This window comes from Bidens hawaiensis, unplaced genomic scaffold, assembly GCF_021521415.1.
Source record: "Bidens hawaiensis isolate Kalapana, Puna unplaced genomic scaffold, B.hawaiensis_p1.1 tig00007050_1, whole genome shotgun sequence".
Classification (NCBI taxonomy): Eukaryota; Viridiplantae; Streptophyta; class Magnoliopsida; order Asterales; family Asteraceae; genus Bidens; species Bidens hawaiensis.
Window position 1 is genome coordinate 122,049 of NW_027491486.1, and position 144,179 is coordinate 266,227.

General features: G+C 36.3%; 4 protein-coding genes and 1 pseudogene across 4 annotated transcripts; 1 reads left to right on the plus strand and 4 right to left on the minus strand.

Annotated features, from left to right (window-relative positions):
- Positions 1-44,612: 44,612 nt before the first annotated feature.
- LOC143634484 (oleosin pseudogene) lies at positions 44,613-45,306 on the minus strand (annotated as a pseudogene).
- Positions 45,307-57,478: 12,172 nt separating this feature from the next.
- LOC143634473 (LOB domain-containing protein 25-like) lies at positions 57,479-57,838 on the minus strand. Its single transcript, XM_077102547.1, has one exon. It carries the CDS (start codon positions 57,836-57,838, stop codon positions 57,479-57,481), a length of 360 nt encoding a protein of 119 aa, XP_076958662.1.
- An 8,152-nt stretch (positions 57,839-65,990) lies between these two features.
- On the minus strand, positions 65,991-66,611 carry LOC143634475 (uncharacterized). The gene has a single exon (XM_077102548.1). It carries the CDS (start codon positions 66,609-66,611, stop codon positions 65,991-65,993), a length of 621 nt encoding a protein of 206 aa, XP_076958663.1.
- Positions 66,612-66,818: 207 nt separating this feature from the next.
- Positions 66,819-68,324, minus strand: LOC143634476 (uncharacterized). The gene is made up of 2 exons (XM_077102549.1): positions 67,640-68,324; positions 66,819-67,543 (listed from the first exon to the last, which is right to left on the minus strand). Exons 1-2 carry the CDS (start codon positions 68,322-68,324, stop codon positions 66,819-66,821), a joined length of 1,410 nt encoding a protein of 469 aa, XP_076958664.1.
- A 21,068-nt stretch (positions 68,325-89,392) lies between these two features.
- On the plus strand, positions 89,393-89,976 carry LOC143634477 (uncharacterized). The gene is made up of 2 exons (XM_077102550.1): positions 89,393-89,456; positions 89,612-89,976. The coding sequence occupies exons 1-2, from the start codon at positions 89,393-89,395 to the stop codon at positions 89,974-89,976; spliced, it is 429 nt and encodes a 142-aa protein (XP_076958665.1).
- The last annotated feature ends 54,203 nt before the right edge of the window (positions 89,977-144,179 follow it).

Genomic DNA, 144,179 nt, shown 5'->3' on the forward strand with positions numbered 1-144,179 from the left:
AGAATATTTTCACTAGAAAATATTCTAAGTAAAGTATGCTCGAAGACACTCATCGAGCATAACTTGCATACTGAGTCTGCTCGAGCAAGAAACAAACCTTGCTCGAAGACTCTTACACTTGTATTTTTTTTTTGTCATTCATTATGTAATGATTTAGGGATTCTAGAAGGAATGCCAGGGTCTATAAATAGGATCTTAGGTTTCCATTTAGGGCACGGATAACAACGCAACACATGGTTTATGAGAAACCATTCCAAAAAGAATATTCCCTTCTGTTTCATCGTACCGCCGCCGCCGTCACGAAACCCTAGACATTCCATTTACTGTTTCATTGAATGATGCATTTAATATAGTAAATTGTTGTCTTTGTATTTGTTCTTAACTGATTATCCTTTATTGTTTCGTTTATTATTATATTACGCCTTCATTCCCATCCATTGGATATTCTGATTTCGTCGGGATATTCAATAGGCCTTTGGGTTATTGAGTCTGTGTGTTCTTGTCGATCTTTCTAAGGTGTGCACCTGAATCTCGGTCCTGACAAGTGGTATCAGAGCTTTAGAAGCTCACTGAAGGCCACGGGACTGAAGGTTTGTGATAAAGCTTGAAGCTTTACTCTGTTTGTCTACTTAAAAAGTCAGATCTGCTGAAATGGAAGACCAAGAAGTGTCTACTAACAAGATTCCAAGTCTACTTGGACAAGAGAACTTTATTAAATGGAAGGTGCTTTTTGAAGCCGCTGTAAACTACATGACCCGGAACTCTGGATAACTATTACAGATGGAAACTATGTTGATTCTACTGCTGCAAACAACAGTGCCACTGTAGAGCTAAAAATGAAGAAAAGAGATAACAAAGCACTATCTATGCTGAAGCTAGGTCTGTCTTGGGAAATATTGACAACTGTCAATCATCACAAAACCGCAAAGGATATGTATGATGCAGTTGTTGATATGTTTTAGGGCAAACAAAACTGAGAGACATTAAGAAGGATAGACTGAAGCAACAGCTGGATAGATTCAAGTTCAAAGATGGTGAACGATTAAAATCAGTTTTGCAAAGGTTCATGGGATTGTGAATGATATAAGAACAACTGACCTGCAAATATCTGATTTTGAGCTAAATAAGAAGCTTCTGTCATCTTTATCTGGTGAATGGTATACAACAAGCAAGTTTATCAAGGAAAAGTAAAACTTTCCCAACTTTAAGTTGGATGATGTGATCGCTTTCCTCAAAGCTGCAGAACATGAAATGATTGAGAATCACATGATTAGAGAGGATAAGCCCAGTTTTCCAGTGACAAATGCTCTTGTAGCACCAATGGGTAATCTCTCTGTCAAGAACCAGCAATCACCAATTATTGAAGATCCAGCTGAAACAAGCTCAGTATGTGGAGGAATTTAGTCAAGGTTCAATGTGCAAATGATAGAAGATGACACTACCTCATCTGCAAGTGGACTCCCTCTTTACACACCAAGCAATGCAAGCCATGGAGCAGACTATCAAGCTCTATTTTCCATGTTCACTGACTCATATCATGCTTTTGTGGCCAAAAACCTGATCAACACAAGCATTGTGCAAGAAGACCTTGAGCAGATTGATGCTGATGACTTAGAAGATATGGACATTAAATGGCAGGCTACCATGTTAGCTGTGAGAAGCAAGAGGCTGTATAACCGGACAGGAAGATCAAGTTTCTCTGGACCCAATGAACGAATAGGTTTTAACAAATCAAAGGCAATTTGCTACAACTGTCAGCAACCTGGTTAATCAAAATCAATTCTACCAGAATCAAAACCAAAACTTCCAACCTTAGAGAAATCAATTAGCAAATCAAAATGGAGAGTTACAAGGGTACCTCAAGATGGAGAGTTTTATTGGAGTAGTCATGCGGCAGAGATGGAAAAAGCAAATGTTGCTTTCATGGCCAAGGTGCAGGACAAAGCAGAATCCTCAAATGCACAGGTATATTCCGATATCTCTATTTTTGATCTTCTCCTAACTATTGATGAGCTTAATCAGGAGGTTGGAAAGTGGAAGTCAAAATGTGGTAGAAAGGAAGCCTTTCTGAATGTGTATTAAACTAGTGAGGCAACCTATGAAAACCAGATTAAGGGATTAGAAGAAGATTGTATGCAAGCATACAGAACTCAATCAAGAATGACTATTGAGATTGAGGGACTGAAAAAGATGTATGCTGATGAGAAGATCAAGAATGCTGACTTGATTCAAATGGAATTTCTTAAGAATCTGGTGTCTACTGGAAACATAGTTGGATTTGTAGACAAAATGACAGATGAAGAGAAGTACAAGAAGGTACCACCACCTTTTTGTGATAGTTATCCATTGAGAGTAGACAATGAGAGTAGGAATGAGTATTTGAAACAGTTTAAGAATGTGTTTGAAGACAGAACTGAGTTTGTATAGAGGTATGAAGATGTAATTGTTGATGATAAGGGAGAGTTTGTGATGAAGCAGAATGTGAAACCAAAAGAGAATGGGGTTGAAAAGAAAGAAGATGAGAAAAAGAAATGGAATGAATACTCCAGGGATGGAAGTACTTGCAGTTGTGGGAGTACGAAATCATCAAAAGGTAAAAAGAAAAAGAAGGGATCAAACAAGAAGAAAGATGAAAAGATTCCACTATTGCCAAAGATGACTCCAAAGATGAAGAAACATTATGAACAGATGAGAAGGGAGCATATGGTATTTGAAATTTATGCCAGACCTAAATCAGAAGTCAAGAAAGAGAATAATGTACCTCGGAAATCTTCATATGATCAAACGCACCCACCAATTTATCCAGTTTTCTCTAATCATGAACTGTTTGATATTGGGGATGTGGATTATGTGCCAATGAGGAAATATTCAAAAGAACAAGAAGGAAGCTCTTAAAGAACTCCATCAAAGCTGAAGAAATTTGTGTTTGTAAAAGAAAAGTATCCACAGACACTTGACATAAGCAAGCCCATCAAGATGGACTTCTCCAACTCCTTGTGCCCAAAAACCTCTCTAGGTTTTGACTTCCCAAAGCCAAGTAGCAGGATCAAAGAAATGAAACTGCTTGAAGACATAGGGAGTTTTGCCAAAGTCTGGTGCAAGAAGTGTGATGTCTACGGACATCACACTGATTCTTGTTGGATTGTTGAGGATACATTTGAAATTCCTGATGTGGTGAGTGGTTTTGATATGAAGAGTTATAAAGAAATGTATGAGAAATACTTGAATGGTAACAGAAGTCCACCTGATAGTGAGGAACAAAAGCTGATTCTAGAAAAGTGGCTCAAGACAATTCTAAAGATTAAAGAAAATCAACAATTGTCAAACAAGGAAGTGAAGAACAAAAGGTCAGAGGATATGAGAAAAGCCAAGATTTGACCTGGTGATCTTATTGGTGATGAAAAGTTCTTAATGAAATAAGGGTTTGAACTAAAAGGGTTTCAGTGGAAGACAAAGAAGGAGTTAAATGAATGGAAAGACTGTGATTGATCAGATTGAGAACAACATTAAGTCACCAGTTGTATCAGTTGGAACAGACTCAGACTCAGATGAAGAATGTGAAATAGTCTACGAAGATCCACGACCTATTCCACTTCAAACTCCTGATGAATCTCCAAATGAATCTGATTTGCAAACTAATACAGTTTGTGACTCAGAATCTAACTGATTCTCTTATATGTGTTTGTGCAGGAACAATCCATGAATTGCAATGATGTATGGTATATGGACAGTGGTTGTTCCCGGCACATGACCTGTGACAAGGAAGCACTTATCAATTATGAAAGAAAGTATGAAGGTCCAGTTGCCTTTGGGAGTGATGAAAAGAGGCACTCTTACCAATGGCAATGTATCCTTTGAGAATGTGCTGTATGTTGAAGGACTACAGTAAAATCTACTCAGCATTTCTTAAGTTTGTGACAAAGGATACAAAGTGGCTTTCAATGATGAACTCTGTCAAATCCTAAAGCCTGAATTTCTGATTCCAACTAAGGTGATCATGATGATGGCTCCAAGGAATGGCAACCTCTATGAGCTTAGAATGAATACTGCTACATCCAGGGGTGGTTGATGTTTTGTTTCAAAAGCCACTGAAAATGAGACTAAATTATGGCATAGGAAGATGTGTCATGTCAACTTGAAGAATGTGAACAAGCTAGTGAAAGGTGAACATGTTGTTGGCCTTCCCACCAGAGAATTTAAGCTTGAACAAAAATGCACATCTTGCCTAAAGGGAAAACAACACAAATCCTCTCACAAAAGCAAACTGATAAATACTATTGATGAGATCTTGGAACTGCTCCACATAGATCTTTTTGGTCCTGTGAGTGTTCCAAGTATTGGAAAGAAAAGATATTGTCTAGTCATTACTGATGACTACTCAAGATTTACTTGGGTTTACTTCATGAGTAGCAAGGATGAAACCCCGGAGCTGATCAAGACCTATGTGCTGAGGATGGAAAATCAACTTGAAATGAAAGTTAAGGTCATTAGAAGTGATAATGGGACAGAATTCAAGAATGGACTGATGGAAGAATTCTGCACTTCTAAGGGGATCTTTCAACAGTACAGTGCTCCAAGAACTCCTGAGCAGAATGGTGTTGCAAAGAGAAGTAACAGAACATTGATTGAAGCTGCAAGGACCATGATTGCTGATGCAAATCTGCCAGTCACCTTCTGGGCAGAAGCAATCAACATTGCCTGCTATGTGCAAAACAGGGTTCTACTAAACAAGGCTCAAAATAAGACTTCTTATGAGGTTATATTCAAAGTAAAACCTTATGTGAAGTTTTTAAAGCCTTTTGGATGTAGATGCTCACTTTTGAATACAAAGGACTATCTAAATAAATTCCAGTCATAATCGCTTGAATGTTTCTTTCTGGGCTACTTATCTCATTCAAAGGCTTACAGAGTCTATGTGAAGGAGCACATGGTAGTCATTGAGTCTTCTGACATCATCTTCAATGAAAACCATTTCAATAATGTTGAAGGACCCAAATGGCTCTTTGATTTGGAGAAGATGATAAAGTCCTTCAAAATATATAATGAAGACATGGATGACAGCATGTACAGAACAAGTTTTGATGACAAAGGAAAACATAATCAACTTGATCTGGACAAACTGTGGTCATCTGTTGCTCCTAAACCAAATGGATTTATCTTTGAAAGATGCAGTCAAGGAGCAGCTGAAGTTGAGATGAATGGACAAGAAGATGCAGTTGAAGTTTCTAATGAAGGACTAAGTGATCTGGAGAATGAACCTATCCAAAGTCAACAACCAGTTCAACCTGAAATGATAAATGAATTTGAAGACAGGTTCCAATCTTTGTTTGACTCTCTCCAAATTGGATCAAATGAAGCTTCATGTTCTGCAACTGCTCAAACTCAAATGGACACTGAAATTAGAGGAAGATCTGAGATTGAAGCTAATGAGATGAACCTGACAAATCTTGAGATAGAAGTGTCAGCACAACAAATTGTGCAGACTACTTCTATTGAAAGAAATCATCCTGCAGAGAACATCATAGGAGACTTGTATGAGAGAGTGACAAGAAGTTCCTCTGAAAAGGCAAACATCTATCTGTATGCTTGCTTTCTATCCCAAGTTGAACCAAAGAACATTAATCAAGCTTTAAAAGACAACATCTGGGTAGAAGCTATGCAGGAAGAGTTGGCTCAATTCAGGGACTTGCATGTATGGGACTTGGTTAACAAGCCCAGAGGCAAGTATGCTATTGGAACCAAATGGGTGTTCAGAAACAAGAAGGATGAGAGAGGAATTGTCATTAAAAACAAAGCAAGACTGGTGGCTATAGGGTGCTTACAAGAAGAAGGGGTGGACTTTGAAGAAGTATTTGCTCCAGTTGCAAGACTGGAAGCCATCAGAATCTTTCTAGCATATGCAGCATCTATGAACATAAAAGTCTATCAATTAGATGTGAAATCTGCATTTTTGAATGGAAAGATAAATGAGGAGGTGTATGTGACTCAACCTCTTGGATTGGAAGATCCAATCTATCCTAACAAGGTTTATAAGCTTAGCAAGGCTTTGTATGGACTACATCAAGCTCCTTGAGCATGGTATGATGAGCTATCAAACCACTTGTTAGACAATGCTTTCTTCAAAGGAGCTATTGACAAGACCCTGTTCTACAAAAGATGGAACAAGGATCTGCTGCTACTGCAAGTCTATGTAGATGACATTATTTTTGGCTCTACCAATAAACAAATGTGCAAAGAATTTGAGCAAGTAATGAAGTCTAAATACAAGATGAGTTTAATGGGAGAAATGAACTTCTTCCTTGGACTTCAAGTGCAACAAAAGGCAGATGTGATCATTATCAATCAATCAAAATATGTCCAAGAGATTCTTAACAAGTTCAAGTACCAAGACTACAAGACAGTGTCTACACCAATGGACACACATGAGAAGATGGTACCTGATGAGAAGGGGGAGCCAGTGGACCAGCATGAACATAGGGCCAAGATAGGATCACTGATGTATCTGACAGCATCATGGCCAGATTTTATGTTTGTTGTGTGTGTCTGTGCAAGATTCCAAGCTAACCCCAAGGTCTCACACATGCTAGCATCAAAAAGAATTTTCAAATATCTCAAAGGGAAACCAAATTTGGGGATTTGGTATCCAAAGAACTCCTCTTTTGACTTGGTGGCCTACACAGACAGTGACTATGATGGTTGCAACATGAATAGGAAATCAACTTCAGGAGGCTGCCAGTTTTTAGGGAACAGGTTGGTGTCATGGCAATGCAAGAAGCAGACTACCGTGTCCATCTCAACTGCCGAGGCTGAATACATTGCTGCATCCGCTTGCTGTGCACAGGTTCTATGGATTCAGAATCAACTACTGGATTATGGTCTGAGATTCTTAATTACTCCAATTTTAATTGATAATACTGCTGCTATGTTCATTGTTAAGAATCTAGTCCAACATTCTAAGACTAAGCACATTGAGATTAGGGACTGTAATGAAAAAGGTCTAATAGAAATGAAACGGGTAGATACATCTGATAATCTGTCTGATTTATTCACCAAACTGTTAGATAAAACTAGGTTTCACTTTCTATTAAAATGTCTAGGTATGATAAATGCTGATGAAATCTGATTGATGATTTGTGCTTATGTGAGGTGGTTACTGATTAACTATGTTTCTCAATGTGAATGTTTACATGATTTATTGTTGTGCTTGACTGATTATTCTGATTGCATGAATCATGTAAGTGACTGTTTGTGTATGATAAATTGTCATGTATTTGATGTTCTTGTTGTTTATACTCATATCTGTGCTGACATGATACATTTGTGTGATCTAAGTGTCTCGAGCATGAATCTATGCTTGATACTGTGTTTGTTGCTCTTCGAGCATAAACCAACTATACTTGTGAACCTATAAGTATTTCGAGCACAAATGACATGTATCAAATGTTCAAGCATAGAAATATGGCTTGAAAGTGTTCTCGACTTTCGAGCATATATCTGTGGCTCGAGCACAATGACTATGTCCTGAATCATTTCTTATGTATTTCGAGCACATGTCTTGTCCTCGAGCAAATTGACACTTCTAGGAAGTACAAAGAGCAGGTGCATTGAAATGAAAAATTTGAGTTAAAAGTTTATCGAGCACACACGTTGACATGATAAAATTTGAAGTTTGCTCGAAGTGAAAATTCACTCACCAATGAATTGTGTGTTACTTGTGTGTTGTTTGTAAGTCTTATATGCTTAAAATGACAAAATATGGTTCAAAATTAGATGCAAAATGAATTTCTCGAAGAAACTAATTTTTAACACACAAACATTTTTGACTAAGCAAACCGTTTTTTCAGTGAACATATATCAGATATGATAATAATTATCCAGTTCCAAGCTTTAAAGAAGCTTAAAATGTTTTATGTGGAGATTGAATCCAACCTGAATGGGAAATGATAGTATATTGTTTAATCTCCTAACCCATGAATTATAAGCTTAAAGGATTTCTGTTCAGTAAATTAACAATTCGTGTGGTATCTTCTCATGAGTATGGGTGACTTAAGTGATACAAATATTGAATGAGCCTTAGCGGATCTAGATCTTACAATGACATCGAGTTGTTCGTTGAATATGTATACGGTTAAGCTTTGATTACGTTATGTGTGTGTAGTGTGTGTGTTGAGAGTGAGTTCGGACAGAGTACAAGGTGGAAGAAGGAATAATCAAAACTGTTCCATTAGAAATAGTTATAGGGGTATATATAGGAGATGACCTCATTCGTTACATTAAAACTAACAAATGAGACATCTCATTTGTGTGACATTACACATAGCGAATAGCCTTCATTTGTTATGTTCCATTCGTTAAGCAGGGTTAACGAATGGGACTTACATTAATACGAATGTGACACATTCGTTACAGGGTAACAAATGTGCCTTACAATTTAGGCGAATGGGCAGAATACTTTAATTAACAAAATGCCCTTTTTACATTAAACCCCCTATAAACTAAGACTAATTACATTAATATCCTAATAAAGACCGAGACGTACAAAACTTGTATCAACAAACTCCCCCTCATCTCGAGCTCTTTATCTTCTTCAATGCTGGAACATCTTCGTCTTCCAGACCACACAACTATGAATCTTGTATGCATAACAGACACTAACTACCTTCTGAAATTGCATAGCAAGTTCGTAGTCACTTACGTTAGCGAATCTGATCTGACTTGTAAACAAGGCATCGTTGTCAGACTCAGATAAGTTAACCAGCCACATCGGATCAATCACACGAATAGTCTTCATGTTTGACCCGGAACCAAATACAATAACCGCTTCACTCGTTTTATTATCATAATACCAGTAATTGAACGACGTGAACAGACTCTGAGGGAATGGCTTCATCGGAGCCCTCTTCATTGTCTTAGGCGGCTTCACCTGTAGGATTGTCTTCCTCTAGCCAATGTGCGGATCAATCTCATCTATATACTTGTGAGTCGGCACCTGTGGCTTGAAGAATTTGAAACCATAACGGGTTTCATGCAATAAATGAGCGTAGAACCACTCAGCCCACTGATCTTTCCCACGATTCACAAATGGTCTGTTGGCTAGTGTTCTAACATCCCACCTTGGCATAGATAGTATATCGTGTGGGCGCTTGAAATAATAAATACCGTGTTCCCACTTTACGATATATACCTTAAGCTCAGAATCAAACTGCCATGACACCAAATTACCTTTAACATCTTTGACAGGCTTATACTTCTTCATCTGGTATGCCGATGCTTGAGCCTTGGCCAATTTTACTTACTCTTTTTCATGATATCGAAAGGCCTCGATCATCTTGTTCATTTTCTTCATGTCATGCTTAAACATACCCTCCAAATCACGCTTCTGTTTTCTTTCTTTAGCCGATAGGTGACTTGTTTCTGCAGTTTTGTTCCACTTCTCAATTTCTTCACGTAAGCGACGTTCTGCTGCATTGAAATGTTCTATAGTGAAAAATAGAATACTTGAGTCGTTGTTGTTGTTATCGGTGTAAAACTCAGGATACTCCTCAGTAGTAACGTCCTCAACTTCTACTTCATTAAATTCAGGCACATTCCCACGTGGAATGCCTGTATTAGTACTTTCCTCAATCTCCACATCCACATCCACACTTTTACCCAGTTCTTCAACCTCCTCATCGTTTAGATCCAGAAGCAAGGCTATTTGCTCTTTAGTCAATGAATGATCTACAAACTTGCCTTCTTCGATCTCATCTGCGTTCACCATACTGCACACAACCCCGTCCATACCCACAAACAAAATCATGTTAGCTGGAATAACATCAATCGGTTTGGCTCTCGTGTAATCCTTGTATGGCACTTTCTGCAAATTACTACCCTCAGAATCACCACCAGGTCTCGTATCAGCCTTATTACCTGCCGACGTTCCAGAACTACCGCCCGGTTTCTGATCTACACCCCCCGTTCCATCCTGATCATCCTCATCATTCATTAACTTCTTCAACTCGTCATCTTTACAAGTGAGCTGAAGGATGATCTCATCTTTTTTATCCAATCTCTCCCCATGAGCAGCACAAGGGCCCTAAGTTCCCTGTTTTCACGTTGAGCAAACTGAATATGTCGTAACAAATTCTGTTGTGCTAGCTCATGGGCAGCTCTGTTAGCTTGCATTTGTGTCTGTTGAAGATGCAATAGATTCATCATATGGAACCACTGAGTTTGAGGAGTCATACCAAAGAAATTTGGATGAACTAGTTGCAAGGGACCCTGAGGACGAGTAAAGGTCATAAATGAATGCTCAGGTCTTGGCAACTGTGTAGGTGTAACTGGAGTCACTGGAGTAGTTAGCTGTGGTGTAGGCATAAGAGCCAATACTATCTAAAGAACATCTCCAAAATAAGGATCAGGTCTTGCAGTAGTAACCAGAGTCATATATGGAGGCACTGGAGAAATAGGCATCTGCACAGGAGTAGGAGATCGAGTAAAATCTGGAAATGGAGATCTCAGAATATCCTGAACTATAGGTGAAGTAGAAACAACAACTAGAATAGATACCGGAGCAAATACAATAGGAGTAGACCTCTCAAATGGTTGACTAGGTATCTCAATACCAGATCCTCTTCTAACCCTTTGCTTTTTAGGCTTCTCCCCCTTATCTTCCATCGGTTCCTTACCCTTACGCTTTCTCTTCTGTTCATAAGTTAACCCATCCTGTGGTCCTGGACCACCATCACCACCATCATTTCCACCATTTCCACCATCACCACCTTCACGCTCAGAATCAGAATCATCATGAGCCCAACTATCATTAGGTGGCTCTTGATAATCAACGTTCGCAAGATAACCGATCAATCGCTTAAACTTCGGTCTCTCTTAAAGACTTTGACCACGATAAGATCTTAAACGCCTCATAGTCTCTTCATTCATGTGTTTAAGCTTCATCACGTCATCTTGATTCTTCAATAAATTAGGCTGCAAGTCATTGATGATCATCTATAGAAATCTGGGATACATGAGAAACTTATGACGGCTCGTGATATTTTCCTTCAGATGATAATAAACCAATTCTGAGAAATTGAATGGCTTATTCAAAACTAGAGCAACAAAAGCTGACTGTAGCATCACTCGGCATTCATCGAATCCACCCTTACGTCCACCGAGAAAATGTATCAACACGTGAAGCAGGTACTTATATTGTTCACACAAGTTTGCTTTGTTGTACATCGATCTACCCAAATCTCCATTATACTTTACTCGTCCAAACAACCCTCTAATCAATCCTTTGTCAAACTCACACCTATCGTCAATCGTATCACGAAATCCCAACGAATCTCGAATCACACCAATATCAATCACAACTCGCTTATCTTGAATCACTGCCTCTATCTTATTTTCGGCCTCGTTGTATCGAGCGGTATTCCAGAATGCTCGAATAATACTCTGATAGACAACAGTACGAGTGGAGATGGCCTTATATATCCTGAAGCGTGTCAAGAAACTGATCATACCTCCAAAGATCGGTGCGTCTTCAAAATTCGGCTCTAAATAGGCACAGATGTTGTGACTCTTATTCCAAGATAACATCACTGGTGCTTGTTCAGGTTCGGCTTGAGCTTGAGGCTGTTCTGGATTATCTGGATTTAGCTCGGGAACAGGATTCTGAATGTTCTCGTCTGCCATTTCTATTAAAACCATAATAAAATATTAGTAAATTGTTCAAGAATATAATACTAAATAACGAATGTCCATCTCATTCGTTATAATGGTTGAAACGAATGAGACATTCGTTAACCTTAAATGTCTTTTATTCGTTACAATAAAAAATCACTCATACGTTAAGAGATTCGTTAAAATAAGGAATCTAATCTTATTACATTAACGAATCAATTCTAATTCGTTACTCTTAGTCGTTATAAGCTTAACCAACCATTCGCTACCTTAACGAATACCTATTCGTTACTTTTAACGAATCCTATGGTCAATCGTTAACAAATTAGCGAATCTGGTCATCATTCGTTAAACTAATAACGAATCAGACTTAATAAATCAATTTGACTAGTCAGAAGTCAATTACAAAACTAATTTTGACTAAATTGCAATCAAAGATGACGATTTTCATCGATTAACGTATTGAATCCATATACATATCACAATCAGAGGTTATCCAAGTCATCGGAAACGTGGTTAACACTATAAAACTATGATTATTAATAACAATATTCATACAGATAAGTGTTTTATGTTGTTAATTTGGTTGTTTGATAATCGGGTATCAAATCAATCAATTAACCCATGAAATCCCGATGAAATCTCACAATACATGCATCTCCGATCTCGTCATTACCTGTAGAAAACTAAGATGTTAACGAAATGGTCTAATATGCAGGTATGAGATCAAGAAAAATTTTTGCAAGAGCTCTGTTTAGGGTGATGATGAAATAGTAATAGGCGAATGAAAGGTCATTCGTCTGCCCTTGGGATTATAAACCCCAATAATTTCACATTTTCTGAGGTCATTCATTCAATTTTGAACTAACGAATGGCCTCATTCGTTAAATTAATAAACCTGATTCGTCAAGATTTTAAACGAATAGGATTCACATTCGTTAAAGCTTTAATGAATAATACCTTAACTCTTATCATTCGTTAAAGTGTATAACGAATAATAGAGTCACTAGTTAAATTCTTAATGAATAATATATTTAAAATCATTCCATTCGTTAAATGTTTAGACGAATGTCTTCCATTCGTTATGCACAACGGAAGCGAATGTCTTGATAACGAATGAGAAATTCATTCGTTATGTTTAAATAATGAAAGGCTTTATATTCGTTAAAACAATTAACGAATCACCAGATTCCTTAGCGAATGAGGTACAATCTCATTTAAGGATTTAAATATTATTAAAAACCAATTAGGGTTTTCAATGAATTAAATAATCAATTAAGTCCATTAACAATCAATTAAGCCCATTAATGTTCTTATTGAAATACATTAAAATTACCCGATCATCCAAGAATCGGTAAGACTTAACTTAAACGGATTTTTACTTTTAAAAACAATTGATACCAATCGTAAAATACGTTAAGCACGATTAACTTAAACATTTTGGGGTATCAAATTCTTCATTCTTTGTATTGTTTTGGAATTATTTGCCAGCTTGGTAAATCGAAAATAATGCAGAAATAAAATCTTTTTGAGTTTTGAAATATTTTTCAAATTTTAAACAAAATAAAGAAGTAAGACTAACTAATAAAGCAGTATATATTTTTGTGAGTCGAGCAGGGAATCATATTGATCAAAATTTCCGTCCATACCGGTTTTATTTTCAGCTTTTATTATGACAGGTGTTAAGTTGATTATTGGTATTGTTGTCCATTTAAATCTTCTAACAAATTTTTCAGATTTTTCGGTGATATTCATTAATTTGTTCAATTAGGCACAAATATCAGAAAGAATTCGTTCAAATCTTGATTCAAGCGTAGTTTTAATTTCTCCAAATCACCACAACTTGACTGAAACCTTAGAACCAATTTGATAAAAAATGATTATTTTTAAGTAATCATAGTCCGTAATCCCCACTACAAGATATACCCTCTTTATCAAGCAATACCCTAAGATCCGTTCCCATGGATGTGTATGCATGATTTCATCTGTCGGTTTACAGACATTGTGTCCCTTGTGGTCCGTTTCTTAATGGTAATAAGACGCGAGCAAGAGGACAATGTATGACTCACAACATGGTTTGATCAAGTCTGTAATTCATTTTAGAGACTTAAGCAGTTACACTGCGGGTTCGCTTTTACAAGCATTTTTAATATTCATCGAAATGAATACCAGATGTAAAACCGCATAAAGACCCAATGAAATCTGGAACCTTAAAGCATCCCATCAATACAAGATTTAAGGTCACAAGACCATACATCGTTGAAGCGTTAACCACCAACTAGATACTTTTGCTAAAATTGTTTTCAAATTGATTAGAAGGCTTGAGTATGACCGGTTTATTACATTTCTGCCATCATTATCAAGACCTTTTATAGAACTAATCTCTCAGAGTATTTAGCAATTTATGTTTATATCACTTACAAATCCATACTTGTTTGTTAAAAGACCTACCAATACATCAATGCAATTAAGCACACAGTCTTTTATTAGTTACTTTTTACTGGACTTAGGAGCAAATGATCAATGTACTATCATTTTCTCTTTTTGCTTCTAAACTCATTTAGAGGGGCATTTTTCATTGTTTTTGGATTTTCAATATTTGAATGTTTTTGGAGTTTTTAAATTTCTCTATACAAACTGAAAAAACAATATATTTATTCATTTATTATTTTTATTATTATTTTTTTTTTGGATTTTATATTTTCTCCCCCTAAAAACAACAAAAATTGAACTAAAACAAGAAAAACAAAATAAATTGATTTAACCAAGCTTTTGAATATCTTTCAAAGTTTTTAAACCATTTATACCTAGCAAATATTGAAAACGTGTTTTATCAAACGCTTTGGTATTAAGGTCAGCCTTTTGAAAATCCATGTGAATTTTATCAATTGAAATTAATTTCTTTTCAAAACAATCACGTATAAAGTGATAACGGATTTCAATGTGTTTGGTTTTCAAATGGTGAACCGGATTTTTGGTGATAGATATAGCGGCCAAATTGTCAATAAAAATAGGAGTAGTAAGAAACTTCAAACCGTAATCCCGCAAGTGTTGCTGGATCCAAAGAACTTGTGAACAGCAACTCGAGGCCGCCACATACTCCGCTTCGGCTGTAGAAGTTGAGACCGTTGTCTGCTTCTTACACTGCCAGGAAACAAGCCGGTTTCCTAAGAACTGACAACCCGCTGTTGTAGACTTGAAATTGATCTTGCATCCTCCATAGTCCGAATAAGTAAAAGCGGTGAGATCAAACGCCGATTTCACATCCATCTGATAAACCTTGAAATTTTTATAGGCTGCATAGGCAAGAAAAATACGTATAGCCTCCAGTTGTGCCACAGGAGCATATACTTCAGTGTAATCTATGCCTTCTTGTTGATTGTAACCAAGAACGACCAATCGTGCCTTATTTCTCACAATTACCCCACGGTCGTCCTTTTTGCACTTAAAAACCCATTTTGTCGGAATAACCTTTTTCACACGGTCGGGTTTATCAATTAAGTCCTATACACCCAGTCGAATAAACTGTTGCAGCTCCTCCTGCATTGCTTCCACCCAAGATGGTTCCTTGAGTGCCATCGTGACACTTGTTGGTTCAATCTGTGATAGAAAGCAGGTGTATTGTACAATACTAAGGATACCCGAAGAGTGCAAATCCGCATAAGCACTAACTATCGAATCCTCAATAGGAGATAAGTTACACTCAACTTGTTCATCACATACATTAGCTAATTGGTGTCTTGTACGAACCCCATCGTTCACATCACCAATTATCTATTCCAACGGATGATTAGAATGAATCCTTAAGGAAGGATTAGCAGGTACAGATACGTTATCACCCAGATTGGTGATATTTTCCTCTGCCGTGTCTAAAGAGACAGTTGGGGAGGCATCATCAATTAGAATAGGCTCGTTTGTGGTTGTAGATTCATCTAAAGGAACTGACGATGAATCAACAAAATCAGCTTCATCGGAAGACTCAGAAACCTCATTTGACGTTTCTGATACATTAGGAGAGTCATCTACATCAATCGAAGAAGACCTTGGAATAGGAAGAAATTGTTCTTCCAAATAAGATCTAATGAAATCTTCAGGTACTTCCTCAACTATTGATGTAAACGAATTAAATAACCCGTCATAATCGAACATCCAATCGGTACCCGTACCGGTTGGAGGAGTAGTATAACTTTGTCAATCAACGTGATACCATTCTTCCACACAACCAGAAGAGATATTGAAGATTCGTTTCTTAGGAGAATTGTATCCTAAAAAATAACCCTCAATAGCTTTTACATCAAACTTTCTAGCATCTCTCTTCAAGACAGTACATGAACACCCGAACGGTTCCAAATACTTTAAGTTCGACTTACGATTGTTCAGATGCTCATAGCTTGTCTTCTTGAATCTCTTTACAGCTAGTACGCGATTCAGTGTGTATCACGCTGTATACACAGCTTCGCGTTCCAAAATTGAACGGGTAGCTTAGAATCAGCAAGCATCGTTCTTGCAGCTTCAATCAACATACGATTCTTTCTTTCAGACACGCCATTTTGTTGAGGAACATAAGGCGCACTAAATTCCCGATGAATTCCTTTCTAAATGCAGAAGAAATCCAATACATTATTCTTAAATTCAGTTCCATTATCACTTCGTATTCGTCTCACTTTCAGTTTATAAAGTGATTCAATCTTCATGATAAGGTTTTGAATAAAGATAGGTTTCTGATCTTTTGATCCCATAAATAGAACCCATGAGTATCGTGAGAAATCATCAATAACCACCAACAGTACAGATCACCAGCTATACTAGCACGATTCACTGGACCAAAGAGATCCATATGAAGTCGTTCTGGTGGTGTATCAATCGAGTTAAGTGATTTGCTCGGATGTGATTTCTTCTTTTGTTTCCCCTTTTTGCAAGCAATGCAATGATCATTAATCTTGAAGTTCTTAAGGGATACCCCATCTACCAATTCATTTGAAATGAGAAAATTCATCTTGCGTATGTGAATGTGTCCCATGCGTCGATGCCAAAGGATAAAGTCCTTTTATGTTGCTTTTGACACGAAACATGTAGCCGAGGGTGAAACAGTTACGTTATAACTCATGTCTAGTACATAAATATCATTTGATCGAGGTGATCTCATGACAACCATGTCTTCAGGAATCGTGTATCCCGGTTGAAGGATAACAAATTCCTTATCTGTGAAAATTGTGGTAAACTTTTTATCACATATCTGTGATACACTCAACAGATTATGATCCACCTTTTCACAATAATTAACTATTTCAAACGTCGCTTTCCCATTTGAAACTTCTCCCTCCTTTGTAATCATCCCACCGTTGTTACCAGCAAACGCCACATAACCCCCTTGAATATCTTTGACATTATTTAGAAGGTCCAGGTTGCCAGTGATATGCCGAGAACGTCGACTAACCAATATCCACTTGTGACTTGACACGGATCTAGATGAACTCTGCGCAACAAGGTAAAGAGATTAGTTCAAAAAGGCAGCCCAAGCCTCAGTCTTGGGCTCTGCCTTTGATACTTTCGGAGAAAAAGATAAATTAACACTAGCATTCGGTACTTGAGAATAGGTGACCGGTTTCTTGTTTTTCTTCTTTAAGTAACCGTCACGTATGATTCCCGAATTGGTGTTCTTACAAATTGGTTGAACACGATCAACAAATTTGTTTGATACATTAAACGTTTCAACCCGAACTACTTTTTTTGGATTAACATTTGAATACATTATCATACACTCATCAACTTGATTTTCTCTTAAATTTTGAAATAAATCAGTCTTTTGAGTTATAGAATGTTTGATATCTTCTATCTTTGCTTTACATCTTTTTGAAACATGACCAGGTTCACCACACTTGAAACATAACCGAGAATCTAAAAATTTGAGTGGTGCACTACTTGTCTTGTTTGGTAGCAAAGATTGATTAGTATCAACTTTGGGGTTCTCAAACGTTACCGACTTTGGAACTTCATGTTTTAAACCCTTTTTGTTTTTATAAAATTCAAGATTTGTTGAACTCGAAGAATTTTCCAATCTTGAAAATTTGACAAATTTAATGTGTTTGACACCATTACTTTTAGATTTCACTTGAACATTAGCAGATTTTGATTGATAGAATTTTTTTTCAAGTTCGGTAACTTTTATAGTGTCATCCTGATATATACTTTCAACCATTTCGGGTTTGAGAAGGTTCAACGGAACTTCCTTGTCCGAAAAAACTTTGGATAAACCCTCATCAGTCACACTCGGTTTATCTGACTTCTTCGGTTTAGGAATTACATTAAGAATTTTCACTGAATTACCCAAAGGGTTTGAGCCATAAACGGCTTGCTTAAACTCTTCAAGTTCACACAGAATATGATTGTTAGCAGGTATATTCTTGTTTTTGACAATCTCATCTGGTTCAGACAACTCCTCGATAGAACCATCCAAATCATTTTTGGTAAATATAACTTTACTTTCGATATGAATCCGTTCTCGAGTAGTTTTGGTTGAATCAACATCCTCAGATTCAACAGTAGGCATTTCTGAACATTTTTCCACATCGAGAATGCTACTGTAATCTTCCTTAAAAGGAGGGGGAATCTCGACATATCCCAAACCCGCTATTCCATTTTTCTTATGAGAATTGTTTACTTCAATGATCTCATTTAACAAAAACAAGGAATCTCAAAATTTTCCAAGTTTATTTTTAAGTTCCATAACTTCATTTTCAAGATTTAAAATGCAGGTTCGGAGTCATAGAATCTCCTTAAAATGTTGATCAACCACAATTATCTTACACTGAATCTCAGCTTTGAGATCATGATTGCTTTCAGACAGATTTTGAATTTTTTGAGTAGATTGTTCTAGTAATTTGGATTTCTGTGTATAGCATTCATTGATCATAAAGTGATCTTTTGTGAGAGTAGTGTTCTGATTTAACGCTGTTTCAAGTTTAGCTTAAAGATCAGCACATTCAGAACACTCAATTACAGCAGACGAGGGTTCAGATACATTAACTTGAGGAGTAGGACATACCTCTTCGATCTTAGCCATACAAGCATAAGATTCAACTTGATCAGGGATTGACTTATCAGATCTGATTTGCACAGATGAACTCTGACCAGAATCAGTTTCAGAGTCAGAGAAGTCACTTTCTTCAGATACATTGTCACTTCTTGGATCTTCAAACTTCTCAACTGGTTCAAAAACAGCAAGGTTGGCCTGATTTCCTTTGAGACCAGTCTAAACCATCATTTGCTACAAGAGCTTGAGTGTTGTTTGACTTATTCTTGTCAGCTTCTGATGAACTCCTTTTACTTTGATCACTTCCCGATGAATTCTTACTTGGAGATCTCTCAGCATTGCGTGGACCTGAATACTATTTTCTTGGTTTATCACATTCTTTGGCAAAGTGGCCAAAGTGACCTTTAGTTTATCAAAACCAACTCGCTTGTTAAGAGTAGGAAGATCTTTTCCGGTTCTTTGCATAAACCTTTTAACCTTTCTGACAATCATAGCCATATTCCATTTGAGATCCATCAGTTCAAGATCATCAGGATTAATCTGGTCGTAGTGTTCATCGGTCAACTCACTTGTTGCAATCTTTGTAACGATTCCGACGAAACCTGGTATTCCCTAACCGGTAGACAATAGTTACGTCATACCTAATGTCGGGTACATGAATTACTACAGTAATTATACGAGAATACATGGTTCACTGTATTGATTGTACGTGAATATATAATTCATCGTATTGATTATGCGATTAATCGGTCGATAGTTATTGAAACCCGAACGAATCGAGGGTTCAATTATAGACGAGATATATTATATTTAGTGATGTTTGCGAAGTATTAAAGCTTCGAGATAAGTGAATTAAAGCACAGAAAAAGAATTTCGATTTAATGGTACGTCGGTACGTTAAACGAAACCTTTAATACCAAACCGAGCAAGAGACGATCGATCAAGCCGAAAAAGATGCGCGATAATTAATAATATGATGTTTTAAGTTAATAAATGTCATGGTTTAAGTTTTAAAGTTTTTAAATCGGTTTTATATAAATTTCATTTTTAAGCCGAAAAACGACCGTTTTAACCTCGTTTTAAGCCGAATTAAACATTTAACCAAAAAACGAACTGAACCATATTATCCAAAACATTATCCAGATCTCCGATATCCGAATGTGTGGCTAGAAATGAAGAGGTGGGTCCCACCCCACCCCCTATCAAGTCCGATCGGACCTAAGGGTCCAAACCCCATTCCTTATTTCTTTTTTTACACAATCACTCCCAAGTTCTTCAATCCTCTCAAGATCATGAGCTAAAAACCGAGAATTGTAGCAAGAAAACCGAGGTAAAAACCGAGTTAATCACGTTTCCATCTTCGTTTCTTGAGTTTAATTGCAAGAAAATGAGGTTTCAATGATGAAAACTGATTCTTGCATGATCAAGTGATGTATACGGGTTATACAAGGGATCTTGGTTCAAGAAAGGAGTTAAACGAACCAAGAACGAATTTTTACGGTTTAAATCTTTGTTTTTGAATCATAACCGAAACTATAGTGTAAGAGGCTTGATCGTGAGTGTAACTTGCTTGGTATTGTGGTATGTTGGATGTAGGTTCTGTATTTAGTGGTAGATAAGGCGTAAAGACGAGTTTGTAGCTTGTAGTGGCGGAAAACGAAAGGTATATTCGGTTATGTTCGGTTTTGGGAAATTTGGACAGATTGTTGATGCTTTAGAGTTAGGTCATGAAATTTTACAGAGGTTTTAAACACATGAAAATATGAGTTCTATGAATTTTTGGTAATTTTTGGATAAAGGATGAATATTTGGTGAATTTAATGCTCGGTTTTGGCCAAAACTGGTGAAAAATAGTTAAATATCATGAAAAATTCTGGAAAAATGCAGATGAGCTTTTTATATCATGTATAAGTCACACACAAAATTTGAGGTCCGTTGGAGAAGTCTAAGTAGGCTTTTTGGTTAAATAAGTTCTAGGGTTTTCTAGCTCGGTTTTAGTAAAAAAGGCATGTAAAAGAAGATTTTGGTTCTGGAAAAATTACAGGGGACTATGTGGATGGCAGGGGACATCCAGGAGAAATTTGGGATTTTTCTAAGATCGTTTGGTATTTACGACATATTTAATGTTTAAATGGTGTTTAAAAATAGATAAATAAAATTTAAATATAAAAATTAATTCTGGAAATATTTTTATAAAATTCCCCACTGTCAAAAAGTCATTTGTGCAAAATTTCAAGATCCAAGAATAAACGGATAATTATTTGTGCAAAAACGAACTTTTAGAGCTTAAAACGAGTAAACCGGTAAAGCTCGCTTAAACGAGCTGACTGGTGTATATAAACCCTAAATATGAACTATTTTCATATTACTGAGTTAAACAAGTAAAAATGAATCATCCAAAAAAAAATCGGATGATTTGAGTAATTTTAACCTATTTTAACAGTTCCGGTACGCTAAAGACGGAAACGGGTCCCGCGGCCAAACGGGGCGTCTAAACCGAGCTCAAATTTCACAACTTTACTTAAACTATCAGTCAACGACTATTTTCGAGTCGTGTGTGACCAAACTCATTTTTGAAACATAAAAACGGGTAACCGTGCTAGGCACGCAAAACGGGGAAAACAAGCTATTAGAAAATTTGACTGTTGAACTCTAAACGACATCACAATCTGAGTCCGGAGAAGTGTTTCTGGGTTAACCTTGCCCCCAGAACGGGTACAGTGCTGGGTTAACAGTGTCCCCAGATGTACCGGTTAACTTAGTTAAAGTTATATTAATAATGAGTGTATAGTAACGATCGTAGGGATCATATTACAGATTGGACGTGTTAACTGATAATGATTGTTGTTACCTGCTTGCATGTGCTAAGGTGAGTTTCACGAGCCCCTTTTTCCTGAATTGTTTTCAAATATTTTCCCGGGGCGGAAGCATGTTAATATTGAAATGTTTAAATACATACTGAACGCATGGATTTGCGTGTATTTATAAATATTTGATTGTACGGGAATCATACGGAATGGGTACATTACTGGGTTAACTGTATCCCCAGATGTCTTTGGAAGTGTTACTGGGTTAACTGTGTCCCCAGATGTCTTTGGAAGTGTTTCTGGGTTAACGTTGCCCCCAGAATGAGTACAGTAATGGGTTAACAGTGTCCCCAGATAATATTATATTATGATATGGATTTATCATGGTTTACTCAAATTGTGAAACTCACCAACTATTCGTAGTTGACCCGTTTTCTCACATGCTTTTTAGGTACAACTAAGATGAAGTGATTGCTTACGTGCTAAGTGCTTGATGTGTGTAAGATTTGCGTGCGGAATGTTAGGATACATTATAATAAATAGAATTATGTATCGTATTGTATGATATGTGTATCACCTAGACGGTAATGAAATACAAGATAATGTATTTTGAAGTATATTAATGCATTCAATTTTCTTTGTAAACAATGTGGTTGATATCAGAGGCGTCTGTTGCATCCCGATTACGTTTCCGCTGCGGTATCGGGGTGTTACAGAACTTGGTATCAGAGCCATTGGTTATAAGGAATTAGGATGTCTTTAAAAGATACCTAAAATATAACCAGTAGCTCAAGTATTATAGGATCTGAATATCAACTAATAATTTATAGTGACGAGAGCTGGATGAACTTGGATGGACAAGTGAGTTATTATGGTCCGGAACATAATAACAGACTTGTCCGCACGAGGGAATTCAGGGGAAGTCACGGGGTACATTAATAGGTAAAAATGGCAACATATGTGTAAAGTATATAGTATTATTTATACGTGCTAATGTGTATATATATATATGTACATATCTTGTGGGTACATGTATTGAGAAATGGGACCCGGATAAGGAACCGGGGAAGGAAATAATAAAAAGTACCGAGGATGCTGAAATTTCAAGAGCATCGGTTGATGATAAGTCTGACTTATCGGGTCATAGTTATGATAGTACCAAATTAGATCTCCCGTTTGACATTAACCAGAAATATCTAGTAACCGTCACTCCCAACCAAAATTGATAAATCCCTTACCCTACCAATACCGGTACCGTATATTCTAATAACCCCAGATGTACACCCGAACCGTCGACCCTCACGTACGGACGGACCCGTACCTGAACCCATTCTTATTCCATTAAGGTAAAGGAGTAAATAAATAAATAAATAAATAAAATAAAATAAAATAATAATAATAGTAAATTTGATAATAAATGAGCAGATAAAAATAATATATAGAAATATATATATGTATTTCTCACTCTCAAACATATGAGTCATACCACCTTCAGATCGAGAATCACCGATTTTAGCGAATCTAGAACGCCGAGGACATTGACTGAGCAAGTGATAGAGTTTCCCATGATAGTAATTAATAATATTTGAAGGCAACCCATGTTGCACGATTACCTTGAACCTTGCAGCTCCCTATGCTATCCTTACATCCGTTAGATGCCTATACCCATATATACTCGAATAGAATGATTACTCATACACAAAGAGGTGTTGGAATCATTATAACATAGTTGGTCGTTTGTTCGTAGGTGGTATACCGTGTATGCCGGGTATACAAACAGACACGGATATTATAACTCCGTGGTACGTAATCGTTTGGTGCTCACGGTGAGCATGTATCGGTTATGCTGACGTGCAGAAGTATATTGAAATCAAGCATATTAAACATTAATCTTTGTTGAGAAAGATCTATATGTCAGTTGGTGACAAGGGTTATGAAACATATTTAAACGTTAACCGACGTCAGGATAAATCCGTATGTTATTATATTATGGGACATATATATATACTAGATACGGGTATGTGTAATTTGTATGATAATATTTGGTGTGTATGTGTACCTGCTGTTATGATTGAACTGGTAACGAGTTATACGGTGAGATTAGTATTGATTACTGCATACAGGATGAGTACGGCAGAATGACATAAAAAAAAGAGTAACTCCAATGATGGAGATTGATATGATTCAATGAATTGCTCAAAGATAGCAGATGATGATACCGAATGTCGTATCACAGATCACTGCTAGTGTTGATGCAAATGTGATCGCAGAATTATAGATCGAGCAATCACATGAATATGAATATTTCAATTCTTAGTGGTATTACTAAGAGTGATAATGTCCCACCGAATGCTATTATGACTACAAGTATTAGTTATAAACTAAACATGAATAGTAGTCGTAATGAATTAGATCCGGTATGAAGGATATGTTTGTTGGTTGTGTTAAGGAAATTATTAATCGTTTACTGATGGTAAAGGGAGGAATAGATTAGCAAGTGGATAGAAAAGATCGAAATGGTTAAGGATATTGGTAAGAGTCTAGAACATTGTGTAGTGAAATATGCTACAGATATGTTGGTAGATTATGTTGTATCGTGATGGAACACGATGGTACAAAATTATAGTTAGAAAATTATTGCTCAGATGATATGGTCAGGATTTAAAATTCTTGTGCTAGAGCACTTTTATTCGAGCAATTAAGCTCAGAGTTTGGAAACTGAGCTATGAAAGATAGAAATGTTGTGTGCTGATCACTTAGAACACGCCAATCGTTTGAAGGAATTGTCATGTCTGGTAACATGGCTATTTACTCCTGAAACTAAGCGAAGTGAGCGCTATATTGAGGAACAACTCCATCGATAAGGAGTATAGTCAATCCTGTAAAATATACAACCTTTGGAAGGGTTGTGTCACAAGCCAGCATCGATATATTTAACTCTATGGGAAGCGGACTGGAAGGATGTTAGGTGAGACGTCGAGTGTTTAAAGAAGAGAAATGATAACGGTATAGTGTAAGGTAGTTTTTTGAATAAGTAGGTATGTCCTACAACCCAGAATTATACTAAGACTAGTTCTGGTGTGAAAACTCGAACCGCATGAAGGGTCCTTCCCTAAATGTGGAAGATATGGTTATCGGCAGAAGAAGAATGTCGAGTGATAGTAGGCCACAGGTGTGGTAAACATGGACGTAATGCCCCAATTGTAGAACCAATTGAAGCCAGGTGAACCGGCAACCCCAACCCATACGTGTACAACCACTCCGAACCCAACAACTTCAATAACAACCCACCCAAGGAAATCAAATTATGCCAAACAGTTGTACTTGCTATGAATGTGGCAATACAGAACGTTTCAAGAGAAATTGCCCAAAGTTGAACCAAGGTGTCGTTAGAAGACGAACCTCATGACAAGCATCAACCTCTGATCAAGCAAGGAGCCGTGCTTTTGTGAGTAATTCGAATAAAGCACGTCATGATCCAAAGGTGGTATTAAGTACGTTGTAGTTATAAATCAATGGGCTTCAGCGATATTTTTACGGTCGTCGATAGAAGTTAGTTCCTGCTAACCTCCTATCATTTGGAAAGATAACGATTAGTGAAACTATAGAACCCCATACGGTAGAATCGCTAACGGTAAATCCCTAATGGTTAACTAAATTGTTCGGAATTGTCCTATTACTCTGAACGATTAATCCTTTACTCATTGACCTACGACCAGTAAAGTTAAGAAGTTTTGACGTAATAGTTAACATGGATTGGCTAACTCAACATGAAGCTGAAATCAAATATGAAAAGAAGATGATTAGAAGCTCTCCTTCGGACGATGAAGCGATTAGATACAGAGAAAAGTGTACGGTATAATGTTACCACTCTAATCTCATCTTGAGATGTTATAATATTTACGACAAGAAGACGTGGTGTATTTAACAAACGCGATTGCCAAAGTATTTAAAAAAGAAAACATATAGAAGATATCCCGATGGTACGCGAATTTCCACAAGTTTTCCCAGAAGAACTTCCTGGATTACCGCCAACCAGACAGGTCGAGTTCAGAATCGATTTAATACATCAAGTTGGCCCTGTTGCTAAAGCACCTTACCGACTTGCACCAACTGAAATGCAAGAATTATTGGATAAAGGTTTTATACGATCTAGTTGGTCACCATGGGGTGCACCAGTGATATTTGGGAAATGAAGGACGGAAGTGTTAGGATATGTACAGATTAGGGAGAATTGAATAAAGTGACGATCAAGAATAGGTATTCACTTCTTCGAAGTAAACGATCTGTTTAACCAACTGCAAAGGGCGATTTATTTTTAGAAAATTGATCTTAGATATAGTTATCACCAAATGAAAAATCCAAGAGGAGGACGTTGTAACAACAGCGTTTCGGACTCGTTACGGTCATTATGAATTCTTAGTTATGTCTTTCGGGCTAACAAATGCGCCGGCAGTGTTCATGGACCTTATGAACCGAGTCTATAAACTTTATTTTGACAAATTTGTCTTAGCATTCATTCATGATACTTTGATATATTTGCAACGTAAAAAAGAGCACGAACGGCGGTTAAGGAAAATTGTGGAAGTGTTAAAGCAAGAGGAGCTATACGCGAAGTTTTCGAAATGTGATTTTGAATAAAGAAGGCATAATCCCTTGGTCATGTTGTAAAGCAACAAGGATTTCACAAAGATCCAAATATGATAGAAACCATTAAAATTGTGCCAAGCGCCGATTTTAAGTCTCCCCGATGGAGACGATGGTTTTGTCGCGTATTGTGACGCATCGCGTAAAAGGTTAGGATGCGTGTTGGCGCAGTATAATAAGGTTATAGCATATGCTTCCCGACAGTTAAAAGTACACGAGAAAAATTACACTACTCACGACTTAGAACTGGGAGCGGTTATCTTCGCACTTAAAATCTGGAGACATGATCGCTACGGTACGAAGTGCACCATCTTCACCGATCATAAAAGTTTGCATCACATATTCGATCAGAAAGAACTGAATATGAGGTAACGAAGATGGGTCGAGTTGTTAAGCGATTATGACTGTGACATCCGTTATCACCCCGGCAAAGCTAACGTCATAGCCGATGCCTTGAGTAGGAAAAATCGGATTAAGCCATTGCGAGTGCGAGCGCTGGGGATGATAGTCCAGTCGAACCTTTCGGACCTGATTCGAGTCGCTCAAAGTGAGGTGTTAAAAGAGGAACAATTGGAAAAGGAGGGACTTTACGGCAATGAGAAGAATGTCGAACAGCGCGTGGACGAAATTCTCTACTTCAAAAATCGGGTTTGGATCCCAACCCTCCATGACCTTCGTGAATTAATCATGGACGAAGCGCATAGATTGAAATATTCCATACATCCGGGATCAGATTAGACTATTGATGATACGAATATCTGAAAGGAATTTATTAATGGCCGAGTGTGGAGAAAGATATGGTTACGTATGTTGGTGAATATTTGAGTTATGCAAGAGATAAGGCTGCACACTGAAAACCCTAGGGAACGCCACAACGACAGAAAATTCGTCAATGATAGTGGGAATAAATTACAATGGATTTTGGGACGCAAATTCCCATTATATATCTAAGGCATGAGGTAAATTGGGTAATCGCAGATCGATTAACCAATCCTCGCATTTCATCCCAATCCATGACGATTACCACAATGAATTCTCGCTCAAATTCATGATGGTGAAATGGTATCTCGTCGTGGAGTACCATTTTCAATTATCTCAGATCGAAATAGTCATCCTACTTCCATTATTGGAAGGCGGGGAAGGAGGCATCGAGAGCTTGAAGCTTTCTATGGGTGAAGTAATTATCACCAATTTGTTAAATTGAAATTGGGCGTCAATCGAGCCGTAATATTTGAATTGATTCGAGAATCAACCAATCGGATTTATAATATTTAAGATAAGTTGAAAGCCGCGCGAGATTAGCAAAGGATTTATGTCAACATTTAAAGGAAACCATTGTCACTGGAGGGAGGTGACAAGGCATTTTTAAGGCATCACCTTAGAGAGGTGATATAAGGTTTGGCAAAACCGAAAATAGCTCCTTAATATATTGGACCTCATGAGACTATCTCCATGATTGGACATTTAGTTTATCGATTAAAGTACTCCAGGGACTAAGTACTATACATGATGTTTTGCCATGTATACGGATTGAAAAGTACCTAAGTGACGAGGCAACGAAAGTACCAGTAACGGAGGTACTCATAGAAGTCATACTTGATATCATAACTAATTCCGTAGAGGTAGTAGACGGGAAAACTAAACAGTTTGGACATACCAAGCTTTATTGATTAAGATTAAGTGGAATTCACAGCGAGGACCAGATTATACCTGGTAACGCGAGAGTGAATTCTGAAGGAAAAACCCCCACCCTTCTCTCGGAAGGGGATAGTGGGCGTGTAAAATTACGAGGACGAAATTTCTTAACGGGGGGAGAATGTAACGATTCCGACGAAACCCGGTATACCCTAACCGGTAGACAATAGTTACGTCATACCTAATGTCGGGTACATGAATTACTACAGTAATTATACGAGAATACATGGTTCATTGTATTGATTGTACGTGAATATATAATTCATCGTATTGATTATGCGATTAATAGATCGATAGTTATTGAAACCCGAACGAATCAAGGGTTCAATTATAGACGAGATATATGATATTTAGTGATGTTTGCGAAGTATTAAAGCTTCGGGATAAGTGAATTAAAGAACAGAAAAAGAATTTCGATTTAATGGTACGTCGGTATGTTAAACGAAACCTTTAATATCAAACCGAGCAAGAGACGATCGATCAAACCGAAAAAGATGCGCGATAATTAATAATATGTTGATTTAAGTTAATAAATGTCATGGTTTAAGTTTTAAAGTTTTTAAATCGGTTTTATATAAATTTCATTTTTAAGCCGAAAAACGACTGTTTTAACCTCGTTTTAAGCTGAATTAAACATTTAACCGAAAAACGAACTGAACCAGATTATCCAAAACATTATCCAGATCTCCGATATCCGAATGTGTGGCTAGAAATGAAGAGGTGGGTCCCACCCCACCCCCTATCAAGTCCGATCGGACCTAAGGGTCCACACCCCATTCCTCATTTCTTTTTTTTACACAATCACTCCCAAGTTCTTCAATCCTCTCAAGATCATGAGCTAAAAACCGAGAATTGTAGCAAGAAAACCGAGGTAAAAACCGAGTTAATCACGTTTCCATCTTCGTTTCTTGAGTTTAATTGCAAGAAAATGAGGTTTCAATGATGAAAACCGATTCTTGCATGATCAAGTGATGTATACGGATTATACAAGGGATCTTGGTCCAAGAAAGGAGTTAAACGAACCAAGAACGAATTTTTACGGTTTAAATCTTTGTTTTTGAATCATAACCGAAACTATAGTGTAAGAGGCTTGATCGTGAGTGTAACTTGCTTGGTATTGTGGTATGTTGGATGTAGGTTCTGTATTTAGTAGTAGATAAGGCGGAAAGACGAGTTTGTAGCTTGTAGTGGCGGAAAACGAAAGGTATATTCGGTTATGTTCGGTTTTGGGAAATTTGGACAGATTGTTGATGCTGTAGAGTTAGGTCATGAAATTTTACCGAGGTGTTAAACACATGAAAATATGAGTTCTATGAATTTTTGGTAATTTTTGGATAAAGGATGAATATTTGGTGAATTTAATGCTCGGTTTTGGCCAAAAATGGTGAAAAATAGTTAAATATCATGAAAACTTCTGAAAAATTGCAGATTAGCTTTTTATATCATGTATAAGTCACACACAAAATTTGAGGTCCGTTGGAAAAGTTTAAGTAGGCTTTTCGGTTAAACGAGTTCTAGGGTTTTCTAGCTCGGTTTTAGTAAAAATGGCCTGTAAAAGAAGATTTTGGTTCTGGAAAAATTACAGGGGACTATGTGGATGTTAGAGGACATCCAAGAGAAATTTGGGATTTTTCTAAGATCGTTTGGTATTTACGACATATTTAGTGTTTAAATGGTGTTTAAAAATAGATAAATAAAATTTAAATATAAAAATTAATTCTGGAAATATTTTTATAAAATTCCCCACTGTCAAAAAGTCATTTGTGCAAAATTTCAAGATCCAAGAATAAACGGATAATTATTTGTGCAAAAACAAACTTTTAAAGCTTAAAACGAGTAAACCGGTAAAGCTCGCTTAAACGAGCTGACTGGTGTATATAAACCCTAAAAATGAACTATTTTCATATTACTGTTTTAAACAAGTAAAAATGAATCATCCGAAAATAATTCGGATGATTTGAGTAATTTTAACCTATTTTAACAGTTCCGGTAAGCTAAAGACGGAAACGGGTCCCGCGGCCAAACGGGGCGTCTAAACCGAGCTCAAATTTCACAACTTTACTTAAACTATCAGTCAACGACTATTTTCGGGTCGTGTGTGACCAAACTCATTTTTGAAACATAAAAACGGGTAACGTTGCTAGGCACGCAAAACGGGGAAAACAAGCTATTAGAAAATTTGACTGTTGAACTCTAAACGACATCACAATCTGAGTCCGGAGAAGTGTTTCTGGGTTAACCTTGCCCCCAGAACGGGTACAGTGCTGGGTTAACAGTGTCCCCAGATGTACCGGTTAACTTAGTTAAAGTTATATTAATAATGAGTGTATAGTAACGATCGTAGGGATCATATTACAGATTGAATTTGTTAACTGATAATGATTGTTGTTACCTGCTTGCATGTGCTAAGGTGAGTTTCACGAGCCCCTTTTTTCTGAATTGTTTTCAAATATTTTCCCTGGGCGGAAGCATGTTACTATTGAAATGTTTAAATACATACTGAACGCATGGATTTGCGTGTATTTATAAATATTTGATTGTACAGGAATCATACGGAATGGGTACATTACTGGGTTAACTGTGTCCCCAGATGTCTTTGGAAGTGTTACTGGGTTAACTGTGTCCCCAGATGTCTTTGGAAGTGTTACTGGGTTAACTGTGTCCCCAGATGTCTTTGGAAGTGTTTCTGGGTTAACGTTGCCCCCAGAATGAGTACAGTACTGGGTTAACAGTGTCCCCAGATAATATTATATTATGATATGGATTTATCATGGTTTACTCAAATTGTGAAACTCACCAACTATTCGTAGTTGACCCGTTTTCTCACATGCTTTTCAGGTACAACTAAGATGAAATGATTGCTTACGTGCTAAGTGCTTGATGTGTGTAAGATTTGCGTGCGGAATGTTAGGATACATTATAATAAATAGAATTATCTATCGTATTGTATGATGTGTGTATCACCTAGACGGTAATGAAATACAAGATAATGTATTTTGAAGTATATTAATGCATTCAATTTTCTTTGTAAACAATGTGGTTGATATCAGAGGCGTCTGTTGCATCCCGATTACGTTTCCGCTGAGGTATCGGGGTGTTACAATCTTGCTACCAACCAGTTGTTCATATGAAGTCATGAATGCACATACAAAAGCAAATTGTTGTTCAGCTTCTTGTAGACTTACTTTTGGCAAAGAACTTAATGCATTGGCAGTTGACTCAGACTTAGCACCCGTTGCCATAAAGCAAACATTAGGTGAGCTGTTTACATTAGAGGTCTCATCTTGAGCTAGAGCAAAGAAAGCATTAATTGGAACAGAACTTGAAGAATTGTTTGTTGGCATTGCTCCCCCATAAAGTGAAGGATTCTGGGTTTGATTATCCTTTAATGAGTTTTGGCACTTCAACTCAAATTTTCTTTCTTTTATTTTGTTAATAAATTGCACGGCAGTAAGCTCTGTGTTACGAAAGAAACCGTTCTCTTTTAACACAAACAGGAACGTGAATATGACGAGTGCAATGCGTTCTTCAGTGTATCAATTTTATCGGCGTCAGTTGGCTCAAAATTTACACTTTTCATTTCCACAACAAGATGACTAAAACGATTAATCATCTCTTCTACAGTCTCATTCTTCATCAAGATAAAGTTTCTAAACTGAAACTTTACAAGAGTTTTCATACTCTCAAGCGTATTACCCAAGCTTCTTCTTTTCAGAGTATCAAAAACAGATGCACAAATCTTTATAGTGCTGTATTGATGAAAGATTTGCTCAGGCAAAGCCATTGTAAGAGTCGAATAAGCTTTTGTCTCATTCTCAAAATCTTTCAGTTCTTTTGCTTCATAATGCTTAAATTCCTTTGGAGTCCAACCCATATTGTCACTACCAATAAGAGGTGCTGCATAAACAACATCGAGATACCGTACGCTGCTTGAATGCACCGATCCCAAATGAGCACGAAACCTCGGTTCCCAACGAGCAAAATCTGAAAGTTTTAGAAGTTTAGGACACTTGTTGTGACTACCAATCTCGTTGTTCATCGTCAGAATTTGTTGCATTAAAGCATTCTAGGATGTTAATGCATAGAATGAAGCATTCTGAGAAGCCATGAGATAACACTTTTGAAACTCAGAGGACTAAACTTGTAAACAATTAAAAATTATGGTTACTGTTCAAACGAATGAGAGTAAAGTAACGAATGTGAGGTGTAACAAGTAACGAATGAAAGATATTCGTTAAAGATTCAAGTGAATGTGAATTATGACAAATGTGAATAAGGAATGAGAATACTTTTCAGACGAATGGTGAATGAGGTTTAGCGAATGTGAGGTATAGCGAATGGGAATCACGAATGGAGAATGAATAGCAAATGGGATTAATGAATCAAATTTAAGCAAATGAGAATGACGAATATGTTTAGCGAATATGGTTTGAATAACGAATGAGCAGTTAAGGACTAGCGAATGAGCAGTTAACGGTTAACGGATCAGTCTTCATCCATTAATGAAACAGAACTCGTATCTTCATACATTCAAAAACTCATATCTCAGTCCAAACATGTCCGAAATCCCTATCCTCTATATCAATCGACTCGTAAACACAATTCTGAACTTGATTACACTCGTCCGCATTCACAAACCTCACCAGAAACTATCAATTACTTTAATCTCAGTCCAAATCAACTAGAACAGTCCAATTTATAGAATACATGAACCTCTATTTTTATCGAAATCAATTAAAACTTGAATAAGATCAATTCGTCATGAAACTAAGCCAATACATGATGAATTATACACGTTAAACAACGAGCAACATCGAAGATCAAATCACTGGCTCTGATACCACTTGAATGAGCCTTATCGAATCTAGATCTTACGATGACATCGAGTTGTTCGTTGAATATGTATACGGTTAAGCTTTGATTACGTTATGTGTGCGTAGTGTGTGTGTGTGTTGAGAGTGAATTCGGACAGAGTAACGAGGTGGAAGAAGGAATAATCAGAACTGTTCCATTAGAAATAGTTACATGGGTATATATAGGAGATAACCTCATTCGTTAAGATGGCCTTAACGAATGGGTCGTTCGTTACATTAGAACTAACGAATGAGATATCTCATTCGTGTGACATTACACATGGCGAATAGCCTTCATTCGTTATGTTCCATTCGTTAAGCAGGGTTAACGAATGGGACTTACATTAATACGAATGTGCCTTACAATTTAGGCGAATGGGCAGAATACTTTAATTACCAAAATGCCCTTTTTACATTAAACCCCCTATAAACTAAGACTAGTTACATTAATATCCTAATAAAGACCGAGACATACAAAACCTGTATCAACAAATATTATAAGCATGCTAAGTCGGATGTGGTGCTTCATTTGAAGACCAAGGTGTATTTCCTTGCACATCTCTCCGTATTATAGGCAGAAAGGTGAATATCCAATCATACACGAGCCCGTTGCTGTTTTGGTCTATCAAAAACGAAATTATAAAGTATATGAGCAGATAAAATAGCTATACAGGTGAAAGCTTAAAAAAAGAAAATGAAGCAAAAAGAAAAGATTAAAAAAAAATAAAAATGCTTCAAAATATCATGACTTTAAGGGGCACTTAAGGAACTACAGGAGTGGGTTATCCAAATAAGTCCTAAACACTCTGAATGTAAGGCATGTAAGTCCGGATGGCTTGTAAGTCCAATGTTCAATCTTGAAGTCTGATATATATATATATATATATATATATATATATATATATATATATATATATATATATATATATATACATAAAACTGCTCAAATAAATAAATATTTTGACCAAGGCATCAGGAGTTGAAGTCAAATTGGGGTGATTTGGAGAAAGCTAAATAAGCTTTGAGAAGAGATAAGGAACAACCTGAAGTCTAATATGTAACCATTCTTCATTTAAGCTCTAATTGAACCTAAGTATATCACAAAAGTCATAAGAATCATGCTAAGTGCTTACATCTAGTGTCAACCTGACTTAAGTCATAATAAGGCTGAAAATGAAATGGTGTGACAGTTATTGAACAATCTGATCTCATGTTGAGATCTCTTCAAATGGATTGAAATGAATTTTTGAACTGGATTTTGATCTCTTATTCACCTTAAACTTAAACTTAACCTTAAGCAATAAGAATGATTTAAATGATTTATGATTTTGAATTAAGCAAAGTCTGGGTGTGGTATTTGTCTAGTCTGCAAGGCAAATGATGTTGTGTTCACAAAGAAAATCTATTTTTGTTCTAAGTATTTTCGAGTATGATCTAGGTATTAGAATGTACTTCGAGCCTACTTTTGACTTGTATGTGTTATCTTTTGCTCTATGAGCACAACGAAATGCTTGGAAAACTTCGATAAGTATTTTGAGCACAGATAGGTTACTTGTTGTTCCTCGAGCATACTCATATGCTTGGAAACCTTTCTTAAGTGTTTTGCGCATAGATATCAAATTCGTTGCTCTTCGAGCACAATGATATGCTCTGTATACTTTCTTAAGTATCTCGAGCATAGATATCTCATATGAGGCCTTTCGAGCACATATGTTCACATGATAAATTATGTTTGTGTTTTCAAGCATGCCTGTACTTCACGAGCAAATGTTATGACATGAAAGATTTCTACATATTGTCGAGCATGCATATACTCATCAAGCATAAGTGATCACTAGATTATCCAAGTATGTTCGAGTAAAAGTTGAGTTGTTGGGAATGTTTCTTGAGTATAAATGATTAACTGATTATCTCTTATATACTTCGAGCATATGGGTTGAGGGTAAGCAAATGTGTAAAGTTGTTCGATCACAGCTACTCATGATCATACCAATTAGGATCTCGAGTATGATCTTATGCTCGAGTATGTATAACCACATTGAAAGTGGCTAAGGGTCTCGAGCATGGGTGTACTCGAACTCAGTGATGAACTGTCTCAAAAGGATAAACTTTTCCTAAGTATCACTCGAGTATACTTATGTTCGAGCAAACCATAAATGAACATTTGAATCAATATTCTTTGTATGTCGAGCATGAACTAGAATATGTACTTGAGTACAGTGGGAGATAGCTGTCTATTTGGCTGTATGCTCGAGCAAGGGAAGTACAATTAATTTGAATTAAACGACACATGTAGTGCACTAGACGACAAAATCGTACTGTACCAACCCAACGTTAGATATAAAAGGGGGACTTAGAAACTTTTTCACACATTTCATTTCCCTCTCTTGACCTAATTGCAATAACCTCTTGCTCGTTCATCCCCTACTTACTCGAATACTCAATTATTGCTCGATTATACTTCGAAAATAGCCATTAGCTCTGTTTCGACTTTGGTAAGATATCGATACTTGATTATCGTCTCACCGATTTCGGAACTAGGGTTTCTGATTGACTATCTTACTAATCGTTTACTTGTTTGTGTAGGTAGCATATTACTACGAAACAGGTTACTGAAGAAACCATTCTCTTTGACTATCATCGATTATTGTTTATGCATCTATGTCTACTGACTATTCTTTTCTGTTGCAGAACTGATGGCTTTAAAATTCGAAAAGAAGCATAATGTGTGTGCCAAGTTGGAGGTAGATGATGAAAATCGAGAAGTGGAGCACATGATAAACTTCCTTCATAACTCCGACTTGAGAGTTTCTTTGACTGAGAACCCAACCATCTACCGGAATCACATATCTGATTTTTGGGAATCGGCCACATATAATGGAAAAAGAATTGAAGCCTCAGTGTTAAATCAGGACATTAAAGTTACTGAAGCATCAATAAGACAAGCATTGCAATTAAATGACGATCTTGAAGTACAGCCTTCATACTCTTTCCCAAGACTTACAAGAATCTTTCAAGAAACAATGGGTTATCAAGGGGGCGTAATGGAAGGACAATTCCAGAAAGGGAGTTTTCCGTTGATCTACAGATTCTTTATTCATCATATCATCCAGTCCCTATCTCCAAGGAGAGGGACTTGGACTTTACTAAGCAGAGAACTTGCATCATTGACTATAGCTATCTTATACCAGCAACCTTTTAATGTGTCAAGACTGATCTTCAATGGTTTAGGTTCTAATGCTGAGAAAGTTGTAAACCAGAGATTCCTCATGTACTCGAGATTTTTCAGATTCTTATAACTAGGTCTTTGCAAGATCTATAGCAGACGGGTGAGGTACTGGTACTACAAGACCCAAACATATGTCAATGAATGAAGGATGCCAACAGTAAATTTATTGACAATGCTAATTGGGATATTCTCCCGTGGCTCCTTGTTCCCGCATTAGGTGCTATTGATGTACCTCGCACCCCGGGCAATAGTGATGATGAAACTGATGATGACGGTGAAGATGATGTTCATGATGGAGGAAATGACGATGACAATGATGGTGACAATGATCAAAGTGATAGTGATGGTGCTGAACTAGTTGCTGATGAAGCTGAGAATGTTGAGGAAGGAGACGATAATGCTAATGTGAATGATCTGATTATTAATCTAGCTGGAAATGAAATAATTACCTTTACTGGTGCTGGATCCGATGTACGAATGGACAGTCAAGGAGGGAATACAGGTCCAGAAGATAAGGTCACTGACACATTTGATGAACCAGTTGTGGGTCCAAGTCATGTAGCACCAAAACACATTGATGATGATGACGTTATTACCGGCATAGTTTCAAATGTGACTGACACTAATAACAAGATCACTCCTCTAGATTCACCAAACCCTCAGTAGCCAATATGGACACTGAGTCAATTGATTCTGAACCTGTTAATGATGACTTACCTTCATCTCCTGCCACCACTGATCTGATTCACTCAGAACCTGTACAAGATCAAGACACACTTATTCCAACCCCACCTACTTCTCCCATCAAGGACACAATCATACCATCATCACCTCTGTCACCGCCAGCCGAAACTACTGAAAATGTGCATATTCCAACCCCACCAACATCCCTTATTACAAAAACACACATCACAACACCAGCCTAACCTCTACATGTAACAATACCAATTGAACCCATTCAAACTACCCAACCCATCTCACCTGAACCTGAAGCTTATAAACTACCTTCACCTGAAACCTCTTCACCAGAACCTTTCTCTGAACCTGAACCTAAACCTACTCAAGAAACACCACCAACCAGCCCACATGTCTATGACTTGATTTCTGAGAATGCTGCCCAGGAATTCGAAAACATCATGTTAAAAAAGAAGAATTCTTTCCTGGAAATCTGAAACAAAGCTCTTCAAATTACGTTACAACAAGCTTTACTGAAGATTCAAACCCTGGATCACTCTGAGGTTGAGAAGACCTCGGATGCACCAAAACAGGGGGAGAATATCAAGGATGTAGGAGGATTAAAGGAAATTGAAAATCTATATGCCAGTTCTGATGAAGATGAAGCTGAAGATGCTGGAACCTCAGATGCTCCAAAGAAAATAAATGAAGAGCATGAGAAAAATGATGGAGTTGAGGGGGAGTCATGAGAGAAAGAGACTGAATTTGAAGAAGAAACCCCTGAACAAATTGCTCAAAGACAAGTAAAAGGCAAAGGGGTGGCTCTGACTGATGATGATCTTCAACCAATAGCAACTCATAAAGAAAAATCTGGAGATGAAATACTACTGAAGGACAATGTGATTGATCCGGATATCGCTGAAGTAGAATCAGTCAAAACAGCCATAAGACTCATCAATGAAGATCTGGATTTACAAAATCAAAAAGATCAAGAAGATGATGAGAAAGTTCCTCAAGAAGTGCTTGAGGCATTTATGGAGATGAGGAAGAAGGAGGCAGAAGAAGATAGGTTAAGGAGAGAAGCTGATGAAGCAATTAGGGCAACTTTGGAGTCTTTGAAAGCAACACAAATTGATGAGCAAACTCCAACTACACAAAAAGATGATAAACAGGAGCCCATACAAACTGAGCCACTAATAACTGAACTTGAAACTGAAGAACCCGAAACTGAAACACCAAAAGAACAGGAGCTTAGTTTGAGTCCAGTAAATCAAACAGAAGAAAAGGATGAAACAATTGAAATATCTGCAAGTTCAATGGTAAAGCTAGTCATAATGAAAGATCTTATAGACATCTTGAACAAACCAGAAGGGCATCATCCTGAAATTGTAGAAGCTGCTAAAAAGGCACAGAAAGATTTTATTAACCTAAGCAGAAATTCAGAACCAGTGGTTGAAGAGCCAGTGGAAACTACTGAACCGGTTGTTGAAGAAATGTTTAATGAAGAACCAGTAGCATCAGCCACTGAACCTATAATCAAAGAAGTTGTAGATGATGAACATGATGATGAAACTCATGAACTTGCTGCAACCAAACCAATTGTTACTGAACCAACAGACCATGAAACTGACGCAAGAGATTCATTAAAAAGAAAAGTTACAGCTGATCTTATGACACCAAAGCCTAAAAGATTAAAATCAGTGAAAGTAAAGGTGTACAAAAGGAGGGAGGCTAAGTTTGCAAAACTTGCAGATGATGAAGAGGACCAATCTATAACTGTTGAAGATCAAATGATTGGCACTCTTCATAATCTTGATGAACCAGTCAATCTTGATGATGAAGAAGAAGGAGGTCTAAAGGATAAAGATAGGGAAAATGTTGACAAAGCCTACTTGTTAAGCCTGGACTATGACATGAAATATATTGAGAGAATGACAAAAGAAAGTGTCAGGGAAAAAGCTGAGGGATGGAGAAGTCGAGAATCCCATATGGGGTTCCTGATAAAGGCTGGACATAAGGCTGCATTTTTAAACCTGCAGTCTTTTGGAGCATTTGATAAAATTTATAAAAATGCCTTAGTTGATGATGTGGCAATCTACGTTGACAAAATGAGCAAAAAGAAAGAGAAGGAAAAGGCAGAAGCAGAAAGACTAAAGAAGAGTAAAGAAGAAAAGACAGGAATGAGACAGATTACGAAGTGATAAAGTCTAAACACAAAGACATTAAATTTCTCCAACTACATGGATACAAATATCATGACTTAATTAGATTATCTTTTGAAGATCTTGAAAGAAAAATTCAAATGGTGAAAAAGTCCCACAAAGATAAGAAAGCCACTGAAGATTACTTAAGAAAATAGGACTTGAAGTTGAGAATGGAAAGGGAGAGAGAGGAAACGAGAAAGAAAGAAGAGGAAGTAAAAAGGTGGTTTGAAGACCAACAAAGGGTACAGACTCTGAAAAGAATTGTAACGGAGAAATGGATGACAGAAGAACAATTTTAAAGCATGCCTCATGAACAATTAATTGATATATACAACAGAGAGAAAAAATTGTATTTGGAAACTCAATGAAGATTGCAAGAGGCCAAGAGGAAAGCAGAGGAAGAAGTAAGAGCAGAAATGATGAGTGCATTGCATAAAAAGGGTGCAAAAATGTCAAGACTATTGGTGCAAACAGATGATACTATAAGGCAATGGTATGAAGAGGTTGGGCTCAATCAGATAGAAAAGAATACACAAGAAAGCTCAAGCAGAACCCCAAGGTCTGAAATTGTGAAGCCAGAACCATCAAGACATTTAAATCTGCCAACACATCTTTACTTCGATAAGAGATCCAAGACCTTGAGGGTTATCACTTAAGATAAAGAAGAAACTCTAATCATCTTCAGAGATGATTAGAGAAATTTCTCTAAGGAACAATTGAAAAGGATGGCTGAGTTGGATCTGTATGATAATCAAAACAGAAGCCAAAAGGCTAGACAACAAAGAAATGATCTCTCCAGGTTTATTAAAGAACTATCAGAAAAGGGATTCCCATTTCTGAAGCAGAGGAGAAGAGAGATGCACAGCCAAGCTGAGAGAGAGAAGAAATAAAAGAATAAATGAAGTGCACACTTTCGAGCTCTCTCTCTTTGAAACGAAGAAAAGGAAAACTCAAGCAAGCAGCTCACATTGAAAAAGGAAGACTTTGAGGGAGTGCTTAGCTATGAGGCAGGAGATGTTGGAGCTAAACTCTATAGTACAACAAAATGGAAGAATTGCTCACATCACCTACAATAGAGATAATGAATCAGTAAGGCTAAGAAACGCTTCTAGAGGAACCATAGCCGTGGTTATGTATGATGATGATCTACGACTCATACATATTCAAGACCTTCAAGAAATAACTAAGGCTAAATTTCCAATAGATTCAGACGATGGAGTTGAACTAGATGTGTTTAAACAAATGGCTGCCTTGGTTAAAATGAAGAAAGAAAAAGCTTCGGAAAGGAGCCAGAGAAAAAGATAACAGACTGGAGCATATGGCTGATCTTTTTGTTTTCTGTTTATCTTTGCTATTCTTTTATTTTGATCTGTAAAATTTGATTTGTAATGCCCAAGTGGCAGAATTCCTTTTATGTAATGAATTGACATGTTCTTAAAATGATTCATCTTAGATATTGATACATGTGTAACTCTATGCAGGTGTGTTTTGGTGCATATAAGCTTGTTCCAATCTAGGTGGAGATTGTTGGGTCGGATTTTTTATAAGGAAGGTTGGAATCTTCTCAACCTACTCAAGAAACGACTAAGTATGGACTTCGAGCAAGCTTAGACTATCGAGCATGGTTTTACTACTTCGAGCAAGGTCTTCAGAACCGTTTATGGTTAATTCTTCTAAGTGTTAAAGCTTCAAGCAAACTACACTTCAACAAGCAAGAGTATTCTTCTATCGAGCATGGATTGCCAATCGAGCAAACAGCTTGATCATTCAAGTTTTAACCAAGTGTTAAGAGCACATGATGTCCTAGCACATGGTGACGAGCATGGATGCAATAAGAAGATGTCATATGCTCGAAGCATGGACTACGAGCATGATTCAATCTCACGAGAAAGATTTACATCCGAGAATGCTAAAGATTGCTGAATAAGTCTAAGACAGGATTGAAGACATCAAGAAGAATGGGCTTGCTCGATGGACTAGTTCGAGCAAAGCAAGGACTGATCAAGAAGAATGAAGCTTGTTGGAAGAGAATATTTTCACTGGAAAATATTGTAAGTAAAGTATGCTCGAAGACACTCATCGAGCATACCTTGCATATTGAGTCTGCTCGAGCAAGAGACAAACCTTGTTCGAAGACTCTTACACTTGTATTTGTTTTTGTCATTCATTGTGTAATGATTTAGTGATCCTTGAAGGAATGTCAGGGTCTATAAATAGGATCCTAGGTTTCCATTTAGGGCACGGATAACAACGCGACACACGGATTACGAGAAAACATTCCAAAAAGAATATTCCCTTCTATTTCCTCACACCACCACCGCCGTCACGAAACCCTAGACATTCCATTTACTGTTTCATTGAATGATGCATTTAATACAGTAAATCGTTGTCTTTGTATTTGTTCTTAACTGATTATCCTTTATTGTTTCATTTATTATTATATCACACCTTCATTCCCATCCATTAGATATTCTGATTCCGCCCGGATATTCAATAGGCCTTTGGGTTATTGCGTCTGTGTGTTCTTGTCGACCTTTCTAAGGTGTGCACCTAACTCTTGGTCCTGGCAAGTTATACTTTTGAGTTCACTTTTGATTTAATGGCTAAATTCAAACGTTGAATATTATAACTGTATTCAATTTTAATACTTTTAATCCATGAATAATGTATTCTAAATTATTCGTAATCGGTCAGACTCGTGGGAACGACTCTGAATTAAGACTATTCTGACTTTGGACTCAAGGAGTTGACTTCCAAACTCACAGACCTCATTATGAATGACGTCGGATGTAACTTGCATCAAATCAGCTTCATAGATCTTAGTCATAAGATGTTTTGTATACTCATTTGGTATCCCTAGATCTAAGATACAAATTAGAACTTTCGTTTACTAAAGGCTATTATTTGATCAGTGTCAACCGCTGTCGCGTAACTGGCTGCTATAAAGGTATTGGTTGGGAATAATCTGAAGTTCAGTGGGAGTTGTATGTAATAAAGATGGGATTTTGTACTCTTACATGATATGTAACAGTTAGACATCTTGGCGCCCTCGTTGATTCAAACTGGTGAAATGTGAGGCCACACACAAACTTACTGTGTGTTTGATAGGACCACTTTGATTCTAGATCGAGAACTATAATAATTGAACTCCATATGAGATTGAACCTGATCCATGTCTTGTTGTTCAATTGGTGTGATATACAGAAAAGATAGATGATAACGATTCCCATAAGTTCATTATCTTTCAATAGTGTATTCCAAGATGGTTTTGGTTAATGAATTTAAAATGTCATAACTTGTTGGGGGGGCAGCTATGTGTAGCTAGAGCACCGCTGGCTGTCAGCGTTGAGCAATTTAACCAGAAACCGTCCAAGTGAGAGACTGTTGAATTTATGGGCCGGTTCGGGTAAGTCAATGCGGCCAACCGGGTTATGCCCCGTGAGAGTTACACCGTAAGGTAACGAACAAATCACCCGCTTAAGTTAGTTAACCGGGATGGACACTTTAATGAGACAAAATAACATGAAGTGGGCTTTGGAGTTAGAGATTGACTTAATGGCCTGTTGGGTTCTAACTAATTAAGATTAGTTTAACCTAATTAGTGAATATATAATATATGACATTATAAAACCCTAACATCCTAACACAAGTTCTTAATTCTTTCTTCATCCACCCCAAGCCACCGTGCAGCCGCTGCCCGCCTGCCGCAGACTGCCGCATGCCGCCAACCGCCGCTGCCTGCTGCTGTGCTGTCAGCCGACCGTCGCCGCCGCCCGCCGTTGTTGCTCACTGCCCCGTCGCACCAGTCACCACCACCGCTACCGTTGCCACTATGCACCACCACCGCCGGTCGTTTGTCTCGTTGTGTCACCTAGCTTAGTTCATTAGCCTTCAGTGTCTCAACCGGTTATTTATTAACCGAGGAAAACTTAAATATATTGTCAGTTTACAGTTTATATTTGTTTGTTTGACTGGTACTCGTATTATTTGTAACCCGATCCTGTACGGTTCCTAAAAGTGATGATTATTGGTTTTAATATTCCACTGCGTAATCTTTTATTAATATGATTAATAAATATGAAACCTTTTAATTAAAACCGGGTTTAATTGTTAGACCGTTGACTGATCACCACTGGAACCCAACAAGTACGACTTTCTGGCGTAGGGTCACAACGGCAGCATAAGACTTTCCGACGACGATAGACAAACGCGGAAAAGGTTTCATTTAGTCCGCAATTCGGTGGCGGCGGCAAAGGAGTCGGGAGGAGAGGTGTGATGGTGGTCTAGAGATGTCACCTACGGGAGAAATTGCCGGAGATATGTAGATGTGATGATGGTGGGTTTTAGATGAAGATGGATGAAAATGAAAAGTATAGTTTTATAAAAAAAAGGGGATACGTGTATTTTAATTTTTGAGTTGAATATATGTGTAATTAGGCTATTTAATAAGTTGATACATGTAATTCTTCTTAAGAAATAAAGAGTTAAGAAATAATGAGAAAAGACAAATGCCCTTTCCTAAATAAAGTCACCCTCCCTAAATGAAAAGTTGAGTTAAATGACAAGGTAACGCCTTCCTAAATAAAGAAACAAAACGTTAACCGAGCTAGCCATATGATTGATTTAAACACATGACAAGGATTTACAGGATTAAACACATACATAATTGACAGTTAGATAACGTATTTACGAAGTAAGAAAACCTCAATACGGTAATACCGATTTAAACATAATTCGAGAAATGAGAAACCCAATTCTCAATACCTTAATTGAGTTACCGATTTAAACATAATTGACACAAGAAACGAGAAAGCCAAATTAAAAATAAGAAACCCAATTACTACTAATATATATAAAAGAGAAATTTGGTGACGCTAGACCATGATTGTTTCATTTGACAATATTCCATTGGACCAAATTTTGTTTTGTTTTGTTTTTTTTTGTTTTGTCTTTTGTTTTAATTTTGATAATTATATTTCTAATTATCTTTGTTATGTTTGTTTTTTATTAGTTTAGTTCCAATACCAATATACCGTAACGGATGTGATAAAAACTAACATAATTTGCGTAGACTTAGCGCATTTTGTTTTAGTTATAGTACCGTAATGAAACTGACCGAATGATAATTCCTTTTTTTCAGTCCGGTTTTATAACAAACGTAAAAACCCAACCAAATTTGCATAGACTCACCGCCAGGAACCAACAACGCTCGGATTTTACCGAGCGACGCTATCCCAATGTTCCACTTTTTTTTATTTAGTTTCCGTACAATAACACATGTAACAGAAACTGACCGAATTCACGTCAACTTACCGCCTCAACACTTAGGACTGGTAATGCTTGTGTCTTACCATCCTGCCCAACGCAAACGCGCCGGGTTAAAGACTAGTTTAAAAATAATTGGACAAGACTGCAAAACTTCTACATTGATGTTCAAATTACGCATGAAAAAATCTGCATAACTTTTTTGAATTAGAGTTGCGTATTTGGATTTCTTGGATTTTGGCATGAAATTTCTCTCTTGGATTTTGGCATGAAATTTCTTTCAGTTTTTATATTTGATGGGGACCCATTTGGTAGTAGGACCAATTTATAGTTAAATGTATACTACCAATTAAATCGAGTTGAAAAGAGTACACCAACATCAAATGAAAATTGAGATTTTATTTATAAGAGTAAAAAACTTAAAACGGACACACAAAGTAACAAAACATAAACAACGACCATTACATACGACGACTCCATGAACATGAACAAAAGTACAAACACACATCAACACAAAGCTTAGACACCACCTAAGTCACATTATTATTCAACACCCTCTTTCAACTCCTAATCCTCAAGCCCTATCTTTCTTCCCACCTCCAACTTGAACATTAACACCAGACTGACCATGTGCCTGCCCATGCTCACCGACTTCATGACCCGCGCTCTGCATCTTCTGCCCGAATTCCTTAGTCTTCTGCCCGGTGTACTCACCCACATCATGAGCCGTGCTCTGAATCTTCTGCCCGAACTCCTTCGTCTTCTGCCCGGCATAATCACCCACATCTTGTATCGCCTCGGGCACCGACCCAGCCGACTGCCTCACCATGTTGAACAGGTACGATAGCGAGCTTAGCCCCGTCAGCCCCAACGTCCCGGACGTCAGAAAACCCGCAACGGCTAGCCCGATCGTTAGAACTGCCGGGACAATAATGGGGCTGAATATTATGAAAAGCGGAGTGGCGACGGCTAGCCCGATGAGTGTCCCGATGAAGGTGAGACCGGCTAAGCCGAGCAAGATCCCGCCCACGGGGAGCAAGGCTACTATGGCGAGTGTCTTGCTGGTTGACTGGCTTTGGCCTTGGTACTGAGTGTTGTAGTAACCACCGGGTCGATCAACAACGGTGGTGTAGTCAGGGCGGTATTGGGTTTGGGTGGTGAAATGAGGACGATCGTAAGCGACACCAGTAGCCATTGTGATCGTGATTGTGATTTTGATCTGCCGATTGAGGTGGTGGGAATGAGGTTAATAAAGAGGGTGGAGAGGATGTGTAAGGATGACACGTGTGGGATGACGTGGTTGTGAGGTTTTGCATGGACTACAAGTTTCATTGTCTTTTACTTCTAGAGTGTTCGGGAATGATTGCAATTCGGTGATTTTGATTTTAGTTTTCTTTATGTAAATAAGAATGTAGCTGATAATTTACATGACCAAAGTCTAGGTAACTAAATGCAGTTATTTAATGACCAAATGCAAACAAAATTTATACTAGGTACGTTTTTACCGGGAGCGTGGCGACAGTGCTGTCTCTGCCAAGTCTTATTACCTGTCGTGTTACGGATAATAAAAAAATACAAATTATCATCAAAGTCATATGAAGTCGGCTGGTGTCGGTTAGCTTTGCTTTAGTATTGACACTAAACCCAAATATTAAATTATATAGTAGATGCCTATATACTCGAATAGCTCAAGATACAAAAGGAAACCATATTTAAAACAATGTTATAGCACAGGTGCAGCAGCAACGAGTGGCACACTTAAAATAGAACGACATGACACGTGCAGGTACCACTACGTGACCTAAGGGCTTTGCGGCACCAATCACCATTATTTATCAATATAGGTAGCATACCCGACGCATTACGTTGGGCTGATAGTATTGGCACTTATATAACTTATTATAAAAAAAAACTTATTCAAAACAACACCTAGTTGGTTGGCGAAACACTCACAGTGAAGTAAATTCGATCTGTATTGGGATACGTCATGATTTCCTCAACACTAAAATAAAACAAATTAGCATATTTAAAAATAGTTCTGCATAAACCAAAGAGAAGGAGACACTCACATCACCATTGAGGGTCAAATAGTTCCGCAGACAACAAATTTCAAGTATCTAAGATCTTTTGTACAAAGCAATGGAGAAATAGACAGAGATGTAGCCCATTTGGTGTAGGCAGGCTTGTGTAGATAGAGAGCAGCCACTGGGGTATTGTGCAGCAAGAGATTCCTAGTTAAACAAAATGGGAAATTTTATAGGGTTGCCAATAGGGCTGCAATGTTATACATAACTAATTGTTAGGCCATCAAGAAAACACAAGCACATAATTTTGAGGTAGCAGAGATGAGGATGTTGAGATGGATGTGTGGGCACAATAGGTTGGATCGGATTAGAAACGAAGTCTTTAGGGAAAGATTAGGGGTAGCTAGCATTGTTGAAAAATTAGGGAAGGGAGGTTTGAAAGGTTTGGGCATGTGAAGAGGAGACACGAGTCTGCATCAGTTAGGGTGGTAGAAACCCTTGTTTTAGAGGGGAAGAGAAGTAGAGGTAGGCTAAAACTGACTTGGGATGAACGGATTAGGCATGATATGATAGAATAACACCTCTCTGAAGACATAGTCCAGGATAGGAGTTCGTGGAGACGTAGAATTAAGGTTAAGGACTTTTAATAGGGTATTTTGTGGTCTTAGCATTTGTCCAGGGGCCTAGAACTTACTATGTCGTAGGCCACGATATGTGTTTATTACTTATCTCTTTCTATGTATTTATATATATATATATATATATATATATATATATATATATATGGAAGGGATATTTTGAAAACAATGTTGAGTTTTAAGAACTTAAGAACTCAATTCTTGGTCACACATTTAATTAAATGAATTGTAATATGTGGTTGAGATAAATCTGACTAAAAAGTTAAAGTAAGAGAGAGAATAAAGATGTAAGTGATTGCACTAACTATTACGTCCGTTACACATGTGCAAAAAGTCGACTCGGTGTGTAAAATATTCTGTAATTTTTTTACGTAGATGTAACCTACATATATTACGTATGTATAAAAAAATCTCCCATGTATATAATTTTATAACCTTGTTGAGTTTTAAGAACTTAATAACTTCATTTTTTTACCACATATTTAATTAAATAGGTTAAATTATGTGGTTGAGATTAAATGTTATTAAAATTAAGTAGGAGAGAGAATAAAGATGTAAAGTAATTACACTAATTTAAACGTTCGTTACACCTATGTAATAAGTCGACTCGGTGCGTAAAAAATTCTGTAATTTTTTTACCTATATGTAACCTACATATATTACGTATGTGTAAAAAAAATTGTTACGTTGAGTTATTTCAAGTTCTTAAAACTCAAAGTGGTTCTCAAAAGAAATCTCTCATATATATATATATATATATATATATATATATATATAGGAGAGATTTCAAATGAGAACTTTGAGTTTTAAGAACTCGAAATAACTCAACGTAATAATTTTTTCTTTTAATTTTTTTTACAAATACGTAATATATGTAGGTTACATACACCTAAAAAAATTACAGAATTTTTTACGCACCGAGTCGACTTATTCCTTAGGTGTAACGAACGTTTAACTTTGTGTAATCACTGTGCATCTTTATTCTCTCTCCTACATTAATTTTTTAATCACATTTAATCTCAATCACATAATCTAATCTATTTAATTAAATGTGTGGTTAAGAATGAAGTTCTTAAGTTCTTAGAACTCAACAAAGCTCTCAAAATATACCTCTCATATATATACATAGTTATGGTTGTTTACTTTGTTTGGTGTGGAGCCGGGGGTCTCTCTGGAAGCAGCCTCTCTATCCTTAGGGATAGAGATAAGGTTTGTCTATATCCCACTCTTCTCAAACCCTACTAGTATCTTTGTTATGAATAGGATCTACTGGGTATGATTGTTGTTGCTGTAGCATATTTAAAAAAAATGTTGTCAAAAAAAAACACATAGCACACTGACGAGACTATATGTGGCACGAATCAACAGTGTCGACACTAAATAAAAAACAAATTATGTTAACTAAAAAAATTGTTTTTAATAAAAAAATAAATAAAAATAATATCTAAAACAAGGTCTAACCAGGTACCGTTAAGTAAACTAATGAGGTCATTGCGAAATCACTTTTCAATATCCTATCATGTCCTACTCTACTAATAAAAGAAAATGCGGAGGCTTATGTGTCAATCTTATATGCACTTCTAGCCTAATTTTCCCTCATAATTCATAATCTATTATCTAACTAGGTTATTAACCCGTGTACTACACGGGTGAAAATTAGTAAAATTATCAAGTAAACATATATGTTTATTTATTTAAAGATATATAAAAATTTGTGTTAATATGAACAGATGAATATATATATATATAGGGAGAGGATCAAGAGAAAACTCACATTTAGAGAGAAAACTTAAAAACTCCTAAAGAATTATTTTTAATTAAAAATAAAAAATATTTTCAAATTTCTGTTTTTGCCATTATTATTATATTTTCTTACCATTTGCTCGAAAAAAATAAAAAAATCAAAAAAAAAAATTTCTAGCAACATATAAGAATAATGATTTTTGTGACTAATAACAACATATAAGTCATTTCATTCTTCCTGCCATTATTCTACATCGACTAATAACATATAAGAATAATGATTTTTTGTGACTAATAACAACATATAAGAATAATGATTTTTGTAAAATAAAAGTCGATGTAGGATATGATTTTTGTGACTAATAACAACATATAAGAATAATGGAAAAAAAAAACTTTAAAAAAAATTAAAAAAAAAGTTAAAAATAGTTTTTTGGAGGTTTTTAGGAGTTTTTAGTTTTCTCTTTAAGAGTAGTTTTCACTGGATCTCACCCCTATATATATATATATATATATATATATATATATATATAAGTAAAATCAATTTCTAAGTAATCATAATTTTGAAGGGATGATTAATTTATATTATTAATATAATTATTAGTAAAATCAGATCTTATTACACTATAAATAATGTATTTCATAAATATTTAATAAAAATGAAAAATGGTTCAGAATTTTAAAATAATATTAATACAATACAAAAGAAACAAGTCGTCATCTTCATTCAAACCCCATAACTCATCCCAAGCCGAATGACCAAAATTTGATTGTTTTTCGTGCCATACTTTTGGAAAAAGAAAATAAACTTAGGGTTTTGATTCATAATAAAGAGACAAGTAAATGGATGGTTTAAATATCTTGACTGATACATGATTCGAATAACGACGGCGAAGGGGGGGGTGAAGCTAAATACAAAATAGAAAACGGTTAGGTGAAGGGAAGCATCTGTCAATTGGGGTGTGTGCTCGAAAAAGATCAAGGATAAGTCGGTATTTAAAAGGGTCTAAAGAAAACATGTGTTTTAAGGCTAATAATGATAATTATCAATCAGTTTCGTAAGATAGTTAAAACTTTTTATGGTGAACCGGCAATTTAGTTCATTCCAATTTAAATTTAAATGAATGCAATAATTATTATAATTATTCCTACAATTCAACTTTCTTTAATTATCTATAAATCGTAACCGCCTTATGTTTTTACTTGAATTTTCATTTAGTGATATAAATCACTTAGGTAGCGTTTGGTATGCAGGAATGACAGGAAGAATGAAATGATTCATTGCGTGAGAATGAAAAGATTGGTGTTTGGTAATTCAATGGAATGGAATCATCCATTACACATGGAATCTCATTCCTTCCCATCTCCCTTCTTTTTTTTCATTCCATGCTTCCTTCACCCTACTTTCTCAACAACACCACCACTAACAACCACAACCCCAACTACTATCGGCACCACCACCATCACCGTCGCCACCGCCGCCGCCACGACCTTACCACCACCGTCTCCGCCGCCACCACCACTGCCAACAACGTTGCCGTGACCTTCGCAACCATTGTCATCGCCGCTGCCTGACCATCACCACTACCACCATCACTATTGTTGCCTGACCACCACCACCGTACCATTGTCATCGCTATCAATGCTACCACCTCCAACCCTGCCGTCTGACTGCTGCCACCACCACCATCGCAAGCATTTTTGTCGTCGAAGCTACCACCGTCGCCATTGCAGGCTTTTTTTTTTTTTTTTTTTTTTTGAGATTGGAGTGTTTTTATTATTTCTATTTCATTACTATAATTTTTTTTTTTGGATACTAAACAACATAAAGTAAAAAATTCATTTTATTCACATAGGTTAACCAAACAAGATAAATGAATGCAATGATCCATTTCATTCCCTTGTTCATTCCATTCCCCCCCTTAATTCCATTACATCCAACCAACATACCCTTACTCTATAACAATCATCCAATATTACGAATAAGTTTCTGAATACAAAAATTATTGAATTTAACATAATTAAATTGTTAAATTTGCAAAACACATTTTCTAATTATTGGCTTATTTAACCACTTATTAGGATTTGAAAAGAATAATGATTTAAACCATTATTAACAATCTATATATTATATTATTACATCAAAAGCACAAGTTAAAATACCCTCTCATAAAAAAAATATTAAGTTCATAAAATTTGAAAAACGGTTTCACTATCTAAATACTCGTATAAAAACATTAAATTTTAGGGTATTCCAAAAATCAGAACGGGTCGCGTTTCGGGTGCAAAAATTGATGAATGTCACACTTTACAAAATCATACAATAAGAACATGAATTATCAATTATCAATTTTATCAATTATCTCATATAACTAACAAACGGGTCATGAAATGTTCGGATTAAATGGGTCATGGGTTATAAGATATACTAAATAGGTGCATTCAATAGGAGGTTTTTTTTTAATTTAATATAGAATTATTTTAATAGTAAGAAATTTTGAGGTTACAAATTATTTATGGAAAATAGTCAAGTTAACCAATAAGAAATGACCATGTGCCCAAAAAGGGTCTTACTTTAATATACTATATATAGATATAGATATAGATTTTTGAACTTGATTATTAAGTTATGGAATCGACCCTTTTGAGCTCTTGATTCGTTAATGAGGTTATAAGTTATTGGTTTCGTAAATGAGTTCGGATTAAGTTCTCATGCATATATATTTTAACAAGTTAACAATTATTTACGATCCTATATGTGTACACTTTCATACGAGCTTATAATTTTAACGGGTTCTTAAATGAGTCGGGTTCGGGTCTCGTTTATTTTGTTGTTGTTATTATTATTATTATTATTATTACATATTTACACTAATACCCCCTCCACCCGACTACTTATAAACAAACCCCCAAAACATTTCATCCTTCCTTCAGCTTACAGCCACCGCCGGTCCTCTGCTACCCGGCAACCATGGCAATGGCGATTAGGAACAGCCTAGCTGAGTCCTTGAAGCCCATCGAGCCGACCTGTTCCCTTCCATTCGACTCGACCTCAGTCGAGTCGATTTCTCCAAACCACTCAAGTTTAATTAGAGCCGAAACCCACCCCCTTCACTCGATTCGTTTCCTCAATCCACTCGAGATCTAATTCCAATCGAGTCCAACCATTGGGTCACGTACTCCAAGCTGCAACTTCGGATCGAGTCTCCTTTTTCTTCCCAATCGAGCCGAATAACCAGCCCAATACAGTCGACTAATTATCGAGTCGAGTGGGACTTTGAGTTTAGTTCTTTCGTTGGTCGACTCGAATGAGATCGAGCTGATTCGTACACTTGACTCCCATCGAGTCGAGTTATGCAGTCGAGCCGTTCACAGTTTGCTTCACTCAATTCGAGTTGAGCTACTAGTTTCTATCAGGTACCACTCAAGCCGTTTGATTCCTTGCTACCCCAAACCATTCGAACCTTAATCGATCCGAGCCAAAATGTGCTATCCTTAAGCCAATCGAACCAAGCATACTCTTTTTAAATCCAAACGTTTTGAACCGAACTTATATATATATATATATATATATATATATATATATTCATATTTATCTCTCTTTTTAATCAAATTTTAACTCACTTACATTGGTTCATTTAGGGTTCATTTGAGTCGGGTTTGGCTTGGTTCGTTTCGTTTGCAACTTACAAGGTTCATTTGTTCATCCATTATTATCTTAAGACAAGGACAATATGGAGATGAAAATGAAGATAAACCTAAATCTTAAAACATACCTTAATGATTATGATGGATTTGATCTTTGATTCTTTGGTAATTTTAAATAGCTTGATAAATCTTTGAATGGATTGGAGGAATGTTTGTGTACAGGAGGTGAGTACGTGTGTGTGTCTGATGGTGACGATGATGAAATAAGGATGATTAAGGTTTTAGGAAGGTTTATGTCCTTAAATACTCTAGGCTATAGGCTTAGGCCCGTAATCATCCTAAACCCATATACCTAAGCCCATAAATAATCCTAATCTTATCTTTTCATCTTATTATTATTTAAGCAATTTAAATAACAACACACGACAAATACATAAAGCTCGTCTTATTTATTAATTCGTAAAACGTGGATGTTACATGAGAACTGAAGAACAAGTTTATTCATCGTTAGAAAACGAATTAGAAAAACATTTTGAAGATAATGAAATGAGTAATAAATTGTTTGAGTTTGCTAGTATATTGGACCCATCGGTGAAACTTGCAATGGCTAAGTATGGTTGTGTAAAAATTGTAACTTGCTAAAAACGTACGGTTCGCTGAAGAGACAGAAGAAGAAATTGAAACAAGAGTGCGTGAAATGGTTGATGAAGTCAAATCTAAGATGCAATTACTTGTAAAAAAGTATGAAGTTTTAGACGATGTCGGATTAAGCATTCCAATTGCTAGCAGTGGGGATAAAGAATTATGATTGGTCAACATGAGAAGTTCTGGGGTGTTGTTGGCCATTCATCGATTAAGTAGAATTTCTTATGTTCTTGAAATATTAATTAACGCGTTCATTCATAGACTGACTTCATTGTCGTTTTCAACATTAAGGCCCCTAAACGTAATATAAGCATAGTTTATGTTGCCAAGTCTTAGGTCCCCGAAAAGCTTAGGTGGCCTAATGGTGGCCAGCGGCCCAAACCATTTGATCCGATATTTGATCGGCCCATACCTTGTTAACTAAATGTTTCACCCAATCTACCTATTCTAATAAAAGAAACTAATTGTGGATACGTGTCACTTTGTGGTTAAACCTCATAATCTTTTTCTCTCCTAAACTAATAACCCTGTCATAGTTCAGTAATTATTCATTTTCCTTTTACACTCCATTTATATTATATCTATAACATGATTAAATTATTCACTTTCCTTTAAACTCCATTTATATTATATCTATAACATGGTTTTGGTTGGAAGGGGATCATTTTGTGGGATCAGATACTCTTGATTTTGTGGTTTTTCTTGGTTGTCGGGTGATTACCAAGTGCATATTGATCGTTTTGAGTACTCATGTTTTCTGTTTAGGTTTTGGATGCTTCTATTTATGACTTTTGGTTCAACCCCGATCTTTAAGTTGCTCGGTTTCTCTTTGTTGTCTGTTCAATCAACGGATCAAATTAAAGCTGCTCTTTATTTGAGAATATCTCGTATGCATGAACCAGTAAGAATATATGCACACACGGAAACACACAAACCCCACGTAAAATCAACGGAGAAACAATAAAAACAAAAATAAAACCAAACCAAACTAAACTAGACTACACTAGCACTTTGCGCGTTGATTCCCCGGCAGCGACGCCATTTTTGATGTAGATGTCGTGCTCTATTAACAACCAGTATTTTAATCACTTAGGGGGTTTTTGGTTCACAGAATGTTTAGGAACTAGAATTGGAATTTGTATGGAATTGGAATTTGTATGGAATTGGAATTGGAATCTAGTGAATTCCTTTAAAATTCCATCACTTGTTTGGTTGGAAGTTTGCAAACGGAATTGGAATTAAAAAAAGTGTCTAAAAGACAAAAATGCCCATTCCAAAATCCAAATAACCCTAATCTGGTCTCCTTCTCTCCTCTCTGAAGCCGTCCAACCGTCACCACCAGCCACCACCGTCAGTCACCAGTCTCTCTCCCTTTATCTTATCTCATTTCAGTCTATGTGTCATAAGTTACTAGGTTCTGAAAAACCTAGATCTAAAATACGTGGTTCGTCCACCATCAGAAGATGCGAGCTTCAACCACCAATCTCCGACGCCCACCTGCAATCAGAATTGATGAAGGAAAAACAAGGGTTGCGATGCTTTAGATCTAGCCGGAAAAAAACGTAGGTGGTGGTGACCCATGTTTTCAGGCACGTCAGACAAAATGAAGGGTGCGGCGGTGCTAGTCAAGCAAATTTATTGCCTGAAAAATGTGGTTCAGATGTCGCCGGAGTTATGGTTGTTGATTGTGGCCGAAGAAATAATGGTGGTGGTGGAAGGAGTTTATGTTGGTGAATGGTGATACTGGAGATTAGGGAGTAGTGGGATATTTTGGTAATGTTGCAAACATTCCATTGCTTATTCAACTTTCCATCAATACATTGAAGGATTGTGAATTTCGTTAGTTGGAGGATTTAGATGGATTTGATTTCAATTCCAATTTCTTTTATTAGCCAACCAAACTAACTATGGAATGGAATTTAAATTCCAATTCCATTGAAATCCCATGAATTCCATCCAACCAAACAGCCCCTTAAATGCCTATAACTAGTAAGAGTAAGTAAAGTTGTTTACACAGGGTTTCACTGAAAAATGCAAGTTTGACTCATGACTCAAAGCTAATTAACTAGGCGGACAGACGATGTCAAGCAGTTTAGAATGATGATTTGAATGCAACACAATTACTTTTATGGTTTGTAAACGATTATGAGAAAAGAGTGATTCAATTCAGGTTCAGGTAATGCGATAACAAACTAATCACAGATTCTGTTAAGTTGATTGCGCACTAATTACTAGACCTAGTACTTTGGTTTTGATGCCAAACGAAACCATGTCCGAATTGTTGGCACAAATGAACGCAATCTACCCAATTACCAGTTTTATATTATGAAAACCAACTGAAATGCAATGACTAACGGTTATCGGATCAATGACAACCGAATAGTTGATGTAGGATTTAATAAACAAAAACACAAATTGTTTATACAATCAATCAATAAAGTAAAAACAAGATCAAATAGCATATTCAATCAAGTTCTTAATCATTAAGGCACACAAAATCCGATCATAATCAGTTTACACAAAACCCTATCCTGAAGTGATCACAAATGTATTTATCCTAACATCGGCATCACGATTAATTCGCTTATTTGATGAAAAGATGGAAGCATGGACTGATTTGACGAACTGAAAGCTCCGGGATGATGCAAAGTCGCCTTCACGTTCCTCTACTACTGCTGCAATCGAACATAGGTCTAATGGGGGCTGAAAACTGATTATAATACCAACTAGGGTTATTTTTCTCGTTTAGATCCTTTGCATATTGTAAAAGATTTTTCACCCTCTCTTCGCGTAGCACGAGCTAAGTAACTTCATATTCAGATTTTTCTCATCGAGAAACCCAAAATTCATATATTATGGGTCCCGTAACTCATTTTCTAGCCCGATATATGCCCGTTTTACTTCTAAATGTCCGCGAATCACTTCCGAACTCCACCAAACTTCAAAGCAAACATGTAAAAGGCTCCAATTAGTATCTTTAATGCTCACACACCTGAAATAAAAAAGCAAACTTGAAGTACCACAGTTCACACTAAAACTTAATAAAACATAACAGCTAACACATAAATACACGATTTAGACCTAACCATCACTTATTAGCTGGTAGGTCGTGAATTTGTTAGAAAAAGATAAATACAACTTTAGAATATTATATGTTTCTAAACTATGTCACTTTGATAATCATCCCATCATTAATATATGTTTGTTGTCGAGTTATGACTTGATCCTAGTGCTACCCCCTTCTGAGAAACAATGATGCATCTATTAATTAAATGAGAAGATGCTCTAAAAGCTGCATAATTTATCCTGGTCGAATAATTATCATACACTCTTCTTTTTGTGCTTTATTTAGTGTTGTTTTGGTGCAAATGGTATCAATCATTAATCCTAAAGTGTGAACACCCATGTGTCAATGTAAAGATCTATTCTTGCTTATTCCCAATTTAAGTGTTCTTTTTAACTATGGATCTTCGTTTCCATTGATCACTAATATGTTTGTTGTCGAGTTATGACTTGATCCTAGTGCTACCCCCTCCTGAGAGACAATGATGCGTCTATTAATTAAATGAGAAGATGCTCTAAAAGCTGCATAATTTATCCTGGTCGAATAATTATCATACACTCTTCTTTTTGTTCTTTCTTTAGTGTTGTTTTGGTGCAAATGGTATCAGTCGTTAATCCTAAAGTGTGAACTCCCATGTGTCAATGTAAAGATCTATTCTTGCTTATTCCCAATTTAAGTGTTCTTTTTAACTATGGATCTTCGTTTCCATTGATCACATTCAATATATGCCCAAAACACTTAATTATTGGTTTTTGAGGTAGGTCATTTTTTTTACTGAAAAGTCTTTACTAAAGAATTGAAATTCTTTACTTAAACTAACACTTTGATTGAAGAAAATCACATTTCAACGTCGAGATTTACACTAAAACAGAATAAAACGAATAATAAAAGTTTAATAAATTAGGAGAAAATTGGTGTACCTATCAGTGAGACTTTTTAATGACACGTGGAAAATACCTTATCGTATTCTATATATTCCGTATGAATCAGATCTTATATTTGTTTGAAGGTGACGTTTATACATTTTCAATGTTCCCGAAAAGTGCTCCCTTTGTCTCTCTTCTTATTACGGATTGTTAATGAATAAAATTAGTTTGGATTCAGTATGCAATCAAAAGAAGACATGAACCGCAAAATGAAGAAACTCAACCAATATGATATCATGGATGGATATGTCAGAAACGAATACATATGCGCCACAAAACCGCCATTTGCCTCCAGTGATATTCATTTGTTTAGTACTTATTGTGTGGGCGGCTTATAGTTACAGTTTTTATGGTTATTAATTAATGTGTCTTTTGAGCACGCATATTTGATAATTAGTATCTCGTACACACATAATACAAACAAAAATCATTGATAATATATTTTAGGTGGCGAGTGGCAACTCAATCATTCAAATTATACAAAACTAAGTTCGGTGAATCCAACAAGGAATTTCAATGTACAACATAGGATAATCTTAGTTAAAACAAATCACAGATGCGTCTTGCATATGTTCTCATACATTATTAATTTATTATTACATACCATGATCTTGCCTTATCCTCTTCTTCCCTTAAGGGGTCTGTTTCCATGAATAAGTACCATAATTAGGAAGCAACACATGAGAGTATTGTAGAGAGTTCCCTGAAATTTGTGGCATCATCAATGTATTAGGTCACTTGAAAACCGGATAAGATCTGCATGAGTTGCTTCTAGTTCTTTTTGTGATTGAAGAACTTGCCTTTGAAGCACAGTAATTGCCCCCACACATCCATAAACAGGGTCTTTTATACGCGCCTCAGCCTCATAGGCGAGAGAGTTGACAGCATCTTCTCTTTGATGAGCTGCGATCTCGTTGAGGAGTTTGCTAACATTGCTTGCCCCGAATATTTTGTGAACATTTACGAATTTCGTTGGATCTTCTGGAGGGAAATACGGTGAGAAAACACATCCTTGGGTGCATTTTCTTCTTAAGAACTTGCAGGCTGCACAAGCAGCATTAGGATGGGTTGAAGAAGCCATGTGCTTATGTGATGTGGGTCCACAATCTACGTATTAAGAATTTAAATTAAAGGTATTTCACTGATTTAAAATTATAAAGCATCCATATTAAAGTTTTCATAGAGAAATTAAGCTAACTAAGGGCACTTCTCGAATGAATTCAAGGTTTTTCAACGACAACATGATTCACTTCTTTATATATGTTTAGAGGTGTAACTGAATTACAAGTTGATGACATATAATAAAACATAAACACGTATTCAAATGTTCAAACTAGACATAATATATTGACCAACTCAAAAACTTAAAGATAAGGAATAAACCAAACAATAATAACTATAATGGATAATAAACTCGGCTAATACTTCACAAACATCAAACGAACTCAAGAACACAAATTTCTATAACTAGAATCGTCTATTGCATACAGATTAATACGAAATAAACTTATATATCAAAATCAGATGCAGACACACATCGATCCCACTCATGTTGACAATTTGTGAGTAAATAATTACTAGAATTAGCATGTTATTATAAACACAAAAGGCCATCTAATAGTTTGTGTTCATCTTCAATCTTAGATAATTAATTAAACCCAAGAGCTTTCTTCAAATTCAAAAACTTACTTTCTAACTTCAAGCTCAAACCTTTCTTCTTGTGATGCGCAACAAATGTTTACTTAGAATATCTTCCTGTCCACAGAAGATCAACTTAACTAAAATATATAGAAAGAAATATATTAGGTTTCACACACACAAGTCAAAAGTGGACTAACGTTCTCATGGTTATTGCAGTTTGAAACAATACTGAAAATATTCATTGCCGGATGATTGGACTACAAACACAAAGTTCTGTCTTTAATTATTCTTTTTTACTTATATTAATTTTCTGATTATTAATCTGTACTTATTTGGATCCTCCAAAATTTGGTCCCTTCTATACTCATCAAAAACTGCAAAAGATTCATTTTGTATGTGTATACACACACACGTTGTTCAAATACACACGCACACACATATGCAAAGATTTCTAAAGACAATCCCACTTATCACCCGAGAGATTCAAAGACATTAAAGTCAATCAAAGAAGAAAAAAGCTGTCGTATAAGGTTTTAGATCAAAGTCAAAAATGAAATGAAAGAACTATACATAATCTATGTACACCTACTAGATCTACTAGCATAGCATGTACAAGGACAAAAAACAAGTCTTTCAAGAACCGATGAAGTAAAATCAAGAAAGAATAATAATTTTTTTTCAAACTAATCTTTGCATGACAAGTGATCATCTTTTAGGTTTTTGTTGGGCGGTTGATTTTCTTGAAGTATAATCCTGTTTAACAAAGAGAGAAAAAAGAGTTTGTTGTGTAAAAAACAATAAAATGAAAGAATACAAAGATCATATACCTTTTGTTGCCCTAGCTAGTCTATCTATTTGTGTTGATCTACCTAATAGCGTATATATTCCTGGAAATTCAAAGAATTAATATAACTATATATAGAAAATAAGTTATGGCCACTGAGTGTTTGATGATAATTTCATAGGGTCAGGAGCAAAAGTAAACCCTAGATGAACATGTAGGGTGATTGACAAAAAGACAGAAGCACAATTATATGCATCAGAAAAAGGGAGTTTAGGTAAAGTTTTAGAAAAGGAAGGAGAGAGAGTAGCATTATGTAAATATGAAGGAATTTGAGACAAGCAAATGGCATTTGAGTAATTTGCAAAGATTTTACAATATGTAACCAAATTAAAATGATTTTTTATAGTAGCGTTTTAAACTATCTTAATATTTGAGTAAGACAAGATCATGGTATTGAAAGTTGATGGATTGTCCAAAGGAGTGCAAATGCATCAAAGAAGAGATCATGCTAATTCATGCTATAATTGACGTAGCGTATTGGTTAATTTGATAATTATGAAAGCAAAATTTTCCAGAACAGCCTGGTTTCGGTGGACAAGGTGGTAATAGATATCAAGACTACGTCTTTTCTTTGGATCATAAACAAGAGCCGTAGACGCATAGAGTGGGAGCATGTTTAACATCCTTAATTTATCTTTGTAGTTTGGGTGTTTTTTTGTTATGCACTTAGCGTTTCTTTCATGTTGTAATGTTTTTAAAAAAATTAAAGAAGTAATAGTTGTGTAATGATTGAAAGAGGGTTATGAGGCTTTTTACTATTACACCACTTTTTGTAAAACTCCCATTGCTGACCGGGATGTCACGTGTCGCACGCCGCCCCTATGTGAAGAGTTTTTGACTACTCACGGTCTAACTATAAGCCACACCACACATTAAGTGATAAATAAATATCACTAATAGTAAATGGCGAATTTATAGTGCATATGTATTCATTTCTAATGAACCAGTCCATTTTATAGGTTAAATTTCTTCATTTGTGATGTATGTCTTCTTTTTCGTTTCTTTTTTTAAGACGAATTTCCTTTTCTTCTCAGGACTTTTGGATATTTAAGAGATTTTGTTTCTGCCACTAGCGCACTAACCCAAGGCTATTAGAATTTAATCTTAAAGTAGGTTATTTATGTTATGTAATATAACTATTATTGTATATTAATTAGAAGGGCCAGAACTGTAAATATAAGATTTAGGCCCGTTAACAGATTTTAGGGTTTATAACGGTTGCTGTGTATAACCGTTCTTATATTAGCGTTGATTAGAAGCTATGTTCTCTATATAAATAGGGTTATTCTCTTGTAAACATTCAGTAAGTTCTATCAATAAAATTACGTTAATATATATTGTCTGTTTCCTTGTTGCACATACTTGCAGTAGTAATTTCAATCTTCTTGTATTCAATCTGATTGTTCAACAAGTGGTATCAGAGCCAGATTAAGAATCCTGTGTCAATTACAATCAGAAGCAAGGAGAAGTGAAAGTTGAATCCCGATCAGAGAGCAGTGGTTGAAGTCGAGATCATGAGTGATCTCAAGAAGATTGGACAAAGGACTGTCCAGGGTGTTAGTCATGAAAGGGTCGGTGTTGGCCAGGTGTTTCACGTAGAATTCGCGCCTCAGAAAAATCAAGATGGGATCATGTGTGGTAGCCCTAACTTCGGTTTAGTCCTTCAATGTGTCCGTCTTTAGCCCGGAAACACAAATACCACGATGCCTCCTTATTTGTTGGATTTTGAAACCGGAATTCCCCACCGCCACGTTGGTTTTTCCTTGTGCCAAAACCTTTCAATCCACTGCCGGAAACCACCGACACCAATATGCCGTTCAAGATTTGCCAGAAACGACCCCTGCCGGAAAATCGCGTTTTCGGCAGAATCTCGCCGAAAAAACGCTGCTGCTGCGTCTTTTGCTTCTTGAAATATTCAATATATAGACAAAGAATTCCGTTTATAACCTTTGTTGTTCAATTTTCTACCCAGAATTACTTCGCCGGAAAACCGTGGACTGCCGGAATCTAGAAAAATTTGCCTGAAACTGCTGCCCTCACCGGAATTTGCTGCTACACTTTTTATTTCCGCCGGAAACAAGAAACCCCAAAGCTCTGATGCCAATTGTTGCCCTGTCCTTTTGAACATCTAGTTGCGTACCTTCAGTAGGTTCAATACTTTCCCATAATCCATTCACCTCAAGAATTATCTTGATTCGAATTGCCCAAACAGTATAGTTTGTAGACTTTAAAATTAGGCATTGATAATGGGTTAACGATCCTACCCCTTTGTGTGTTACTACTGCATTGTTATCCGGATGTGACTTCGAATCTGACATCCTCTCAAATCGTATAATTTTCACTTTGACTGACTAAGGTTTTCACAATCCCCGTATAGACAAACCTACTGGTTCTATATACTAAAAATATAATAATTCAAGAATATAATTTGCAAACCTGAACTTTGTATTAGCCGAAAACCCGCGAATCTTATTCCTTCAATCACCCTCGATTATTCCTTAATCGAAACTCGTTTTCTGAAAAAACGTTTTATGTGTACTGACAAACCGTATCAACCCTTGTATGGTTTAGAGAAGCATTTTGTGGTTTACAAACCCGCGAATCTTATTCCTTCAGTCACCCTCGATTATTCCTTAATCGAAACTCGTTTTCTGAAAAACGTGTTATGTGTACTGACAAACCGTATCAGCCCTTGTACTGACAAACGTGTTATCTGAAAAAACGTCTATAACCTAAGTTTAGAAAAGCATTTTATGGTTTACTTAACTGGTACCACAACGTGTATATAGAATCGTATTTCACCCGACCTATACCACCTTATTTAAGTAACGGTGAAGAAATCGATCTCTTCGATTTGTTTATGTTGGTGCAACACTATGGTGGATATGAAGAAACCATTATACAAAATGGATGGAAATCAACAGCAATGAAACTTGGTTTTGAAGAAAATTTGCACATTGAAGTTAGAACTGTTTACAAGCTCTATTTAGAAACATTGGAATGGTGCCATGGAACAATGCTTGGAAGAAAGATTGAAGTCAAGATCAACAAAGATGAAGCTGGTCCGAAGCAATCATGCTTGAAAGAAAGAAAAGAAGATTTGAAGCTTGAAGAACACTTTATGATTAAGGGGGAGTATTAGAATTTAATCATAAAGTAGGTTATTTATGTTATGTAATATAACTATTATTATATATTAATTAGAAGGGCCAGAACTGTAAATATAAGATTTAGGCCCGTTAACAGATTTTAGGGTTTATAACGGTTGCTGTGTATAACCGTTCTTATATTAGCGTTGATTAGAAGCTATGTTCTCTATATAAATAGGGTTATTCTCTTGTAAACATTCAATAAGTTCTATCAATAAAATTACGTCAATATATATTGTCTGTTTCGTTGCTGCACATACTTGCAGCAGTAATTTCAATCTTCTTGTATTCAATCTGATTCTCCAACAAAGGCTAGCGTTTGACTTCATACTAAATCCAAACTAATTTTACATATAAACAATCCGCAACAGGAAGAAACTGTTTTTCGAAACATTGAAAATGTATAAACGTCACATTTTTAACAACATTTGGAGCTACACACAATCCGCGAAACTGCCTGTTGTTGCCCATCCTAACTTCAATTTTTTCGGCCTTGCTAGTTTCATAGCTACCGTCTCTAGGTGTCCCTCTAAGTGCTCACAAAATATTTGCTAGTTTCTGTATTAATAATATTAATAGAAAAATAACTATTGTAGCAAATATGTATCATAAGCATATGTATTAATACTCCATTGCATGTATGCATTGTTAATGTAATACATGTATGTAATACAACTAAATTACATGTATCCATCGCTACTGTATTGAAATAACGTTTGATTTACCACTTTGTACAGTGTGCTTTTATGCGTGAAATATTGACCATCTCTAAACAAATACACACTTTACACCATGTTGTCTAATATTAAAATCGTCGCCTCATTCATATTGAAAGCCAAGACGTAAAAGTGGTTTTTTCAATAGCGAGAATCAACACGATGTCATGATTTTAAGTTCATCTCTCTTCAAAACCTTACGGCTTTTCTTAAAAGCTTCTCTTTGTTTTTTTTCTTCATGCAACTTCTTGTGAACATTCATTCAATCTAGCACAAGGGGCTCGTGTCACTTAACATTATCGATATAACTATTATTTCAAAATTAATGCAGTACATAGTATATACTTACGATCGTTGATGCGTGACAGAATAAAGGGTTTCTTGAACCCGGGCTTCTACTTGTTCTTGATAATTCAATACCGCAACCCAGCAGTCAATCATGTTTTGATAATTTTATGGTTTTTGGTTTCTATACGAATCGGTATATTTTCACCAACGGTAACAAAGCGGTACTGTACAGCAACCGCAACGTAACTTTGTAGCTTACAACTCTATGCTCGTAACATTAGTTAATTTTATATTTAATGCAAATACGGATTCCCTGTGCGACACAAATTATTGATCATCTCGATTAAATGTCTACTACAAAGCATCCCAACTTCAATCGAGTAGATGTAGGGGGTGTTCATCGGATAGGAAAACAGGTTATTCGGTTCGGATTTGAAAATTTTAGGACCCTATCCGATTTGATCCGAATTCCAAATGTTCTTATCCGATCCGAATCCATCCGAATTCAATTCAGATCGGATTTGGATAAAATTCGAAATAATCCGATTAATAAAATTACAAAACCACAAAAATACAAATGAAACTATATATTAACAAAAGTGTAATTAAGTCTATCAAATTCATAGTGCAATCCCTGTCTAATTAACAACTACACATAAAGCCATAGAGGAATACTTTATTTGAGTATCAAATTAACACAGTGATACTGTCTATGTCTAATTAGCATACCGCAACACAAATAGAGCAGCGATAGAATGCACTCAAAATCTCATCAAATAAATGGAAATATATTCAAAATCAACACATAAGACACCCATTTTGAAACAAAAAAAATGGAGTAGCGATGGGAGTCGACGGATGGCAAATGGCGGACTGTGAAGGCGGACGGCGGTCGGCGGAGCAGCGATGGTGGTTATTGTGTATGAGTGTGAGAGTTTGATCATGATGGTCATTTTTCACATTTATATGGCGCATGCAGCCATTTTTATGGTAAGAGACTATGATCCAACTACTCGATACAACGATCTATTAGATCGTGTTCTTAGGCATCGCGATGCAATCATATCACAGGCTTTGAGTGTAGGGGCTGTTCTTATTTTACCAGAGGGTTTTGAATTAGCCCCTCCCGTGGAACGATCCACTCCGTGCTTTCTCCTGTACCATATTCTTGCTTGTTATTCTTCAGGAATCCGCTCTAAAGACCTGAAACCGATGAAGGGCTGGTTCTGCGTGGGTTGGATAGCTCACCGGTCATGGGAGAGACTCCCTGGACATTTGGCATGGGTTCCGATCAACGAGGAGGGAAAAAGTGATCTCTCATCGGCTTGGAAGAGATTGCGGGACAATCTATGGGGCTACGGAATCAAAATAGACTCACTTCTGCAAGGAAGAGTAAAAAAGCAAAAGAGGGTTTAGTTACTTAGCTGTACTTAGAGGGGTTAAAGCGGGAAATTTGAGTTATTGTAAATGTTAGTGGGCTGAGCTTTATAAAACTAAAAAAACATGTTTTATTTATTTAGATTAAGCGGATATCCGAACTATCTGAACAATCCGAAAATTTTAAAGTCCATATCCGAATGAATCTGAATAAGAATTCGGATCAATTTATTCTTGTTTTGATTTCAGTTTATATTTAAATTTTTTTCTTTTCAAATTTTAGATTCTCTGAACACCCTAGAGTAAAGTTCAAGTGTTACAAATAAGTTTTCTAGTAAATAACGATTAGTTTTGACATATCTTAAAGTCCTTTTCTTTTTTTTTACGAAAGAAAATGATAGGGAGGCAAATATTAGTCAAGGAGTAATTTCTCAACATAAACATTGACTTTACGGTCTAATAACAAAAGAGTTCTTTCTAACAATAATAATAATAATAATAATAATAATAATAATAATAATAATAATAATAATAATAGTTATTATTATTATTATTGTTATTACTATTATTATAAAATAACTAATTACACATTTATTTCCTAAATATGGTAATACATCCAAAAATTACAAAACATAAGCATATACACACTTTAGTGTAACTATGTAAGAACAATAACTATATTGAAAATTACCGAGTTCCGACCACATCTCCACCATAACGCGTGATTTAAAACACCTAATTTTCTTTAAAAGTACTTAATATAACATACATTGCATTTATTTTATTATGAGCATTGAAAACAATCTTATTGTTATGAACTAGAGAGAATAGGTAGGCGAAATACATTTTATTCATGTTATCTCAATCATACATTACACGTACTTATATAGTTATCCTAGATACATGTCACTAACATTGCATCATAAGTAGGAGAACGGTGGCGGAACTTGAACAGTTTCATTGGGGGGTCAAAAATTTTAGATTAACCATAAGTTCATGTATATAATCCAACCAAATTTTTTTCAACAAAAAAAGACCATAAATCCAAAAAAATAATATTTTCTTACACATAAACGACAAAAAAAGAAAAATTACAATCGAGCCCGACGACCTTTAAGGTCTTTAAATTCATCGATTACTGATTTCGAATCAAACTTTTCAGCAATTTCTCTTTCTATGTAAACCACCAAGTTATTCGCAAGAAATTCATCGGACATCCTATTGCGAAGACGATTCTTGACTATTTTCATTGCTGAAAATCCCCTCTGTTGTTGCGGTAGAAACCGGAAGAGTCAAGATTAGTCGAACCACTCTATCAAGCAAATAATATGTCTCACTTTTATGAGTTGTCACAAGATTTTGGCATAGATCAGCAAGAGTTGACACGTCACTTAGATTGGGATTCTTTATCATTTCAATATTAAAAAGCTTCAATTGATACCGTAGTTGAATTCTCTCTTGCTCCGTAAAATCAACGGGATAATAATTCTCAACAAGAAGACAAATGTCACCAATATTAATCGCTCTAAGTTGTTTTTTTAAAACTAAAGTAGAACTAAGACTTAACAACTCAACAGCTTGATCATTGAATCTACTATTCAACTCATGTAATTGTTTGTCCAAGGTGGATGTAAACAGATCTACTCGATAAAAATGTTCAAAAGTTACCTGATTATCTTTTTTACGAGGCCGATATCGAGTAGAAGTATACAAAGCATCCATGTTCGGCATATCAATTTCATGTTTTTCACAAAAGCACTTTACTTGTGTAATTAAAGAATCCCATCCATTGTTTTTATAATCATTTAGATTCCCTTTTGTTGCTGAAACTAACTCCATGGCATTAAGAATATCTTGGGATTTCTTTTGTAGAGTTTGAGAAAGTTATCAGTTTTACCAATTACTTCCTTTACCAGGTGAAGAATAAAGACGAACTCAAATGATTTGGTGTGAGAGTAAACTGCATCAGCATCGCTGCGATGAGAAGAACTAGCAGACGTGTCGTTAATTATTCCCTTGAGAACAACACGGGTACTATAAAACATGTTAAGCAAACTGCAAACGGAACGATAATGGGAACCCCCAACGTGTATCACCGGCTCTTCTTAATGTGGTTGCTTGATTTTCCCATTTACCAGATTTGATTTCACCAAGTTCCAATAATTCTTTAATCTCCACTCCCTTTGCCTTTTGTAACTCATCATGATGCTTACTAGAAGAACAAACTACATTGATTATAGACATTAAATTATTAAAAAATTGATTTATAGGAATAATTTCCCTTGAAGCAGCAACCAAGGCAAGCTGTAATCTGTGAGCAAAGCAATGAACATAATACGCATAAGGACAATCCTTAATAACAAGTGCCTGTAATCCATTCCATTCCCCTCTCATATTGTTAGCACCATCATATCCTTGGCCACAAATTTTGCTAACATCAAACTCATACCGCAAAAGTTGTCTCCACAAATTACTTTTCAGAGTTAATGAAAAGGTATCCGTAACATGAACCAAATCCAAGAACCTTTCTCGTATAATCCCTTCTACATCAACAAATCTCAAAACTATGGCCATTTGCTCTTTTTTAGACTCATCCCGTGACTCATCAACCATAACACAAAAGTATGAATTCCCAACTTCACTACGAATGTGCTTCCGAACTTTATTAGCAATAATACTAAGTATTTCTTTTTGAATTTTTCCAGACGTATACTTTGAATTGTAAGGAGCATTCTCTAAAATAACTTTTGCAACTTTATCATTATAAGAGGCTAGAAGTTTTAAAAGTTTAAGAAAATTACCTTGATTTTTGGAATTAAAAGTTACATCATGTCCTCGAAAACCACAAGCTTAGAATGTCAACTAACGAACTGTATCAACTGAAGCTTTTAAACGTATACGGTTCTTCAATAATTCTTCTTCACTTTGTTTTTCTATGATATTACCAATGTGTGTTGCTTGGTTCAACAAGTTTTCACTGAATTCCACAGCCCTTCTATGTTGTGAACAATCAATATGCTTCAAGAATGCACAATTTTTCCCATCATTAACTTTTTTCCAATTGCCAAATCCTTTAACAGTAAATGCATCATGACCGTTTCCCACATTTGGTGTATCATTAAATATATAACAAAGAAAGCAATAAGCAGAATGTGTTGTTGGAGAATACTCTAACCAATTAGGGAAAACAGCGAACCAAGAATATTGGAATCTACGAGGATACTTCTTTGAACCTTTTGCACGATACTTATTGAGATGTATTTGGAAAGGTCCTAAAGACAAATAAGCTCGTCTTACTTGCTCCCTTAAAGTAACCGGATAATTCCACATTGTTATTCGTTTAGCGGGATCTCTTTCTAGTAGATTAAGATCCACTTCATTGATATTTGCTTGTGTTTGTGGAGCTTCAAACTTATCACTTTCTTGTTGATTTTCATTCTTTTCGGGCTCACTCGTTGAAGCTTTGTGACGTTTACTCTCTTCATTAGCATTATCAATATCGTTTTCAACCTTTCTTTTGAAAAAAGAATGAATTGTTTTCATCTTTCCCATATTTTTTTTATATCTACAAGAATACAAAATTAAACATTCAAATCAATAAACCCTAATTTAATTTGTCAATTGGTTCAGTAATCAAACATAAAAATATATAATTATATAAATGATAAATCATCTAATGATCTAAACTAAAAATTTTGCAACATCAAACATAAACTATTGAAAATAATAGATGAATGGTTTGGTACAAACCTTTTAGTAGAGAAAAGATAAACGACCAGTGATGATGAATTGATTATTCTCTATTTTGCCAATCGTCGGCTAATCGCTGTTTCTAAACTTCTAATCGTCAAATCGCTAGTTTCAAAATCTGGAAATCGATTAATCAAGTGTCCTAGCTGGCTGCCTACTGTTACGTATTATTGTTCTTGATTTGGGCTTTTAAATATGGGCTGCAGCAAGTGGGCTATATACCTAGATATAATTTACAAGTCCATAGGCTAAATACCTAGTTCTAGGCCTAAAATTAGGGGGGGGGGGGGGCAGCAGCCCCTCCCTGCCCTATACATGGTCCGTCCTTGTAGGAGATAATGGTAAATTATACATGTCCATTATGATCATCTACCCCCCCCCCCCTCCCCAGACATGTTGTCATTCATTATACTTCAGGATGATATTAAATCGGTATTACATGACCAATAATAAAATTGATACTGCTGGATCAACCATGCTGCCTCATTATAAACCTTGCTAGAAAACCCAATGGGACAAACTTTGTCAAGGGAAATATAATGCAACGCGTATAGTGCTTCCCCTCAAACCAATACACGTCTTGAATATGTAGAACATGATCTTCTATTATAAGTTCTTGACTTGATCTTTGATGTGATTTTCTCTTATTTGAACTAGGTTAGTTGCATTGTCTTTATATAGTCATCTGATCCTTCTTCAGCATTTATGATTTGCATGTTTCTGATGAATCTTTGAACTTAGATTCAAACATTCTTGATTGATATCATATATTCTAGAACATTCACTGTGAATTCATAATGTTGTGGCTTGTTTTGTTGGTAGAAAATATTGTGTCGTATATGAATCACGTAAACAAATTATGATCATATTTGAAGTTGATCTATTATATACTCATCAATAGAATACCCAACTTGATGAGAGTTATAATTATATTTTAAAGGAGATATAAGTCTCGTGTCCTGAAAATGTATCCAACATATGTTTTTATTTCGTTTCAGAGTCTACATGTTAGGTTTGAAGTATATTTCACTTGCATGTATAATAATAATGCAATATCATTTTAAATATAATAGTACATTGCTTGCTTTTAAGTATGGTACTTTTGGATCAAGTGCTTCTTGACCCTTTTTTTATGGGACACTGAGGATCATTTTATATGTTTGGCGAATGCATATAGCATAAGTGTGCTTAGCGAATAATTTTGCACATATTAAAACATGCTAACATTATATGGATAGTTTGGTTGACGTAAAAATGCTCAGTCAAAACACATACTCAAACTCGAATATCTAGAATTTCGACAGTTCCTCGAGATGATGTTTAAATCATCATTGTAAACTCCGATTATAGTGAACATTTAGAGTGACAATTTTGGTAAATACGTATATGCTCGAACTTCCGGTTGAGGAATAATTTGGATGTGTCTAAGTTTTACTAATGTCAAAAGTTTACTCTTTAGTAGTTCGACAGTTTCTTTCAATGATCTTTAGATTAACACTGTAAACTGCGATTATAAGAACTATTGAGAACAAAACTTTGATAAATACACATGTTTGATTGTTATCAAACTTATACCTCTATTTAAAATATATAATGAGTTGATTGTTCCATATACGACTAGATTTCTTGAGATTTATATCAAAACATCTCGATGTAATGTTTTTAATGCTTCAGGCATTTTAACCTTTTAGGGATTTTTATGTTAATGTCATTTCAAGTGTCATGTACAATTTCGCGGTGACGACATTCATAAGTTTTATCTTAAGTCTTTTTTAGAATGTGAGTGTCACACCCCAACTTCTGGCCTTGAAGTATGGCCAATAATTGTTACCTGTTTTGTAAATATATCAGAGTTGCAGGTTGTTTTTGTGGAAGACTTCGTTTATAATAAAATATTTATTTATTATGAAAACCTCTCGGATTATAAATATATGAGTGTTTGATTTACAATTCTTGTTTAAATCTGTTTATAATATTTTAACAATTAAAAGCTGAGTCATCTTCATATAGCGAGTATCTAACTCCATGAGTGACTTTAATTCTTTACTACCTATGCTAAACTTGATTCCATAAAATATTGGAGAAAGTACGTTAGCGGTATACTGGTGAATCGTTGACTCTAAAACATTTAACAAGTTATTTTTGTCGTTATTTTTTACAAGATGTTTGATGGATCGATATTACTATGTACCATAATTTCGGATGTGCCTATCATACATGCGAAAATATTCATTTTTTTGTAACAAGTTAAAATAATAATATTTGTCAGTTAACGTTGGGAGGTACATAAAAAAATCACGCATGAACGTAAACCTATAAAGTGTGACGCGTTATGTTTTATAACAATTGACATTTAGTTTTTCTCCTGTGGCTTTTGGAGTTTTTTGAACACATGTTAAACACACAAATATATTTGATCAATTATTTTATCTTGCTTTAATATTTTTCTTTTGTTTATCATGTGAGTTGTTTCTTATCTCTTAGGTATGTAGGAATGACAGTAGGAATGGAATGATTTATTACGTGAGAATGAAAAAAGTAGTGTTTGGTTGCTCAATGGAATGAAATAATCCATTACACATGGAATCCTATTTCATCAAAACCGTTCCTTCCCCACCCCCCTTCTTTTTTTTCATTTCATTCATCCTTCACCCTACTTTCTCAACAACACTACCACCTAACAACCACCACCACCACTACCATTGGCACCACCACCAACTCTGCCGACACCACCGCCGTCGCCGCCACCATCGCCACCGCCACCACCATTTTCGTCGCTGGAGCTACCACCGTCGCCATTGTAGGTTTTTTTTTCTTTTTTCTTTATTTTTTTGGGTTAAAAAGTATTTTGAGATACGAGTGTTTTTATTATTTCTATTTCATTTCTACAATTTTTTGTATACCAAACAATAAAAATTAATAATTAATTTCATTCCTATAGGTTAACCAAACAAGACATAAGAATGGTAATGATCCATTTCATTCCCTTGTCAATTCCATTCCTTCTCCCATTCCATTCCCCATTCATTTCATTACCTCCAACCAAACATACCCTTAGACTTATAATTAGCTTGGGTTCTCAACTATTCATTTAAGTTTGGGCTTCTGCATCTTGGTTTTACTATGGGCTCGAGGAGGCTTTATCCCCGCTCCAAATTGGGCTTGTCTTGACTTCCTTCATCATCTCTCTCATCCAACGTCTTAACACTAAATTGCTCGTTTGCAGCTGATCAATGATCGTTGTTACTTTTTTTTGCTTGATTAATTGATGATTACCATGTAAGGGTGGCAAAACAAACCTATTTGGGTTGTTTTGGGTCAATTTGGATAACTTTTAAAATTGGGATGGGTCAGAATTGATCAAAAGAATTTTGCAAGAAGGTCAAGATGGGTTGAGAAAATGCTAGTGACTTTTGGTTATAGGTTAGAATGGGCTTGTTTATGGGTTAGAATGGACTAAAACATGTTTTATCCAATTTCAAACAAAACTCACGGAACCGAATAGAAACCAAGAAATCGAAACCGAAATCGTTGAAACCGAACATATACCGAAACCGACCGAAATGGAAAAAAGCAAAACCGAAGCAAAAAAAATGAAAAACCGAACCTGGACTGAGACAAAACCGAGGGTTTTTTTTTTTTTTTTTTTTTTTATGAACGAGGAAAACGGGGGAAACATTTTAGTTATTTTACTTTTTACGTTTTCGATTTATATTTTGAGTTATTATTTTTTGCATATTTTTTTGAGAGGTTTTTGAACCTTTTGTATTTTAACCTTAACTTAGTTCAAGATAGGGGTTAACTTTACCCATCTTGACCCATATCCATCCTAAACCGAATGAAATCGAGAAATTGAAACCGAACAAAATCCGAAAACATTGAAACCGAATAGATACCAAACGAAAAAAAGCAAAAATGAACCGGAAAAAAACCGAGTCCCTGTGGTTTTAGAAACGAACAATTTGAGTCCCTGTGGTTTCAGTAAAATGAAAGTTTACCCTGAAATTTAAGTAACGACAGAGACTCAAATGGTTCATTTTTAAAATCACAGGGACTCAACAAGTTCAAAAATTTTTTCGAGGACTCATTGTGCCTCCGCCTTAAAACCACAGAGACGCAAACAGTAATTTTCTCTATTTTTACTAGCTTTTGGACCCGTGTATTACACGGGATTTGTTAAATAATAAAAATAATTAAGGTACGTTTCTTTTTTTTTTAGAAATGAACAAAATTAAAGTTAAGAATAAAATAAAATATATACTACAAATAGTGAGAAGTCTAATCTCAAATTTAGAAATTAGAATGAGATGAACCATTACAAGTTTACAACAATATATAACATTTGTTAAAATTGTTTTGACTCATTACCCATGGATAACTATAATGAATGAAATGAGAGATTAGAAAATTGAATGAAGATTATAACCCATTTGTCAAAATTGTTTTGACCCATGACCCATGAATATGTATTAGAAAACTATAAAGGAAATTATAACCCTTCTGTCAAAATTATTTTAACCCATGACCCATGAATAGATATGAATGAGATGAAAGATTAGAAAGGAAATTATAACTCATTTAACAAAATGGTTTTGCCCATAACACATGGACAGATAGAATGAATGAGAAGAGAGATTAAATTAAGAATGAATATAAGATTACTATATTATCCTCATTATTTTCTTTTATTAGTAAAGTTAGATTAGATTTCCAAACTCCTACTAAAACAGTTAAACTGAAGTCTTACTTAAGCTACATACAATAGGGCCCAAATTTGCAGCCCATACTCTAAAGCAAAAGCAGCTGCATAAGTTAAGTTGTAAGTTCTAACCGATGGCTCTGAACACTGACCGACTCAATAATTGACTTGAAACCCACCCACCGTCCTTAAAAAACCAATCCCAACCCATCAACGCGGGAAATAGAGCCGTTGTTAATTCTTGGCGCCAAATCTTTCTTGGTAGGCTGCCCGGCTTTTACGGGCAAAAAGCATCCTAAGCAAACAGTTTTTAGGTTTCATTTCTTTTTCTTTTATATATATATATATATATACACATATAAACTTTCTCTCTCACCCTCCCTCTATTTTTATTTATCTTTTACCGCCTCCATTCAAAGCTCTTATTATTATTATTATTATTATTCCCCAAACCAAGCCCTCTTGTTTCTTGATTTTTAGGCATATATTCCAAGATTCTTCACCAAAAAGGTTTAATCTTGATCTGGGTTTGCTTCAAAATTAAAAAGCAATCTTTTGATATGGGTTTTTCGAAAAAGCATCCAGACGGTGAATCTTTAGCAGGAATCACCATGAGAGCACCACTCAAGTCTATATCCACAAGAAGAGTTAAAGAAGAAGATGATGATGAGAACTTAAACTCCGGCGAGACTACTCCGACGTCAAAGGCTTCGAGAATACCGGAGCCGGCGGCGTGTCCACCGCCGCCGAGGAAACGCCGGCCAGTGTCCACGTGCCACAACCATGCAAATAGGGAGTTCTTTACTTCACCGGAGTTGGATAGCTTGTTTAAAGTCCTGTCAAAGCCAAATTAATATTAATATCATTATGCTTTTAGTTTTGTTTTGCTAGTTTTTGATGTTTTCTAGTTTTATTTAGGTTAGAATTAGATTAGTGGTTGGAAAGATGTACAAATATAGTATAAGGTAATTGACTAGGTTAGGTTTTGGGTTTAATGAGATCGATAATCCTTTTGTTTAAAGTGTATTACTTATGTTTTCTTGAATGATTTAAAGGGCAAATGGGTGTTTGCCCCAAGGTTAAATTGTGGCCAACTTTGATGCCTTATGCTTGTATGTGTGCAAGAAAGATAAGATATGCAATAGGGTTTATCACCCAAATTTTGAAATATGAATCATCTTGTTTTCTTGTTCTTATTAAACTTGATATAAAGATTGCTTCTGTTTTGGTTGTTTGTTTCGAATTTTACATTGAAATAATTGCATATATTTTAAATCCTTGTTCTAAATTTCGTGAGTTGACAATTAAAGGCTTGATGCTATGGCCAATTTGACGTTTTATGCTTGCATGTGTAAAAGATTTGCAATGGGCTTTATCACCCAATGTTTTGAATCATCTTGTTTTCTTGTTTTTGTTGATCTTAATATATGAGGATTAATTTCTTTTTTTTTTGGTTGTTTGTATTAAATGTGGAGCTGGAAGCAATTACATATACTTTAAATCTTTATTGTAAATTCTTGAATTTGCATCTAAAATATTAAATCTTGAATGCTTGTTGGTTGAAGAATATAAATGAAAAAATATTCTTGAAGTAGATTTTGATGATCTATATCAAGGATTTACATGGGTGTTGTGGGGTTGTGTGTGCAATAATGCCACCAAAAATTGGTATGAATAGGAGATATGAAAAGTATAAGAGAGGAAGACAGTCAACCCACGTGTTTTTGTGCATAGGAGTCAACACCATATAGTCAAAAATATATGAGGCCAATTGAATAAAGCTTACCATTTGAAAACGAAAGGAAGGTGAGATTTGTCCCAAACATCCTTTAGAGTTTAGACACAAATGTTTCGGAACTTAGTCGTAATTCGTACTCAAGAGTTTATACACAACTAATTGATCATAACTATAAATTATTCTTTGGTATTATGCTGAATAAATGGTTTTAAAAGATTAATACAGATTAAGTTATAACTTTGTTAACTTATATATATCAAAGTTAACAAAATCTCCATAAGAATTTCCTAAAATAATATTTTAAAAACATGTTTGTATCATAACTTATCTAACGTGTGCATTAAAGTTTACATCAAATTTGAGTTAAAGGAAACATACTCCAAGAACAATATCAAATTTGAGGTAAATATACGCATTTTAATCCATCAGGGGATTTGAATCCCTCACCACTTTAAGGAGTGACACGATTATCCATCTCCTTGTACCAAAGCCAAAGACCATTTGGTTTACAAGCTAAATACAAATTAATTTGCTTACAAACTATAAAATGTAACATTGTAATATACATAACTGTTTTGGTAAAAAATTGACAAGTGTGATTTTACAACCAAATTAGTAAAATGGGACTAGGTGCTTGTAAAAATGGCTTGAACACAGAGATTTGTTGCGAGGAAAAAACCTGTTGTCCTGAGGATAACAAGAAAAAAACCCCGGGTGGTGAAAACTATCACCACCGATTTATTAATAACAACAATGGTTACAAGTGTGGAGCTAAAACTCGATCGTGATTACAGAGAATGCGAGTACTAGTGAGTCTCGTGTGTCTAGAGTGTGTGTCTTATGATCCAGAATCTAGCTCTATTTATACAAATAATAAGCTAACAAACATTCCTAAAATTCCGGAGATGATTAACTCCTTCCATTTAGTCACGTTTCTTTTTTTACCACGTCCTATTAACTGCAAGTGCGGGTCTTTAGGCAATTATGACGACATCTCTTGACCTGGTAAACAAGGAAAGATGGCGAACAATATTGTTAGTTATACAACATATTTAGGATACCCGTTAACTTGGAGAATACCATATTCTGGAATTATCCTGAACATATTGCTTGCTGAAGATGCTGAATTCGAGCCCTAACAATTGTCCCCAAATTTAACAGTTGTTGGCATGGATTACAACTGTAAAATTTTTGAAATTCGAACCCCGCATGGCGATAGATTGGCCACACGTGTCAGTCATCCATGAGTGAGTACACCCTAGGTCGTCCATATATCTACCCGGATAAATAATGCTTTTCTTCATCGATTCCTTTATCCAGGTAATTTTCTTCTTTCTTTCTCTTCCATATCTCTGGGTTTCCAAAAGTAGGATAACTTATCTTGAAGTCTTATGCTGATATATGTATCTAACTGATATGCTTTATCTAGTTTGTGCAGCTTTGAAGTTCTTTGAGATTGCTCCTCCCAGCAAAGAGACAGAAAGCAAGCTAAACTTTTTCTACCTCATTAACGAGGAAGAGAGCACCTTTCCAGTCAGCCATTCAAGAATCCTCCCAGTCAGCGGGCTCCGCTATGTCTGGTAAGAAGTATTGACATGTTAGTTTAAAAATTAAGGATCAGAGATACTAACATGCGTTATCTTTGTAGGCAAATCTGCTCCTTTTTTCATTCTTGACGATATTGATAGCATGGTCTCCACCCGTAGCACCAAAAAGAAGGAAGCCGTTCCTGTTATCCTACCAAAGCCCGAAAGCAGTCGAGCCAAGGCCCCCAAGAAAAGAAAGACCCAAGAAGTTTCCGAATCTTCTCCGACTTGCAACCTCGAGTTCAATAACGTATGCTCTCCGAAAATATCCTGGTATTTTGAAGATAATGTATGCTGAGGGTAATATGTTTCGAGTAGGGACTGGAGCAGCTATCCTCCAACTTTAACGATCTGCACTATGAACTCCTTGATGCCAATACCCGTATTGCCCAAATGCTGAAGATCGGGACTGCTAAGACCAACCTCCTTGACTAGAAGACCAAGGAGATTGAGGATCTTGAGCAGGAACTCGCGCTGGCCAAGAAGGGACTCGTTCTTCAAGAGGCGGATTGTTTGGTGCAGATCCAAGAGGTCACTGAGGAGGCAAAGAGGTCCGCTGCTATTTCCATCTTCCAGTCTCGACTCAAGATGGCTAAGGAGGCCAAAGATGCGGGTCTGGATACTCCTTTTTGGGATGTAACTGCTTGGGAGAGAGTCTTGGCTGAGCTCAATGGTGAGAGTGTGGAGGAGGCTGGTCCAAGTGGAGCGGAGAAGGTTGTAGAGGTGGCGATCAAAGATGCTGTGAAGGCGGTTGGTGACGAGGTGCAATTGGGCAATGATAGCGGTAAAGAAAAGGCTTGAGCCCAATTTTTTATGTGTTTGTGGTTTGTGTGTTGGGTTGTAGTGATCTATTGAACAATTTACTTTTCTGACTTTAAACAATATTATGCTTAGGATATTAGGATACATGGGTGGAGGGATCTTGACTTTCCAAGACGAAGCCCATGTTATCTTGACTTTTGGACATCTGCCAATATTCAGGTGGAGGGATCTTGGCTTTTCAAGATGAAACCCGGGTGTTGCCTTTTTTAATTTCCTGCACTTATGATTAGTAATAATATAATCTTTTGGCTTTAAGCATTGTGTTCAGTATGTTATTTTTTCATAGCTTATCTGAATAAGTTTTAATTGAAATATTTCATAACTCCAATTTTCTGAAATAAGTTATTCTGAGGATAATGTATCTTAAAAACATGCTTCTCGAACATTTTGAGGATTATATATCTTTAAGACTTTTAATAAAACATCTTGAGGATCATGTATCCCGAGCATAAAATATTTTACAGATTATATATTTTTAGAAAATATAATCAAAAGACTTATTAGGAATTGAAATAAAATATCTTAAGGATAATAGAATCGAAACAAAATATCATAAGGATAATATATCCTTATGCCTTGTGTGAGTTATCACAATCAAGCCAAAAGATCATACCTTGAAATTTAAATTGTATGATAAAACTAAGTGTAAAGAGTACATTTGTGGAGATCATTTATAAATCTAGTTAGCTTACATATGATGTCCCAAACTGTTGATCTTTTTAAGTATCATGCTTCTGGAATTTTGCTAAGTTAAAAAAAACTTAATAACATCTCTACACTTTGCGACCTGGCCGATCTGCGATCTGTCAAAACAAAGTTAGATAATCCTGGCGATAAAGCCCATTTACTGGCGATAAATCCTTTTTTACTGGCGATAAAGCCTTTTTACTGGAGACAAGGCCTTTGCATGAGAGACATGAAGATGTCTAAACCTTAGATAAAACTCGGGAAAGTCCCAAACATATGGACATGAAAATGCCGAATCTTTAGATAACATGAAAATGTTATAAACCATATGTGTTACACGTCTGCCACTTATCTTAAGGATCGGTATATAGCCAACAACAAACGGATTATCAGCTGGTCTGGTCTGCCTGCCTCGAACTATATCCGAATCATCGTGCGCTCCAGGTGACGTTAGAAAGGTGAAGACCTTTAAACCTTAGAAGATATCAGGGATATCATATTCGTGCGCTCCAGGCGTTCGTTAGAAAGGTGAAGACCTTTAAACCTTAGAAGATATCAGGGATTCATATTCGTGCGCTGCAGGCGTTCGTTAGAAAGGTGAAGACCTTTAAACCTTGGGAGATATCAGGGATATCATATTCGTGTGGGAGGTGATCAGCCTCTTACTGTTGTCAAGATAACATATCCTTAGGATAACTGCAAAACACTAAGCTCTTGATGAGGGGTGGGCTAACACCCCTCCGATGCTTAAGTCAGTAAATTTGATACTAAAAAGTTTAAATATGTAATAATGTAAAAATATATAAAGGAACATACCTTTATCCTGAATTGTTGAGGATATGAACATACAGTCAAGGATACTAACAAAAATATGCCTTAAGATGGATAACATTCCAATATCTTGGTATAGGAACACCTTCCTTAGTGATTAATCTATAGGCCCCTTTTCCTGCTTCTGAATCAATCAAGTAAGGACCTTCCCACTTGGGAGCTAGCTTTCCATCTGCTGGGTTAGTGGTATTCTGAAATGCCTTTCTTAACACCATTTTTCCTACTTGGAATCTTTGAATCCTGATATCCTTATTGTAGGACTTGGCTATTCTTTGTTGGTATGCTGCCATTCTGATTCTGGCGAGATCTCTGAGTTCATCAATGGTATCCAGGTCTTCAGTAAGGCTTTGGTTGTTCGACTGAGTATCTTGGATGCTGGTTCTTGCTGTGGGGATCACCATCTCCGTAAGGATAACAGCTTCGGCCCCAAACACCAAAGAGAAAGGTGTTTGTCTCGTTGCATTTTTTGAAGTGGTTCTATCAGCCCAAAGAACAAATGATAGTTCTTCAGCCCATTTTCCCTTTTTGGATCCCAATTTCTTCTTCAAATTGTTGATGATGATCTTGTTACTTGACTCTGCTTGACCATTAGCTTGAGGAAGTACTGGAGTTGAAGTCACCATCTTGATTCCCCAACTTTCACAAAAGTTGGTTGTTCTACTACCGATGAACTGTGATCCATTATCACAAACAATCTCTGCTGGGATATCAAATCTTGTCAGGATATTGCGTTGATGAAGGAGATCACATCCTTTTCTTTAACTTGGACGAATGCCTCGGCTTCGATCCACTTGGAGAAGTAATCTGTCATGGCCAGCATAAAGACCTTTCCACCAAGAGCCTTGGGCAGCTTTCCCACAATATCCATTCCCTATTTCATAAATGGCTACGGGGATATGATAGGATATAATGGTTCAGCTGATTGATGTAAGATGTTGCTGTGTCTTTGGCAAGCATCACATATTATGGAGAAGTTCATTGCGTCCTTCTTCATTGTTGGCCAGAAGTAACCTGTCCTTAGTATCTTGGATACTAAGGCTCTGTCCCCAGTGTGGTTTCCACAGTAATCTTCATGTATATCCTTGAGAACTTGTTGTGCTTCTTGATACTCTAAGCATCTCAAGTATGGACCTGCAAGTTATTTTCTATACAAAACATCATTTAGGATAATATACTAGGTTACCTTCATTCAGAAAGCTCTTAGATTCTCTCCTTCTGGGATCTTGTTATCCTGAAGATATCGTATTATAGGATGGGTCCAGGATACTGGATCATCCTCAGTTTTTGAAATTTCCATGACTTCGTGGTTCTCCTTTGTTGCTGGAGTCAAGATATGCACGATAGGTATCTTGACATCACCTGGTATCTTGAGAGCTGATGCCAAATTTGCTAAGGCATCTGCTTTAGTGTTCTCTTCCCTTGGTACCTGTACTATATCAAATGTTTCGAAACACATAGCTAATTGCTTAACTATTTCTAAATATTTCGCTAAGTTTTCTGCATTTACTACATAAGAACCATTAAAATGGTTAGCTAATAATAATGAATCAACATAAACTTGAAGATACCTGACCTTCATATCTTTAACTAATTGCAAACCTGCTATTAAGGTTTCATATTCAGCCTCATTATTGGTAGCCTGAAATTCACAAGATATCGATAGAGGTATAATGTCCCCCTGTGGCGATTTTAGCAGGATACCTAGACCTGCTCCTCTTATGTTGGAGGCACCATCGGTATGCAAGGTGCAATTCTCTTTAACCTCCAATTGTTGAACTTCTTTCTCTACTTCCTTAAGTATATCCTGGCTAAAATCAGCCATAAAGTCGGCAAGTGCCTGTGATTTGATGGCTGTCATTGGTTCATACAGGATATCGTTGCACTAAGTTTCACAGCCCACTTTGCCATCGTTCCTGACATTTCTAGTTTTCTCAAAACAGTCTTAATAGGATAGTTAGTTTTTACATGAATAACATGAGTTTCAAAATAATGTCTTAATTTAGTAGAAGCCATTATAAGTGCCAAAATTAACTTTTCAAGAAAAGAATACCTGGATTCAGCATCTAGTATACTTTTACTTACATAATATATTGAATGTTGTTGACCTTTATGATCTTTGACTAAGACAACACTTATTGCACTTCCAGAAACAGCTAAGTACAAGGATAATGGTTCACCATCAACTGGCTTCATCAGGAGTGGTGGTGAGGATAAGTATTCCTTCAAGGATACCAATGCCCTTTCTTGCTTTTCATCCCATTCGAATTTTTGATTCTTTCTCAGGATATCATAGAAGTCTTTACATTTCTCTGAGGATCTTGAGATGAATATGTTGAGAGCAGCTATTCTTCCCGCCAATCTTTGGATATCTTTGACGTTTCTTGGCGATTTGATATCTAGAATGGCCTTGATTTGTTCAGGGCTTGCTTCTATTCCTTTTCGAGTGACCATGTATCCAAGGAACTTTCCTGCTTTGACTCCAAAATGACACTTGGCTGGATTCAACTTCATGTTGTACTCATCCAGGATATCAAATGCTGTTGTGAAGTCTTTGAGATGATCCTCAGCCTTGCTTGACTTTACCACCATGTCATCTATGTAGACTTCCATTGTGTCCCCCAGTTGGTCTTTGAACATCATGTTGACTAGCCTCTAGTATGTTGCACCTGCATTTTTTAATCCAAAAGGCATTGCAGTATAACAGTATATACCTGTGGGGGTCATGAAGGCCGTGTCTTCCTGATCTAAAGTCTCCATTTGAATTTGTTGAAATCCTGAGGATGCATCCATGAAGGTTAGTAGTTCATGGCCAAAAGTTGCATCCACCATTGAGTCAATGTGTGGGAGTGGAACTGGGTCTTTTGGATAGGCCTTATTCAGGTCTGTGAAGTCCACACACACTCTCCACTTTCCATTCTTCTTCTGGACTACAACTCGATTGGCTAACCATCTAGGATATTGGACCTCTCTTATCATCTTGGTCTTGAGCAGCTTCTGCACTTCAACTTGTATGATAATGTTTCTCTCAGGAGCAAACTTTTATCGCTTTTGATGTACCGGCCTGAAAGATTTATCTATACTATGTTTATGAGTAATTATGGACTTAGAGATACCTGTCATATCTTCATGTTTCCAGGCAAAGGTAGAAGCGCTTTTCTTTAAGAAGGATACCAATCCTTGTTCGATATCCTCAGACATACCCGATCCTATTAAAACTTTGATCTCGGTATCCAGAGGATCAAAGGATATATCCTTCATATCCTGGTCCCTGGCTTGCAGAACCTCTCCTGGTTATTTCTGTAATTGCTATGCTTGAGTAGACTTTGTAGTCCACTTCATTGATGAAGCATAACATTCTTGGAATCTTGCTGACCGCTTTCAATCTTGATGACCCCCTCCCCCATGGGCTTGGAAGTTTCACACATTGATGATAAGTTGAGGGTACTGCCTTCATGCTGTGAATCCAGGGCCTACCTAATATCACATTACAATAAGACACTGAGTCAATAACACAAAATTTTTGTAAAGAGTTAGTTTCCTCAATGTATATTGGAAGTTTGATTTCTCCCAACGTATCCTTGGTCTTGCCACTGAATCCTACAAGGACTGAGGATTTTGGGATAATCTTCGTTTCTTGGATATCCAGTTTCTTTAAGGCATCCATCTGGATAATGTTCACAGAGCTTCCTCCATCAACGAGTATCCCGCGCACAAAATAGTTAGCTATACATAAAGTAATTACCAAACCATCATGGTTAGGATCTACAAGATCACATCTATCTTCCTCATCGAAGGATATGATTCTTTGAGTTGTTAACATGGAAGTACGGAGAGGTATTTTCTCGTTGTCCATCTTTGTTTCTTTGGAACGCTTCTTGGCTGCTGAGTATGAGGTTCCACATATGTCTGATCCTCCCGAGATAAAGGATACGACCTTAGCTCCGGTTGGTGGAGAAGGTGCCCTTTCAGGTATCTTGACATGATCCTGATTCTTATTCTTGTTTCTTCCCAACAGTTCCTTCAGGTATCCTTTGCTGAGAAGGTACGCCCACCGTGGGGCAATCGGTGCTTCAATCCTTGAAATCCGTTTATTTCATTCTCAATCACTTTCATTCCCTTTACAATGGCCTCACAACCAAAAACTAGTTTAGTCTTTGCTCCGTTGGTCACCGCTACTTCAAATGTCAACCCAGGACCTCCACCAGTGCTGAAGAAGAACACTCAGCCCAGAGGAGAACTTCCACCATTTGCGGGATCCTCTACACGGGTAGACCCGGTTATTTCTAACAATGACGTTTTTGTATTGATGAAACAGGTCAAAACACACATGGAGCAACATGAAAAGACCAACTCAAGGCTATTTAAGGAGATTGAAGGGATCAAAAAGAGGCCAGGGCAGGAGGCTACTCCAATCATGCCCAGGATTCTTGATTTTGGTTCTCCAGGATCATCCATCCTTCAGAATCCCGGATCCTTATGGACACAATCAACAAGGACTCCATCTCAGCAGCAATCAGGATATGGAGGAACTTATCTTCCAGTATCCTCGGAATTACCTAGACCAACAAGGCCAGAATCCATCAACATGTAGCCTCGTTCAACCATGCCAGCTGGCATATTCTCATCAGGATCTCCCATAGTGTCCTCTGAAGTGCATGTCGGGGACGATATCCCAATGCAAGCGTCACCCTATCCTGAGGATACCCTCAATGGAAATATTTGTTGTCAAGGTTCAGGATACCAAAGGCCTAGCCACGATCTCGGTAACAATTCATTTAATGCATATTTATACACTAATCGTGGATCTGTGCAGGATAAGGGGATATCTCCCAAGATAGCAAGGGAATTGCAGAAAACGAAAGACATGATTTCCAATATCCCAGGGATAATACGTCCCATAGCTGAAGACCCCGCAGGTAGCCATAGGTTATCCAGATTCACTTGGCCTATATGTGAAGTGGAAATCCCCAAGAAGTTCCAAACTCTCAGCATGAAGCTGTATGACGGCACTACGAATCCTGAGGAACACGTAGCTCAGTGTAGAGAAAGGATGGAGATCAACCCCATCCCTATTGACATCAAAGAAGCTTGCCTATGCAAGGGATTCGGTTCAACACTGATGGGACTGGCCCTCAATTGGTTATTGAGTATTCCTTCCAAAACTATTACTTCTTTTGCTCATCTAATTAACTTGTTCAACAATTAATTTTCTTGTAGTAGATCTTTTGAAAAAATGACAGGTGATTTATATAGAATTGTTCAGCATAACAATGAATCCTTAAGGGATTACATAACCAGATTTAGCAGGGAATCTTTGGAAATCCCCAACCTTGACATGGCAGCTGCTGTCGAAGCCTTCAAGATGGGACTAAGGAAGGATTCTCCTTTCTATGACGACCTTGTCATGACTCCATGCAGGAATCTTGATGAAGTCAGAAACAGGGCATTAAGACACATTCGGCTAGAGGATGACAAGAAGGCTCGTGGAAGCTTGGTTATCATCACCACCGATTTATTAATAACAACGGTGGTTACAAGTGTGGAGCTAAAACTCGATCGTGATTACAGAGAATGCGAGTGCTAGTAAGTATCGTGTGTCTAGAGTGTGTGTCTTATGATCCAGAATCTAGCTCTATTTATACAAATAATAAGCTAACAAACATTCCTAAAATTCCGGAGATGATTGACTCCTATTTAGTCATGTTTCCTTTTTTACCACGTCCTATTAACTGCAAGTGCGAATCTTTAGGCAATTATGACGACATCTCTTGACCTGGTAAACAAGGAAAGACGTCGAATAATATTGTTAGTTATACAACATATTTAGGATACCCGTTACCTTCGAGAATACCATATTCTAGAATTATCCTGAACATATTGCTTGCTGAAGATGCTTAAAATCTGAGCCCTAACAATAACTAGGGTCATTTTTGATACATTACCAATTTTAAGTAAATAAATATAAAAAAATTACCAAAAGACATTTGATAGAGTGTTATGAAGTTGTTGGATTATGCTTTGTCTTTTTGAAAGGTAAGGGTTTAATGAGTTAGTATTATTAAAAGATACTAGCGGTATTAAAGAGTTAAAAAAAAACTTTATCTTCTCAAAGTGCGAGGGTTCAATTTCTTTGGCCTCTAATATAAGATGTAATCTAGAAATAAAGTAGAGTCTAAGTTACTATTAAAAAGTTAAAAAAACTAAAGATTTAAGTTGGCTTTTAAAATTCTGGCGTCGAAAAACAAATTAGCGGCTTTAGAATTTGGCAATTTTACTTTCAAACTTATGGTCCCACACACAATTTTCTTGGTCGTTAAGATATGCTCAAAAATCCTTTTTTCACACAACATTGGCTTTGTAAGACTAATGTCTAGTGAGTCAACAAATCTTAGTAGAAAGTTATTAGAAATCGCACATTAATAGAAAGTCACTAGAAATCGTGCATGAGTTTCAAATGATTAGTTATCATGCTTTACATGTTTAAAGTTTGTTATAATTCTTTGTTCTAAAAGGTGAGAATATGAATTGTTTTGGCATGATACAAATAAGTGTATCGTGATAAAAATCATGTTACGAGCATCTTCAATGGGAGGTTTGTACGGATAGTTTGAATGATGTGGCGGCCAACTTGAAGAGAGAGGTTAGTGAGTGAGAGAGAGAGAGAGAGTGAAGAAAGTTAGACAGTTCGAACAAGAGGTGGACAAGATATGTAATGAAGGAAGGAGAGAGGACAAATAAACAGGGGGAGGGAAAGGAAAGGAGAAAAAGAGAGAGGGAGGGGGGAGAGAGAGAGAGAAGGTACAATGATGGTGGTGAATAGTTTCGGTGGTGTGGTGGTCGATTGGTGGCCAATTTCATCGTTGCCGATGATAACGATGTTAGGGTTTAAAAGAGGTTTATGGGGCTGAATAAAAGAGAGTTTTAGAAAGTGAATAAACAAAATATGAAAAGACAATAGTGCCTCTCATTTTACGTTAAAGAATGTTAAGGTTAGCGAATTAGATGAAAATGACAAGATGTGGAAAGCATGAGGACAATAATGAAAGAAAAGAACATTTTGGATGAAACAGATAAAAAAAAATCCAAACAAAACAAAGAAAATTATAGTGTACTTTAAATTAAGACAAAACATCAAAACTAGTCCTTTATGTTTACACGGTTTTTCAATGGTTGTCCTTTTGTAAACTTAATGGCAGAAAGGACATTCTATGTTTCAAATATATATCACGTTACGTCCTTTGGCGCTAACCCTGTTAAATTATCTCGTTAAATCAGATCACGTGACCCCCACATGAGGGTAAATGCGTAATTTCCCAACCTAGCTCATTTCCCCCTTTAAATCCTCCCCCGTCGTTTCATTTTTCAAAACACCTCCTTTTTCAAGTTCGATCATCTTCTCCCCCACTCCTCTTCCACGATCGTCGATCACAATGAACTGGTTCATACGAGAAAGCCTCGATGATGAGGATGTCGCTCTATTATACGGTAATGACAGGCATATTTTCGATTTTTTTTTAGTTATTTAGGGTTGTATTTGGGGGGTTTAACTTACAAAATTATGTTATTTTGCAGAGGGTTATCCGAATATTTTCAGCTTCAAGATTCATCACGGTGGTAGGTTTACTAGTCCTCCGAATCATAAATATGTAGGAGGTCGGTTTAATTTCATGGATGTGATTGACATAGACAGGTTCTTAATTCACGAAGTTAGTGAAATGATGGGTGAGTTAGGCTATTCTAGTACTGATGTGATCTATTACCAGTTTTTACATCCTCAAAAGGACGTAGATGATGGTTTTGAAGACCTGTGTAGCGACCAAGACGTTTTGAGGTTAGCTACACATGTGGAAGAGCATAAGCTCATTAATATCTATACTCAACATGGGGTTAAAGACATTAAGGAGTTTTGGTCCTCACCCAATCCAAAAATAGTATCATAATTGACTATTAAAGAAATTGATGATCCTGGACCTTATGCTATTGTCCCTAGTATGCCAAATGTAGCCAGAAGGTTGAATGAGTTTTTTCAATCAAGTTCAAGTGGTGTTGGGCAGTCAAGTGGTGTTTGTCACTCAAGTGATATTGGACAGTCAAGTGGGCTAGAGGGTGATTGTAGACTAGAGGGTGATTGTAGACTAGAGGTTGATGTTGGGTTAGAGGGTGATGGTAAGGTAGAATTTGATGGTGGGCTAGATGTTGATGTTGATTGTAGGGTAGAAACTGATAGTGGGCTAGATGTAAATGTTAGGCCAGAGGATGTTGGGCCAGAGGATGAGCATGTTGTGATGGAGGGTGAGGATGTTGGGCCAGAGGATGAGCATGTTATGATAGAGGGTGAGGATGTTGGGCTAGAGGGTGTTGGGCCAGAGGATGAGGATGTTGTGCTAGAGGGTTTTGGGCTAGAGGATGAGAATGTTGTGCTAGAGGGTGAGGATGTTGGGCTAGAGGGTGTTGGGTCGAGGATGAGGATGTTATGCTAGAGGGTGAGGATAATAGTGAGTGTGAGGATAATAGTGAGGGTGAGGATGACATTAATGATAGTGATTTTAAAGCGAATTCATGTGAGGATGATAGTGATTGTGATAGTGATTATGTGAAGTCAACAAAGCTTGGGCATGATGGTCAGAATGATAGTGATAGTGATATTATAGCTACTGAGGACCAACTTACTGAGGATCCTGAAGTTGATATGGGGAGTTTACTAATAATGTTGACTTAGAAGTGGAAGACAATAATCCTAACCCTGAAGTTGATATCAAGATGAAGTTTTAGACAATGATAATATACTTAGTGGGTTAGAATCTGATGATAATGAGACTAGTATTAGAAAACACCACTTGCATGCTATTAGAAGGTCAAATCAGAATAGGGTAAACGAATCTAGAGTTAACTTTTTTATAGGTCAAGAGTTTGGGACCAAGCAAGAAGTCAATATGTTGGTTAAAAACATTAAGTTGAAACTAGGAGGAAACTTGTAGTTGCATAGGATGATAAAGTCAGATTAAGGGTACAATGTGATGGGTCCTTACCTGATTTTGATGTGGATGATCATGGAGTCCATATTGGCAGTCAACCAAAAGAAAAAGGGCATGTTGGGAAAGAAAAGAGAAGTAAAGGGGCTTGTTTAGAAAAGGGGAAACAAAAGTTGGTGCTAGGTAAAGGTAAGGGCCACATTAATGTTGGTGGTAGGGGAAAAAAGACAAACCCGAACAAATTTCAATGCCCTTGGGTGTTGTTAGTTTCAAAACCCAGAGGTGTTGAATCTTGGGTGTTGAGCATATTCAATAGTGAGCATAAATGTCTTCAAACCAGGAAAGTTAGTGCTTGCACATTCACCTTCTTATCACATCAACTGCTAGATCAAGTTCATTCAACTCCAGAAATACCTGTCAAGTCTGTTCAAGAACAGTTTCAAAGAAAATATGAATTAGGGATTTCAAGATTAAAAGCATACAGGGTTAGGGATAAAGCTAGGAAAATGGTGTAAGGAGATTACACATCACAGTATGATATTCTTAGGGATTATGTTCTTGAAATAAGAAAACAAAATCTAGGTACAACTGTTAAGATTCAGGTTGAACAGGACACTGACATAACTTTAACTACTAGAAGGTTTAAAATGATTTATGTTTGTTTTGATGCTTTAAAGCAAGGGTTTGATGCAATAGGGAGGGATCTACTGGGTCTAGATGGTGCATTCATGAAAGGGCCATTCCCAGGTCAAATATTATCTGCAGTTGGTGTTGACCCAAATAATGGAATCTACCCAGTTTGCTTTGGAATTGTGGAGATAGAAAATCTCAACTCTTGGACTTGGTTCCTAGAAAACTTAGGTGATGATCTGGATTTGAGTCCAAACTCATGTTTCACCTTCATTAGTGATAGGCAAAAGGTATGTTCTTTAGTTTGTATTTGTATTAAAGTTTTAACATTTTTCAAATTGACTAATTATTTATGTTGAACAGGGCCTTGTTCCTACTATTGAAAAGTTGCTTCCATGTGCTGAACACAGATTTTGTGTTAGGCATATTCATGAGAATATGGAGGGAAGTTTCAGAGGGAAGTTATACAAAGATATGCTATATAAATGTGCTCATGCAACAACCATTCCTGAATTTGAGACTGCAATGGCGAGTTAAAGGCATTCGACCAGGATGCCCACTTGTGGCTGTCCAACATTTATCCTAAGCACTGGTCTAAGTCACACTTCTCTGGTATGTATTTTATCTCTTTGATGTGTCAATTGTCAACATAAAGGATCTTGTGTTGATTAACAACTTCCTTGATATGCTCATAGGTAGAGCAGTGTCTGATACGTTGATTAACAACCTGTGTGAGGTTTTCAATGGTAAGATAGTGGTTGGCAGAGACAAGCCAATCATATCAGCACATGAATACATAAGGGAATATTTAATGAGAAGGATAGTGAATGTGCTAAAGGTTATAGACAAGAATGAAGGCATGCTTACACCCACTGCCACCAAAGACTTGCAAAAAATCAGGACAAATGGCATCACATTATAATGTTCAGTGGAATGGGGGAGATCTATATCAGGTTAGTGGTAGACCAGGTAAGCAAAGAGTTGTTGATTTGGTTAAAAGGACATGCACTGCAGAAGGTGGGAATTGACAGGTATGCAACTCTCTATTGTATCAATTCCAAAGTATTTATGTCATTATGTAGTTAGTCAGGTAGTGTCTAAACTATGTTATATATGTAATCCAGGTATTCCATGTGAACATGTGGTTGCAGCAATTTGGTACAAGGCTGTTAATGGTGGAAAGGGTGGTTCAATAGAAAGTTGGGTTCATCCAGTGCATACAATGGATAGGTGGAGACAGGTTGATTCTTTTAAGATAAACCCAATCAATGGCAGGCCCTTATGGCCAAAGTCTGAAGTTCCTACAGTTCTTACTCCACCAAAGCATAACAAACAAGCAGGAAGACCAAAGAAAGTAAGAAAGAGATCAGCAGTTGAGTTAGAGGAAATGACTCAAGGTGGTAAGTTGTCAAGGAAAGAAACCAAAGGAGTTTGTTCAAAGTGTGGCAGCACAGGACACAACGTAAGGACATGCACCAAAGCAGGGTGATTAGTCTTTTGGAACATGCTGCATGATGTTAATTTGAGTTGTCTTTTGGATTATATTATCTAGTATTTGTGTTAATGTATGTTTGGTTGTTAATTTGGTGTTTGAACTTGGTTTAATGACTTTAGGTTTTTAATTTGGTGTTTGAAAAACTTGATGTATGTAATGAATGGTTTATGTAATAACCTTGGTGGATGCTTATGGTTTTCTTGTCAATGATTTGGTTAATGCAGTGAATAATTTGTCAATTGCAGTCAACATTTAGCTATTAATTGCAGTGAACAATTTGGCAATTGCAGCAACAATTTGGTTAATGCAGTCAACATTTAGCTATTAATTGCAGTCAACATTTTGCTATTACTATCAACATTTGGTTTGTGCAGTGAACAATTGAGTGAACATTTGGTTAGTAAAACAACTTGGTTTAGTGCAGCAATAAAACTTGGTTTAGGTTTAGTGAACAATGTGCATTTCAACAACTGGTTGTTTGGTTAGTGTTAGTGCAACAACAATTTGGTTAGTGCAACATTAGTGAACACTTGCAATCAACATTGTCAAATGCACATTTTGTGCAGTCATGAGCCACTACCATAAGTTAAGTCAAAATATATTAACATTTGAGTGAACATTTGGTTATTGCAACAACTTGATCGCTTGCAGTCAACATTGTCAAATGCATATTTAGTGCAGTCAAAATACATTAGCATAAACCTAATCAACTCAACCTGCATTCATCAACCTTGAAAACTTACATTAGAAAGTGTCATAAGTTAACAGCACAAAAGACTACAAAACAACATAAGCACTTCATTAACCTACACAACAGCTGCATTCATCTAGAAGAAAAGTACATAGATCAAGAAACCTATCCAACTAGCAATCAACATCTTTTTCATTTTGCTTGCTTTGTATCCAAGGTTCATGTTTGATTCCTCAAGCTTATTCTTAGTTTTTTCAAGATTGTTATTAGCTTCCTCAAGAATGTTGTTAGCTTCTTCAAGACTGTTCTTAGCTCTTAGCCGACCAGGTATGATGTCCACGCACATTTGACATTTTTTATGATCAAACCATCCAATGAATTTGCATTTTGAACCCTAATTTCAAGCAAAAACTATAAATTACTTGTGTTAAGCAAAAATTAGGAGAACTATGTACCTGGACAAGGCACACATAGAATCGACGACCTAGGTTTTCATCCGACCAAGAGGTTTTTATTACGGCTTCTTTACCACATTCACAGAACACCATCCTTCCCAATTTTGATTACGGCTTCGAGGTATAAAACTGAAACCCTAATTTCTCTAATGGTGGGAGAGAAACGACGGGGGAGGGTTAAAAGGGGGGGGGGGATGAGCTGGGTTGGGAAATTACGCATTTACCCTCACGTGGGGGTCACGTGATCTGATTTAACGAGATAATTTAATAGGGTTAGCGCCAAAGGACGTAACGTGATATATATTTGAAACACAGAATGTCCTTTCTGCCATTAAGTTTGCGAAAGAACAACCATTGAAAAACCGTGCAAACATAAAGGACTAGTTTTGATGTTATTGTTTAAAATTAAAGAAAGAGAGTACAAAGGACAAATAAATTATTGTTTTTCAATATTACTCTTTTCATTGAGGCATGTATACATGGTTGATTATAGAAAGAGCGAGCTCTATGTATATTAGGAAAAGGAAATAATGGTTCTTTAAAAGAAATTAGAAATGTTGTGAAAGGAGGAAAAAGCAAGTATATACGATATTCGATAAACAGAATCCAATGTGTGATTTTGTTCTCACAGCCCATTCTCTCTGATTTCATCATCCTTAGCCTCTAGGCCCCTAGAGAAAAAGATGTACACATGTTACATATATAAACTAAAAAAATACATATGAAACTCAATTAATAATTAATACAGAACTAATTTGAAATACTGAACTATAATAATAACATAATAATTTTGTTGTATATAGTGTTAATAGATATGACGGGAGATTTAAAAAACAAAAAATAGGTGGGGTGCAGGGGCGGATTTACATTGAAAAGAGGTGATGTATCTCCAAGTTTTAAAAATTATAGCATAATGCTATATACAAAATCTAGAGTACACATCCTTTATAAACCGGAGTGCATCCTCTATGTACACTAAAAAAAGTGATGGAGTGGGTAAGATATTAATTGTTAACTTGACATGTCATGAGTTTTATTTGATTATTTTATTATTTTATATCACCTTTAGTGGTCTTAGTAATTAACTGCTTGTTTCTCCAGTTTTTTCCGGTTGTACTCTATATTTATTTTTGACAAGCCATTTTCTATGAGAATTTGCTCATTTATGCAACCATGAACTTGAATCACGAATGATAATACAAATAGTTTTAAAAGTTTGGAAAAGATATCCAATCAAATTCACAAACCGAAACTGTATTAATAAATAAACATTGGATCCAAATTAAAGCTAGCAAATTGCAATACCATAAAAAAAGATTAAAATTCTTTACTGCAATTCACCTTGTTAACCTACTTCAGCAAATCCATAAATATTGATAGATTGGTCTTTACATGGAAATACAAAAAGATCATATTTTACAGAGGCCACCAAAGTATAAACCATGAAACTGAACTGGAATAAAACCTTTAATTCGTAAAGACCATTGCAGTTATAGTATATGTTTTTTAATTTATAATGACGATGTCTTTTTGTATTATTGTATAGCATTTTGTAATGTGATGAACCTTACGCGAAGTGAACCATCAAACCGACCCGAATTTTTTTATATCCGACTCTATGAAATTAGTATTAGCAAAGGAATATTTGATATATTTTGTAATTAGGAAAGTCAATATTTGCATATTAGGAAAGTCAATATTTGCATATTTACATATAGGAAACGATTGTAATGTAAACAAGGAACATAATAATAATATTCAGTAACCTTTATTGTATCACAGCTGGGTTCTTAAAACCCTAGCAGCTGACCTTTATTTTACCTTTTTATTTTCTTTCTTTCATCACCATGGGTGACAATACCACTCCAGCCACGGCTGTAGATGACACCAAAAACCTCCATCCCGTTTATTCTGTAACTAACATACAGAATAAGATCCGCCCTCTAGATGGCACCAAAACCACCTATTCATCATGGGTTAAGCTCTTTAAACTCCATGCCAAGGGTTATGATGTGCTAAATCACATCGATGGAACCACCCTCCGGCACCCACAGATTCGACTTAGGAGTAATGGATCAAAATTGATGCCATAGTTCTCCAATGGATCTATGGCTCTTTATCTGAAGATTTATATTAGAAGACGATTCGACAGCTTATGAAGCATGGACTAAGATCGAATCCATATTTCTTAATAACAAAGAAGCAAGGGCTTCTGCACTTCTGAACCACCCTAACCCTTACAAAGTGCGCCTCGCTCGATGATTATTGTCAACAACTGAAAGATCTGGCCGAGCAACTAAAAGATGTCGACCATCCCGTTGATGAAGCCGGCCTCGTTTTGCAATTGATAAATGGTCTCCCCATTGAATATGATGTGGTTGCTTCCATCATTAATCAATCCCGTGGCACGTGGGATAATGCGCGAACTTGCATTGATCTTGAACAAAAACTGCTCGTAAAAAGCTATCCCATTCAGCCTACATGGTGTCCCAACAACATCCAAATCAGCCACCAACCTCTTCGGCTCACTCCTATTCCATGGGTTATTCTCCGCAGTCACCCGACCAATCTGGTCCACGCACCCATTACCGCGGACGCGGTCGATCGAGCTCTGCTAGCCACTCTTACAGCAGCCCTAACCCAGCTCCTAATGGTAATTGGCCATGGTGGAATGGGCCTCCACAGTGCCCACACCCAGCCCAACAAGCATGGTCAAATCCTTGGGCTACCCGGCCAATACCGCCGTCAACACCTCCAACCCAGTTCTGGTAGCAGCAAGCCCAACATTCTGCTAACTTGGCTTTCGGCCCAGGTGGTTAACCGACAACCCATCCCAACACCGGTTATAGTCAGCAGCCGTATGCAGTCCCACCTGTCATTGATCCAATGTTCATGATTCAACTTGGTGCTGCTTTCAACACTATGTCTCTCAACAACCCGGATCAACCATGGCACATGGACTCGGGGGCATCCTCACATATCACAAACGAGCCAGGTAAGATTCAAACTTATTTACCTATGTCTTTCAATAGTCGTATATTCGTTGGAAATGGTAACCATATGCCAATTAAAGGTTCCGGTGATAGCTATCACACCACTCCTAACCACACCTATCAGTTAAACAACATCCTATTAGCACCAGACACTATAAAAAATCTATTATCTGTTCGTAAATTTTCTACTGATAACCGTGTATCTATTGATTTTGACCCATATAGTTTTTCCTTGAAGGATCTCAAGACGGGAAGGATCCTTTCCCGACATGATATCACCGGGGACCTATACCCCTTCACTTCACCTCCGTTTAATTTACTTTCTGCATCAACAAATAAGTGGCACGATCGTCTTGGACATCCGGGAGCCCAAATTTTAAATTTGCTATCTAGTCGTTCTTTTATTATGCATGATAAGAAATTATCTAAGGATTTTTGTGATTCTTGTCAATTATCAAACAGTAAACGATTGCCTTTTCTTGATTCTATTTAATTTACTGTTGCTCCATTTGAAATCGTACATTGTGATTTATGGACCTCTCTGATTTTAAGCAAAACGGGCTATAAATATTACATGGTTTTAATTGACAATTTTACACAATATGTTTGGGTATATCCACTAAAATTCAAATCCGAAGCCTTCACCAACTTTGCAAAATTTCACAAACTAATTCATACCCAATTTCGTGTCAACATAAAATCTTTTCAGTGTGACTTAGGGGGAGAATTTGACAACCATCAGTTTCATAATTTTGCAAACTCCAATGGCCCTTGTGTTTCATTTCTCGTGTCCCTAAACATCATCTCAGAACGGCAGAGCCGAGCGCATGATTAGACGACTAAATGACATCGTCCGCGCTTTACTCATTCATGCTCACCTCCCACCATCATATTGGATTGATGCCCTTCATACTGCCACTTATTTACACAATATCCTCCCCACAAAACGGTTAAATTTTTTTACACCGACTTATGCCTTATTTCATCGACACCCGACGTACGATCATCTTCGAGTTTTTGGTTGTGCGTGCTATCCGAACCTCTCCGCTATTTAACCACACAAACTTCACACGCGTTCCATTCGGTGTATCTTCCTTGGATACCCGTCTCAATTTCGGGGCTACCGGTATCTTGATCTTCAAACCGGAAAAATTTATTTGTCCCGACACGTCGTCTTTGATGAAAATAGTTTCCCTTACACCGACCCCATACCCACTAATGCATATAAATTCCTTGATGATGAAGTACCCGACATCACTTCCTACCAGTTTCCCTCAACTCTCCCTATCCCCACTCCATCAGCTCCCATAGCCCATACACCTCATGCAGAAAGTAACCCAGTTAATATCAACCCACCCCAACTCCCACCCTAACATTACCCTTGAACCTTCCGCCCCTACTACCTCAGAACCTTCATCAAACCCCAATCTACACCCAATGAAAACTAGAGCCAAGGCAGGGATCTCAAAACCCAAAACTTAATTTAATCTTACTGCCACCATTTCGAATCATATCACCCCGTTGCCAAAATCCTACCTTAAAGCTTTACACGAACCTAATTGGCATCATGCCATGACTAATGAATTTCAGGCTTTGAAAGATAATAATACATGGGAGTTGGTTCCGCGCCATGGCGTCTTACCCGGTAATTCGATGCATGTGGTTATTTCGACATAAATTTAATGCTAATGGTGAATTGGATCGGTATAAGGCGCGGCTTGTAGTTAACGGTAAGTCTCTAACGGTTGGCATAGATTGTAATGAGACGTTTAGTCCGGTTGTTAAACCGGCCATTATCCTCACCGTGTTATCTATCGCATTGTCAAAAGGGTGGAATATTCGCCAATTTGATGTTAAAAATGCGTTTTTACATGGGACTTTGCAAGAAACCTTCTACATGCATCAACCCCCAGGCTTTGTTGACCCGTCCAAACCAAATCATGTGTGTCTACTACGCAAATCACTATATGGCTTAAAACAAGCACCTCGAGCGTGGTTTAATCGGTTATCCACGTATATTATCTCCACGGGATTCAAGGGTAGCTCATGTGATAACTCTTTGTTTGTCTATCGCCATGGTAATGCTGTTGCGTATCTTCTGTTGTATGTGGATGATATAATAATTACAGCATCCAACGACACACTCATGCGAAACATAATTGATGGATTGTCTCAAGAGTTTTCCATGACTGATATGGGTTCTTTACATCATTTCCTCGGAATCTCCATCACCCAGAATTACGGCGGCATGTTCCTTTCACAATCTCAGTATGCTCGAGACATCCTCCATAGGGCTGACATGTCCGGTTGCAAACCATGCGCAACGTCGGTTGATACGTCCTCTAAACTTAGTGCCACAGATGGGAATCTTCTTCAAGACGGCAGCTTATACCGTAGCCTAGCGGGGGCGCTACAATACCTCACATTCACTCGACCGGACATCGCATACGCCGTGCAGCAGGTATGTTTGTTTATGCACGTGCCTCGTGCGCCACAATTGGATTTCCTGAAACGCATCCTTCGCTACATTCAGGGAACAATAGATTATGGAATCCATTTGACGCCGTTTAGTGGCACCGCTCTTACTGCCTATTCCGATGCGGATTGGGCGGGATGCCCAGACTCTAGGCATTCCACTTCCGGGTATTGTGTTTATTTGGGAAGTAAGTTAATCTCGTGGTCCTCTAAACGACAACTGACGGTTTCACGGTCCAGTGCCGAGGCGGAATACCGGGGGGTTGCTAATGCTGTTGCTGAAACTAGCTGGCTACACAACCTACTACTTGAACTTCATGTTCCAATTCGACGTGCCACCATTGTGTATTGTGACAACATCTCTGCTATATATCTATCTGAGAACCCGGTACAACACCAACGAACAAAGCATGTCGAGATTGATATTCATTTTGTTCGTGAAAAGGTTCGTCTTGGACACATATGGGTTCTCCATGTTCCATCCGCTTACCAGCATGCTGACATATTCACGAAGGGACTTTCCAGACAGTTGTTCCAAGATTTTCGTACCAGTTTGACCGTTCGCAAAGCTCCCGATCGAACTGCAGGGGCGTATTAGCAAAGGAATATTTGATATATTTTGTAATTAGGAAAGTCAATATTTGCATATTTGTAGTAGGCCATTGGTATACATATAGGAAACGATTGCAATGTAGACAAGGAACATAATAACAATATTCAGTAACCTTTAATTAGAATATCTAAAAACAGTGTATCCCCTAGAAAAAAACTCCTAGATCCGTCACTGGTAGGGTGTTGAATAACTCTATTATGTCTAATTGAATCAATATATACTAGCATGCATAGTCCATCCATTTTTGAGACGGAGAGTTTAAATCCCACAAGATGCAAGTATAGATAGTTAATAGGAATATATTAAGATTAGAAATCATTCTAAAAAACATATATGTAAGCATTTATATGGATCTCTATTTTAAACGATTAGTGTGCTAAACGATGCTCATATATACTAATGGACATATTTATTACAAATGCAATTTTAAATAAAGAAATATGAAAATCACATAACATTTATATTTTTTTTTATGGTGAATATAGAAAGCTCGGAAAGAGAATATCAAAAACAAAAATGTCTCAACTCAAAAAAGTAACCGAACACATAAAAGTAGTAGTGATTCTTATGGGTGAACAGTAAGCAAAAAAATCACTGTTTAGAATGAAATTATTAATGTAAATTTAGTTGTTTTAAGCCCTAGTTGGGTTGTATCTTGTATTGTTCTAGTTTCTAGCTTCTTGCTTGTATCTTTTATTGTTTCAATACATCACCGTCATTCAAAAAAATAAATAAATAAACTTTTTAGTTTTTTGTTGATACATAAGGTCATACATCCATTTATACCACTTTATTCTAACTTTCGTTTACCCATAAAACGGTACGTAATAATTTTTACGCATTATTTATTTTTATAAATCTGTAACTAAAACTAATTATGTATATATAATAAGTGGAAGACTTGGGGCAACTAAAAATGTATAGGCCGAATGATGGATTAAAATAAATTTTAAGTGGACATACCAAAAAGCTGAGGACATAACTTTAGTAATGTTGTTGGATTGGGTAAACCTAACACTGTTTTATTTACTCCAAATTTGGGTTCGGTTGACGTCTTTATTTTAATTTTTAATCAACTCATGTTTAACTTTACATACTTTATAGTTCAAAACCCAACACACACCAGTACACCACGACGTTATATAATATTATTATATATGACAGTAGGCATACACTTGTTAATACTATGTCATTAGTGTCTTGTACAATATGCGTCGGTAAGCAAACAGCCAAAAAATATAAACAACTTTTTAAAATGAAGGCCAAACGTAAACATTTTACTTGCCGACATGTAATTACTTCAATGCAAATATTTTTGTTATATATTTCCTGTACTGCTTTCACTTCAGGCTTTAAGTAACAACATGAACGACATTATTTACACACGTATACCAGTACGCTTTAATAATGTACAAATTAATTCCTTTTTTTGAATCCTTTTTGTGGATGTTATTTATGTAAGATAATGTGATAATTATGGGCTGTGCGTTGTTAAATGATGGAGGAGGATCCAATGCCAAGAATCCTAGGTATAAGATATTAAAATTCCTCTTCATTTTTAGAAATGACAAATTTCTTTGTTTATCTTCTTGTGGGCATTTATTATATATCCAAACACCTGAGTTTTATACGTTATGAACTCATTTTATCATAGATATATGCATGGTACCGGTTCAGTTTTTGTAAATCCAACAAATTTTATGACTGAACATGGCTAACTGGACCGGGAATTATTGATGCTATCGGTTTTGTTGCAAGCTAAAGTTAGTAAAGCCAGAGCAAAACGGCCGGAACCAATTAATCAACATCTAAGTTGTTTGTTCGACAAGCGGTTCGATTTTGACGTAGATACAAAAGATAAAAATATCAACGATAGGATATTGTCGATGTTGATGCATCATTTGCCATCTCGGTCTTTGTTTATTGTTTTGTCAATTTTGTACAAGTCTTGGGACTTATTTGTTATTAATGTAAGTTCATTCGCTAGGGAATGTTAGCGAATAAACCAGTTTTCTTTAGCTCATACACTAGAGAATGTTGCGTATTAGAGTTTGTTATAGAGGCCATTCACTAAGGTTTGTTTATAGAGGCCATTTGCTAAGGTTTGTTTAGCGAATGGCATAGCAAAGGGACTCATTCGCTAATGCATGTTTAGCGAACGAGTCAGCTCCTATATAAACCTTGTAAACTTATTCTAATTAACGATCTTGAATATTATTGAACATTTTGGTTGTTACTCTGTCCGATTTCATTCTCAAAACACACACAAACACACACTGAGCCCTAGATAATTCTAATTGACTATAATCATAGACTAGATCTGGTAATTGCTCGAATCATGAGCAATCTCATGCATTCTCAAGTGGTATCAGAGTTTAAGAATGTTCTGATTAGTCAATTGATGAACTGATTTAGGCAATTAATGAACTGATTTAGGCTATATGGCGTTTTTGAATCAAATTAATAGTACAGACTTTTACGAACTATTTACGGATTGAATCGTTCAAATTAAAGTGAGAATTGACTGGTTTATAGATCAAGGATTGATCTATTTGATGTGAATTGGATTGTGACCGGTTTAATTGCACTGATTCAGTTGATTAGGACAAAATTGGATTGATTTGAGTTTGGGGGGAATATACAGTGTTTAAAACTGTTTGATTTGACTTTGTTAGGTCAAAATTAGGCATGTTTTGACTTATTTGAGGTTTGATTTGGTACTGATTGGATTCGGAATTGGTGTTGGATTGAGATGTATGAAATTGGTATGGTTTTGATATATGTTAGTTTCGGGTTTTTGCTTGAAGGTATGAACTCATTCGTTGTGTTCTTAAAGCCATTCGCTAAAACGGCTACGAGTTTGTTATAACCGTTCATAACAACCCATTTGCTTCATAATTACTCATTCGCTAAAATTTCTTACCCTTTCGCTAGTGGAGTCATTCGTATAATCTCACATTCGCCAATTTGTCTAATTCGCCAGTTTGTCTTATTCGTATACAACGCATTCGTTAAATTCTCATTCGTCAAAGCTCATTCGTTAAACCCATTCGTTAATCACTCATTAAACCCATTCCTAACTAATCCTCATCTGTTCAGTTCACATTCGATACTCATTCGTCACTCATTTGCTAAAACAAGTGTCAGGCTTATCAATTTTAACCCTTTCATTTTCACTTTTAATTGTTTAAACCCAAAAAAATCAAAAAGATGACAAACTACTATACCATTGCTTCTCAGAACGCCATCATGCAAACAATGCTAAATTATGACAATCAGATCGGTTCTCATGAAAAAAAATCCTAAGTTGAATAGTTTGGATGATTTTCAACGATGGAATCAATGATTCAGAGCTCGTCTCATTGTGATTGATCCAGATTGTTTAACCGTGTTAGATGACAAATATGAGAGACCAACTTTATAGGTTTATGGGATTGGTGAAGTTCCAAAGGGCCCTGATGTGATGACTCTTGCTAAAAAGAAGAAGTATGATATTGAAGTCAAGACTTACTCTACATTAACCATGGCTTTACCTGAAAACATCTTTCATCAATTTAGCATATTAAACTCTCTGCATTGTTGTTTGTTGCTTTACAAGCAAGAAGTTTAGTAAACACTCAAGAAAGCAAAAAGTATATGCTGAAGTTTCAGTATGTGAACATCAATATCATTTCAAACGAGACTCTTGGAGAGACATTGACAAGATTTTGTCACTTGCTAGCTGAATTTAATCGGTTTGAGTTACACAAAAATGAAGCTGACATGATTGATACTTTGAAAGATGCTCTTCGAAGTTCTTACTCAACTTATGTGATGGCTATGACTGGAAATGGGTATTTCAAAGACCTAAATCTTAAATGCACGGATTTTGTTGAAAAAATAGATAAGAGAGAGTATGAACTAAAGTGCCAAAGTTCATCTAAATCCAATAAAGATCCTTCTCTATATGGTGATGTTAATCCAACAAGCAAGAGCACATCTACACCAATCACTGCTTTTTATTAGGGATGGCAAAAAATACCTAGTTTGATGGGTATACCTGAAACATGAAACAAATGTGACGGGTATACCCGAAACCCGATGGGTATGGGCCGGATATAGGATTAGAATTTAAAATTTTTTTGTGGATATGGGCTTGGTATGGGATTAGATGATACCCGACCCGATTACCCTAAAACGCATACACGTTTAATTGAACCATATACCCGAATCATATACCCGAAACACTCTTTGTATTTTGTAAATTGTGAAGTACACACACACACACACACACACACACATATATATATATATATATATATATAGGGGTGGGATCTAGGAAAACTCCTCTTAAAGAGAGAACTAATAAAGAATTATTTTTAATTTTTTTTAAAAAATATTTTGTAACTTTTTTTCTTTCCTTTTTCTAATAAGATGATATTGCTCCCAAATAAATAAATAAACTATCGATGTAGCACATATGTGCACTAATGTGTATTGCATATATACAATAGCGTATTATTGCATAGAATACAACACAATTGCATTATACAAATACACATTATTGAATATATGTAAACACAACACTAATAATTGTATGCAATACACACTATAGCATATATGTAATACAACATTAATGTACATATGCACTATATCGATTTTTTTTTATTTTTTATATAATGTAACACTATTGCACTAATACAATACAAACAATTGCATATATGCTATTCAACACTATTGCACATATCAAAATACACACTAGTGCATATATGCAATAAAAAAAAAGTCGATGTATTGCATATGTGCACTACGAGTTTTTTTTATTATTTTTTTTTTATTTTTATATTTTTTCTAGTAAAGAATAACAACATATAACGATGAAAGAAAAAAAATTTTCAAAATATTTTTTTAATTAAATTAAAAATATTTCTTTATTAGTTTTCTAGTTCTCTCTTTAAGAAGGAGTTCTCTCTTGATTCTCTCCCTACACACACACACAGATATATATATATATATATATATATATATATATATATATATAACTTTAATGATATTATTTATTTCTTGTAGCTCTTATATATATGAAGTGTATTATATTTTATTTTGTAATATTTTTTACGAAAAAAAGGTATAAAAGAATTGTAATGATAAAAAAATACACTCGAAAATCCTAACGGGTATACATGATAAATGCGGGTATGCCCGATACCCAACGGGTAATTACTCGATAAATACCTGACGGGTAATGGGTCGGGTATGAGACACGGTTTAACAAACGGGTATGGGCATGGGATTACTAATACCCAGCCCATTCCCTTCATTTTATACTCAATCAAGTCATGTGGTTCCTCTACCAAAAGCATTAACTGAACCACAATTTTCTTCAAGTGCTGCTAGTTTAAACTCAGTTTCTCCTCCAACTCCACCAAATGTCAATATGAAGGAAGCAGAACAATACTTAGCATTTATGAGAACATTCATATCTTCCTATGAGCAGTTGGGGGCCGTAAAATTGCAGAAGCAAACTCCTTGGTGATTCTAGCAGCCAGACGGCGATCATAAGAAGCAGATGAACGACGTTGATTACGACGATGATTTCTTAGGGAAGACATTCTGTGAGGACCAAAGATGAAATTTTTTTTATGAGATAACGAGTAAGTTGAGTAAATAAGTTGAGGTAGGATAATAGGAAAATGAATTAAATTAAAATTGTGCTAGTGTCGAAATTTTAAAATAATGTGAATACTGATATAATGCTAAATATATATAAATTCCTTGTGTATTTTATTTAATATTTTATTAGTTTTTGTTTGGTTTTTATTAGAATTTATATCTTACTAACATATTTATATATTATAGGTCCCGGGACTTGTTCATGGTTGAAAAGGGCGAAAAACGAGCTAAAATAAGCCAAACCGGAGATCCGGAGGATCTTCTACGAATTTTAAGTCTATGGGTTCAGATTTCCAGAATCTTCTATGAATTTTAAGTTTATGGGCTCAGATTTCCAGAATCTTCTACTAATTTTAAGTTTTGAGCCTTGAAAGTCTATATAAACACCCCTAAACTTAACCCTAATCATAACCTGAATACCCTAGCTGGCCAGGACGAATTTGGGAGCCTTAGAAGTGATCTTTTGGAGGTTTTGAAGGCTTGGAATCATACGGTGGCGTGCATATCGGTCAAGAACGATGACAACGGGTTTTATCGCCTTTAATCTTTCGTTTCTTTTGTTTTCCACCACTAATTCCTTTATTATTGTTTTGTTTGATTTTACCATGCTAGGCTAAACTTTATAGAATGCATAGGCTTATGATGAACCTTTGGGATTTATTTATCTTAACGGTTTTATGAACTAGTAAAAGGTTTAATTATATTAAATTGATGCATATGTGTGCTTAGGGTTGTTTGTTGAGTTTTATTATTCCATAGTTGTCTTGATTAGTGTTTGTCGTTATGATAGGTTGCTATTAGGTCATCTACTTTGTGTTTTTGACTATTTTATGATTGATTTCGAATAAGATCATAGGAATAATATTATTTAATTAAATAAACCTAAGTGTGCTGCTAACCTAAATAGTTGTAAGGTGTTAGGTTATTGATAGGTCTTTATTGATCAGGATTGCTAGATTTAGTTCTTCGTAAGGAGTCCGTCTAGTTTTGATTGATTAACTTTATCTATCGATTCAATTGAATATATTAGACTGCCTTTGATTTTCGCGCTGTAAGGTAGGATTTCGTATAAAGGAACTAGTTTGTAATTAATTAGGTGACCGTAAGAAACTTGATTTTTAATACTGGCGTGCGTTAAAACTTACTAGAAACCCATAGGTGTCTCTTGAGAAGGGTCAGGGGTCCTGTTTGGGTTTCTCTTAAGCGTCTATTTCACGATCTCAGTTCCATAAATGAATAGTCTCCCGGTTAATTGATAATTGAAACTTAGGGGATTCTAGCCTAGGTAGTTATCTCATCATCATCTAAATTAAGTCCAAGTTCTAAGTTAAGCCGTCTTTAGTTTTCTTAATTAGTTTAAAATTATTTAATTAGTAAAAACCCCCTTAAACAAATAATAAATAAATAGTCGTGGTTATAGTTGAGCCTAATTTAGCTAGTTTACGTAATTAAAAGAGTCTCGTGGGTTCGATATCCTGACTTACTTAGCTGTACTATAGTCGACCGGTTCACTTGCCGGTTAGTGATTTTAGTTTAGTTAAGAGTCTACAATTTATTACTTAGTGTCTACATTAGCGTGTTTTTATTAGACTACTTTTAGCATGTCAACTTTTTGGCGCCGTTGCCGGTGATCGCCAACATCAAGTTTTTGGCGCTGTTGCCGGGGACTCTTGGCGATTGTGTTCATTAGCTTTGATTAGATTTGCTTGATATATCCGTGCTATTTGTATTTTTTTTCTATTATTATTTTTATTTTTATTTTTTTAGTTGTAGGAGTCCAAGTAGATTTATATATATTTTTTAAAGAAATGTATATTTTATTCTATTTTTCTTTTTATTTTTTTTTCGAGTCTTTTTTTGAGTCGTAGGAGTTAGGTTAATATAGTTTAGTTTAATTATTTTAAATTAGTTTAAATTTCTTTAATATATTGTTTATTTTACTACTATTTGGTGCTCGTGATCCTTTTCCGTTTAAGTTTATCTTTGTAGGGATCTTCATGGAGTGTTACTATGAGCCCAAATGTTGCCTGATATATGATAGGATGGGGAATGTTGTTGGTTGTAAAGACTCATCTGGTTCAATGATCTATTACATACCACATCCAGAAGAGATATTAATGGAGTTCTTACGGGTCAACCATAGCATTAATCCAAGTACACCGCTTTGGAATATTACGGATGAGTTTGAGTCAGGCTTAAAAAGTTGAATACAACTTAGTGAGCTGGTGATTGAGTTTGAGGATGTTGGTTTGCAAAATCCGATGGAGGAGTGTATTCTCTCTTGGGAGGACGAGTGTAGAGATGAATTTGGTGAAGAGTTAGTGGGTTTTACCGATATGGATGAGAGAGATTTTAACCCTGAAAGAGATATTAAAGAGCTTGAAGTTTTGTTATTCGGGGAGCCAGTTAAGAAGCTAAAAGTCAAAGAGGAATCACAAGAGATATCCGAAGAATTGAAGAATAAAGAGCTGCATCTCATTGTGAAACATCATCCGCGTATGCGCGAGAAAGCTGGCAGGTTTTTCGAAATACTCGTTCGTGGATCGCCACGTAAATCAAGTGCCCCAAGAAGGAGGACAACTAGAGTTAGGAATCAAAGTGTGCCGAATTTGTCACATCCTCAGAATTTCAATAATTGAGTGATTAAGCTGAATGCTTATTTTTGTGGCCACATGAGTTTGGGAACTAGTTTCTTCTCAACTAATTGTAAAAGAAGAGTGTTGAAGAGCACTGATGGGAAGAGGATAACGGAGAAACCTCCTGATTGAAGATTCGGGAACGAGTCCGGCTGAAGACTCTTTTACAAACTTAGCATTTCCCGGGAGGCAACCCGGTACTATGTATTCATTTTATTTTTATTTTTATTTTAGTTTTACTTCTTTGCTCTACCGGGTGTTTCTTCTCTTACTTGCAGGTTGTTCCAGGGTTTCTTATGAGATGTTTGATGAGCTATGGTTTTAAACAAGTGTGGGGATGCCACTTGCTTCAGGATTGTTGTTTTTGGTCGTGAAAGATGACGTTATTTGAAGATAGTTTGCTGATCGCGTTCGAATTGGAGGACATGGAATACGACTCATGAGGCATATCATCAATTTACCAGGGGAGTCTTTTCCAATTCATTAATTTATTTTTATTTTTTTGCATAATTTTATTGGTAATTTCCTTTTTCTCACATTGAGGACAATGTGAAATTTAAGTGTGGGGATGGGAAATTGATGTTTTTCGGCAAAAATAAAAATATATTAAAAAAAAGAAGAGCCTAAAATTTTTTTTTGAAAAATGTCCGAAGAATTTAACGAATATTGTCAGGACCGTGAATCGGGTGTACACCGTGAAAGTGTTGACAAAAACACACCGACTCGATTAACCAAAGGCCTATTGAATATCCCGGCGGAATCAGGATATCCAACAAGTGGGAACGAAGGAGTGAAAGTAACAAACACGAAACAATAATGAGTAATCAATAAAGCACAATCAAAGACAAAGATTCACTGTAATAAATGCATCATTTAATGTAACAGTGAAAGGAATGTCTAGGGTTTCGTGACGGCGGCGGCTGTACGAGGAAACAAAATAGAATATTCTTTTAGAATTTTTCTCGTATTGCGTGCCTCATTATCCGTCTCCGTGTCCGTACCCTAAGTGGAAACCTAGGACGTCTATTTATAGACCCTGACAATCCTTCTAGAAGTCCTAATCATTACATAATGAAACACAAAATAAATACAAGTGTAAATGCCTCGAGCAAGGTAAACGTCTTGCTCGAGCACACTTCCTATACTAGGTATGCTCGGAGAATGTCCTCGAGCATACTTTTACTTAGAATATCTTCCCTGAAGATATTCTCCCCTAGCACGCTTCATTCCTCTTGACCAATCCATGCTTTGCTCGAACCAGTCCATCGAGCAAGCTCATTCTTCTTGATGTCTTCAGTTGTCTTATTCAGCAATCTTTAGCATGCTTTGATGTAAATCTTGCTCGTGAACTGAACTGTGCTCGAAGTCCTTGCTTTGATCACGTGACATCTTCTTATTTCATCCATGCTTGTCCCCATGTGCTCGACCATCCTGTGCTCATAACACCTGGTTAAAACTTGTATGTTCAAGCTGTTTGCTCGATTGGCAATCCATGCTTCATAGAAGAATACTCTTGCTCGTAGAAGTGTAGCTTGCTCGAAGCCTTAACACTTAGAAGAATCAACCATTTAAGGTTTTGAAGACCTTGCTCGAAGTAGTAAAACCATGCTCGATCGTCTCAGCTTGCTCGAAGTTCATACTTAGCCGTTTTCTGAGGAGGTTGAGAAGATTCCAATCTTCCTTATCATAAATCCGACCCAACAATCTCCCCCTAGATTGGAACAAGCTCATATGCACCAAAACTGTAACATCCGTATTTTGAAATAACTAAATAAAAGAGAATTTATTGTTACGTGTGTGTCGTTCGTTTAATTGTGTGCGTGTTTATATTTGGATAAGGATTGGGTTTGGTAAAGGAAGTGGGTGGTGGGGCCTATAGCCTTCTATATAAGGCCATTCCCCCATCCTTTCACCATTTCTTCCCACAACACACACACACACCCCCTAGAACACACACATACTCTCTCTCAAGACCCGAGCCCAAATCCAGGTTAAAGTAAGGAAGATTTTGTGTGCAAGAGTCTTCAAATAGCAAGAACACATCCAGATCTACGTATTGTCCAGATCTGAACTCGAACCCGCAAGCAAAAGGTGGGTTTTGGTTTAAAAGGTGAAGTTTTGTGGTAGAATCGACATGCAAACAGATATAATGATAGATCGGGTTGTGAAATGTAAGAAAAACATAAACTTGGTGAGTTTTAACCTCACGGGTCTGTTTTAGAACAAAAAGGTGATGTTCGAACCTCATAGAACACGGGTATACAAAGTTGGTACAACCCAAAACCCTTAAAAGAGTAGAATCGGGTCCTAAGGAAGAGTCTCAGAGGAAAATGGCCTTAAAATGGTAAAAACGAAGTAAAAAGGGGTTTTATCGCATAAAAAGAGCTTCGTATCGCATGCCATGCGAAATCCAAGAATTTCGCATCGCAAGCCAAGTGAAGCGAAATAACCCATGCGAAGCGAAATTCCCATGCGAAATTCCATGCGAAATGGCCATGCGAAATTTCTTGAAATCCATTTTCTGATTCGTTTTTGAAGAAGGACCTGTTAACGAAAATAAAATTTTTCCGAGCTGACCTGGCAGCTCAACCCCAGCTAAGGGCTCTGCCACTTGGACCTTGCTAGGGGCTGCCGCCCCTAGACCTCGCTACCATGGGCGCTGCCCCCGGACCCCCATTAGTTAAGGGTTTCATCAATGTAGATGTATGAGGTAGTAGTGATAAATAATTGACACTAGTTATGTGTTGCACAGTTAGTAGCCGCGCACAGCTAAGGAAGGGCATTATCGTTAACGGTGAGAGAAACCGGCTTCAGGTGAGTTCTAGCCCCATTTCTATTGAAATGTTTTCGGGGCTGTGTGCATACTTGTAAGACTAGTAACATATATACTTATATGATTAATGAGAATGATCAATGCAAGAATGAAAGAAAAATGTTAGAACTTGTATGTGTTAGTTGTCTAAGTTAACATGATTGTAAGAGTCTAGAAAGAATATAATGTAAGAGTCAGGGTGACAGGCCCTTCTAATACCTAGGCAAGAATAGTAAGAGTCTTACATAAGAGTTTGGGTGACAGGCCCTTGTAATACCTGGGCAAGAATAGAGTGACCGACTCTCTGATATCAGTGCAAGAGGTCGGGTGGCAGACCCTTATAATATTTGTGCAAGAGGTCGGGTGGCAGACCCTTATAATATTTGTGCAAGAATGTAAGAATAATTGTATGATTGTAAGAAAGTATAAAAAATAATATAAGAATAGTGCAAGAAATATTTGTTTGTAAATAAAAGAACGTGTAAGAATAACCCTGTAACTTGTTAAACTAGAACTCACTCAGCGTAGCTGACTTTTAGTATGCACGCAGGTGAGTAGAATGAGGCGGGTTGCTTGAGGTGGGACACGTGGAAAATGGATGAAGACTAGCATCGAAGACGGATGATTCATGTGTCATTAATGTTATTGTTTACGTCTTAATGTATTTTGTTAAAACAAGTACTTATGCTTTGTAAGAATGTTTAATATTACGTATTCCGCGAAAAGTTTTTAATTAACTCTGATTTTAGAACTATGTTTATGAGTAAATCCAACACCAAAGTAGGGTTAACGGGAATGGGGGCCTTACAAAAACATACCTGCATAGAGTTACACATGTATCAGACATCAAAGATACATCATTGAAAAAAATGTCATTTCATTACATAAGTAGGAATTCTGCCTTTTGGGCATTACACATCAATGTTTTTCATAAAGCTACAGCTTAAAAAAAATTACAAGATAAATAGAAACAAAATTAATCTTCTCTAAGCTCCCTTCTGCTATCTTCTCCTCCTGCTCCTTGTATCAGATCTTTCTTTCATTCTTTTAACAAGGGCTTCCTTCTGTTTAATCATGTCGAGCTCTACAGCATCAGAAGAGTCAAATGGAAATTTGGCATCAATTAAGTCTTGAAGGTCCTAAGGATGCATAAATTTGAGATCCCCATCATTTCTTATCACGGCAATAGGCAATCCCGACGCATTCCTCAGTGAAATTGAGTCATTATGCTGGTTATAAGAGATGAAAGCAATTGTTCCATTGATTTGCACAACTGAGTTTGGTTCTCTTATCTCTTCCCTCATAGCTAAGCACTCCTTCAAAGTTTTTCTTTTTCCATGTGAGCTGCTTGCTTGGGATTTCCTTCTCTTATCTTCAAACAAAGAGAGCTCCTGAATATGTACTTCGTTTATTCTCTTGTTCCTTCTCTCTCTTTCTACTTGACTCCTTATCTCTTTCCTTCTTTGGTTGAGAAAAGGGAATCCCTTTTCTGCTTGTTCTTTGAGGAACTTGGAAAGATCATTTCTTTGTTGTCCGTCCAACTTGGAAAGTCCAGTTCGGCCATTTTCTTTAGCTATTATTTTGAGAAATTTTTTCTCAAATCATCTCTAAAGAAGATGAGAGATTCTCTTTATCTTCAGCAATGACCCTCAAGGTCTTGGATCTTTTGTCGAAGAAGAGATGTGTGGGCAGATTTAAATTTCTTAGTGGCACAGGCCTCACACTCTCAGACCTTGGGGTTCGGCTCGAGCTCCCTTGCTGAGTTGTCTTCAATTTATCAAGTCCCTCCTCTACATACCACCTTTTAATCGTTTCATCAGTCTAAGTTATCAATCTTCTCATACCAACGCCTTTCTTGTGCAGGGCACTCAGCATTTCAGCTCTAACCAACTCATCCATTTTCCTTCTATCCTCCTCCAATTTTCTTTCAGTCTCCATATACATTCTCTGCTCTCGTTTGTATATTTCCAGTAGTTGAGCATGTGGCATTCAAGTGAACTCCTCTTCAGACATACCCTTGTCCATTAATATATCCCTTAAGGTTTGGACTCTCTGAGAGTCTTGAAACCACCCACTCCATCTCAAATGCACAGGTACAATCTGATATTTCAATTTCTGATCTTGTTACCATTGATGAACTTAATCAGGAGATTGGAAAGTGGAAAACTAAGTGTAGGAGAATTTCAAAGTGTGTTCTCAACATAACCATCTGAGCAATGAACTTGACATATACATTCCATGGCATTTTTGGTGCTTCATCCCTCTCAGGTTCTTCTCTTACTCCCAGACCAGTCTCCTGTTCTTTATCAGTTTCTATTTCAGTATTGATAGGTTCAGTTTCAGGTAGTTCAGTTTCAATCACCATAGGCTCTTCATGTTCACTCGTCACTGGTTCTTCAGTCAGTGTGTGCTCTTGTTCATCAACATTGAACTTTGCTTTGAGAGCTTCAACTGTGGCCTTAATGGCATCATCTGCCTCTTTCCTCATCCTTTCATCCTCCTCTTCTTTCTCCTTCATGTTTATTAAAGTTTCAAGTACTTATTGAGGTATTTCCTTCTCATCTTCTCTATCCAAAGCCTCCAACTCTTCATTCATTAACCTTATAGCAATCTTGACAGATTCAGCTTGTGCAACATCAGGATCAATCATATTTTCCTTGTGTAGTATATCATCAGATTGAACTTTATGTTGGGGCAGGGGATGTAAATCATCATCAGTAAATGCAATCCCCTTTCCCTTTTCTTTTCTTTTTATCATTTCTTCTTCAGTTTCTTCTTCTTCCTTATTCTCCCTCTCATCACCAGATTTTTCATCTTCATACACTTCATTTATTAACTTCAGTGCATCTGATGGTCCACCCTCCATCACTTCTTCATCAGAACATTCATACATCTCTCCAATCACTTTTAGACTTTCTGCACCTTCAGGTTTCTCCCCCTGTTTTGCTGCATCTGAGGTCTTCTCAACCTCAGACTGCCCCTCAAGGGTTCAAATTTGTTTTAGAGCTTCAGTCAAAGCAACCTCCAATGCCGATTTCCTTGTAGCTAATATGGCATTCTGTTCTCTCAACATGATGTTTTCAAATTCAAGCTTGGTATTCTCACAAACAACGTTATAAAGATTAGGGCTTGAGGTAGGAGTTTCTTGGGCTGGTTTGAAGTCTGGTTCTGAAAAAGGTTCGGAATCATCGGTTTCTGGAGATGGGACTTGATAAGGTTCAGATACTTTGGGAAGTGGTTGTGACTGCTGGGTAGTGGTGGTGACATGTGTTTCTTTCAATGGAGAGGATGGTGGGGTTTGAGTAGATATATCTTGATCAGGTTGGGTATGTTGGGAAACAGGTGTTGTGATGATAGGTACATTAATAAATGATGTTGGTGGTGAGTGAATATGAGGGTCAATGATTGGTTCAGAGTCTGAGATGGCCGGTTCAGTTGTAGCTGGTGAGGAGGGAACATTGTCATCTACATCATTAAGGTCAATGGAGTCTGTGTCATCATTATAAACTTCAGGTGTGGTGAATCTGGTGGAGTGATTTTCTTAATGGTGTCAGCAACATCTGATATAACATTTGCCACCAATACATCATCATCCATTGGCTCTATAGCTTCATTAATTCAATCCACAACTGGTTCATTTGGCTCATCATGAACCTCCATTTCTACAACATCTCCTTCTAGAGTAGAATTTTCAATCATAGGCACAATTTCTTCAACAAACTCTTGTGCATCATCATTACCACCAATAACCATGGCGTTTCCACCTTTCGGACCATCGTCGCCATCATCGTTGTGATCATTATCATCATCTGCACCATCATCATTTCCATCTTCATCCTCTTCATCATCACTATTACCAAGGGTACAAGGCACATTAATTGCTCCTAGAGCAGGAACACGTAACCATGGGAGTACATCCCAATCACCATTATCAACAAAGCTGCTCTGAGCATCTTTCATTCTTTTGCATATGTTGGGGTCCTGTAGACTCAAAACTTCTCCCATTCTCTGAAGATCAGGCAAAGCTCGATTTATTAAGATTTGTAGAAACCTTGGGTACATAAGGAATCTTTGACCTTCATCCTTCTCTGCATTTGCCACTAACCCTTGAAAAATAAGTCTCAAAACGTTAAAGGGTTGCTGATAAAGTATTGCTGTTGTGAGAGTTCCAAGATCTTTGCTCAATAAAGTCCAAGCCCCTCTCCTAGGAGATAAGGATTGGATCACATGATGGATCAGGAATCGGTAGATCAATGGAAAACTCCCTTTTTGAAATTGTCCCTCCTTTACTCCTCCCTGGTAGCCCATAGTCTCTTGAAAGACTCTCAATAACCTTGGGACTGAGTAAGATGGCTGAGCCTCAAAATTGTCATTAAGTTCTAGTGCAGCTCTTATGGAGGCTTCTGTTACCTTTATATCATGGTTTAGAACCGATGCCTCAATTCTCTTCCTATTTACATCATTGACATATGTTGCAGACCCCCAAAAATCCGAAATATAGTTCCTGTATATTGTGGGGTTTTCAGTCAATGCTACCCTCAAGTTAGAGTTTCTGAGAAAGTTAATCATTGGCTCCAACTCCCGGTTGTCATCATCGAGCTCCAACTGAGCGCACATATTATGCCTCTTTTCGAATTTGAAAGCCATCAGTTCTGCAAAACAAAAAAATACGTTAGTACAAAAAGTTGTAGAACTAATACTCGATGATAGTTAGATGATAAGTGCTTCTTCAATAACCTGTTCCGTAGTAATATGCGTACCTTCACAAACAAGTAAATAATTAATCCGTAAATCAATTAGAAACCCTAATTTCTAACTCGGTGCTACGATTGTTGAACAATGATGTCTTACCAAAGTTGAAACAGAGCTAATGGCTGTATTCGATATATAGACGAGCAAGTTAAAAAGTTTGCGAGCGAGCAGGGAAAAGCACGAGCAAGAGGGTTTTGTGTCAAGGTTTAAGAGAGAGGAGAAGAAATGTGTGAAAAATTTTCTAAGTCCCCCTTTTATACCTAACGTTTGGGTGATATAGTACCTTATTTAGTCGTCTAGTGCACGACAGTTGTCATTTAATTTCAAATTTAATGTACCTCCCTTACTCGAGCCTATTGCCAAAACAACAGTTGGCTCCCCCTGTACTCGAGTACATAGTACGACCCTTGTTCGTCGTACTTGGTATATAATGTTCTTCGAGCGCTAGTATACTCGAGACAGTGTGCTTGAGTAGACTTGTGCTCGATGCCTTAGCCAAATGTTTAATGATCATTACTTGCTTGAGCATTGAGTCATACTTGATAGTAATATTCAGATCATCATGATGCTCGAAACACTTGATAGTAATATTCAGATCATCATGATGCTCGAAAGTAATACACATGTTCGAAATACATAGATAAATCATACAAGTCACATGGTATACTCGACACAAGATTCATTTTAGTAAGCAAAGTTTCTTCGAAATAAAGATGATCATTTCAACTTTATGAGCTGACCTAAACATTTAGTTTAAGGTGAAACAAGAGATCAAAATCCAGTTCAAAATTCATTGCAGTTCTTTTGGAAAGATCTCAACATGGGATCAGATTATCTAAAAACTGTCACACCATTTCATTTTCAGCCTTATTATGACTTTAGTCAGGTTGACACTAGGTGGAGGAACTTAACATGATTCTTATGACTTTCATGATATGATGAAGTTTCAATTTAATTGCTTGGGTTAGAATGGTTACACTTTGGATTTTAGGTTGTCCCTTATCTCTTCTCAAAGCTTATTCAGCTTTCACCAATCACCCCAATTTTACTTCAACCCCCCGATGCCTTGGTCAAATATTTCTTTATTGAGCAGTATTTTATATATATATATATATATATATATATATATATATATATATATATATATCAGACTTCAAGGTTGAACGTTGGACTTACTTGCCATCCGGACTTACATGCCTTACATCAGAGTGTTTAGGACTTATTTGAATGCCCCACTCCTGTAGTTCCCTAAGTGCTCCTCAAAGTCATGATATTTTATTTATAGCATATAATATATTTTTGAAGCATTTTTCTGATTCCTTTTTCAATACTTCTTCCTTTTGCTTCTCTTTTTTACTTTTGATAGATTTTTTTTTAACTTATGGCTCTTTAGCTGCTCATATCTTTTATAAATTTGTTTTGTTAGACCAAGACAGCAACGGGCTCGTGTATGATTGGTTAATCACCTTTCTACCTATCATACGGAGAGATGTGTAAGGAGACATACCTTGGTCTTCAGATGAATCACCACATCAAACTTGGCATGATTATTGTGTATGTATCACATCAGTCACTACACTCATGAGAAGATACCACACGAATTGTCAGTTTACTGAACAGAAATCTTTGAAGCTTCTAATCTATGGGTTAGGAGATTAAACAATATACTATCATTTCCCATTTTAGTTGGATTCTATCTCCACAGAAAAACAGTTATTCGTTAAAGCTGGGAACTTGGATAATATTATCATTTCTCTTATGTGTTTTCACCGAACCCAATGTAGCTTAGTTAAAAACATTTACCAATTTCAAAATCTTTTTCTTTTAAGTGTTCAATTTTTATGTTGATTTTGAAAACAGTGTTGTCAGTTAAGCACATTTAATAAGCACACATTTCACAATAACAAACACAGTCATCTAGTCAGTAGAAATCATTCAAATAATCATATAAGTCTGTCGAACATGCTCAGAAATCATCGAGCATGCTTAGAAGTCTGTTGAGCAACCTTAGTATATCATTTCTGTGCTTGTGCTCGAAAGACTTGAGTTTGGTGCTTGAGTAGTAGACTTGTGCTTGTAATACATAGAAAGTTATCCAGTCCACTTGTCCATGCTCGACCAATAATCAGTAGATCAGTTGTGCTTGATTTACTTGATAGATTTCAAGTATGGTTTGTTTTTGCTCGAGGAGCATTAAACCTACCATTGAGCACAAAGTCATGCTCGAAGTACTTGAAATTTCTCAAGGATGACTGTTTGTGCTCGAAGAGCAATAAACACTTCATCAGACACAGAATCGTGCTCGAAGGACTTAAATCTTTCAAAGCAAGTTTCTATGCTCGAGCAGCTGAGACATGTTATCTGTGCTCGAAATATATGTCTTCGTGAAGCATTGTTTGTACTCGAAGAGCAACAAACATAGTATCAAGCACAGATTCATGCTCAACGTACTTAGAATCACAAATTCATCACGCAAGCACAGATCACGGTACCAAAAGCTGTAATTAGCAGTTTTAACAATGATTTCCACACAAAGACAGACACACACATGATTCATGCAATTTGAGTAATCAGTCAAGCATACAAGTCATCACGCAAACATTCAAAGTGAGTATCAATGATAACCAATAAGCACCTCACTTAAGCACACATCCTAAATCAAACTTCATCGGCATTAATCATTCTTAGGCATTTTAACAGAAAATGAAATCTGGTTTTATCTAAGGGTTTGGTGAATAAATCAGCCAAATTATCTGATGTGTCTACTCTTTTCATTTCTATTAAACCTTTTTCCTGACAATCCCTAATGAAATGATGTCTAATTTCAATGTGCTTAGTTTTAGAATGTTGGACTGGATTCTTAACAATGAACATAGCAGCAGTATTATCAATTAAAATAGGTGTAAGTAAGAAATTCAGACCATAATCCAGCAGTTGATTTTGAATCCACAGAACCTGTGCACAGCAAGCAGAGGCAGCAATATACTCAGCTTTAGCAGTCGAGATTGACACTGTAGTTTGTTTTTTGCATTGCCAAGACACCAGCCTGTTCCCTAGAAACTGGCATCCTCCATAGGTTGATTTTCTACTCATGTTGCAACCATCATAGTCACTATCTGTTTAGGCCATCAAGTCAAAGGAAGGGTTCTTTGGATACCAAATCTGGTTTTCCTTTTAGATATCTGAAGATCCTCTTAACTGCTAGCATATGTGAGACTTTTAGGTTAGCTTGGAATCTTGCACAGACACACACAACAAACATAATATCTGGCCTAGATGTTGTTAGATACATCAGTGATCCTATCTTAGCCCTATATTCATGCTGGTCCACCGGCTCCCCCTGCTTATTAGGTACCATTTTCTCATGTGTGTCCATTGGTGTAGACACTGTCTTGAATTCTCGGCACTTGAATTTGTTAAGAATTTCTTGTACATACTTTGATTGGTTAATGAAAATTCCATCAGCTTTCTGTTGCACTTGAAGTCCAAGGAAGAAATTCATTTCCCCCATTGAGCTCATCTTGTACTTGGATTTCATTACTTGCTCAAACTCCTTGCACATTTGTTCAATTGTAGAGCCAAAGATAATGTTATCCACATACACTTGCAATAACAGCAGATCCTTGTTCCATCTTTTGTAGAACAATGTCTTGTCAATTGCTCCTCTACAGAAGCCATTTTCTAACAAATGGTTTGATAACTCATCATACCATGTCGTTGGAGCTTGATGCAGTCCATACAATGCTTTGCTGAGTTTGAAAACCTTGTTGGGTTGAACTGGGTCTTCAAATCCTGGAGGTTGAGTGATATAAACTTCTTCATCTATCTTTCCATTTAAGAATGCAGATTTTACATCAAGTTGACAGACTTTAATGTTCATTGATGCTGAATATGCCAGAAAGATCCTGATAGCCTCTAGTCTTGCAACCGGAGCAAACACTTCTTCAAAGTCCACTCCTTCTTCATTTAAGCATCCTAGAGCCACCAATCTTGGTTTGTTCTTGATCACTATCCCCCTTTCATTTTTCTTATTCCTGAATACCCATTTTGTTCCAATAGCATACTTGCCTCTGGGCTTGTTAACCAAGTCCCATATATGTAAGTCTCTGAATTGGGCTAACTCTTCCTGCATAGCTTCTACCTAGCTGTTATACTTTAAGGCTTGATTAATGTTCTTTGGTTCAACTTGAGATAGAAAGCAAGCATACATGCAGATGTTTGCCTTTTCAGAAGAACTTCTTGTCATTCTTTCATGCAAGTCTCCTATTATATTTTCTGCATGGTGATTTCTTTCAACAGAGGTGCACAACTTGTTGTGCAGAAACTTCTGTCTCTAGATTGGTCATATTCATTTTCAATTCTCTCTTGAGCTTCATCAATTTCTTGAACTTGATTAATCTCTAATGATGATGCTTCATTTGACCCAAATTGTAGAGAGTCAAACAAGGACTGAAACCTATCTTCAAATTGATTTATCCCTTCAGTCTGAACAGGTTGTTGACTTTGAATGGGTTCACTCTCTACTTCACTTGGACCTTCATTCGAACTTCAATAGCAACATCTTGTTCATTCACCTCAACTTCAGAAGTTTGTTGGTTGCTTCTTGCAAAGTTAAATCCATTTGGATTTGGAGCAACTGATGACCACAACTTATCCAGATCAACTTGTTTTTGTTTTCCTTTGTCTTCAAAGCTGGTTCTGTACATGTGAAAGAACTTAAAAGAGCTTGGGAGGATCTAGATCTTCTTATTAGAACGATGCATTCGTTATCTAGGTATACGATTAGGCTGAGATACGTTAGTGTGTGTAGTGTGTGTGTGTTGAGAGAGTATTTGGACAGCGTAACGAGAGGGAAATCAGAGAATAAGAACCGTTACGTTACTGAATAGATTACAGGGTATATATAGGGGATGACTACATTCGTTAAGTTAACACTTAAGGAATGTGTCATTCTTTACATTAACATATAGGAATGAATACTTCATTCATTAATACACTTAAAACATAACGAATAGCCCTCATTCGTTATCTCATTAATTAATCAAGGTTAACGAATGAGCTTACATTTAATACGAATGTGTTACAATCGTTACGGGGTAACGAATGTAACTTACATTAGAGCGAATGGCATTTTACATTAAAGCCCATATACTAATAAACTATTACATTAATGTCCTAATAAAGATCGAGACATACAAAACATGTATCAACAACATGCTGTCATCCATATATTCACTATAAATTTTGAAAGACTTGATCATCTTTTCCAAGTCAAAAAGCCATTTGGGACCTTCAACATTATTAAAGTGGTTTTCATTGAATATTATGTCTGAAGATTCAATGACCACCATGTGCTCCTTCACATAGACTCTATAAGCCTTTGAATGAGATGAGTAGCCCACAAAGAAACATTCCAGAGATTTTGACTGGAATTTGTTCAGATAATCTTTGGTATTCAGTAGTAAGCATCTGCATCCAAACGGCTTTAAGAACTTCACATAAGGTTTTCTTTTGAAGATAACCTCATATGGAGTCTTATTTTAAGCCTTGTTCAAAAGAACCCTGTTCTGCACATAACATGCAGTGTTAATTGCTTCTGCCCAGAAAGTGACAGGCAGATTTGCATCAGCAATCATGGTCCTTGTAGCTTCAATTAGTGTTCTGTTTCTTCTTTCTGCAATACCATTCTGTTCAGGAGTTCTGGGTGCACTGTACTGTGGTAAGATTCCCTTAGAAGTGCGGAATTCATCCATAATTCCATTCTTGAATTCTGTCCCATTGTCACTTCTAATGACCTTCACCTTCCTTTCAAGCTGATTTTCCATCTTTAGCACATTGGGTCTGATCAAATATGGGGTTTCATCTTTGCTGCCCATAAAGTATACCCAAGTAAACCTTGAATAATCATCAGTGATCACTAGGCAGTATCTTTTCTTTCCAATACTTGGAACACTTACAGGACCAAACAAGTCTATGTGTAGTAATTCCAAGACCTCATCAATTGTATTTATCAGTTTGCTCTTATGTGAGGTTTTATGTTGCTTCCCTTTTAGGCAAGATGTGCATTTTTCTTTAAGCTTGAACTCTTTTGTGGGAAGGCCAACAACATGTTCACCTTTCACAAGCTTGTTCATGTTCTTCAAATTTACATGACACATCTTCCTATGCCACGGTTTGGTCTCATTTTCAGTAGCTGTAGAAACAACGCATGAACCACCTCTAGAAGTAGCAGTATTCATTCTTAGTTCATATAGATTGCCATTTCTTGGAGCCATCATCTTGATCATCTCAGTTGGAATCACAAACTCAGGCTTCAAAATCAGGCAGTGTTCATCACTGAAGGCTACCTTGTATCATTTATCACAAACTTGAGAAATGCAGAGCAAATTATATTGTAGTCCTTCAACATGCAGCATATTCTCAAAAGATACTTTGCCATTGGTGAGTGTTCCTCTTCCAACAATCTTCACTCCCAAAAGCAACTGGCCCTTCATAATTCTTTTCATAATTGATCAGTGAGCTTTTGTCACATGTCATGTGCCTGGAACATCCACTGTCCATGTACCATAAGTCATTCCTGCTCAAGGACTGTTCCTGTGCATTTGAAGATTCAGGCTTGTCCTGCACTTTTGCCATAAAAGCGACATTTTCCTTCTCAATCTCAGCTGCATGGTTGCTCCAATCAAACTCCCCATCCTGAGGCACCCTAGTAACTGCAACATTTCCCTGATCCCTTACCTGATTCACATTGTTCTGATTGATTCTGTTCTGATTGGTGTGAATCTGCAATTGATTGTTCCTTTGAGGTTGAAAGGTTTGTTGCTGGGGTCTGTTTTGATTCTGATAAGGGTTTTGGTTAGTGATCTGAGTTCTCTGGTGCTGGAAATTCTGATTCTGATTTTGATAAAATTGGTTCTGATTCACTTGATTACTAACTTGCTTTGGCATGTTGCACTCTTTAGCAAAATGTCCTGGTTGTTGACAATTATAACATATGGCCTTTGATTTGTCAAATTCGATTCTTTCATTTGGTCCATTAAAGCTTGTTCTTCCAGTTCTGTTATACAGCCTTTTGCTCCTCACTGCTAACATAGCTGGTTGCCACTTTATGTCCATGTCTTCCATGTCATCAGCATCAATTTGCTCTAGATCTTCCTGCACGATACTTGTGTTCATCAGGTTCTTGGCAACGAAGGCATGATATGACTCAGAAAACATAGAAAACAATGCTTGATAGTATGTTCCTTGAGCATTATTGTTCTGCATAAATGTTGACTGCCCATTTGCTGTAGAGGTAGAATCATCTTCAATCAGCTGAACATTAAATCTTTACTAGCCGTTACATGTTGAACTTGTTTCGGATGGTTCTTCAATGATAGGCTGGTGGTTCTTGATTGAGAGGTTGCCCATTGGTGCTACTAGAGCATTATTCACTTGAAAATTTGGCTTGTCCTCTCTAATCATATGATTTTCGATCATCTCATGTTCTGCGGCCTTGAGAAATGCAATCACATCATCTAGCTTAAAGTTGGGGAAACTGACTTTCTCTTTAATAAACTTGTTGGTAGTGTACCATTCACCGGACAAAGATGATAAAAGCTTCTTGTTCAGCTCAAGTCAAAGATCTGCAGATCAGTTGTTCTTATATCGTTTACAATCACCATAAACCTCTGCATAACTGATTTCAATCTTTCTCCGTCTTTAAACTTGAACCTGTCTAGCTATTGGTTCAGTCTGTCTTTCTTGATATCTCTGAGTTCAGTGTTTCCTTCAAACATATCAACCACTGCATCATACATTTTCTTTGCAGTTTTATGATGGTTGACAGTTGTCAGTAGTTCCCAAGATAGACCTAGCTTCAGCATTGATAGAGCTTTATCATCTCTTTTCTTCATCTTCAGCTCAATAGTAGCACTATTGTTTGCAGCAGTAGAGGGAACATAGTTTCCTTCAGTGATAGAGGCCCAAAGTTCTGGGTCATTGTAGTTTACAGCGGCTTCAAACAGTACATTCCATTTCAAGAAATTTTCTTGTCCAAGCAATCTAGGAATCTTGTTGGTAGATACTTCCTGGTCGTCCATTTTAGCAGATCTGGGATTTTCAGTATAGAAATAGAGTAAAGACTCAAGCTTCTTCACAAGCCTTCTGTCCCGTGGCCTTCAACGAGCTTCCAAAGCTCTGATACCACTTGTCAGGACCGTGAATCGGGTGTACACCGTGAAAGTGTTGACAAGAACACACCGACTCGATTACCCAAAGGCCTATTGAATATCCCAGCGGAATTAGGATATCCAACAAGTGGGAATGAAGGAGTGAAAGTAACAAACATGAAACAATAATGAGTAATCAATAAAGCACAATCAAAGACAAAGATTCACTGTAATAAATGCATCATTTAATGTAACAGTGAAAGGAATGTCTAGGGTTTCGTGACGGCGGCGGCGACTGTACGAGGAAACAAAATAGAATATTCTTTTAGAATGTTTCTCGTATTGCGTGCCTCGTTATCCGTCTCCATGTCCGTACCCTAAATGGAAACCTAGGACGTCTATTTATAGACCCTGACATTCCTTGTAGAAGTCCTAATCATTACATAATGAAACACAAAATAAATACAAGTGTAAAGTCCTTGAGCAAGGTAAACGTCTTGCTCGAGCACACTTCCTATACTAGGTATTCTCAGAGAATGTCCTCGAGCATACTTTTACTTAGAATAGCTTCCCGGAAGATATGATCCCCTAGCACGCTTCATTCCTCTTGACCAATCCATGCTTTGCTCGAACCAGTCCATCGAGCAAGCTCATTCTTCTTGATGTCTTCAGTTGTCTTATTCAGCAATCTTTAGCATGCTTTGATGTAAATCTTGCTCGTGAACTGAACTGTGCTCGAAGTCCTTGCTTTGATCATGTGACATCTTCTTATTTCATCCATGCTTGTCCCCATGTGCTCGACCATCCTGTGCTCGTAACACCTGGTTAAAACTTGTATGATCAAGCTGTTTGCTCGATTGGCAATCCATGCTTGATTGAAGAATACTCTTGCTCGTAGAAGTGTAGCTTGCTCGAAGCCTTAACACTTAGAAGAATCAACCATTTAAGGTTTTGAATACCTTGCTCGAAGTAGTAAAACCATGCTCGATCGTCTCAGCTTGCTTGAAGTCCATACTTAGCCGTTTTCTGAGGAGGTTGAGAAGATTCCAATCTTCCTTATCAAAAATCCGATACAAAAAATATTTTTTGCACTATAATGAAAAATGGTAGTATAATCGGGGATTGGTTATTCAAACTACTAATATATAAAAGATAATATAAAAGAAAGCGTACTAAGCTTGGGATGTGTCGGTAGGCCCAACTAGTCTTGAAAGGTTTCCCATTGCATATTCTTAATAAACCTAATTAATCTTAGATTTTATGGGTTCTCATCCTAGGGGGGATAGTGAAGCTGAAATTCGATAAGTCATTGGGAGTATTACCATAAGCCGATTACCCTAAAGTGGTGAGAATTGAATGCACTTTAAAATTAGCACGCCACTTCGTTTTATGAAAATAAATAAAGAGTGGTGGCGCCCCGCAAATGTCCAATTTTATACGAACTTAGAATTTAGTTATATATAGGTAAAAGATGCCTAAGTGCACAATAATATAAAGAGAAAAAAATAATAAATAAGCATTCCAAGAATTGTTCTAAAATGCAAAAAAGAAAATGAAAAAAGAAAGTTATGTAATGAAAAATGTCAAAAAAAGCATTCTTAAAAATAGAAAAAGAGGCCATAGTGCACATACTAGACGAGACTGAGAGTTTGCGTGTTACCAAGGGGATGGCGACTGAGGATACACTATTGGGACTCGAAAGTTTTTAGTCAATAAATATTTTCTTAGGGAATATATAGGACAAAGTTCAATAATATTTAGGGCATGCTCGTACGACCTCACTTGACCTATCATCCATAATTCCATCAAAGTGTATTTTCTTCTTACCATTAATAGGTTCTTATCTTATGGTGATATGTTGAACTAGTTTGCTTCAACTCGATTTTTAATTGTCTTTACTATGCTTGAGATGGGGTAGGTAGATCTTAACTCTAAAGGTGTGAAACCCATAGGTTTTTTATATCACTTAAACTTAATTGTAAAATGTGCTTGGGGGCTTGATAGGCTGGTGGCTGGGTTTATATGGACAACAATATCGGTAATCGCAGTATTTGCATTTATCTGAGCTTTAAAATAACCAATATGTTTTTAAGACCGTGTTTTCCGATTCTGATTCCATTGCAATTAAACTTTTTCAGGGACGAAAAAAGGTAAGTGTGGGGATATTTGATATAATGCTAAATATATATAAATCCCTTATGTATTTTGTTTAATATTTTATTAGTTTTTGTTTAGTTTTTATTAGAATTTGTATATTACTAACATATTTATATATTATAGGTCCCGGGACCTGTTCATGGTTGAAAAGGGTGAAAAACGAGCTAAAATAAGCCAAACCGGAGATCCGGAGGATCTTCTACGAATTTTAAGTCTATGGGCTCAGATTTCCAGAATCTTCTATGTATTTTAAGTTTATGGGCTCAGATTTCCAGAATCTTCTATTAATTTTATGTTTTGGGCCTTGAAAGTCTATATAAACACCCCTAAACTTAACCCTAATCATAACCTAAATACCCTAGCCAGCCAAGACGAATTTGGATGCCTTAGAAGTGATCTTTTGGAGGTTTTGAAGGCTTGGAATCATACGGTGGCATGCATATCGATCAAGAACGATGACCACAGGTTTTATCGCCTTTAATCTTTCGTTTCTTTTGTTTTCCACCATTAATTCCTTTATTATTGTTTTGTTTGATTTTACCATGCTAGGCTAAACTTTATAGACTGCCTAGGCTTATGATGAACCTTTTTTGATGTTTGATTTTGACTTGGGATTTATTTACCTTTACGGTTTTATGAACTAGTAAAAGGTTTAATTATATTAAATTGATGCATATGTGTGCTTAGGGTTGTTTGTTGAGTTTTATTATTCCATAGTTGCCTTGATTATTGTTTGTCATTATGATAGGTTGCTATTAGGTCATCTACTTTGTGTTTTTGACTATTTTATGATTGATTTCGAATAAGATCATAGGAATAATATTATTTAATTAAATAAACCTAAGTGTGCTGCTAACCTAAATAGTTGTAAGGTGTTAGGTTATTGATAGGTCTTTGTTGATCAGGATTGCTAGATTTAGTTCTTCGTAAGGAGTCCGTCTAGTTTTGATTGATTAACTTTGTCTATCGATTCAATTGAATATATTAGACTGCCTTTGATTTTCGCGCTGTAAGGTAGGATTTCGTATAAAGGAACTAGTTTGTAATTAATTAGGTGACCGTAAGGAAACTTGATTTTTAATACTGGTGTGCGTTAAAACTTACTAGAAACCCATAGGGTGTCTCTTGAGAAAGGTCAGGGGTCCTGTTTGGGTTTTCTCTTAAGCGTCTATTTCACGATCTCAGTTCATAACTAAATAGTCTCCTGGTTAATTGATAACTGAAACTTAGGGGATTCTAGCCTAGATAGTTATCTCATCATCATTTAATTAAGTCCAAGTTCTTAGTTAAGTCGTCTTTAGTTTTCTTAATTAGTTTAAATTAGTTTAAAATTAGTTTATTATTAAAAACCCGCTTAAAAAAATAATAAATAAATAGTCGTGTTTTTAGTTGAGCCTAATTTAGCTAGTTTACGTAATTAAAAGAGTCTAATAGGTTCAATATCCGGACTTACTTAGCTGTACTATAGTCGACCGGTTCACTTGACGGTTAGTAGTTTTAGTTTAGTTAAGAGTCTAGAATTTATTACTTATTGTCTAGATTAGTGTGTTTTTATTAGACTACTCTTAGCACATCAAATACTATTGAGATATTTAAATAAATAGACATTGTTTATTTTAAAAGTAAAATTCAAAATGAAATTTTATTGGGTTGGGCTTTCCATTGGCTTTCCATGGTAGCTTGAGAACCCAAATTAAGTAACGAAGCATATCCAATGACTTGACCTTCCTTGAGCTTTCCATGGAAATTTGAATGGCCCAATTAAAATAACGATTTATCAAAGCAATTGAGTTGTTCGGCCCATGAGCATTACATGACATTTTAACTGACCCACCTAAGTAATGAATTATCAAATCAATCGAGTTGGTCGGCCCATGAGCGTTACATGGCATTTTAACTGACCCTACTAAATAACGAATTAACATATCCAAATATGAGCAGTTGGAGTATCTCGTGAACCACCACGGGTGTTACGTTCCAACCAAATATCAAATCGAAAACGGGTTGAGAAATGGATAGTTGGAGTGCCCATAGGTTCACATGGATTTTTACCTATATAAGCATTTTAAAATAAATAATAATAAAATATTGAAATTTTTTTCCCGAATTTAGCCATGAACCACCATGATTCGGTTTTTATAAAAAGGAATGTAACCGACCGGTCACGTTCACCACTTAAAGTTCCGGTCGCATGACATTTGTTCCGCTTTGGCCTATAAGATCGAGTACTGTGGTCAGGTTATCCCCCAAGTAAGGAATATCGTCTACCCTAGGTTCTCAGAACCGTTTTGCCAAGGCCTGACTCACAGTTCTCTCCCATTTCCAGTTACTACAAGAGCATGTCACACTCTCATGCTTTAAGGTGCAGGAGTAAAAACAAAACAAGAGAATTCTTAAGGAATTTCCTAAAATAAAAACGATCTACTAAATTTATAAAATAAAGGAATTTAAAATATTTTGAGGGTGAGGCATAGCCTCGGAGTTTATATGTGCACAATATTAAAATAATAAATTAAATAAATAATTTAAGTAAGCTGTAAACACATAATAATAAGGCATATTACTAGGACATTTCTAACCACATATTCTATAACCTTCGGCTCTGATACCAATCTGTCATACCCCTACCTAAGACAGAAATACCGGGGTGCGAATCGTTGGTTCACAGCTCACATGGTAGTATCATACAATATAAAATATGACAAAATCTAATTAATTTTTTTATTTCAAACTTTCAAATAAGTGCACAAGTTCCAAACATGACAATAATAATCCAAATTAAACAGATAATCCCAAAACGAAATAAAAAACAACTGTTCTTTATTTTTAATATCTAATGGTCTCTCTATGTGTTCTTCACTTTAACTTCAAACCAACTGATAGCCTGCATATGCGTACAAAATAAATATAGATTTGTCAACACGAGGTTGAGTGAGATAATCAACAGTTTTGACACTAATAATAATAATAATAATATATAATAAATGAGCGAACAAAATAATGTGAGTAATAATCAAATCAAACCATAAGCAAATAGTAGTGCCAGTTGACTGTTGCCTTGCGAATCGGGCATTGGCTACTATGACTAGCATGTACAAATGTGGGTGTCGGTTGACCATCGCCATGCAAATCGGGCTTTAGCTACTAAGACGGTGTATGATCATACTTTTAATGTGATTATGATGGACCTCTCTGAATGCCATAAAGTAACCAGTTAAGCAAATAGCAATTAGCAATTAATTAATAACACACAATATTTACGTTTGCTAGTTGAGTATATATAATGTAAAAATATAAGATAACACGCATATGTACCCAAAATCGTTGAAAAATGGTAAAATATGAGGGGAATGATCTCTCACCTAATTATTTAGGTGAGTTTGTGACGTGTACGAATATATATAAAATTTGAATGAAAGTTTCACAAAAATCGGGTTTTAAAAATGGTTTTCACCAACGACCAAACCACACACGAAAGGCAAGTGTACCTATCGTTTGTAGCAAAGTATCGGTAAGAACCAAGTGTCAATCCATGGGCACAGCTAACTTTTGATACTAAATCTTTGTAATTTATTTAACCAAAAAAGCAATCTAATTGGGTTTTCAAATTACTAAACTAACATATAACAATAACAAAGCAAATAAAATATGACTAACAATCAATCCAAACAAAGCTACTTAGACTATGCATCCACTTAAACTTAGTGACAAAATGACAAGATAATGGCAAACATCATAATTCAAGCATCAATATCAAATTCCAATCAATGCAACCTAATACTAACAACAAACATCATGATAGGTGTTTTTCAAAGTAATAACCATAGATTAGTAAGTTTGTCAAAACTACCTAATCTCATAATTAAAAGAAAGATAGCATGAAAACAACAAACTAACCACCTAAAATCATTTAAAATAGACAAGTCTAAGAACACTAGTTAACACATGAATCTTTTAATTAGCAAAATATGAACTAAAGATTATGGCCTTAATCTCTAGCAAACATCAACCAACTCAAAGAATCATGTTATCACCATACAATTTTCCAATATCAAGTGTTTGGTTTCATGCTTGTTAAAATTCATAACCAAGTTAATTTTCATTGGTCATTCCTAACTTAATGTATAAACAAAGTATGCATACACAAACTAAGTTCATAAACAAATACTTAACACATAGTTTTCCAACATATTATGGTTAAGCATCTATCAAACTAACAAGATTAGGAATTAAAACAAGCATTCAACCATTAAACTCTATTCAAGAACATGTCATAAACTTGAAGAACACCAACTTGCCAAAACATGCATAGATAAATATCACATAAGCAAAAGTTTCAACATAATCTAAGTAACAAGAGTATTTAGCCCATAAGGCTTGATACAACAATCAAAATCAAAGTAATCTTACAAATCATGTTCAAGAACAAAAGAATTGTAAACTAGGATGAATGATGATCAAACAATGATGGAAGCCACACACAACAAATTTCCAACAATTTTAGAGAACTCCCCTAAGGCTCCACACACAAAATGGAGATAATGGATGTGAATTTAAGTTGTCTGGACGTCTGGCACGGACCCACGCACAGGCTTGCACGGCTGTGCCTTAATGTGGAAAGTCAACCCCTTGCTTTAATCTGGCCAAAAAGTAAGATTTCTCTGTTCTGGCACGGTCAATAGCACAGGAACGCACTGGCACGCACGGTTAGACTTTTCTCGGCATTGGACTCTGCACTGGCTTGCACTAGCAGAATTTCCGGGAAGCACGGTCATGCCAGGTCTTGCACGACCGTGCGGGCTTGGCAGTTTGCTGATTTTGGTCCACGAAACGCCCTCTTTTCATGTTTTCTTTGTCAGGTGGGCGCCCGGACCTGCAAATTCACAAATAAATCAAATAAGTACCAAAAACAATGAATTTGCATGAAGTTTGACATAAATATAAGGATAAATCGATGCAATAAGATGTACACCTTGTGTTACATCAGTTTGAAATATAATAAGAATAAAATGCGATTAAACGAGTGAACCGTCCTTTAACGCGCTGACTGGGAAAATTTGAATAGCCCTGAAACTTAGAGACAATAAATTACAATTAAAACCGAGAACATAGCCGCTGGAATCGATCTAAACGGATGTCTAAAACTCCGATTATGAGATATTTAACAAATATGCGAGCCATTATTGATCAGAATCCGAGCAGCTAGTTGGAAGTCGGGTTTTGGTCAATAGCCTTAAAATTTCAAGACAAAAATAAAATTATTCTAGACCGAAAGTCGGTTCCGACCAGAAGTGATAGAAAACGATTGATCAATGTTGTTGACCAATATGCCCTTAAGTGGGTCGGAGTCAAATTAACCCGTCAATTCCCCTCAATCCAAGAAATTGATTGAACCTTATTGACTATTGAGTAATGAGGATTAACTTTATAGAAGACAACTTACTAGGATATTGCTTAGATTGATGAGGAAACAGAGTCAAAGGTTGAGAAACTAACAAAGTCAACACAAACACTACCAATCTTGAATAAAATAGCAAGAACGAGGAGGAATTCATGTGATTATTAAGGGTGACGGCTGCTACAGATGTTATTAGGGTTTAGGGAATAGATTTGCAGATGAATAAGGTCTTGTTTATATAGGATTAGTAGACACAAGTTAATTTTAGTCAAATAATTCATTTAAGCAACCAAATCTTGTTTAATGACTCAATCAACTGAAAAATAATCAAACATTGGTTCTTGTTGAAGGGTTTAATGTATGTGGACATGTATCAAGTCTAGGAGAGTTTTATTGGGGCTTAAAACACGCGATTTGGTCCAAAAATAAGCGATTTTGCATTAAAACACGAACTGGGACTCAAAATAACATAGTTTACTGATGCAGGTCTCTAGCCGCGCCACGCAACCATCCTCCCTTCCTTGGCTGCGCGGGGCGGCGTGGTTAAGGGGGTGGGATGTTTCGTTTCACACTTTTAGTCCCTGCTCATCAAAAAATGTTATTTTTTTGCATTTTAAGAGTTTTTAAGCATTAAAAGACAAGTTTAAATAACACAAAGGTATGGAATGAAAATACATCAATAAATACTTATAAATGTATGACTTTATTAAAAATAAAGATCCGAATTACTCTCCCGAGTCGGTTTAAACATAAACGAATACAAATACGAAAAATCCAAGATATTACGATATGACACTCAACATCTAGGGCATATATATATATACACTTTCGTTTTACACACACACACAATATATATATATATGTATGTGTGTGTGTGTGTATGCGCCCTATATGTCCAGTTTCGTATTTCGGGTGAAATCATAACATGTTGTTAAGAGATATTTTAAACCTCATGCTCTCAAGATTTAAAATATAAATGAAATTTAATAACCAGAAAAAAAAAGAAATGGTGAAAACAATGAAATGCGTTTAGGTAATTGAAAAGAAATTGTTTGGTGAAAGAAGTAAAAAAAAAAAACTGAATGTGGATTTGTGAGTTTTAGTTTCAATATATTTCAATTAAAAAAAATCTAAGGTTTTGAATTCTAGTTTTTTCTTTTAGGATTTTAATCAAAACGACGTTGTTTTGAAAGGTTTTCCGTCTAAACTTTGGTGTATGACAACACCGTATTCACTTTCCCCATATATATATATATATATATAGGTATTGGTTCTTTTCAGAAGTTTTTTTACAGCGAGAAGTGCGAGAAATGATTTTAACCAATCATATTATTTCTTTTTTAATTTTTAATTATTTAAATATAAGGGTATAATAGAAAAAATATGATTTACATTTTTTTGGTAACCAATAGTAATTAAATTATATGTAAGTTACAATTCATTAAATATGTATTTGAATTCAAAAATATTTATTTGATCTTTAATTTTATTTTCTTAATCAATAAATCCACTTAACACATTGCCGCAAATTTGCATACGTTATCCATTGAGTTTGAAATTAATAGTTTAATCAAATAATCTCAATATTATTATTGCATTAGCTTAGCGATTGTGTATGCCTATTTTATTATTGTATTTTATACAAATTAAACTTCTTACAGATCACATTTGATATTCGTAATTTGTTATGATACCGTTAATCCATTTTTTTTTCATTTAAATACATTAAACAATAACACTTGAGTATAAACTTTATCCAACTTTCATAAAAATGTCATAAGCACTTGACCAACTAGTTTAGCTTAACCAAAAACAAAATGTGTATGTCTAGGTACTTACGTATGTGTGTCGGTATGCATGTATGTGTGTGGTAAGTATGTGTGTGTGCGTTGCGCACGTCCGTGCGTGTACTTATGTAGGTACATTTGTATGTATGTACATATGTATTTAGTTGCGTATGTAGGTACGTACGTACTTAGGTACCACTTTATGTATGTAGGTACGTGTTTAGGTACATATGTACGTATGTAGGTATGTATCTAGGTATGGATGTATGTGGGTTTGTGTGTATTATGTATGTAGGTAAACCATCAAATACAATAACCTTTATCAAAATATACTACAAAACAAGGGATATATTGTTCACAATTATATGAAAATTAAAAACAAGTTACATATTCTTTTCATACATCAATTTTATTCAAATACTAAAAAATAAAATTAATAAATAAATAACACAAAGCCACTATGAGTATGTTGTACATTTTTTAACTATACACGTACAAGTACTCTACACTCCGTACATGACATTTATTCACACCTACACACGTAACAAAGCCTATTACACAATTAGCACCAACATACCTTACCTATCTAACAATACTTGTGCCAACAAGGAAAAAACATCTTCCCTTACACAAATACTCTAGACATGGATGTTCAAAGTCATAAATCAAAATTATTCCATACACACATTCATAAACACAGAACTATATTAAAAGTAGTCATAAAAAGCAGATTCAAATAAAACTTATTTCATACACAAATAAATACTTAACCAACTTAAAAGTAGGCATACTCATAACACAATGATGCAAAGTAGATAAAACAACCAACTAAGAATGAAACACGTTAAACATACACTTGTTTTCCGTTCACTTGTGACCCTTCAATAATTTAACTACAACTTTTTCTTCACATAAAAAAAAATATTTTGAATTTATCTTTAAAGACATTATTTTATGGTGTTTATTTCAGCTAGAACTTTTGCTGTGAATTTAGTCCTTACACCGAGCAGAAACTTTTTCAGCTTTACTAACTCCTCCCCTAGACTGCAACCACAATTATTCTTCCCCATGAATGTCGCTATATGCCTCGTGGTAAAAAGCACAGACTCTTCATAGTTAGTGTCATTTTGATCATATCCAGATTCAGCATGAATGTAAAATTCTTTTTCAACACCGTGACGCCTTGCCGAATGGAAAGTCTTTGAATGTCAAATGTCCTTCATTCTATTGAAAAAAAAGTATCAAAGAAACAAGCCAAGTGAGCATAGTTAGTTTGTACACACCTTATAACCCAAAATTATTAACACCTGAAACGTATGCCCTACACCTACAAAGTACGACGTACAACAACATAAAATTGTGCCTTAACTTAATAGCATAAACAAGTTATAAACATCACAACATTTCCAACACCTATATACACTATAACCCCTAAAATTCCGGTAACATTGTTATTCGACCCGATATTCAACTGACACCCAGATATAACTTGAAACACCTTCATATTATATAACACCCCCACCCCCGCCCTCCTACACTATACTGTGGACATGTCCCCACATAAAGCCGACAAACCATACACACTAATGAATTACATGTAAATGGTCCCGAAAAATCACACACAAATTTAACTTCCTTTTTTGAAGTAATACTAGCTGTTCCATCTACCCTACACAACTATTTAACATCCCTACGGTGTTTATTATGTAGTCAAACCATATTCAACGATAACATTATTTCTAGTATGTATTCAAAACCTTTTAATATTTATTTATACAACACCAACAAATTCAAATCAAACAACAATAAGTGGATTAAAAACAAACCATTTTTTTTGTTGCTAGTGTCGTCTTCTACATCCACATCAACTGAATTTGGCGAATCATTTTTAAACCATGAAAAAGATATTTTCTCACAATTCTTTCACTTTTCTTTCCTAGCCAACATTAGTAAAAAATTACACATATGAAAAAAAAAACTAACTGTTTAGCTACAATACATTGTATTCATCAAACACTAAGGATCAAGATAAGAATCACCTTGCTGCTGGACATTGTGAAAGAATGGATCTGCGATTATGACCTGCAAATATGAAACACACTTACAAATTATGTGCTTGGTGTAAGCATCACTAACTACTAAATGTAATTACACATAACGCGTATTCTGTGTACAGTTTCAAACAAATAGACCACTACCTCATCTTCTATTACTACTAAGTAACAAAACAACACATATATAGACTTTGTAAATAAACTAAAAATCACATCCTATGGATTGAGTAACATGTTACTTATGTACGAAGCATACACAATAAATATTACTAACAATAATAAAAAAAACTGTCAATATTTAATAATCTTACACAAAATGATAGGTTGTACATGGGTTCAGGAAAATACACCAATGCCTAATACACAATTATTAATAACTACACAATACAAAAGGATCCGTACACTTGGTCTAACCATCGGTTAATACTAACTACACCATATAGCGAGATGCATAAACTATGAAAAGACACATAAACATGACTACCTACAGATATATTAGCATCAAATATTAGCATTACATAACACACATGTTTTTCAAGAACATAATTAGATGTATCCAATCTTTGTAAATTAATAGATTTACCTACTGTCGGTATTATTTTCACTTTAGATTTTCACAAAATTGAGTCTCGCTTGAACCAAAAAAAAAAAGAAAAGAAAATTCACCAAATAACTGGGTTTATGGCATGCTGATGAACTACAGCTAAAAGAAATCATAATGTAAGCATCATTTAGGTTATTATAAATGTTACTTGATTCAAACAAAAACCATAAATTATCCTACATACCTTTAAGTTCTTGCCTAGGGTTTAGTCACTGTAGCATATGAAAAGCCCCCCCCCCCCAATTGAGCTTCAAAACTCATCGATAAAGAGCCATTATGAATGATTGCTTCTTCTGTACATACACAAACAGAATCAACACACTTTGTAATCATCAATTTTATGTATCAATTTCATAAGATGGATTTCTCATGAGGAGTGATCGAGCCGTTTAGGAGTGAAAGCAGGGACCTTAAAGACGTTACTTATTGCAAGCTACACAATATTGACCTATTTGCCCTTTTAAGCATAAAACACCAGGATAAATGTTCACACTATTTACAAAAAAGCCATTGTTTATCTTAAACCATTGATTTGTGTAATGAATGGTTGAGATCCACTTCTCGCACTTCTCGCTCTAATATTACTTCTCGCATGATCCATCCCATATATATATATATATATATATATAACGCCCATTAAATTTCGTTAATAAGAAAGTAAGCCTTGTAGAGTTTGTGCATTAACCGAGACCCGATTTGGCATCTTAAAGGACGTTCTAGACATCCTCGAAAGTCATTTTAATTAACCTTTTGGCTCAAGACATCTCGTTTTACAAGTTCGAGGGTCTAAGTGCAACATTTTATAATAATTAACCCTAACCTTGCCTCTCTTCTCTACCAGCCCGACACCTACATTTTTTCCTTTTTCCAGCCATTCCCAAGGTGCCAAACTCCAATTCAAGGTTAGTATAATGTTAATGTAACTATTTTTCACCATTAAACCCTTTGTTGAACACGTTAGGGTTGAGTTTTGATTATAGCAATTTCTGACAGATTCGTACACGTTTATTGTTCGGTCTGTAACTCGATGAAAATTTAATGTTTTTAATCTATTCTTGTTTCTATGATGTTCTACATTGAATCTAGTTTCCAGAAAGGTATAATATGTAATTTTTGGACAAGATTTGAATGCTTTTTATGATTTTATAAGATCGAGTGTTAAAGCTGATTCGGGATGACGGATTCTGGTCTGTATTTCCGACATCATAACTCTTTTTCGACAAGTCCAAATTGGTTGGTTCCACTTCTGGAACTTAGTATTTTAAGTTAGGAATCAAACCCAATTAGAATCGTTTAATTTGGTTGGGTAATGATTTTTATAAAAATAAAACCATTTTGTTGCGCACTGAAATAGCTGCACACACCTTTCTGTGTTGGAAGAATTTTTATGATTTTTATGTCCATTGGAAAAGTATAATAAAAATATTTTTATAAATCTAATACATTTATTCAACTCTGGTAAATATTTCATAATTTATTTATATGGTTTTCCTATGTAATAAAATACATCTTTACATGCTAAAATCTGCACGTTATACTCGTTATTGATCTATTCGTTCGTTTTAGGTTTAACCGGTGGCTGTCCATTCGAATGACCTTTCGGGGCGGTTTTAAGTGAGGTTTTGCTCCATAATCTTCCTAGGTATGTCTAATATAATATACTTTTGTATCGTGCACTTTGGTGCTCGTTTGATTGGTCAACTAGTGGTAGATTGAAAGTTAGGATTCGGTTGTCTAGAATAGTGAATTGTCGCGTTTAACGCGAGTGTTGAAGTAATTAATGACCAATTCAGTTCGGGGGACCTCGGTTTGATGTACGGGCTGTTGGAAAATTGTTTTTATAAGTAATAGGGCTGAATTGGTTGTCGGTTACTCAAATGGGTCAGTACAACGCGTATTCGCGTTTATTGAATAGTTAGTGCGTTGTACTTGCGAATTACCGACCCACTCGACTCGTGTAGCGTTGTGTGGACTCGTTGGCTGTGAATTTATCATAATGGGTCCACACGGGGCTGAGTTGGATGTTAATCTCCTAAACAACTCTTAAACGCGCGTGTTAGTATCACCTAGTGCTTCCGGGGGTAATTTGGGAATTCTTTATTCCCGGGAGTATCTAAGGGTCGTGTTGGTAAATGTAAGGCCCGGGGGCTGTTATGATTGAGTTTGATGAGGTCGAGGCTTTAGGTAACTCGAACCGTGTTAGAACGTCTCGTAGGATAAACAAGTCCTTTCGGTGTTGTTAGTATTGATTGTATGTTAACCGACAGACATTTGAGTTGTGGGGATACTTAGGGGCCCTCTAGCTTGTGGTGAATTCATGCCTTGCGTCAGGTGAGTTCATGATGCCCTTTTACTCTTTTTACGTTTTGGGCTAGCATACACACCCTATTACAAATTTTACCCGATTTTAATCGCTTAAACTATTTGGATGGTATTACATGGTCTTATTCGTGATTGTGCATTTTGAAAGTTATGTTTGAATTATTTTCTATGCCTTAGGATATTTTAGACTCGTTTATGGTCTTATATTCCTTAAGGTTACATACCATTATTTATGGTCTAGGCTTGATGATACTATTAGGCCTAGTATTAATTCCTAGATCATCCATTATTTATGGATTGAATGTGATGATATGGTTTGGTTGAATGCTTGAAATTGATGTTGGTAACTGTGTATGTGTGGGTAAACTGTAACCGGGTCAAATATATTACTTGGGGAAGACCCGGGGTGAGGAGACCCGTGTTGCATGTTTATGTCCCGGCGGGTCAAATATATTACTTGGGATGATCCGGGTGAGGAGGCCCGCCGTTCTGTTAAACCGTGGTCAGGTCAAATATATTACTTGGGGAAGACCCGGGGTGAGGAGGCCCGTATCACGTGTTTAGGTATGTTAATCTGTGACTGAGTCAAATATATTACTCGGGGATGACCCGGGGTGAGGAGGCTCGTGTTGCGTGACTTTTGTATTATTAAACTGTGACCAAGTCAAATATATTACTTGGGGATGACCGGGGGTGAGGAGGCTCGTGTTGCATGATTTTGTTGGTTTTTGTTAAACTGCGACCGGGTCAAATATATTATTTGGGGAAGGCCCGGGGTGAGGAGGCCCGTGTTGCGTGTTTGATCAAGAAAAAATACTTATTATTTTATTTATTTATGATTTGATTAAGAAGAGTTATTTATGATTTTATTGACTTACGATTTGACCAAGAAAAGTTATATATCTATTTACTTATGATTTTCTCCTACATTTTTATACCTATGGAATTAAATTGTTTAATGAATGTTACTTACTGAAAACTTGAACTCACTCAGCTCAAGCTGACTTTGTGTGTATGTTAGATTGACTTTCAGGTTGAGGATTGGAGATTACCGCTTGGACGTGCTAGAGACTACTCGGATGGTTGAAGGCACATCTAGTCGAAGAATTAATAACGCAAACTGTTTCTTTTATTTATTATTATAAGCATTTGAATTTTGGATTTGGGCACTTTTCCTGGTTTTTGGGAATTTTGATGTTTATTATTCCGCTGTTTAATTACTCTGAACTGATTTTAATAAGATGAACTTGTTTGGTTTTAAATTTTTGAGAATTTTGGGTATGATTACCAACTGTAGGATTCCCGGGATTCGGGGTCTTACAATATATATATATATATATATATATATATATATATATATATATATATATATATATATAGTTATTATACAAAGAACCAACAAAAATGAAACATATGAGAAGCCATAATTAATAGACATGTGCCAAGTGGGGAACAAAAAAAAATGGTATAAAAGTAATAGTACATATTTTCTCTCTCCATGTGCAAATCGCATGTCAATTCCCCATCATTTTAAAACGTTTATTAACTTTTTCTTATGATATTTTATTTTAAAAAAATCACCATAATAACAAGCGTTTTTTATCTTTAATATGAGTATAACTCTGTTATATAAAAAAAATTATGTCATTGTCTTTTCGTTTGTCATTGTGTCTTTTTTCGTCATTGTGCCTTTCTACCTGCCTGTCATTGTGTTTGTTTTCATCATTGTGCCTTACAAATCATCATTGTGTTGTTTTTAAACACTAATAACATGGTTGGGTAATAATAATACGTAAATATAATGATAAAATAACAACAAATTATCTAATACATAAAACATAATGATGAATACATATTACACAATTACCCCTGAAACGTAAAACACAATGATGAATACATATAACACAAGGACCTGAAACGTAAAACACAATGGTGAATACATATAACACAATGACCAGAAACGTAAAACACAATGGAAACTACATATTACACAAATGACATGAACGTAATACACAAAGAACACAATACTTTTTTTTCCACAATGACTAAAACACAATGACAAACAAAAAGATACAATGACGTAATCTTTGTTTTAATTGTTATCTTTAATATGAGTATCAATTGATAACACAATAACCAAAATATATAACACAATGCATAGAAAAACCGAATTAAAAATCACAATAAACAACCAATAACACAAAATAAAAAACCCATAATTTTTTAATTTTAATATAACAATATGATACTCATATTAAAGATAAAAAACGTTTGTTGTTATGGAGAAATTTTGTTTTAAAAAAGAATGTTCATGAAAAAGTTATGAGCGTTTTAAAATAATGGTGGAATTGGCATGTGCCTTGCTTGTGGAAAGAGAAAGTCAACAAAAGTGGATTATTACCTTTATGCTCTTCCCATTAATTTATTCTCTTAAATTAATCTCCACCATTCAAATATAGATCAATGGATTAGATTCATTCTCACTTTTCTCATTTTTGTTGTCCTTTGTATTTTAGCTTTACCCTACACACACACATATATATATGTGTGTATATATATATACATTTTTATAAAAAAATAAATATAAACATATTATTTTACTCTTCCAAAATATTGGGTGAAATTCAAAAATCAACCGCAAACCTTGTCTGTTAAAAGTTGAAAATAATATAATTTCAAATGTTACCAATAACATACTGTAAAAAAACAAAACTCAAATATATTTTCATTTTACAAAGCAATTTTTTAAATCATTAAATTAAAAATATATGATTAAAAATCGATTCATTTTTTTAAAATTCAATCCATTTATCTATTATTATTATTATTATTATTATTGTAAATTGTAAATTGTCATATAAATTTATAAGTTACAAATATATTCTTTAAATCTATCAACTTATTTTTTTCGGTTAATTTAGTAAATTATATATGTGTTAAAATGTAAGGATAATATATACCAAAGGGAAAGTGAATATGGTGCTGTCAAGCTTAGAAGGAAAACATTTCAAAACTACGTCGTTTTAATTGAAACCCTAAAAGAAAAAATTAGAATTTAAAACCTTTGATTTTTTTTAATTGAAATATATTGAAAGTAAAACTCATAAATCCACATTCTTCAGGTTTTTTTTATTTCTTTCACCAAACAATTTCTTTTCAATTTCCTGAACACATTTCATTAATTTCACCATTTCCTTTTTTATTTTTTTGGTTATTAAAGTTTCATTTATATTTTAAATCTTGACAGCATGAGGTTTAAAATATCTCTTTAACAACCATGTTGTGATTTCACCAGAAATATGAAATTAGACATCTAGGGCATATATATATAGAGAGAGAGGATGGATCATACGAGAAGTAATATTAGAGTGTTTTGTAGTATATTTTGATAAAGGTTATTGTATTTGATGGTTTACCTACATACATACATACACACAAACCCACATACATCCATACCAAGATACGTACCTACATACGTACATATGTACATACATAGGTACCTAAACACGTACCTACATACATAAAGTGGTACCTAAGTACGTGCGTACCTACATACGCAACTAAATACATATGTACATACATACAAATGTACCTACATAAGTACACGCATGGACGCGCGCACGCACACACACATACTTACCACACATACATGCGTACCGACACACATACGTAAGTACCTAGACGTACACATTTTGTTTTTGGTTAAGCTAAAATAGTTGGTCAAGTGCTTATGACATTTTTATGAAAGTTGGATAAAATTTATACTCAAGTGTTATTGTTTAATGTATTTAAATGAAAAAAAATGGATTAACGGTATCATAACAAATTACGAATATCAAATGTGATCTGTAACAAGTTTAATTTGTATAAAATACAATAATAAAATAGGCATACACAATCGCTAAGCTAATGCAATAATAATATTGAGATTATTTGATTAAACTATTAATTTCAAACTCAATGGATAACGTGTGCAAATTTGCGGCAATGTGTTAAGTGGATTGATTGATTAAGAAAATAGAATTAAAGATCAAATAAATATTTTTGAAGTCAAATACATATTTAATGAATTGTAACTTACATATAATTTAATTACTATTGGTTACAAAAAAAATGTAAATCATATTTTTACTATTATACCCTTATATTTAAATAATTAAAAATTAAAAAAGAAATAATATGATTGGTCAGAATCATTTCTCGCACTTCTCGCTGTAAAAAAACTTCTGAAAAGAACCAATACCTATATATATAAAGTGTAAAAGAAAAATGAATAATTATTGATATATGACTTATATTAGGGTCAATTAAGATCTTAGCTTTAGAGGGGAAAAATTGAGGTTAAACAAATAGGCACACGTGTCACAGTTATTTTCATTTATCAGAATATGTAGATGTAGGAGAGGTGTGTATGAACTATGAACCAATGCAAGTATCTTTCTCGTTTCGAGTAAAAATAAAAAAAAAATATAGGGAGTAGCTAGTGATATAATATAACTTTTAAGAAAAAAAAGTGATAATATTGAATGCACAAATCATTATATGACTATATGAGGTGCCCTTTCGAAGGTTTATTAAATTTGTAAGGTGTAGAGGTAGGGTAGTAAAGCTATCCACGAATCTCCATAATCACTTGTAGCTACATCGATCAATGGAAAGATGACACCTGGACACGTAATGGGCGTCCCACGACGTGCACAATAACGGACAGGTCCAGGCTATCACATCCAATAGTGGCTCGACACGTGTCCATTCAGTTGAGAAAATAATACTATGATAGTAACAACTCCACCAATCACCTTCCCTCACCCTTCAGCTATAAATACCGACTTCATCTAATTTCAGGTATACACTCACACTCTCAAGTCTTACGCAATATACTGGTACTCGTATTATTTCGATCAGGATAGAGTACTGATTCTCACGTCAGAGGGTGGTTACGGGAAGACCCCACATTGTGTTCTTCCCGTGACGAGACTCACGGTGCTTTGTTTTGTAGGCAGATAGCTGGATCTGGCGCCATTGTTACTCAGTAGACTCGCATATGGGGTAAACGCAGGACCGGACTATCCAATTCGGAATGGACACGTGTCATGAGAATGCATAACTTCTTCGTATCACTCGTACTCCGGTTCTGGAAGACGGAACCGGAGATTTTCCCATATTCGACGGTGAAGGAACTAGGGTTCGTCACCAAACCCGATCTAGGAGGACTACTCTTATTCCTGATGAGTGGTACAAACAAGAACAACTGAGGTTGAAAGAAGAGTACGAACGACGGGTGAGAACTAGTCGGTTACAAGCCAGAACCCTGACTTATGACTCACCGTCTCCGTCACCACAACCGATGGTAAGGCGTACTCAAGATCTAGATTTAGAAGATGTCTCTCAAACAGTTGGTCACCCGTCCTCGAGAAGTCAAGGCAGAAGTTACCATACTCAGCAAGCTCCTTCTCGAAGGACTACGCGCGAGCATAGCCTGGCTTCCCGGGGGCAGCGAGATGTTACTTATGAAGACGGCTATGCAAGTGAAGATAGCCGTGGGTATGGTAGGGAAGACACCAGTCGCCCACGGGCACCGCCGAAGCACATTGAGTACTACAGTGATGCCGAAGAAGATTTTACCAAACCCTACCGCCCCGCTGCTTTTGAAAAAAAATCAAAGTTCATCCCGCGGATAGCCACTGCTCCCTTTCCGAAAAACATTAAAATTCCAAGCAATCTGGGAAAAGTATAATGGAATGTCGTATCCAAGTGACCATTTGCTAAACTTCACAGCAGTTGGTGGAGTAAGTGGCTGGACGCTGCCCTTTTGGTGTCACATGTTCGCATTGACATTAACAGGGGCAGCCAGAGAATGGTTCGAGAAGTTACCGGATGGTCAAATCAAGAGCTGGGATGACTTAGTCGCCAAATTCTCACTGCACTTCCGTCAACAGCGTAAACATACCCGAGATCCCTCAGAAATCCTGAGTGTTGTCCGCCGAGACAACGAGTCGCTGGAAAGTTTCATCACTAGATTCAATAACAAGAGTCTGAATATTTGTGGAATCAGCGAGGACATGCTGAGGGGGGCATGCAGAGCGAACGCAGGGAGCCCAGAAATGGTTCGCTGCTTGACTGGGAGAGATGGTATGCCTCAGACTTGGGATCATGTCCGCGGCCAAGGTCTTCGTAGCCACAGATTAACTGCTGGGGCGAGAGAAGTCAAAACAAGGTAGGAATTCCGAGCCTAGGAACTTCCAACACAAAAAAGAAGATAAGGGTTCAATAACAACAGAAAACATTGAGTTCAAGAAACCTCAGCCGCTTACCAAACGGGTGAACCTAAACCCAAACAAGCATTGCATGTTTCATGAAGACATCGGACATGACACTAATGAATGTATCAGCTTGAAAAATGAAATTGAATCCGCCATAAAATCTGGAAAACTTGAACATCTGCTCAAAAACGTGCGGCAAGGCCCACGGAAGAATCCCACTCCCGTGGACAAAGGTCCCCCAAGGAAGCAAATAAAGGACTTGAACAATCATATGATTCAAGGGGGGCCTACTCAAAAATACAAGAGGATGGAGGCGGAGGATGAGGAATGGAAAAGTGAACCCGTGATTTTCCCAGGGGTAAAGGGGGGTCCATGTATGAAGCAACCATTAATAGTCACAGCATTGTTCGGTCATTACCGATCTCAGTATGTCTTCTTTGACACTGAGAGTACATCCGACATAATGTACGAACAATGCTTTGATCAGCTGGATGACGAAGATAAAGCAAAATTGAAACCTGTGCATGCCCCAGTCTCCAAGTTCGGGTATGAAGTTATGCATCCCAAGTGAGTCATAACATTCCCAGTCACGCTCAGTGACCGAATTCATTCAAGAAATGAGGATGTTGAGTTCCTTGTCCTACCCGCAAGGTCTAAACACGACATTATTTTAGGGTGGGAAGCGATTGGGGATTTCAACGCCAACCCTTCTATAACACATGGGGCCGTAGGGGTACCAACAAGAACAGGCATAGCAATCATCCGAGTCAACAAACACTGTTACGCGACCGAAGGATCGAAGCCTGCGATGGTCCCCAAGAAGGCACTGCTAATGGAACCAGAGAAGTGTGTTGTCAACAAAAAGTACCCGGAACAGACTGTTACTATTGGGGTAACCATTTCTGAAACAGTCCAAGTCTTCTTAAAGCAATTGTTGATCAAGAATGCTGATATGTTTGCTAGGAAGCCTTCGGACATGACGGGCGTTCCAAGGGAAATTTCGGAACACAGGTTGCGGGTCAATCCGGCGTATACGCCGATTGTTCAAAAGAAGAGGAAGATGGGACCTGAGCAGACAAAAGCTATGAATGAGCAAGTGCAGGACCTGCTGCATGAGAGAATCATCCACGAAATTCAATACCAAACATGGGTTGCCAACCCAGTCATGGTTCCCAAAAGCAATGGCTTGTGGCGCATATGCATTGATTTCAAGAATTTGAACAAAGCATGCCCCAAGGATTGTTATCCGTTCCCAGAAATTGACTTAAAGGTTAACGCAGTGGCACCTTTTAAGTTCAAATGTTTTTTGGACGCTTACAAAGGGTACCATCAAATACGAATGGCTGCCGCGATGAAGATACAGCAGCTTTCCGTACTGACCAAGGCACATTTTGTTATAAAATGATGCCATTCGGTCTAAAGAACGCGGGCACCACATATCAGTGATTGATGGATAGTACGTTTCGGGATCAAATTGGGAAGAAGCGAGAATCGGCCCGTGGATGCATTGAGCAAATTAGCCTCCACAAGTTTTGAACATATGGGAAAGGACGTCAAAATTAAAGTTTTAGACGCTCCATCTGTTCCTCAACACCAGATTTTGGTTATCCAGACCGGAACAAATTCCTGGATGGCACCCATCATAAGCTATCTATCATCCGACACTTTACCGGAAGATAAGGCGGAAGCATGAAAGATCCGCCACAAGGCACTATGGTACCAAGTTCACGATGGGGTACTATTTCGAAAATCATTCCTTGGCCCGTTGCTCAAATGTGTAGACGCAAAAGAGTCCAATTACGTGATCCGAGAAATCCACGAGGGTATTTTGGTCTATACGCGGGACCAAGGATGGTTGTAGCCAAGATAATGAGCACTGGATATTATTGGTCAGGTATGCATATGGATACAGTCAACGAAATTCAAAAATGCGACGCTTGTCAGAGGCATGCACCCCAAATCTTGCGGCCTCAAAATAACCTCGTTCTTGTAACGTCAGCATGGCCTTTCCAGAAGTGGGCCATTGATATTATGGGACCATTTCCGGAAGAAACTGGGCAAGTAAAATTCTTTCTTGTGGCAATAGACTACTTCACAAAATGGGTTGAGGCCAAATCATTGGCTCACATCACAGCTACAAACTTCAAGAAATTCCTACAGGAATACATTATTTGTCGTTTTGATCTTCCCCAGACGCTGGTCAGTGAAAATGGTACCCAGTTTGCGATAAGAACCTCTAGGAATGGTTGTCGGAGATGCAAATCAATCAAGTGTTTACATCGGTGACTCACCCACAAGCCAATGGCCAAGTGGGACGGGCCAATCGAAGCATTAAAGAAGGCATCAAGGCGCGACTAGGAACCAAACGAACGGGGTGGGTAGA

Coding starts and splice junctions, on each gene's coding strand:
- LOC143634475 (XM_077102548.1), bottom strand. CDS start 66,611: ATGGAGTTAGTTTCAGCAACAAAAGGGAATCTAAATGATTATAAAAAC.
- LOC143634477 (XM_077102550.1), top strand. CDS start 89,393: ATGGCATCACATTATAATGTTCAGTGGAATGGGGGAGATCTATATCAG. Junction 89,457..89,611: donor TCAGGTTAGTGGTAGACCAG/GTAAGCAAAGAG, acceptor TATGTAATCCAG/GTATTCCATGTGAACATGTG.
- LOC143634476 (XM_077102549.1), bottom strand. CDS start 68,324: ATGGGAAAGATGAAAACAATTCATTCTTTTTTCAAAAGAAAGGTTGAA. Junction 67,544..67,639: donor AGCTTCAGTTGATACAGTTC/GTTAGTTGACAT, acceptor TAAAACTTCTAG/CCTCTTATAATGATAAAGTT.
- LOC143634473 (XM_077102547.1), bottom strand. CDS start 57,838: ATGGCTTCTTCAACCCATCCTAATGCTGCTTGTGCAGCCTGCAAGTTC.